Consider the following 138276-nt stretch of genomic DNA (forward strand, 5'->3'; position numbering starts at 1 on the left):
CAGCTGAGGTTAGCAGGGACCATCTGGTCTGGGTCACAGGATGACACGGAACCACCAGCTCCGGGCGGGGGGCGGGGGGCGCAGGAGGGGCTTGACAGTTGTCTCGCTGGGAAAACAGGGCCCCCCCGGGGGGGGAGGGGGGCATTGCAAGGCATGTGTTTGTGGGCGGCGGAGGCCCGGGGCGTGGTGGGAAAGCCTGCGTGGGGACCATGGGTAGGGTACACACAGACAGATGGAGTGCGTGAAGCTCTGAAGTAGTTCTCCAGTTTCCTCTCGGACCATCTGTGCGCAGCCACCCATTCCCAGGGAGCTGTTCCCCAAACAAGCCAATAGGCGAACGAACCCACAGGAGGAATTGGACCCCTCAGCCCCTACCTGGTGCCTCTCCTGAAAGGGCCGGTGTGTGTTTGGTTGGGGTGGGGGGGACTGGCAGGGTCTGCCCATTGGCTACAGAGATCTATTGAGCAAGATCAATGGAAACATAAGCATCCCTGGTGGAAGAACCTTTGTAGCAACTGGTCTACCTGGGCTGGAAGGCTGGAGCCATGAGACCTGAGGCAGGGGCAGAGGCTGGGTCTAGCTGGGTCTGTGGGATTCTGGGCTCTGGGAATGGGGCTGGGGAAGGACGGGGGTGTGGGGGGGCACCCAGGGCGGGAGAACACAGCGGGACCCACTCCTGAGCCCACATCAAGGAGGCATCCGGTGGTGCAGGAGTCCTGGGTTCACCGTTACAGTGGGGGTGGAGGGGGCGATCATGTGACTCCTCAAATGATCACAGCCCAGGTATCAAGTTCCTACCAAGCCACAGAAACCAGCTTTGACTAATTTAAAAGGAAAGGAAAGTTCTTGAAAGGATCTGTACACTCACGTAATTGGGGGTGTGGGAGGGAGGGCCTGAGGACAGAGCTTAGAGGCCACCCAGCTACAACTACGGCCAACATCACCCAGGGTCCTGGGGTCCCCCACTGCTCCCCAGCTACCAAGAAGCAGCCTCTGCTGCCAGTCTTTTCCCTCCCTCTCCAGAGGCCTCCTCCTGTCCTTTCTGCTCTGCAGGCAACCCAAGATCTTGGTGGGTGCTTCTGGGATGGGGGAGCGGTGATCCCAGGCCACAAGGGATGCTGGGAAAGAGGTCATATGGTTTTCAGCTTTCAGAGAGGAGAAGGGGTTTCTGTCCCTTTTTCCCTCCCTCCCTCCCTTCCTTCCTTCCTTCCTTCCTTTCCTCCCTCCCTCTTGCCCTCCTTCCCTCCCTTCCTTTCATTCTTTCTTCTGGTTTTCTGGTGGTTAATTGGAGATAAGAGTCTCTTCCTGCCTGGGCTGGCTTTGAACCATGATCCTCAGGTTTCAGCCTCCTGAGTAAGTAGGATTGCAGGCGTGAGCCACCAGCGCCTAGCTTGGGATCTGTTTTCTAGGGAAGGTGGGATGGTTCTCCATTATGAGAAAGGACTTCAGTTGCTGCGGGGAGGAGGAGGCAGAGAACTGAAATGTTCTCACTATATGGCATCAGGAAGGAAATCTACATTGATGGAGTGTGGAAATATGTATTTGTGGGCTGGGCTGGAAAGGACCCTTTGTGAGAAGTGGAAAAGGATGACAGGTATAAGGCAGGTGTGAACTTCACAGGATTGGTCAGGCAGTCAAAAAGTATCAGGCTTTGTCATGTGCTTCTACAGCCCTAGCTACTTAGGAGTTTGAGGCTAGCCTGGGCAACACGGTGAGACACCATCTCAAACAAATGAACAGTATATATGTGAGGTTAGGGGTGTAGCTCAATGGTAGAGTGTGTGCTTAATATGTACGAGGACCTGTGTTCAATCTCCAGTACCAAAAGAAAACTCTGTGTGTGTGTGTGTGTGTGTGTGTGTGTGTGTGTGTGTGTGTGTCTGGTTTATTCATAACACAACACAGTAAAAGCCTCAATTCAGTGAATCTCCAGTACAACTCAATCTTCTTGGAATTAAATATTCATTTAAGGACTCAAGTCCAATCTGGTCAGGAATTCTGCACCCCCTCCCCATCACATTCCCTGAAGTTCCTTGCTAAGACAGAGACCGACACCCCCCACCCCATCCCTGTGTGAGCTCTTTGGGCTCTGAGCTTCCCGGCACCAGCCTAGCAGTAGAATGGTGATGGCCACCCAGCCTTCCGATTGCCAGGGTCAGCCCTCCAACCTTGCAAGTCCCCTGGCCCATCCAGAAGCTCCTAGCATCCGTGGGGGAGCTGCCGCAGAGACTTCTGGGTGCTTCCCTGGCAGGTGGAGTGGGAGGATTAAGAGGAGGAGAGGTACCCCACAGTGTCCTCTCCAGGAGGAAGGCTGATTGCATCCTCCTCTGAAGCTCATTGCTGACCCCCAAATATTCCGGGGTCCTCTCTCACCCGGACTCCCAGGCCCCTGCCGGGTCATCTGTGTTAGGGGAGCAGCTTGGTACGTTTTCTCCCACCTGGGGGCTGGGGGTGGGGTGGATCTTTGCTTCTGTGATGGCTCACGCGCGCGACAGGTCCCTCTCAAGGGCTGGAGCATCAGCTGTCCTCTCTTCAAGTTCAAAGCCAGGATTTGGGACCTACAAAAAATTTTTTTTTCTTTCAAATCCCAGCTCCTGTAAGGCTGTCACACAGTCTGGGCTCAGGGTTTCAAAAGCCTCTTTTGCAACTCAGAGCCAAGGATTTGGCTCTTTGTTCTGGATCTTCCTTAGAAAGCAGGAGACGCAGGAAGCCAGCTTAGTGTCTGAATAGAGAAGAGAGGATTAGGAGGAAAGCTTTGACATGATCTCACAGGCCACACAGCTGTCCTGCTGGCTCCCTGATGCGTCAGAATCTTCCTTGAGGACAAAGTGGCACCTGTTCCAAGCATGCGCACATACGTATGTATATGTGTGTATAAACATGCATATAGATGTGTCTATACATATACGTGTATATATATTGGGGGTACCAGAAATGGAACTCAAGGTAGTGTACTTGCTAGACAGGTGCTCTACCACTTGAGCCACACCTCCAGCCTCTTTCTGTGTTGGTCATTTTCCAGTAGGGTCTGGCCTCATTCCAGAACCAGCCTGGACTACGATCCTCCTACTTGTGCCTCTCCTGTAGCTGGCACGCATGCGTACGTGCATGCATGTGTGTGTGCACACACACATACATACACAATGCACACAGCCATTGGTTGAGATGGAGGCTTGAGATGTTTTATGCCTGGGATTGTCTCCGTTCTTCACAATTCTTCAATGATCTCTGCCTTCTGTGTAGCAGTTAGGGTTACAAGCTCAAACTACCATGCCCAGCTTAGGTACATTTTTTTTTCTTTTTAATACCAACAGGCGGGGGCTGGTGGCTCACACTTAAAACCATAGCTATTCAGTAGGCTGAGATCTGAGGATCATGGCTCAAAGCCAGTCCAGGCAGGAAAGTCCATAAGACTCTTATCTCCAATTAACCAACAAAAAATTGGAAATGGTGCTGTGACTCAAACTGGTTGAGTGCTAGCCTTGAGCAAAAAAGCGCAGGGACAGTGCCCAAGCCCTGAGTTCAAGCCCCATGACCAAGAAAAAATAAAATTATAAAGTAGCAAAAAGCACATGCAAACAAAGTTCCCCCCGCCAACCTGCCAAGAAACCTCTAGAATCAAAATAAGTAATCATTTAATCTCTCTACCTCCAAGCTCCTAAAGTAAATCTTTTTGTGTGTGCCTGCCAGTCCTGGGCCTTGAACTCAGGGCGCTGTGTCTCAGCCTCTTTGCCAAGGCTGGTGCTCTGCCACTTGAGCCACAGCTCCTCTTCCAGCTTTTTGGTGGTTAACTGGAGATAAGAGTCTCATAGACGTCCCTGCCTGGGCTGATTTTGAACTATGATCCTCAGATCTCAGCCTCCTGAGTAGCTAGGATTACAGCGTGAGCCACCAGCACCCAGCATCATGGAATTACTGCTTTTATCTTGGACGCTCCAGTGATAGCTCTGCCCTGGGACTTATCCAGACTTTATTTACAAATCTTAACATTATTGTTTCATCAGGAATTTGTGGGCATTCATTTTGAACTTAAAAAAATATTGCATGAAATTATTATTTTTTATCATAATTACGGAGGTTGGGGCTCACTCTACTTACTAGTGTCTTTTAAATTCTGTGCCTGGGGCGAGTGCCCCTCTCCCTTTGTCCAAGTCCTGACCCATTCTCCAGGTCCAGGAATTTGAGGTTCACAAAGTGAACACTCAAGTGGATGCCGAGGGGGTGGGGGGACATGTGGGAGGGAAGCACCCTTTCCCCTGGGAGTTCACACCTAGAGGAAATGGCCCCCTATCAAATCTCTCACAGCAAGTGACTTGTTTAATTATATAGGGAATGTACACTTCGGAGGACAAACGCAGAGAGCCTCACAAATCTGTGCTGTGGGGCTGAACGGGCTCTTGAGGATTCTGGAAGCAGATCCTAAGGATGAATAATGTGATCTTAGCGGAGGGGCCCTGCATGTGCGGAGACCTGGGGAAGGAAGGGCCCTGGAGGGAGCGTGTTAGGCGGTGCAGAGTGACTCTATAGTACACAGCTCTGTCGTCCGTCTGAACAGCCAAATGTACATTCACTCGTCCATTCCTTAGTGTCAAAGTCGATCGTGGCACGGGGAGCTCATCTCCAGGTCCTGGTGACTCAGGGGATCTAGTTCCTCCCTGAAAAATAAAAGGGTCAGGTATCCACCTGGAGCCTCGGGTCCACCTCGTCAGACCTGGCCCGGTCCCTGTGCCTGGAACGAAGCACCAGGAAGAAGGAAAGAATCTCTGCAGCCCTTACTAAAGGGAGGTGGCCCGGGGAGGCGAGCCTTTGGCAGCCTCGGTTGGGACCTGAGTCTGCATTTGAGGAGACCATCTCATCTATACGTGGCCACTATGCTTGGACTCCATTTTGCAAGATGGCGGCCCACAGGAAGTAGGTTGGTCAAGTTTCTGTGGACAGCTGGGAGGCCTGGATTCAGGGACCAAGGCACCTCTGGAGGCTCGAAGGGTGAAGCAGTCTCCACTTTCCACAGCCCAGATAGGTAGCTATGGAGCAAGGGCCCCAGGGGAAACCTGATTCCAGGCCAGGCCTGGGCTCCAGTTTCTTGGGTGGGGTAGGGTAAGATGGAGGGGGAGAGAAGCAGGTCAGCATGACAGAGCCAGGCCTAGTGGTTTTGCTGCCTATGTTAAGGCTCGGGCTAACAATGAATCACAGGAGGACTGGAAATTGCTGTTGAGTGAATCTTGAGTCTATATTGCCAGCCTGGGTTGAGGAAATCATTTTTTCCCCCTTTCTTTTCTTGTCAATTGTGGGCTTGAACTCAAGGCCTGGGCACTATCCCTGAGCTCTTCGGCTCAAGGCTAGCGCTCTATCACTTTGAGCCACAGCGCCCCTTCTGGTTTTCTGGTGGTTCATTAGAGATAAGAGTCTCATGAACTTTCCTGCCCAAGCTGGCTTTGAACCACAATCCTCAGCTCTCAGCCTCCTGAGTAGCTAGGATTATAGGTGTGATCCACTGGTGTCCATCTTGAGGATGTCTTTGTCTTCTTGAACCTGTACTGGGGTTCCCAGGCTTGCTCTGGGGGTTTTAGAGTGTTAGGCCTTGGCTCCCGGGATGGGGAACGAGGACTGGCTGTGTGGTTCTCTGCCGCCCTTCCATTCTGCAGCAACGCCAAGATTTCTAAACAGGGAATTCCTGGAAATCACTTTGCCATTACAGGGTGGTGGTAAGTACTGGGGTACAGAGTATTGGGGTACAGCAGGTGGTTTGGTTTCTTCTACCCTAGAAAGCCAATGAACCAGAGGAGGAAAAACCTGGGCTTTATGATAAGCTGGGCTGTTTTTGAAATGCCAGCTGTGTGACCTTATTAAATAGCTTACCCTCTCTGATCTGTTTTTGTATCTGTGGAGTGGGAGGGTGGTGAAGAATATAGCACCTGCCTGGCAGCGCCGTGCTGAAGGATAAATTAGACAACTGTAGGTGCTCAGTAACTGACAACTCTTAATAGCGTGTGGGAGAGAAGCTAGAAGAGAGGGGTAGGAGCACCCCATCCCCTGTTCCGCCAGACCGTTCCTGCAGCTGTGGCCAAAGGGAGCTGGTTCAGGATTTGATCTCCCAGCAACCAGTCTCTCAAAGCCAATGAAGACCCACGTGGCCTCTGTGGTCCACCGCACCAAACCTACCCACTGCTGTTTCCCCTTTCGTGTGCATGTGTGTGTGCGTGCGTGTGTGTGTGTGCACTAGTCCTCAGGCTTGAACTCAGGGCACCCTACTCTCCCTGGGCTCTTTCTACACGTGGCTGGCGCTCTAGCACTTGAGCGGCACCTCCGCGTCCTGCTTTGGGCTGGTTAATCTGAGAGGGGTCTCTTGGATTCATCTGCCTGGGCTGGTCTCACCCAGCGATCCTCGCACCTCAGCCGCCTGGGCAGGCAGGAGCTACCGACACCCCACAGCGTTCCTCCTCGCTCCATGGGGTGGGCTCCTGAACCCGGCTCTTTGCTTATTGCACTCATCCCACCGCACCCTCTCAGCCAGAAATGCACCTGTGGCCTGGCCTGCGTGCACCCTCTCACTGCGACCCTCTGGCAGGCCACATGATTGAACCTGGCTCTTCACCCCGCCATGTTCCCCTCTCCTCCTCCTCTCCCTCCCTCCCTCTGTCCACCAACACGTGAGTGCTTTCACATTCAGTAAACCCCGCGGCCTAGGACTAGAAGCCGGGGCTTTGTGTTTGTTGAGTGACTAGCTGACGGATGGCAGGAGCTCAGCCTCTGGCTAATAAGGGGTGTGTGCCAGGTGAACCCCAGGAAGAGTTTCCTTTTTGACAACTAAGGAGATCAGCCCAGGCACCTCCCGAGAGGAGCCCATGAACGTGCAGAAAGGATGCCTGGAACATTGTCCTGGAAAGAGCACCCCTAGCTTCCTGCAGATATTTGGCGTTGTGTGGCCCTCACAAGCCCCCTTCCTGCTGACATCTCATGACTGCAGCCAGTAGACAAAAGGCCGCTGCTTCTTGTTGTCCTGGGGCTTGAACTCAAAGCCTGGCAGCTGTCCCTGAGCTTTTTGGCTAAAGGCTGCCTCTCTACCACTTGAGCCACCGCTCAGTCCACTTCTGGCTTTGTGCCGGCTCATTGGAGATAAGAGTCTCCCAGACTTTTCCTGCCTGGGCTGGCTTTGAACTGTGATCCTCCGATCTCAGCTCTCCCTACAGTAGCTAGGGCTTCATTCCATGACGATTCAAACCTCAGCAGAGGGTGGTCCTGACCCAGAGAGGGAACGTCTGCAGGGAACTGGGGGGAGGGTGGGGAGACATAGGAGAGGAGACTGGAGTCACCGTTGGGCCTTCTCTGTGTGCTGGTTTTCTTTAAGTGAAGATGGATTTCCAGCAAGTATGACACAGTGTGCACCCGGGCCAGCACTGGAGACCGGGGGCACAGGGGTGTTGATCACAGGCAGCTTTGTACTTTTTCTCTAGTTCAAAATATTCTTTACAAAATAGATTTGCGTGTAGGCAAGATAGTGACAGCTCATGATAAGGAACTGAGATGAAGGGTTTTTTCTTTGGGGGTGTGTGTGTGCAGAGACCAGCAGTTTGCTGTTGTTTTTTCCCCCCAGTGTGTGTAGGCAGAGGCCCTGGCTGGACCTGAACCTGAACTTGGGGCTGTCAGAACCTTGGCTCCCCCTGGCTCCCCCTCCCCCCTCCCTCCTAAAGGCAGATCTCTGTTTCCTGCCTCCCTGGGGAGTGGGGAAAGGCTGAGAGGCCCCGTGCTGGGGGCGAAGCTAATTCATTAGTGACGCCTCAACAGGGCCTGGGCGCCCGCGGTGCCAGGGTGATTCATCAGGATGATTGCCCCGCTGCCAGGCCGCGTGGGCCCGGAACGCCAGCACATTTTACCTTTCCCCACTGAGAAGGGCCTGGTGGGAGGTGAAGGTACAGGATCTGCTGCGCGCAGGAAAAGGATTCAGAGAAAGAAGAGGGCTGGGCTGCCACGCTCCAGGCCCCAGGAGCTAAGCCAAGCAGGTGTTGGGGTGGAGAGGCCCATGTGGCTGGCGCCGCGGTGCCAGCAGGAGCATGTGGCAAGCGGGGGCTGGCTGGGCTTCCTCCTCCACAGAGAACGGTCTCTTGGTGAAGCTGCGTGGGGACTTGGGGGAAGGCGGTCCTACTCATCCCGTGGCTTTTCCTTCCTTCTCTTCACTGTCCACTTCCTTCAGGAAGTCCCTCCTGATGGGGAGGGAGGAGAGAGTGTTATATCAGGTATTAACCAGGATGGGGGAGGAGCTTCAAGCCCCTCCCACCCCAGCAGGGGGGGTGGGGGGGGTAGGGGAACACATCCTGATCCATGCCAGACCTAGTGTCTGGTCTTGCAATTATTTGGCTTGGATCTCCTCTATCTTGGCCACCTTTCCTGGCTTCATCTTGTCAGCCTGGCCCAGGATAGAGATCCCTGGCTGGTTCCTAGATTGAAGCAACGACCTGCATCTGTGTCTCTCAATACCCGTTCACCCCGAGTCACCCCTTTGCTTGATTACAAGGGCTCCTGCTCTGCCCTTTTCATGCCTCGGTCCAGCAAATATATATATTAGGTATCAGAGCGAAAGTAGCCGGGGGACAAACTCAAGCATGCGCTGAAGAATTTCACGTGTCTGAACTTCAAGAACAGGTACCAGTGATCTCTGATGGCAGAGGTCACCAGCATCATCAGCACTGCCAGGGGTAGGGCGGGAGAGCTGGGGGCTGATGGGAACTGGATGTATATGTACACTGTTCCCCCACAGCCTCCAGTTTAGCATCCATGCACCCCACTGAATGGGAAGTTTGCTTCCTTTCCTTACTTCTTTTCTTTCTCTTCTTTCTTTCATCTCTTCTTTTTTTCCTTCCCTTTTTTCCTTCTCATCCTCCCTCCCGTTTCCTTCTTCCTTGTTTCCATCTTTCCCTCCTCCCTGCCTTTTCTTTGTTCTTTCCTTCCTCCTTTCTCCTTTTCCCTCATGCCCTCCATTCCTTCCTCTCTTTCTCTCCCCCCCCCCCCGCCCCCGCTAAAATGGGGTCTTGTTATTTTGCCCAAGCTGGTCTTGAACTCCCTAGGTGACCTTCAATGACCTTCCAGTCCCTGTTTCCCAAGTATCTGGGATTACAGGCATGTACCACTGTGTGGGTTTCCATTGTCTTAAACACTGGACCTTTCCAGAAAAGGCAAGCGGAGGAGGCAGGGAGCCCAAAGACTCCCTGGCCACCACCCCTCCTCACTCCCACCAGGAGCAGAGTGCCTGGTACCTGCGGGCACACTTTTCTCCCCTTTCCCACAGGATCAACAGCGCCTTCCTGGTGGCTTGGCCTGGAGAGTCAGAGGCTCAGCTGGGAATTTCACCGCCAGGTGTGCGGTTAAAGACTCCAGGCTCTTTGAGTCCCACGGCCTGGCTACCAATCCCAGCTGCTCACCAGCTGGGGGACCTTGGCAAGTCACCCCGCCGAGTCATTCAGCTAAAGCCAAACCCCACGCGTGGGCCTGTGTGCTGCCTCTTAGAAATGGCTGGGCCAGAGTCCGTGCGAAGCTTGGTAGCGTTGAGAGCGCTGGGCAGGAGGTGGCTTCGGAATGAACCGAGTGGAGGCAGGAGGGCTCTGAAGGAGAGGGGCCGTGCGGGGAGCGCCTCGGGCCGACGGCGTGATCACCATAGTGGGTGGTTCCCAAAGGCGATCCGGGCCCCGGTGCAGGGCCCGCCGCAGGCTCACGCGGGCCCGTGGGCCCCGGGAGGGCACGGGAGGGGAAGGGGAGGCGCGGGAGACCGCGCTGGGGCCGCGGGAGGGACCGGACGGGTGTGGCCCGAGTGCCCGCAAACCCTCAGACGTGAAAAGGGCCAGGGAGCCACGGTTCCGCGTGGCCCTCCCCAAGTGACCGTCCCTCCACACCCCGCGGGAGCCGGGTCGCCCGCCGCGGGGCGGGGACGGCTGGCAGCGGCCACGCCCCAGCCCCGCCTCCGGAGCACCGAGTCCCGGGGCTGGTGCCGGCTTCCGTCCCGCCGGGCCCGCCGCCCCGGGGCGCACACAGCCGGGGCGCCCCGCACGGCGGTGGTTGGCTGCGCCCGGAGGTGCGGACGGCGTGGGACGCGGGGGCCCGCGGCGGGCCTGGGCGCGGAGCGGAGGGCCGGGTCGGGCTCCGGGGCCCCGCGCGGGTGGCGCCCGGGCCCGCCCCGCCCGCCCTGCCTCCGCCTCATTGGCAGCCGCGTGCGCGTCGGGGGTTGCCAGGGCGACGGGTCGCTAAGCTGCGCGCAGCCAGCGCCAACTCGAGCCAGTCGGCCACGGGCGGAGGCAGCGGGGGGGAGGCCGGAGGGCGGGCGGCGCAGCGCGGGCCCCAGGCGGGGCGCCTCCTCCCGGGCCGGCCCGGCCCGGCCCGGCCCCCCGTCCCGGCGCGGGGACAAGCCGGGGTGGGGGGCCCCCGAATCCCCGTGCCGGCTCCTAGGCCCCGTCGGGGCGGCCGGGGCACGGCCGGGGCGGGGCGGGGCGATGCCGGGCGGCGGTGACGGCGGCGGCGGCGGCCCCGAGCGGGGCCCGTGACCATGGGCATCGCCGAGTCCACGCCGGACGAGCTGCCGTCGGACGCCGAGGAGCAGCTGCGCAGCGGCGAGCAGCAGCTGGAGCTGAGCGGGCGGCGGCTGCGGCGGCTGCCGGGCGCCGTGTGCGCGCTGGGCCGCCTGCAGAAGCTGTACGTGAGCGGCACGGGGCTGCGCGAGCTGCCCGAGGAGATCGAGGAGCTGCGCGAGCTGCGCATCCTGGCGCTGGACTTCAACAAGCTCGAGCGCCTGCCCGACGGCCTGTGCCGCCTGCCGCGCCTCACGCGCCTCTACCTGGGCGGCAACCGGCTGCTGGCGCTGCCCGCCGACTTCGCGCAGCTGCAGAGCCTGCGCTGCCTCTGGATCGAGGGCAACTTCCTGCGGCGCTTCCCGCGGCCGCTGCTGCGCCTGGCGGCGCTGCAGTCGCTGCAGATGGGCGACAACCGGCTGCGCGCGCTGCCCGCCGAGCTGCCGCGCATGACCGGCCTGCGCGGCCTCTGGCTCTACGGCAACCGCTTCGAGGAGTTCCCGCCCGCCCTGCTGCGCATGGGCCGCCTGCACATCCTCGACCTCGACCGCAACCGTCTGGGCGGCTTCCCGGACCTGCACCCGCTGCGCGCCCTGCGCGTCTTCTCCTACGACCACAACCCCGTCACCGGGCCCCCGCGCGTCGCCGACACCGTCTTCCTCGTGGGCGAGGGCGCCGTCGAACGCATGGCCGAGCGGGACGAACCGACGCCCCGGCCGCCGCCGCGCCGTCCTCGGGCCTTTGAGGATGAGGAGGAAGAAGATCTCCTCATCGGGGGCGCCGCCCCCCGGGCCCTGGGGCCTCCGGGGGACAGCCTTGGAGCCCTGGAAGGGGCTCCGGGGATGGGCACCTGAGCCTCTTGCGCTGGGAGACTGTGGCTGCTGGGCTCCTACTCGGGAGGGCGGGCAGAGGCAAGCAGAGCTGCTCTGGGCAGGTTGCCAGGCGCAGGCAGGCCTGGGTCCATCTCCAGATCGTGCTGGGTAGTTAGACTGCCCCCTCCTCCCCCGTCGGTGGGCAGTGTTCAGGCTAAGAAGTCTAGTCTCTAGTCTGGGATAGTGCCACTGACAATGGCACGGAGAGGTGCCAGGTCTGCCCACGGAGGCAGACATTGTGGAGGGCCTGTCCTGTGGGCAGGAAGTGCAAGTTGGAGCCTGGGCCCAATGCGTTGGGGTCCAATACCACGGCTGCCCTATCCCATCCTGAGGTGGGGGGGGGTCCCCTACTCTCGGTATGGGGCCGGGAAGGCAGAATCTGTTTCACCTTTCAGTCAGATCTCTCTTCAAGCATATTACGGCTTGGAGTCTTGCTGGGCAAAGAGAGCTCTCCCTCCCTTCCCCACGGCCTGCTCCCTCAGCTGTCAAGTGTGAAAAGAAGCCACTGTGCCTCCAAGAGCCTCCTGCCCTGAAGAGAGAGGGGCTCTGCGCTCCGGGAGGCTGCTCAGAGCTGTTCCTACCGCCTGCACTCTCCATTCCCTTAAATGGGCACAGCCCGGGGTGGCTGGCATGGCGTGGGGCACCGGGACGGGCACTGTGTGCCTCCTCTCCGTCACCAGGGACAGCCCCGACGGGGTGAGGAGACAAGTCGTGCTCTGCCTTTCCCAGGGTGAGATCTTTTTCCATTCAAGCAATAACAGGAGGGGGGGGGGCGCGGCCGCGGACACTCAGGGACACTGTCAGGGGCTGGAGCCCCACAGGGTAGTGTTTTCTTTAGGAAGGAAGGAAAATAAAAACTGGCTGTAAACATAAATTATATTTCTGGGAGAAAGAATGTGCGTTTCCCACATGCCTGTTTATTTATAAGCCCTGGGAGCACAGGTCCCAGTGCTGCGGGCACCGGCCGGTCCGTCCCCATGCCTGCTGCGCTGGATCCCGACCCCCACCAGCCGCTGGGCCCTGCCTCCTGGGGCTCACGCAGGCTCACCGGCCTCCGGGAACTGCCGGAACTGCCGGGGTGCTCACCGCCGCAGGTCTGATGTGCTTTCTGCACACCCCCTCCCTTAGTCGGGCTGTCAGATCTGCAGCTCAATTTTCACATTCTAGATTCTTCCATGTTTTCAAGTCTCCTGCAGTGTGCACTGACCTTTCTCTGTTCTTTTTTACCAGAACTGCCCCACCCCGTCCTTTAACGATGCTTGCCTCTGCCACCTGTTTCCTCTCTCTCTCTCTCTCTCTCTCTCTCTCTCTGTTTTGGCATTGCTCTCTTCCCTTGTTGTTCAGGGTAAAAAGATGGAGAGAAGGGAAGAAAACTGTAAAACCTTCAGCCCTAGAGGCCCATCTCCCAAGAGAAGGCCCAGCAGCCTCCGTCACCATGGCAACGGGGCTGATGTCATACAGGGCCGAAAGGTCAGGGTCTGCCTGGTGGCGGTGGCGAGTCTGGCACTGCGGGCTGGGCCTTGGGTAAGGAGGAGCTGGGCACGTATCTGGAGCAGCCCCGGAGGGCCTGGGATCACGGGGAGAGCGAGGTGGATCACGGAGAGGTGGGCTGTTCCCTCCCCCAAGGATGGAACTTGAGTTCATCTGTCGAATTGAGCTGCAATCGGGGCTAGTGGGGTTTCTGGAGCCCCGAGCACTTGAAGGACAAAGGGACTGGATGGGGGTGTCTGGTGGTCATCAGGCTGGATAGGACAGTGACCCCAGGGACTGCTCTCGACCTAACACTTGGACGGGACACAGGGGAAGTATTCTGGTGTGGAGCCAGGCTTGGGCTCTGTCCTGGTTCTGCTGCTGACAACTTGATTAAGGCAGGACCCCTCCACCCCGGGCCTCTGTCTCTCCATTTGTATGCAAGGATGGGGGGCTTAAGTCTCACACTACTGCTCTGCAGGCTTATGTGTCTCCGTGTATGCTTTCCTTTGGCGCTGACCCAGACTCTCCGGTCTGCCCCCCCTCGCCCTCCTCTGCTGTGCCCTCCCTTTGGCTTTATCCAGCCTGGCGTCCTTTTCGTCGTCTTGCCAGCCAAGCAGGGGCTACAGAGGCCATTTCACTGGGGGAAAGGAGGATTACCAGGGCCTTTTTTTTTTAAACCGCTCTCTGGCCACAATGGTTCCTTCTGGAAAGTTTGAGTTTGGCTAGGGCACTGATGCCTGTGTGCTAGCAAGGCTCACTATTTGCATGAGGAGACAAGCGTGATGGGGAGGTGTTAGGGGGCTATTGCCGAGTCCACGGGGCACCCTCCCTTCCTCTGGTGAGGTTTCCTCACCTCTGGCCATCTCACAACTTCCTAGGACTGCTCCCCTCGGCCTCTGGGGAGCCGGGAAAAGGGAGATGTGTAGGATGCTGGTGACTATGGCAACATCTGTGGTTCTCACATGGTCCAGAGCAGCCAGCAGTGGGGGAGGGTGTGGGTGGCAGGCCTCACGAAGTTGTGTGGGTGCCAGGGATGTAGGCACAAAGGCCATGGGAAGGCCAAGGGCAGAGGAGGGAAGGTTGTGGGAACCAAAAGGAGAAAGGAATTGGGACAGACACTGGCGGCTCACGCCTACAATCCCAGCTTCTCAGGAGGCTGAGATCTGAGGATGGAGGTTCAGAGCCAGCCTGGGCAGACAAAGCTGAGAGGCTCTTATCTCCATTTAACCAGCAAAAAGCTGGAAGTGGAGATGTGGAAGTGGTAAAGTACCAGCCTTGGGCTGGAAAGCTAAGCAAGAGCTAGAGGTTCTGAGTTCAAATCCCAGTACTGCCACACACACGTGCCGGCACACATACACAGATTCAGAAGACGGTAGGGCAGGAAACAAGTCTGGGGCAGGAAAGTGACTTTCCCCAAACCAGGGCTGAGAACTACGGAGTGAATGAGGATTGTCGCTTGTCCCCTCTGCCTGCATACCCTGTCCCCAACCTCCAGACAAGCTGACCTCCTGGCCAGCTCCGTTCCTGAGATTCCCTTGCTCTCCCCTACCCTTAGGCATCTGGGAACGGGCGGGGGGGGGGGGAGGGGGAGAAAAGGGTGCTTGGGAACTGGGGCCCCTGGCCAGAACCACCTCCTGCATCCAGGGTGACCACACAGGTTTTTTCTTGCCTATCAGTCCAAAAGCTTCTTCAAGACACCTGGCCACTGTGATTGTGAAGATGGACATTTATTAGCACACCCAAGTGTGCCACACAGAATGCGGATTCGGACGGGAGTCTCTGCCCAGAAGGGCTCACAATCTAAAAGACACAACACACCCCCACACACATGCGTGCACACACACGTGTGCACAGGCGTGCGCACACGTACACACACACAACACGACACAGACATGGGGAGCGGGGAGTCTTCACAGGAAACAGGTGGTGAGGGAACCACAAGCCAGGGCATAACAGCGTGCTTGGCAGGGTCCTCCTGCTTGTCTTTGGGGGGGGCGGGAGAGGGGAGCAGGAAAGCCCAGGATGGCCTTCCAGGAAGTAATGTATCCAGCAGGGACTTGCAGGACATAGAAAACACCAGGCAGCCGCAGTCCCAGGAGCAGGGAGGTGGCAAGTTCAGAGCAGGCCTGTAGGAGGATGGCTCTGGAGCAGTGACAACCAAGGAACAGGCCAGAGGCCAGGGAAAAGGCCCTGAGCTGGTGGCACCTGTCTATCAGGCTGTTCCCCCCCCCCCCCCGGGGCTGTTTTCAAAGAGACAGCCTGAAAAGTTCTGGCAAGGGGGTGGCCCCTGAGGCTACTTACCTGACCCAAGCTCCCCCCCCCCCCCCCAATCTCTGGAATAGAGATCAGCCGCCAAAAGAAATCATTCCCCCTCCCCCCTATCTGGTGCTTTGGCTTATTGAGCCCAGGGCCTCATGCTAGCTAGGCAAGGGCTCCACCACTGAGCTATATACCCTGGCCCTTTGAGATGGGGCCTGATTGTAGGAAGATGGACAGCTTGGGGGGTGGGGAGGGGGCTACTTAGTGCAACTCGAGGCAGTTGTCAGCCCCAAGTAGGGGGTGGGGGACAAGAGGTATGTGGCTCTCTTCACTCCAGAATGGGGCAGGGGCTGCAGGTAGACAAGTGACATGCACGGTTTCTTTGGTGGCCGTGTCCCTTCCACAGGCCCCTGAGCGCTTCCGGCCACTGTCCCTGCAACTGCGTGAGGAAGCATTGGAAAGTTATTGCTGCTTTGTGGCCAGGATGCTGAGAGCAGGAGGAAGGAAAGAGCTGACCTAGAGCCACAGAACAGGAGGGAAAAAGAGAATGTAGCTTCCCAGGCCCTCAAGCTAGAACTTGCCAGGGGCTCTTTAAAGTTAAGATTTTTTTTTCCCCCTAGAGACTATAGAAAGGAGAGGCTACAGGTCTCACCTATAGAGCTAGAGTCATGTCCTCCTCCCACTCCTGGGGGGGGGGCCAGGAAGAGGACGCCCCAAACCACAGCCGCTAGGCAGGTGGAAGTGAAGGGGTAACTTTTGCCTCATCTGATCTTTCAGAGGAGTCAGGTAGCAAAGGTCCCCGAGGAACCGGTAGGAACCCATAGGAAGTCCCCTTGGATGAGATCGAGGAGTAGCCCTGAGGCCTGGAGGTTTTGTTTTGGTTTTGGTTTATTTCCCCTACTGAGCTTTAGTTGAGGTCTGCCCCTCCCCTCTCCCTACTTTCTGGTCAGTCCCAAAGATGACAAGCTCCCCATCTCCCTTTCCCACCTGCTCCTTCCCCGGGGGAGAAGAGAAGGCTGCCCCGCCCCACCAGGAAAGAAGAGAGCCCCTACTTTTTCACGATCCTTTATTAATCAGAACAGGCCTTGCTACAAAAAGCAGGGCCCATTCCCACAAAAATATGATTTTGCAAAGAGGAAATCTTGCTGGCTTAGAGAGGGTGCGTGTAGTGGAAAATTTTTGGATGGTTCTTTTTTTCTTCAGGTTTTTTTTTTTTTTCTTCATTTCTCTTTGCTGCTTTTTTTTATGATAGTGGGTTTTTATGTTTTATTTTTTATAAAACACTTGCGCTCAAGGACTCAAACACAATACAAACAGCGGCCACCAATCCCCACCCCTGGGGCTCCAACTGGGCTAGAAACCCCATGGCTGTGTGTGTGTGTGTGTGTGTGTGTGTGTGTGTGTGTGTGTGTTGGTTTTCCTCTGACTCATGGCCTCTGGTGCCAGAGGGCAGTTGTAAGGGGTCTTGGGGCAGGTGGAATTTGTACAGCAGATACGTGGAGCAGATGGTCACAGGAAGGAATACCTGAACAGGGTAACAACTGGTCTAGGGTGCCCACAAAGATGGCCGAGGACTCTCATGATGGGGCCTTGGGACACAATGAGACAAACGGGCTCTGGCCTGGGCTGTCCCTGGAGGCTCCTTGGGGGGAGGGGGGAGGGCTGGTGGGCCTTGCTCTCAGGCTGCAGTAATAATACTTTGCTCCCGGGTAGTTCTCGTCTGGACTCCTAGGTCAGGTGATGGTGGCCTCACAACCTCCCCTATGAGGTAGGTGAAGTATTATTACCATCATTGTACAGATGGGGAAACTGAGGACCAGGGAGTGTGGGTGACTTGCCCAAAGATCCTGGGACTGTGGTGGCAAAGCTTTGGTGTCCTCCCTCACCGAATTCCCCCATTCCCTTGATTTTGAATCCATTGCTCTAGACTGTCCCCCAGATTACCAGCCACCTCTTCTCCTGGTGTCAGACCGGGAGCTCCCGCTGTGGCTGGGGGCCAGGTCATCAAGGTGACTTGGGTGGAGTCTGACTAGGAACTGACTCCTAGTCGGGGTGCTCTCTGCATATGATTGGTTAAGAGTTCCGTAGGTGGGACCCTGGGTGGGGGGCGGAAATGCACTTGCCTGTAGGCCTGGAGGGTATGCTCACAGGGAGGGGCTTGGGGTGGGGCTTGTCCACGCTAGCTCTCCTCCCCCTCCAAGATCCCAGAGGGGGCCTCCCGCCCCCCACAGAAAACCCAGGTGTATCTGAGAGAGGCGGGGAGAATGACAGGTCCACCCCACCTCTCAAGGTTTCTAACAGCCTCCCTTCCCCGGGGCAGCTCCTCATCTAAAACAAGCTACACTATAGAAACATTTGGATTTACAAGGAGTGTGGGTGACTATTTGCTTTACACCGGCAATCTTCCCTCTACAAAACAATTCACCTACTACATACGATATTCCTCCAGACCCCAAGGGGCTGGGAGGGGAACGAGGGCTTGGTGAAGATCAGTTTAAGAATATTTTGGTATGGATGAAAGGCAGCCTGTCTCTACTGCAGAGAGTGCAGTGCTAGCTCAAGGGCAAGCCTACTGAAGGAAACTGGTCCCCCAAAGTCCATGATCTTGCTGTGCTCTGGAGGTGAGGGTCCAGTCCTGGGAACCCCCTTCTTTCCTTTGGGGTGTCAGACTCACCCAGGGCAGAAAACTGTGGTCTAGAAATACGAACACAGACTGTGGTGATCTATCACCACCTGGTGGTGCATTATGGGAATGTCTGGCCCAAGGGTGGAGCGTCTGCATTGGAGTCTGGGTCGTTTAAGGATGACAGGACTTAAGCAGGGATCACCCTAGAATCTGCTCTATTCAAGGAGAAGCCAGTTCTAGCCTCCATGGTAGCTGGGAGGGGGAACCACAGCTGCTTTGTGTGGGGTGACTCCAGAATCCTGGGCTATTCTCTGCTGCTTCTGCCTGCATGGTGGAAGGGAGGGGTATGAAGAACCACTCTGGGGTTCCCGGGAGGGGTTAGCGAAGTGCAAAGACAGCCTGGAGCAGGTCAAGTGGTTGCGGAGGTGGGGTGGGGGTGGGGGTTGTCAGGAACTGTGGGGCAAGGGAAGGAAGGCATGTCTCCAGCAGTGGATGGAGGGGCGGTGTAGAGGGGTGAGGCTTGCTGGGTAGGGATAGATAGGGAAAGTTAAGGAGGCTGGAACCTATTGTCAGGTTGACTGGAATGAGATGTGGAAGGTAGCTGTTGTTTTTTGTTGGGGGTGGGGGGTGTGCCTCTGGGTGAGGGTGTTAGGCGAGCTAGGTGTGGGGTGCCGGAGAAGGAAAAGAGCAGGCCAGTCCTGTGGAATATAATGCACAATGGTAGGTTCCTACAGAATGTGAACTCATGCCCAAGAGATGACACTGCTGGAGAAGGAGCTCCCATAGAGCTCTGAGTGGGGGAGGGGGGATTGCAGGGGCAGGGTGAGGAGGTGGCAGGAGGCAATGCAGCCCTCTGCCCTTCGGACCCCTCTGCCCCCTACCCCTGCACCTCCCCTGCTCTGTGGCCTCAACCTCTCCCTGCCTTGGGCCCTACTTGGCCTTCATCGAATCCCGCTTCTCTGCATAGCCTTCAGCACTGCTGGCCCCAGGGGGGACAGGGAGTTGAGTGCCCTCCTCACACACGCACACACGCACGCGCGCGCACACATACACATACACACACAGTGGACACAACACAAGTACACAGGGCCACAGCTCCAGGATCTTGGAGCGGCCAATACACTATCCTTGGCGTTCAGGGCCCAGCCGGCACCTGAAACCGCCCTGGTTGACGGGTCTGATCAGCCTGGCCGGGGCCAAACGCCTCAGGCTCCCCTCTCCTGGGGCCCACACGACGGGGGGTGTGGGGAGGGGTGGCTTCTCTCCACTCCAGGCACTGCCTTAAAGAAAACGGGGGACCGTGCCCACCTGGCGGGCCTCTGGAGGGATCTGCCCGTCTGGCTCTCCCCCACTTCTTTAGTGTCAGCAAGTCAGGAAGGAAAGGGGCAAAGCAGGAAAATGGCTCCCAGAGCCCCGCCCCCCAGCTGGACCGGTGGGGGTGGGGCTGGTACTTCCTAGACACAGGGGGGGGGACCCAATTGAGTCCTGGGACCCCCCCCTCCCTGGATGAGCCCACAGGGTCCTCCCCTCACCCATGGCAGGGTGGCCAGGCCGGGTGTTGTGCATAAAGTGGTGAGGGCGTGACAGGGACCTGGGCCTCTGCCCCCTGGGCCTCTCTTGGCCCTACTTAGGCCTTTAGCTGGTGCCACTGCGCCACAGGCTGTCGGGGACGGGCGATCATATCCTTCCAGTGCTTCACCTCGCCCGGCCCGCTCTTCCAGGACAGGTAGATCTGGGGAGGAAATGGAGAGGATGTGTAATGGTGGTGTTGGTGTCATCACAGGCCTCTTTCTTTCCCTCTCTGCTGGCCTGCCCGGGGCCTGAGCCTGCTGGGCCCTTGAGTCAGACTGCAGCTGCTCTTGTAGTGAAGGGTGAGGGGCAGGGGCAGGGGCAGGCAGTGTGTTCTCTTGACCTTCCCTGGCCCACGAGGGGTGTGGCCTGGCTCACCATCATCACAAGCCTTGCTGCCTCCTGAGAATTTCCCCCCCCCCCGGCCAGGCCCTGAGCTTGGGCTTTATTATTCATAGACCATGGCGTCCTAACAGCCATGAGATGGGTCCTCTGTGTTATTTATTAGCCCTCTGTTTCAGATGGAGGAAACTAAGGCATGAAGAACAAAGAGACAGCCCTCTGCTACAGAGTTTGGGCCAGTGGATTTAAGGCAAGTCTGTTGAGGCTCTAGATGTCTGATCCTGCTAAGCCCCTGTGTCATGGCTCCATAGCTTTGTGGAGCTGCATGCTGGGGCCTTCAGAACCCCCTAATGTAGGCCCACCCTGGGTACTGGTGGCTGGTTATGAGCAGAGGAACAGGCAGGAAAGCAGGAGGAACTCCCAGAGTCTTGGCTAGGGCACCCCAAGACTGTCAAGATCAAAGGGGAAAAGGGAAGACAGGAACTGTTGTGGATTAGAGGGGCCTGCGGGGCTGTGGTGACTCATTGCAGGGTGGGACCCCGGATTGGATCCGGAACCGGAGCGAGAACAGAGGAAGTGGTGGAATGTAAGCAGTCTGGAGCTGGTTTCTCACCAGGGCAGCCCCCGTGGTGCTTTGCACCATAACGAATACATTGACATCATGCAAGAAACTAACGGAGAGGCTGCACCCGGAGATCTGGGAACTCTGGACTGTCTTGGTTACTTTTCTTTGTTTTTTTGTTTTTTTTTTTGGCCAGTCCTGGGCCTTGGACTCAGGGCCTGAGCACTGTCCCCGGCTTCTTTTTGCTCAAGGCTAGCACTCTGCCACTTGAGCCACAGCGCCGCTTCTGGCCGTTTTTTCTGTATATGTGGTGCTGGGGAATTGAACCTAGGGCCTCGTGTATCCGAGGCAGGCACTCTTGCCACTAGGCTATATCCCCAGCCCTCTTGGTTACTTTTCTGTGAATCTAAAGTTAATAAAAAGTATGCTAATAAAGACAAGAAAAAGAATGTGAGCAAAATCCAGATGGGCTGATGGTGTAATGCCTGTGATCTCAAATACCGGGAAGGTAGAGGGAGGAGGATTGCAAGCCAAGGCTAGCCTGGGCAAAAATATCAGACCCTATGAAAACCAAAAGGACTGGGGGTACAGTTCCAGTGGTAGAGCATTGCCTAGGAAATACAAGGCCCTGAGTCAAATCCCTAGCACTACGAGATCAATGGACCAATCGATAGATAAGGTAGAAAACCGATTGTGGTACCTGTCTCCTAGACAGCTGGGGATGGCACACGTGGCTCTCAGTGGAGATGGTGGGCACCTCCTTTGATGAGTTCTCCCAGTCAGATCCATAGCTCTGAAACTGGTTGACTATTGACCCCTGAGGACCTGTGTGTGCCTGTCCAGTTCAAGGAATGGCCCACGTTTATGATCTTAGTCCGGCTCGATAGCCAGAGTCATCAGTGGTGCCAGATTACTAGCTTCTAGAGGCTGAGCCTGGCCCAGGACCTCAGAAAGATCCTCCTGGTCCTTGGGTCCCAACTCTCTAGGTGCAAGGCAAGAACAAATCAGCATTGCCTGGGTTTGGCCCACAGGAGACAGAAGACCCAGTCCCAAAAGGCTGAGCCATGAAAGAGCGTAGAAGCGGACAAAGGTGGGCATTTCCCCCCTGGGTCTGGCTAGAGTAGAGGAAGGCCCCGTCCCGGGGAGCTGTCCCTCCGGTGACCACAGCTTGTCTAGTCAAGCTCCCAGGGCTTGTTTTCCCTCACCAGGCCAGGCTGCCCTTGCCTTCCAACGGCTGAGTTCTCTTTTTCCATCTTGCAGCGGGATGCCTCCAGCTCACCCCCTTCCCTTCAGGAAGGTGGCCACTCCCATCTTCCCCAAACAAGGCAGCCTCTCCCACCACCCCTGGCTCCCCCTCCCTAACTCACCTGCTCGGATCACTGGCTCCCTGAACTAGTCCCTGTCAAACTTCCTGACTGAACGGGCCCTTGTGCCCTTAGTAGAACATTTTCTAAAAAGGAACTTGTAATAAATAGTAGCCAACGTACAGGCTCCAAGTACAATGGCAAGCATCGCATGGTGCCTCTAGCTGTGTTATGTAGCTCTCCCCACATGCTGTGTGGCTAGGACTATTCTATTCTCATGTTCCTTTTTCTTTTTGTCAGTCCTGGGGCTTGAACTCTGGGCCTGGGCATTGTTCTTGAGCATCTTTTTGCACAAGGCTAGCACTCTACCCCTTGAGCCACAGTGCCACTTCTGGCTTTCTCTCTGTGTATGGTGCTGAGGAACTGAACCCAAGGCTTCATGCATGCTAGGCAAACACTCTACCGCTAAGCCATACTCCCAGCCCTCCATTCTCATTTTGAGAGGTGAAAATAAGGCTCTGAGAAGTCACAGCTGCTGGAGGCCGGGCTGGAGGCCTGGGGGTGTGGCTTGATGGCAGGACCCTTGCTTAGCACCTAGGAGGCCCCGGGCTCCATCCCTAAGGACTGCAAAGGAATCAAGAAGTGGGTCTAGAACCAGGATCCACCCAGGCAGTTTGACTTCTGAGCCCATAGTCTCAATACTAAGCCATAAACACAGGAAGAGACCCCGTTAAAACAAGACAACGGAAGGGTTCACACCATGAAGTCACAGCTTCAAAACACTCAAGGTGAGAGGTATGGATTCTTAGGCTCAGAGGTGATAAGAAGAAGGGGTTAACTTCAATATGAGGGGAATTTGGGTGCTGGTACTGGGGCTTAACCCAGGACTTATCCCTGTCATTTGGCTTTTTTTTTCTGCTCAAGGCGGGGGCTCTACTACGTGGGCCACATCTCCACTTCTGGCTTTTTGCTGGTTAATTGGAGATAAGAATTTGGGGGATTTGTCTGCCTGGGCTGGCTTTGAATCACATTTGATCTCAGCTTCCTGAGTAGCTAGGGTTGTAGGTGTGAGCCACCAGCGCCTGCTTGCAGGCTAGTCTCTGAGAGGATCTCACCCTGGAAAGCTCCAGTACGATTGGCTTTAGTGGGTGGGTGCTAGAGATAAGAATGGAGAAGCTGGGCTGGGAATATGGCCTAGTGGCAAGAGCGCTTGCCTCGTATACATGAAGCCCTGGGTTCGATTCCCCAGCACCACATATATGGAAAACGGCCAGAAGCGGCGCTGTGGCTCAGGTGGCAGAGTGCTAGCCATGAGCGGGAAGAAGCCAGGGACAGTGCTCAGGCCCTGAGTCCAAGGCCCAGGACTGGCCAAAAAAAAAAAAAAAAAAGAATGGAGAAGCTCAGAGTGGTCACATGATTTGCCCCGGGCCACACTGCTAAGTTTGTTTAATAAAGTGGGACCTGAAGTCAGGTCTTTGGTGTACCTCTCTGAAAGTGGACCTCGGGGGAACCTGAGCTGAGTTGGAGGAGCCATGAGAGCACGTCACAGAGAAATATGGGCCCAGGCCATGCGCCCCCTACTGGCCCACCTTGCCTATGACATCGTTGCGGCTGAGCTTGTCCTTGTCCATCACAGTGATGATGATGGTGGTCTCCCTCAGCTTCTCCGTGGGGATGTCAAAGGCGAAGGACTCGTTGAAGATGGGGTTCAGGTTCCTCTTCATCGTCACGGTCTTCTTCTTCTCTACCCGTTTGTCTTTGTACATCAGCCACACCTTCACGTAGGGATCTGGGGGTGTGGGAGGAAGGTTTGAGTCCTCGTGTTAGGGGGATTGCGGGGAGTGGAGGCTGAGGCAAGGGCTGGCTGTGTGCATCCCCAGAGGGCCCGAGCCAGAGCGAGAGGCCTCAGAGAGAAGCTGGGCCATCGCCTGCAAGACCCTCATGCAAGACCCAAGAGGAGCCCCAGTGCCAGAGGCCCGGTAGCCGGAGCGGGGGACCAAGGTGTCCCAGTACAAAATCCTTGTCTTTCTGATTCTGGGTGGGACAAGCCTAAGAAGACCCTAAGGATGTGGAAAGGGGTTCGCCGGGGTCTCCAGGGCATGCCCCACCCTCCACGTCCTCCTCTAGCGCTGCCCCACTCTGTTGTGAGGACACCCCCCCCCCATACCTGATGTGCCCCCGATGTCCATGGCTTTGAGGTTCCGGGCTTTGATGATGTTCACGATGATGGAGTTGGCAGAGGGGTTGTAGCAGAGAGACAAGAGCAGCTCCCCTCGGCTCCCCTGTGGGGACAAGAGGAGGGTGAGGCTGGGGGGGGGGGCGGGGCCTGGGACAGACAATGGATAACCGGACTCTCTCGGCCTTCATGGGCCAGCTGCTCAACTGTCCCCTCTGTCTATCACCCCAGTTAGACCTACCCGCCGCTCCTCTGACAAGTCTACGGCCTCCAGGTTGCTGAGCAGAGACCCTGGGTTTTTCTCCCAGCTCAGGGCTGAGCAGAGTGTTGAGACCAGCAGTGGGAGAATTGGGTCCCTCGGTGAGACCACTCACCCGGACCCTACCCCATGCCCTGCTGGATTCCCAAGGGAGCCATCCTCAGCCCTGGCCTGCACACACACACATACACACACACACACACACACACACACACACACACACACACCGCCCACCAGCCAGAGGCCCATGGGGTGGGGGTGGGGGGACTTACGCTCCCATCGCTGCATGGCTTCAGATCCTTCCAGAAGGTCTGCATCTGGGTCAGGTCCACCTTATTAAGGGGGATGGACACTTCCCCGATGGGGTCGTTTCGGCTGAAGCGGTCGTAGTCCAGGACCTGGAGGTAGAGGACCCTCTGCACCACTTTCTCGTAGGGGAAACCTGAGGGGGACAGATGAGTGGGGTGAGGAGGGGGACAGAAGAGCCATGTGTGGCCCAGGAAAGGGGGAGTGAGGAAGAGAGGGAGGGAAGGAAAGGGAAGGAGGAAAGGAGAGAGGGAAAGAGAAAGGAAAGAGGGAGGGAAGAAAGGAGGAAGGAAGAGAAGGAAGGAAAGAAGGAAGGAAGGAAGGGAGGAAGGAAGGAAGGAAGGAAGGAAGGAAGGAAGGAAGGAAGGAAGGAAGGAAGGAAAGGAAGGCAGGCCAGCAAGCCCTGACAACTGGCCCTGTGTCCTAGGCCAGCAGGCCACACTTGATTGCAGTACACCTTTCTCACGTGCTAGTGAGAACTGGGTCTCACATGACCCTTCAACAACTATTTTTCTAGTATCTTGTCCATTTAACAGAGGAGGAAACCGAGGCCCAAGTAGCTTAAATTTGCAAAGCCCCACAGCTACCAGCAGAACAGAGACAGGGCAAGCACTCATGCACCACGCATCCCTCTCAGGAGCTGAGCAGTGGGGTTCCTGCTCTGGATGGCCAGGGCCAAGTCTAGGCAAGTGGCTGTGCTGGAGGCCGCCCAGCTGCTCATGGTCGGTAAGCCAGCCCAGGAGGACGCAGGATGGGGAGAAATGGGAAAGCACCAAGCAAGGGAAACAGCAGAGGCGTGGAACCGGGAACAGTGATCCACAGCACCAGCCTTGGCTCTTGTTCATCCTAAACACATCCTGCGTTCCTGCCCTTTGCCGGGTCACCTCTGCATCCACACTCTCCGCGCCTTGTGCCTAGACAACCACGAGGCTCCACACTGCCCTCCCCGCTTCCTTGCTTTCTCCCACTGTCCATTCTCCACGCAGCAGCCCAAGCAAGCTTTTTAAAAATAGCCTGAACCTCACGGGCCAGCCACTCCGGCTGAAAGCCTTTCAATGTCCCTGTGCACTCGGAATGGAAGCCAGCACCCCACCTTGGTTCCAAGTCCTCCTGCAATCTGGCCCTGCTCCCTGCTTTCTCATGAAGGCTCTTTCTTCAACGATGGAGCAAATCTCTCGGATGAAGCTCCAGCCCAGATGCCTCTTTCCAGGCCTCTGTATCCTGACCAGGCCCTGACCGCTCCCACCCCTGGAGCTCATGCCGCCCCCCCCCCATCCCACCTTCTGTTCCCTCCCACTTGATTGTCATCCTGAGTTCTCAGCTTTCTCCCCTGCCACCCCAGATGGCCGGATGCCCTGTTCCACACTTGAGCACTTCCCTTTCCCTGGCGGATCGCAAGCCGTAATAGACTTATCCGTCTGTTTGCTTCATTACTGCCTGAGTCGCCCACTGGGCTGGGATTTCCAGGAAGGTATCTCTGTGACCAGCCACGGGACCACGTGCCTAACGCCGTTGCTGGCACGTAGTAGGCACTCGATAAATATTTGTTAAGAGAATAAATAATTGAGCGGGTGAATGAGTGCCAGGGAAATGATGGGCAGAGCTGCCGGAACAAAAAGGGAGAGAGGGAATCAGGGAAGGTCAGAAGTTGGAAGTTATGGGCCCTGGAGGATTCGGGGGGGGGGGGCGGGGGTGGTTTTGGAGGAGGGACGAAGGCTATTCTGGAGGCTGAGATCTTGAACTGAAAGGTGATCGGGGGAAGGGGGCACCTAGGTTGGACTGCTGGAGAAGATAAAGGGAGAGAGAAGAGCTGTAGAAGGTTCTAGAACTGGCAACACAGAGGAGGCTTTGACCAGAGCAGTTGAGCTGGAAGAAAACAATCCCCTAAACTTGTTCCGGGTCCCTCTTTTCTGCTATCGAGGAGTCTGTCTGGATCGTCATGGAAATCTCAAGGGACTCAGCCCAGGTGATCCTGGGCATGTGTTTGGGTGAAATGGAAAACAAGTGTCCTGGGAAAGGCTAATTGGTGGTTCTAAGGGGTCCCTGCATCTGACTGAGCTCCGCACAACCACAGGAAGCCATCGCCCATCCAGCCAACTCCTACTCAGCCATCAGAATCCATTCTGAATGGCCCTTCTTCAGGAGAAATTTCTTCTGCACATCAAGACGGGCTCCTACAGAGTACTACTGTATGTGGCTTAATTATCAGCTCATCCCTGTCCTCCTGTAGGCTGGGGTGCTGGAGGTCAGGACAGTCCCTCATTCTCTTCTGAGCTCCAGATACCCAGCTCGGAGTCAGTGCTGGGTCCTTGCTGGGCTTGGAGGGTCCCCTCAGCTGGCACATCAGCTTCCGCCATCTCTAACCTGTCCCCAGCTGAGTCGGGGAGGGGGGTCCCAGAGACACACAGACCGCTGCTTTGTGACCTTGTAGAAGGGCGGGATGTGGACACTGGTTGGAGAAGGGTCCCTGGGGGACGTTTCAGGCCACCAGGGCCGCTGGCCTCCGAGGGGACAGGAACCGTTTCTTCATCGTAAGCCCAGCTTCTGGGTTACCAGGCCCCTCTGACATCAGAGATAAGAAGAGGCTTCTCAGAAGAGAAAGGACCCCAGAGGGTGCGGCGGGCACCTCTCCTCCGGTCCCACGCCCCATGTAGGGAGTGAAGCAGAGGCCAGCCACACACAAAGGGGCATCGGTCGAGTGCTAGGCGCTGCCCAATGTGTGCTGACAACTTGCTCTTTTGTTGCAGACACTAGTGTAATTCTCACCAGTCCCTCCGTTTTAGAGCCGAGAACACCAAAGGCCGGAGAGGTTTAGGAACTGGTCGGTGGTCCCACAGGAAGTGGGACAGGTAGGATGCCAACCCAGGCAGCCAGGAGCCACGGCACGGATTGCCCCAGGGCCCTTCACCTCAAGATGGCTTGGGTGCCTCCTCCCCATCCTGCCCCTCCTGGGCTGAGGCCCAAGCAAGGCCTGGCCTCCATCCTCAGCCTCTGAAACCTGATGTTAGTTAAACCCCATGGTGCCTCGGGTCAACTGGGTGAGACTGTGCCTCTGGGGGGGTGTTGTACGCAGGGCATCCTGGTGTGCATGCCCACGCACCGGGGTACGAGTGTTCCCGTGTGGGGGTGGGGAGCCGTGGAGGGTGGAGGGGGTGTGGAAGGGACTGCAGGGGGGCCCCGCCTCACCTTCAAAGAGGAAGGTCTCGTTCCAGTGGGGGTTCAGGTTCTTGCGCTTCACCTTGGTCTCCAGCTTGTGCTTCTTGTCAGGCAGCAGGTAGATCTTGACAAAGGGGTCGCTGGTGCCGCTGAAGTCCTTGGCGGGCAACTCCTGGGCCTTCATGATCTTCACGGTGAGCGTGGACTCCTGGAAGTTGTAGCCCACGCTGAACTGGATCCGGCCCAGGTTCTCGCGGCTGCAGCCCTCGTGGGCCTCGTCCTCCTCGGAGCCTGGGGAGAGCTGGGGGTGGGAGAGGCCGGCAGGTTGGGGGAGGGTGCCATCTGCTTCTCCTGGGCCCCTCCATAGCCCAGAAGGGTCAGCAGGCCTCTCTGTGCCCCAGTCCACGCCAGTTGCTAGGAGCTCCCCGGTGTCTGGGTCAGCCGGTGGGGCCGGCTGGGACCGTGTGGGGAGGGCTCTGCCCTCACAGCCAGTGGAGGTGGCTCTGACTCAGTGCACACGTGCGTCCAGCCACCTGCTCTCCTACCTCCCCCGGCAGCCCCAGGTCTGCCCAGCTCATCCCAGGCTGGCCGAGCCTCCCTGTCCCAGCGCCTGGGCATGTGTGAGGGACGGGGCAGGGCTGCAAGGCCAATGAGGGGCTGTTCCACCCCGTGGCTCACGGGGGGGGGGGCATATGCCGCATAGCCTAACTTATAAGGTGAGAGGCAGACACTCTCGGGTGAGGTGTAAGTCGGCGCCCCTAGGGACTGGAAGGATAACAGTCTCCACAGGCCTGGGCCTCCGAGAGTCTGCCTGGCTCAGGCTGGATGGCCTGGGTCATGGAAGAGGCACCTCTCAAGATGGCACTGTGAGGCCAGGTGGGGAGGAGAGGGCGTAGGAGAGGCTTCACCCGTGCTGAGCGCCACATGTCAGGGCTGGCTTTGGGGCAGTGACAGACACCAGTGCGTGGTCTAGGGAAGGGGGTGGCAGGTGGTTGGGGGCGGGGCTCTCCTCCAGGGTAGCTGCTCCCCTAGGGATGTCTCAAGAGGTTTTACAATGCTGCCACCTGGGTATCACTGGTGATAAGGGAGCCAGGGACAGGCCCCAGGGAGCTACAGATTCACAAATCCGCAGGTACCTGCTTCCCGGCAGAAACCTCTGCGCCCGCCTTCATCCTAGAGAGGCAAGCCCCAGCTCTGAAACTCTAAATAGCGCGCAGATAGCAATCATGTCACCTACCATGCAGAAGACTTCTTCCCGCTGGCCCAGGCTGCTGTCACCACCCCCTGGCTGAGGAGACTGGCTCAGAGAGGTTAAGTCACATGTCCAAGATTGTACAGCAGTAGGAGCTCTCTCTGAAGGCCTGCTCTGTCCATTAAAGCAGGCCTAACCCTGCTCCCCTTTCCCCTATGCAGGATGATAGCAAGATACACCCCTGTACACATACCAGCAAAGTCCCTTGTGCTATGTGAGAGGTGTTCAAATCACACCAATGATTAAATGACCACCGCAGATGCACTGGCCCTGCCCATGCCACATGCTTTATCTCCACTCGTTCCTTACTACGGAGCGAGTAGCCAGGCACCATGGTGTTGTATAGGCTTCTATCTGGAGCTCGGAGGGGTCAGGTAACTGGCCTCCAATCACCAGTGACTGAGTGGTAAATCGGAACTTGAACCCAGGCAGGTGCCCAGCCCTGGTGCCTTAGCACCTTACTACCCAGCCCTATGCTCTGGCCTGAGAGCTTGCACCCCGGTTTTGTCCTATTGTGAGCCGTAGCCGCTCTTCCTCACACGGGAAGAGCCCTTCCAAACCTTCCAAGCCCTTCCACGTGGCAGACCCCACATCCCCCGGCCCCTCACCAGGCTCACTGAGAATGCCCAACCAGGGTAGGCTTCTCCCTCATGACAGCGCTGGTCTCAGTGTCTCCATCTGCAGACTGGGATCAAGCCTATGGGGGCCCCAGAAAGGTTAAATGGGGTCCCTAGTCCCTCTCATAGTCCTGCTCAGCACCCCAGCTCTCTGGCTATAGGGTCAAGAGCAGGCCCTGGCATGTATGGGCAGTGCCAACAACAACAACAACAGAAACAAATCACTCGCCCCTCTTTATCCCTTCTAAAACTAGGGTGAGGCTTTGGGTGCCTGGAGCCCTCCCTAGCTGAGGTCCTTGTGGCTCTCGACTCCCAGAGTGGGTGTGGGAAACCCGGGTGAGCGTCACCTTGGGAAGGGGTCATTCCCCAGAGCCTGCTCCCAGCCTTCCCACGCCACAGCTGGGAGTCCTCATAAACCAGCCGTCCCCACCATAGCCAGGACACCCCATCCCCCCATCTCAGGGAGCTGCTGCTAGAGGCCCTGCCCTAGGAGACGTCTTAAAGAACACCACCAGCCTGTGCCTGTGCCAAGGCTGGGACACTCCAATGAGGGCGGCTTTGCCATTTTCTCTCAGCTGGTCAGCTCTGCACTCCTCACTCTTGTCTCCTGACACCTCCAAACTTCTACACCCACAGGCCTGGAGCTCCTAACAGGTTGAAGTCATTGGGGTCCACTTGGGCCTGGTTAGCTTTACCGTCAGGGGCTGTTAATTCCAACAACCCACTGGCGTAGGGCAGAGGACTCGAGAGAGAAGGCCTGTGCTTCCATGTGCTGCCCGTGTCTGTCGGCCCCTCCCCGTGGGCAGCCAGGGGCCAGCAAGCGGGCTGGGAAAGGGCTGTCCTTTCTGGGAACCTGGCTAACCAGAAGCTGAGCCAATTAAGGGGCTTGGCAGGGAGGAGAGCGGGCTGTGACGATGGGCTGTCTAGAACAGAAGATGGCCAGGCTCTGTACGTGGCTGAGGGCAGGCAGGGAGGAGGGCAGTGTGGGGTCAAGCACATGGGGACTGGAGGCAGGGAGAGGAAGAGGGCCCAAGATGGGCAGGTCTGGGGATAGTCTGATGCTCTACCCTGAATCTAAGAGAAATGCAGATGCCTGGGCCTTGGTTTAGGCCCGTTGCCTGGGAAACCGCATTTTGCGATGGTAAATGGAGATACATCAAGCCTGAAGGGGGCTGGGGATGGGGCTGGTGGTAATAAGAGCTGGCCAGAACCCTAATTGGCAAAGGATCGGGCATAGGGGACAAGGAGATAGGAGCTGTGTGCCAGGGAACTCAGAATCCACATCAGGCAGGACTAGGGAAGGCCTGAGAGCTCCTAGAGGAGAAGAACCCTTCCTCATTCCGGCCATGTCCAGTAGGAGCAGAGGATGCTCTAGGTTCCCACCCTCAAGGCCTCTTGTTAAGCCTTCCAGACATTGAGCTGGTGTTGGCATAGCCTCCCTCTGCGCCAAGCCAAGGAGCTCTCCGGGAAGAACAGGTGGGGCAGGTGTTGTGACCCACTTCTGCCACCAGGGGGAGCCACAAACTCTACAACCCCGGGCCTCCCAACAACCCCCATCTGGGTGGGCTTCCTTAGGGCAGATAGCCCCAGGTGAGCTGTGGACAGGATAGCTGTCCACTCACAAGGAGGACCTGGGGAGTGGGGGCGGGGTGAATGTGAGAGATTGGGCCTCTCCTTCTAGAAACTACAAATATCTCCCACAAGCAGGTGCTCTCTTCAATCCAGAAAGAGATCAAAGGAGGATGGTTGGTCATTCTTATTCTCCTTTGACAAACGAGGAAATCAAAGCACCAAGAGGCTATATTGGCGAAAAAGCTAGGAAAAGAACCTGGACTTTGTTCCGTCGGTGAGCAAGCGGCAAGCGGTCACCACACTGAGTGTGGTTGTCCAGCTCCCCCGTTCTCCCCCCACCCCCCAGTTCAAGCGGGCCTGTGTGAGTTTCCACGCACGCCCCTCCCCCACCAGACTCCCCCTCCCGCCCCGTCCCGTCCCCACTATTCTCACCATGAGCATCTCGCTGGTGAGGGAGTTGACGAGGTCTGAGACAGATGAGCGGGGCTCGGTCCTGCGGTCAGACTCATCGTGGGGTGTCTGGCCCGGCACAGGGGCCGTGTTCACTGCCTTCCCTCCTGCAGGTAACCTGGCAGGGGGGAGGGGGGAGGAGTCCCAATGAGTGAGGGCTGGGGGTGGAGTGGGCTGGGTGCCACGGGCCTGGGTGGCTGTGGGGCCTTCTCTGAAGACCCAGCCTCTGCAGGAGCAGAATTCTTGTCCACAGGATGGCTGGATTCCCCAGGAACCCAGCCCTGGGGGAGGGGGGGGGCCCTCTTCCTCATGGCCTCTGCCCCAGGGGCCTGCGTTAAAGTACCTTGATGAGGACCAGGTGAAGGACGTCCACATTCTCCCCATTCCCCAAGCCCCTCGTTCCTTAGCTTGCATGGCTGTTGTGTGAGCTCACGCCCTCAGCAGAGGCCAGCCCAACCCCTGCCTGGGAGGGAAGGCTCCTGAGTAGGCTCCGGGTGGGGTGGCGTCCAGGTGCCTCTCTCCGCATCATTACCCTCTGCAAACACGCACGCCACAGTGTCTGTCTCCTAGAGCCCCACCCGTGTTTGCTCAGGCCCAGCAGATCGTGGGTGGGGTGGAGTCACTGTCCACACAAGCTCTGCCCAGCCAGTTCCCCCCACCACGGAAGTGTTCTCGCTATGTGTGCTGACCCCCCGTAGCAATCGCTGGCCACACACAGGCAGAGGCAGAGGATCTGCCAAGTGGCCAGTGTACGTGGCAGCTCAAGTTCTCAGGTGATCACTACTAGGCCAACGTAGATTTAATAGCTACCCAGTAGGCACCCTGGGGTCCCCAGTCCCCATCCTGTTTCTGCTGGGATGGCTCCAAAATTGATGAGGGAGGTGTGTGTGGGAGAGAAATACAGGGGCAGCACCAGGAGTCCTGTCTGCACCCGACTCCATGCGGCTCAGAGCAGTGAGCCCAAGCTCCATTCGGCTAAAGGCTCAGGAAGGGGGCCTACAACCTGCCCAGGGACCAGACTGGAACGTCCCATGAGGAGGAAGAGAGGTGAGGGCAGGCAGCGAGGAGGAGACAGGACTGGGAGCATGGGGCTTGGGCAGGCTAGAACAGAACAGCTTGGAGAGCACAGACTCATAGCTACACAGGCTGGACAAGCAACGGCCCCTGGTACAGACCAGCCACAGCACACAGGCGGCCACAACAGGCACTGACAGACCGACATGCATGGAATATGCCAGTCTCCAGGGGAGACACCAGGATTCAACCGCAGGCTGCACACACACGGACCCACACACCCGCACACACACAAGTACGTGAGCCCACGACAGACATCCCAAGGAACAAGAAGAGACTAGCATGGGCAACAGGCAGGTCAACCAGAGCAGCTGGGATGACATACACACAGAGCGGCGGGCGCGCATCAATCCCCATGAGAAACCCATTTGGGGCGGGGTGGGGGGGAGGGGCAGGCATGCCAACGTGTGCGTGTGGATTGGGACACGCCGAAACGGAGGAGGCAGGGTGTGGACTCAGACCCCTCCCTGGTCATCAGGTGTGTGACACACCTGGTGTGAGAACCTGGTGTGCCTTACTGGGCACCCCCCCCCACAACACACCTCCCCTGCCACTGCTCCCGGCTCCGCTCCCCAGAGGCACAGACACCCCAGCCCCAGTGCCATGGGTGTACCTGGGGCCCCGCCCACCACCGCCACATCCACACACGTGGACACGTGCTCACACAGACAGGCACAGGGAGGAAGAGGAGACTGAAATAGCTGAAGAGGTAAAGTCAGGTTAAAAATAGAGCAGGAAAGGAGGAGAGAGCGTGTGGTTGACGGTTGAAGGTATGAGAAAGTTGGAGTTCTTTTGGCCACGCCACAGTGTCAGCACAGCTGCAAGGCAGCCTGGGAAGGACGGTCAGTGCCCCCCGAAGCTGTCGGAGGCCACAGGGCAGAGAGACACACAGAGAGAGGCACAGGGAGAGGCAGAGGGACCCGTCACCGGCCCTGCGAGGAGCAGATGGGAGGAAGGAGACAGAGAGAGAAGAGAGAGAGGAGAGGCCAAGAAAGGTTAGTCAGAGACGTGTGAAGAAGGCTGCTTGGGAGGACGAGAGGACAAGGAGGAGCGAGGCGGCCAACAGGAGAGGCAGAGAGGAGGCAGGGGACACACAGGGGCAAAAGGGACATGGCGGCTTCAGAGGAGGCGAGCGATGGGGTGGCCCGACTTGCCCTGCCTCCCACTCGGGGTGGGGGTGGGGCCACGGTGGAAACCATTCGGATCCCGAGGAGCACAGGTGGAATGGCGAAAGGATGATGGAGGTGTGGGTGAATGAGAGGGAACCGGGCACCGCAGGGCTTGGAGCCAGCGGCCAGCTTGGCTCCACCTCCTCCCTCCAAGAGCACTCCCGGGGGCTGGGGTAATCTAGGTGGGCTGGGGGGGGGGGGTAGGGGGCACCAGGAACTTGGGGATGGAGACAGGGCCTGCTACAGCTACGTTGCCTGGAGCCTGGAGTGGCAGGAACCAAGCGGGGAGGTCCCCCCTGACTTCAGCCAAGGGGGGCAGGGTGGGAAGGGGGGTGGGAAGGGTTGGACTGGAGGTAGAAGGGCAGACCCTGGGGCTGAAATAAGGCAAGGAGAAGACAGATAATGACTCAACTGTCCACTGGGAGGGCCTGGGAACCCAGAGGGTGGGGGGTTTGGAGGTGCTAGGGCCTGGCTGGGGGTTCCCAAGACTAAACTTTGGCATGAGGAAGCTTGCTAGGGAGAAAACACTTGATTCTGTAGACCCTTGAAAGGGGGGCTTCCCTGGGGGAGCACTCCGGGTGCCGTGAGACGTTCGCTTCCAGGATGGGTGGGAATGAGCAGGTGGGGTGACTTGTGTTGGCTTGGGAAGTCAGGAAGGGTGGGGTGAGGACCCAGGGCCCCCACCTCCACACCCACCGTCCCCAAGGAGGCAGAAGACAAGCTGATGTCATGATCAGAAGGGGATGGGCGTGTTAAAATATGGAGTGAGACCTGAGTGGCAAGGAGGTAAAAATAGGCTATGGGTGAAAATGGAGCCGGTTAATTAACACATAGGTGATGTGAAATCTCGTTTCCAGCCTGCATCTGCTGCCTCACGCTTCACACCTTTCCCCGGTTCTTAGCAGGCTTTTGAAGGGTTCCAACTCCCTGAGTCCTCTTGCCTGTGGCCCTGTTCCCCCCCACCCAGCCCCCCACTCTCCGTGGCCCTCTAGCCTGCCTGCCACCCAGCTTTGAGACACAATGGCTTCTGCCAGGCACAGGTGGGTTGGGTGTTCCAGACATGGGCTCAGGACGCCACAAGTGCCACACTGTATTAGAGCCAGTCGGCTTTTCCCCTCACACTCTCTGAGCACTTCCGGTCCACCACAAACATGCAAGGTGAACTTAAGGTGTGGGGGAAGGAGCAGAGAGGGCTGATCTCCAGAAGCTGCTGGAGAGACAGATAGCAAGTTGGCTGTCTAAATGGCAGCCTAGCCACTCTTCCCTAACCCCCAAGTCCCCGGCAGTGCCTGGGACAGCCCCTTCCTGCCCCTGAAGGCCTCCTCACAAGCGTCAGAGCCACCCACTGAACATTCCTCATTAGCCAGTCAGCACGTTTCTTACAGGTCACCCTAGAGAGGGGCTGTTGCCTGCCCAAAGTCGAGTGCAGAGTGAGGATCTGACAGGACCATTCCTGTGAGGCGGGCATCCTGGCGGCCAGGCCACACCCTCTCCCAGAGGCCTTTGGGCTCCTGAGCAGCATCCCTGGTCAGGGTGTCTCCCGTCTCCCCACCTCCTCAGGACTGCAGCTGTGTGTCAGCCCAGTCTAATACAGGCTGGGCGGGGGTGGGGTGGGTGGTGGTGGTAGGGAGAGAATGAAAGCTGGAAAGCTCCAGCTTTGGGATACCACTAAGCCCTGAGACCTTCTGCCCCTCTTCCCTTGGCCCTTGGGTAGTGCCCACCTCTCCTGGAGGCAAAGGACAGACAGTAGGAGAGCTTCGCTGGAATTCCTAAATGGCTGGCCTTCCCCAAGTCCGGATGCTCAGGCTTTGGCTTTGCTCAGCGGGTGTGATGGCCGCTTGGGCTGTTCTTGGTAGCTACCAGGGCCCAGAAGCAGCCATAACGACAGGGCACCTGCCCCAGTGAGGCCTGGCTGAACATCTGCCCTTGTGTGCCCTCCTGACATCTGGACTCCAGGGCTGTCCTCTGGTTGCCTCTGGTCACCAGGCCTCTCCCATCCCCCCACCAGACCTCCCCACTAGGGGTTCCTCTCCCATGGTTGAACAGCCTTCCAGGCAAGAGGGAGGTTGGGGGTGGTGGGGATGAAGGGGGACAGGCTGGTGCCCAGCTCCCCTCACATCCCCCCATCCAGCAACCGCCAGGGAAACAGGGATTTCCGGGCTGGGGTGGGGCAGAGATGAGAGATGGAGGGGCAGCAGAGAGGAAGCCAAGCAGGAAGGATGGGGCCGCGAGGGCTGGGCTTGCTCCAGGCCAGGGCAAGCATGCCAGGGAGCAGGCTTGATCCAGAATGGTCCCAGGATGGTCCCTTCATAGACCTGAGGGACCCCACCAAGGTGGCATGGGCATCGGCTGGGGAGGGGCTCCTCCTCCCGCTCCAGCTTCCACTGAAGGCACCACCTTGTCCGGCAGCCGGGGTCGGCTGGGGCGGGCAGCCTCTCCGGGCCTCTTTCTCTGCCATCGCCGCCGCCACCGCCGCTGCAGGCCTTGCCTGTTCTCGTACCTCTTGTCCCCCTGAGCGTTCTGGTTCTGCTGCGTTCCTGGGTTTTGCAGGTCAGGGATATTGGCAAAGTCATCCTGTTCCGAAAGCCCTAAGACCAAGGATAGCACCACCATCCGGCCTTCTCTGCCCGGGGGGTGGGCAGCCCACCAGCCGGGGGGGGGGGGAGACGAGAAGGCCCCATGGGCAGTAGTAGGGAGAGGGAAAGGAGAGAGAGAGAGAGAGACAGAGACAGAGACAGAGACAAAGAGAGAGAAGAGAAATGCGTAAGAAACTGGCCCTGGAGGAAAGAAACCAAACTTTAGCACTGTCAACAGTTGTAGAGAGTGAGGGGAGGGGAGAGGTAAGGGATGGAGGGAGGGGAGGGAGGCGTCTGCCACCTGAGGCCCCTCTGGCCTTGCACCAGGGTTGAGATTCTCTCGGGTGACCAGGGAAGGCCTGGGCCCAAGGCCTGGGGAGAGAGCTGGAGGCTGAGACGGCCCCACATGAATACACAGGGCAGGCCGGGGAAGGAGCCTAGGGCTAGGGCCAGGGCCACGGCAGAGTTTCCCAAGGTCAAGGCAGACCTAGCTGAAGTTACTCTGCCCAGCGGGACCCATGGGATGGAGGGAGGGGCTCTGTCACCATCCTAGTTTGGGGACTGCACATGCAGGTTCAGGCTTCTGGGTGGTTAGAAAAACTGGAAATCCAATGGGCCCTGCACCCCAGGCCCATGGAGCCCATCACAGATCTTGGGGTCAAGGTCAAGTCACTGTCTTTGGAGCCAGGAGGGGGCTGAAGAGCTCCTTCCTCCAGGCCCTTGGAGGCAGAGCCAGCCCATCTGAGGAGCCTGAAGGTCCCTTCTGGCACAAGGTGGTGGCCTGGGCATCGTAGGTCCTCTTCGGTGGCCCCCTTTCAGGGGAACAGTTGTCTAGGTCTCTAGGTCCCATTCAGGGCTTTTGGTTGGAGCCATCCACTAGGTACCAAATGCGAAGACGAAGAGACAGCGCAGGAGCTTGGCGAGGACTGAGCAAGTCTTGGCGAGGCTGCCCGAAGGCGGCTCTGGGGGTCGCAGAACGCAGGCATGGAGAAGGCGAGAACATCTAGCATAGGATGTGTGGGCAGCAGGTCAGAGGCCAGAGGTCCAGGTGCATATCGTGAAGGGAGGGCGACTTCCCCGGAACATTGCCAGGGTCATCTGTGTCTTCCTGGGAAGAAAAGCAAGTATGGCGGTGGCTGCTCCGTGAAAGCATCGGTGCGAAACTCGGCTGGTGCCTCCATCCTTTCCTCCCTCATGGGAACTAAGATTCTTAGATGGGGCAGGCACGCAAGCAAGCATGCTTTAAGAAGGGGTCCAGGGACATAATGATAAAGGCAGGTGAAATGTTCTAGAAGAACGAGGATCCTGAAGCAAGAATTTATCATTTCGACCACTGAAGGAGGGCCTAAGTTTCTGTGATTATTCCTCCGAGAGGCTGTCAAAAGGGGAACTCAAATGGTATCTGGGCTGAAGGACTTGGACGGGCACAGGGGTCTTAGAAAATGGGAGATGCCACCAGGGTCCCAAGGGAGGTGAGAAAGCTGTGCTCCGTGTCCTTCTTTGTGTACTTGTGCTGGGTACTGCGTACTGCCAGTCCAGGCCAACACGTGTGCTGGTATCTAACATGAGGGCCACAATTCTCCCTTTCCTTGGGGCCTGGCTCCTTTGTCCTGGCTCCACAGTAGTTGGTCAGGGGTTGGTAAAATTCCATTTGCTTGCTCTGGAGCTAGTTGAGCTGGGGGAAGGCAAACTCAATGAAAACCAACATGTTTTTCCTGCTGCATGAATTTTCTGATACCTCCTTTTGCTATTCTTTTTAAAAAAAATGGAAAAGATCCTGTGTGGAAATATGCAACTTGTCGTTTTCTGCAGTTCTGCAGGCCACAAGACAAGGATGCGGGGTAGCAGCTGGGAGGGGGAGGACATGCTGGCTTTGTAGGGGGCCAAAGAGGAGGATGTATCTTATTTTCAAGGGATGGGTATAGTCCTATTGGGCCCTGGTGGGTGTTTGGGGAAAGGCAAGAGCCTCAGAAGCACGACAGCTAATCTGCAAGGCAGGGATGGGCAAACTACGGCCTGTCATCTATTATTTTCTTTCGCAGTCCACAAGCTAAGAATCTAATTTTTAACAAAAGTCTTGTTGCTGTTGTTTTAGCAGAGTAGCTCATCCTGTAGAACCTTAAGGCTCTGTGATCTGGCAGATCCTGGCTTGGGGGGCAAGTGGAAAGGGCTGGGGGTGGGGGCTTCGGGGAGTGTGTTCAGCAGGGAAAGGACAAATGAGCTGCCACAGGAAGAAGCCTGGGCACAGGATGGGTAGCTGAGGGGCACCTGTCAGATCCTGGTTGGATAGAACAACAGTGAGAAGGGAAGAGTCGGTAGCTGGGGGTTCTCCTGCAACTGGGGAGAGTTTGAATCCAGGGCCTGGCCTGGGTTGACAGTTTCACACAGTGGAAGCAGCAGGGGTAGTGCGGGTGCATGCACACAGCAGCCTGAGGCCAAATCGAGCAGAGTACTGTGGGGTCCCGGCTGGCTTGCAGCTGGGTTCAGGCCACAGCACAACCTGCTTCCTCTATATTCAATATCAATTCCAGAGTTGTGGCAGCCAATCCTGAGGGGAAAAAAATCTGCTTCATCTGGCACAACATCCAGCTGGACTCCAAAGGGTATGGGATGTGATGTGAAGAGCCCTGGGCCGTGTGTCTGGTCAGCTAGGGCCACAGGCCTCTTGCACAGGCGTGGGCAGCTGGTTCTGTATAAGCCTTTCCCAGTGCAGGGCTCCTGTCTGCTGCCTCTCAGGCAGAGAGGCAGCTTGCTGAGCAGAACTTGCTTGTCTTTCAGATCCGTACATCTTTCCAGTAGTAGGGCCTGGTTCTTAGGGCTTGGCCTTCTTCCTCCTTTTCTCTTCTCTTTAGAGAAGAGAGTTTAGAGTGCTGCTTTCCAGTACCTGTAAAATGCTCCCAGAGGAGAGAATTCCCTCAGCCTGGAAGGAAGCTTATGTTAGGCTGGAAGAGGGGGTGATGCCTGCCGTAGGGGTCTGAGAGTGAATGCAAATGCACAGAAGGTTGCAAGGAGGGGCTCCCAGGGCTGGGTGCCAGTGGCTGGAAAAGTAGTTAAGGTCAGATAGTGGTTGCCAATCTATCTCTTCTTGGGCCTGAGTACTTGAAAGAGGCTCTGATTTAGAAACACCGAGCTCAGAAGCATTGAGAGAACATCTCAAGTTTGTTCTCAGGGGATGATGGGCCATTATGGGGAGGACAGGTAGCTTACAGAAGGTCAAAGGGACAGGGAGAGGATGGAGGGCAGGGACAGAGGAAGTGAGAGGGAGGGAGGAAGTGTGGGGCAGGATGGCCGGCAGAGTCGGGTTTCAGAGAGGAGGCAAGTTGGAGGGTAGGAGGACAGGGCCCTGGAGATGAAGTCACAGGGATGGGGAGGAGCAGCCAGGGACAGAGGGTGGGCAGGGAGGGAAGCCAGGGTCCTCCAAGAGGGTGGATCAGATATAGATCCTTCCATGGGGTGAGGGAGGCGCAGGCTTGAGTACCAAGAGGGGAAGGGGCGGCAAAGCCTGCGTGGCATCTGCCAAGGCAAAGGGATGGAGGGTGGCTGCTCCTGAGAGGTGGGGGGGGAGGGGAGGGAGGGAAGCTGGGGGCGGGGGATGTGGGGGGAGCCAGCCCACTCAAGGGGAGGACTTACAGGAAGGATTTCATGTCCAAGCCTCGGTTTCGAATCTGCCCCACCACGTGGTCCCAGCTGCCCGGGTTGGAGCGACTGTGGCCCCCGGCTGCCCGGTACTTGGAGCCGGCCGAGGCGCCCTGCCGAGCCTGGCCCCGGCCATAGGTCCGGGGATTGGTGCCCGGTGCCGAGGCTGCGTGGGTTTGCAGCTGGCCCAGGCTCTGGCTGGTGGTGGGCTGGCTGGGCGGCCGGCCCCGCTGGTGTTGGTTCAGCGGCTGCTGCAGACTCTGCTGCCGCATCAGGGTGCGGGGTCGCTGGCATTTCGTCTCTCCCGCGGAGCTGGGGATAGACTCAAGGGTAGTGGCCGTGGACAGGGTGGAGTCCTCGAAACTTGGGGCGGGTGGAGGAGAGGAGAGAAAGGAGAAGCAGGTGAAGGGATCACAGTGGAGGAGAAAGAAGCCGAGGACCAGGGCTGGGAGGCCCCAGTGCCGGGCGCGCTCAGCCGCACCTCGCCATGCCTCCATCGCAGTGTCGCTGCTGCTGTCGCTGCCACCGCCTCACCCAGGAGCCACAGCGCCTGAGCCCACCCTGAGGCCCCCAGCTCAGCCTGGCCCACTCCCGGTCTGGCCCTGGCTCGCCTGGCTAGCGCGGGCCCCGGTCCCTCCCAACTGGCCTAGCCTCGCTGCTGGTGTGAGCTGGCTGCAGGAGCCGCCTTGGCAGCATGGTGAAGGCGGTTCCCACGGGCCGGGCGGGGCTGCTGCCTGTCAAGCTGGGAGGGGAGGGGAGAGGGAGGGGCCATGGCCCCTCGTGTGGTCTCCCTGGGAGCCACCGGCTTCGTCTGTCTCTGAGTTCCAGGTACTACTGTCCTTGGAGACAAGAAAATCCAGGCCAGCAGAGCTGGCCTAGTAATGCCTGGTGCAGAGGGGCCACCAGCAACTCTCCTACTCTGCCCATGGAGAAGAGGAAGGAGCCTCAGGCCCACAGACCCCTGTGTCCTGTGGCCAGAGCTGTTTATCCCTGAGACCCTTGGTACTGTGGGAAAGACTGACTCTCTCTCTCTCTCTCTCTCTCTCTCTCTCTCTCTCTCTCTCTCTCTCTCTCTCTCTCTCAGAGGAAGGGAGCAAGGAAAGAGCAGCTGGTGGTAGAGGGCCCCAGAAATCATTCTTCTGGCTACTTCACCCCAGTCCTGATGGAGACTGGAACGACTGTCCTACTTCTATGCACTTAAACAAGGGGTAACTGTGTCACAGACCCAGCAACATCTCTGAAGACCTCTGGATGCTGGGACATGGATAGACTGGAGCCAGGACCCCTCCCCACTGGCTGGCTAGAAACTGTATAAGCTCAGAGAGATTGAGGTTCAAAGCCCATCTCTGCCACTGACCAACTGGGATTTTGGAAAAAGCCTTTCTACCTGTCTGGGCCTCCATCTGTAGATGGAGGGTAGATTTAAAAAAAAGCAAAACGGGGGCTGGGGATATGGCCTAGTGGCAAGAGTGCTTGCCTCTTATACATGAGGCCCTAGGTTCGATTCCCCAGCACCACATATACAGAAAATGGCCAGAAGGGGCACTGTGGCTCAAGTGGCAGAGTGCTAGCCTTGAGCAAGAAGAAGCCAGGGACAGTGCTCAGGCCCTGAGTCCAAGCCCCAGGACTGGCCAAAAAAAAAAAAGCAAAACGAACCCAGAGTTTCCCTGGGAATCTAGTAGGGCCAGGCTGTGGGGACGGGTTGGATGGGTTAAAAACTCCCATGCCACAGATGAAAGGCAGGTCTGTAGTTTTCTTTGAGGGTCACCTGCCTTCTCTGTACATCCCACAGAAAGGGCCCAGAGTGGGGCTGTCACCAGAGTGCCAATAGGCCACAGACTAGCCCGAACAGCTTGGAGAAAGTCAATTCTCCTCATTGGGCCTGAAGTTCCAACCTCTTCTCCACCACCCTTCCCTTCTTCTCCCAGTCCAACGATCTAGGGCAGGAGTTGGCACACTATGGGCAGTGGGAAAATTCTGTTTGTTTTTAAATAAAGTTTCATTGGGATACAGCAGCCATTGGGTTTGATTGACATTACATCCACAGCTGCTTTCTTGCTACAATGGTGGGGCTCAGCAGTGTGAAAGACACAGAGTGGCTGGCCAAAGTCTAGCTATTTCTTAGATATGACGTGGCCCCGTACTGAGAAAGTTTGCCAACCCCTTAGTGCCTTAGGGCACTGGTAAGAGGCCCAGGCCCTCAGGAGCCTCGTTCACCACTGCAACCAGTACTCAGCTTTGCTTGCCCCCTGATCCCACCCTGGGAACCAAAAGACAACAGTTAGGTGGCCTCTGTGGGCAGAGAGAAGGAAAGAGCAAGAGAGAAGAGAAAGAGTATAGTACAGAGAGAATGAAAGAGAGATAGAGATAGAGATAGAGAGGAAAGCAAAAGTGGCTGAAGCTGGGGTCCTTGGGGTAGCAGCCTTGTCTGACTCAGGCCTCCAATCAGGGCTACGCCCATGGGAAGGCCCAGGCTGGGTTAGCCTGGTAGGCCCACAGCTCCCTGGGGGCAGGTGGAGGTAGAGGGAGGGCCGAACATTGATGGCCGCCTCCTCCTCCTCCTTGCTGACCTCATTTTGGTTTCCTATCACATCCAAAATTAGTCCCAATTTACAACCTCTCAGTCACAAGAAACTAAAACGGGTTCCTCTAGGTCTGAAGCCAGTGAATGGCGTGGAGGTCCAGTTGGTCTGTAATCTTGTGGGGCCCATGGGGGCAGGTGGGGTGCAGAGCTTGACTCTGGCAGGACGTGGGCCTTCCCTCGGGCCCTTCCTGAGACCAGACATCAGGGGAGAAATGGATTTGCGCTGCCTCAAGCCAACGAGCAAATGAGGTCTCAATCTGGTGGCCCCAGCCGATTCCGGTGGTGGAGAATTTCAAGAGAACTCAGATGGCCCCAGATGGAGGCAACGGGGTGGCCCAGCAGTGAAGAGTGGGGTCAGGGATTTAGGTCTCATGGGGAGTCCTCTCCGTGAGCTGGGGACTGAGGTGGTTCCGATGGGACCAGCATCGGCACGTGTTAGGATGGGCATAGCTCAGAGGACCAAGGAACTGGAATGGCTTCTCTGTGGGGCATGGGAGGTAAGTCAAAGCCAAGATGAGGACAAGGCTGCTCTGTGGAGGAGACATGTCCTCTTTGGAAAACAGAGGCCAACCCTATGTATATCACCCGAGAGAGGGAATGCCTGCTCAGAAAGCTGGGGACAGCTGGGTGAAAGGGACAGTTCTTTGTAGCATCCACACCACCCTCTGATGTCTGAACAGAGAGGCTAGCGGGGGCTCAACAACCCAACCTCCAAGAACACCCAACCCCAGCAGCTGGCACTGGGACAGCTCACTGACCAAGACTGGGACAGCCAGCGGGGATGGCTAGGGTGAGATGAACAATTGGGGTGGCCTGGTCATGGATGAACCCCTGAAACAGATGATTGGATGACTGGGACAAGCAGATGAAATCACTCCAAAATGGAATGGCTCGGTGCTGGGTCTAGAGCCATCTGCTAGCGTAAAGGGGAAAGGCCTGGTGGCTGATGAGTGGCGTAGGCACAGGCGGAGATGGACGGGGCTCCCCAAGGATGGGATGGTCCCGTGGAGGGACCACCAGGGACTCACTGCTCATGGAGGGATGTCCCAGAGGCTGGGATGGGCGGCCAGTCAAAGAGGATGGGATGGCCCAAGGACTGGAATGGAGCTGCTCTGGGGGCTGAGGATGGAATGGTCTGGCGGCTGGTAGAGGGAGAGATGGGGGCTGCCGCCATGGGCTGTGTGGGGGGACACTGCATGGCTGAGTTGGTCGTGCCTCATGGCAAGGATGATGATCGCCTGGTGAAGGGATGGAATGAGCCAGGGGCCGGGGCCGGCACCTCTGGGGGCAGCAGCGGGCATGCCAGGGGTCCCGCTGTCCATCCTGCAGGGGGCAGGCCTGAGCTCGCGGCTCCGGCGGCCATGGGGCGCCATGACTCACTTGGACAAGTTGAGCTTCCCTGCGGCCAGGTGGCTCTGCACTGTCCGCCAGCGGCCTCTCCCCGCCTTGCCACCGCTGCCCGACTCGCTGGGGGCAGCCCCTCCGCTTCTCAAGGCGTCCTCTCCGGGTGGCGGCACCGCTGCCGGCTTCTCCCCCAGCCGGCCTTCCCGCTCCACCGCCAGCCCCGCCGCGGCGGCCACTTTGGCGCCCGACAGGAGGGTGCCACTGGAGGCATGCGCGAGGCAGCCCGGCCAGAGGGACACCGGGGGTGGTGGTGGGGGAGAGAGGGCGGGCCACACGTGGGGGTGGAGGGGAGGAAGAGGAGGAAACACATCGACAGATAAAAGGAAAAGAGAGACAGTGAGAGAGGAGGAGAGAGACAGACGGACAAGAGACAGACAGAGAGAGAGAGAGAGACATCAGCACTGCAAATGGGTTAACAGCAGAGCCTGCAGGAGAGAGGGGACCGGGCGGGCTGGGGTGGGGGCAGAGAACAACGCACCACGACAACGGAGGGGGGCCCCTCCCCACCGCCTGGGGCAGGGGCGGCGGGGGTGGGGGAGGGCAGCCACCTCCAACTCTATCCCACAGGACAACGAAGGGTTAACGACGGAGGAAGAGCGGGCTGTCCAGGCCAGGAGGCCCCCAGGCAGGGAGAAAGAGAAAGCTGTGTTAGTCAGAATTCATCACCACCACCACCACCATCACCACCACCGCCACGAACCACCGACCACCGACCACCGACCACCAGCAGCCACGGCAGCAGCACACAGCGGGGAGGAAAAAGCGAGCCACCACCGAGAGGGAGGGACCAAAAACGGGCAACCCCATCCTGACTGCAGAGGGTGGGGGGCCGGGACAGCTGAGGGGGGCAGGCTGTGGCGCAGAGGAGGGGGGGCTCTCCTGTGTGGCTGGCCCTGGGGGAGGGGACAGGAGGACAGGCAGGCGGAGGGGGCAGGAGGGGTTGCTCGTCTCCATGGCCAGCCTGCTCATGGGGTAGATGGGTGGGAAGTGGGGGTGTGGGGGGGCAGAAGAGCAGGAAGGAAGTGAGAGGGGGCCGGGGAGAAGAGGGGAAGAGGGAAGGAGGGCGTGCGCGGATAACTCGGTACATTATGATCAAACCAGGTAAAGTCACTCACTTGAGGGACAGTCGTGGGTCGCCATAAGGGGCGTAGGGTGAAATGTTTAGAATAAACTCCTTGGGAGGATAGGAGCTCCATTTCTGCTGCACTGTGCTCTCATTGTTATTCCAAAAGTCTCTGTCTAGGTCGCTGGAGGGGCAGAGAGAGAGGGGAGAAAAACAGGGAAATACAAGAAGAAACAAGAACTGCCAGTCCTGTGGGGGCAGAAGGGGTGCGGGACCCCCCAGGGCGGCACGCAGAGGGCGGGGCTTCCAGGGTCTGTCCTGCAGAGGAAAAAGGCAAGCAGGCCCTGTGCGCCCGTGCCTGCATACACAGGCACGCGTGCAGGCACACGCACTGGTACGCGTGCACGAAGGCACGCGGACACGCAGACACACACACGCGTGCACGCACGCCACACACACACACACACACAGAAGGGCCAGCGGGAGAAGCTGTACAGAAGGAGCAAGCTGCAGGAGGGTGGACGGGAGCCTCGAACCTGGGAAGCTGGTGGGAGAGAGAAAGATGATGAGAGGAAGGGACCAGTGGGCGGCGGGGGGGGGGGTGCGGGGGAACTGGGGACAAGCCTGGGTAGGTGGAGGGTACTGGAAGGAGGGGAGGGTGCTGGTTTCTGGAGAACAGATCAGGTCCTGGGCCAACTGCTGGCCCTGCCTCTACTGCCTCAGTTTCCCTGCCTGGCAAAGGAGAAGAGGGTGACTTTCTCTCTCCTGGTCAAAGGTGGCCCCTGGCCTCCTCTGCCCTGTCCTCGTCTCTACCAAGATACTGGGGATCTCAATGATCTGGAGAGATGTTTCCAGATGTGGTGGTTGGGGTCCCTTAGAGAGGGCATCTAGCCCTCTGAGCTCACTGAGGGTCTCATCATGGGTTGGTCCTTTATGCCAGGACCTGTATGGAGGGAGCCCACCTTTCTCAGGTGGGGTGATGGGCTCCTATATGCACCCAGCCTGTCCACTGGGCAGCCCCTTTCATCCCTGAATTCAGAAGGGACCATCATGCCAGTCTGCCACCCCCTCCTGCTGTGACTTGGGGCACTGGAGGAGCATCAGCAGTCTGCTAGGAGCAGCGAGACCCTGGGGACTTCCACGGAAGGCAGGTGGCAGAAGTCTAGGCTGGCGGAGGGCCCGGCCTGGAGACCTCAGAAGCTAAGGACAACGTCTCCACCATTTTGTCATCCCCCTAGGGCCTCGAGGAGGGGGACGGGCAGCTCCCAGGCCAAAGGGTTCTGGAAGACAGCCATGCCTGGGCCACCGGCGTGCTGCTGGGAGAGGGACTCTGGCAGGAGATGGGAACGGGCCTGTGCGGGCTGAGGCTGGATTGGCGCTCAGGCCACAGTGCGGCACAGCTGGGGGTGGAACAAGTCAGGGGGAGAATGCACCTGGAGGGTCAAGCAAACCGTTCTGCAGGACCTGCTGCTCTTAACCCCAAGCCTCTGACTTTGACCCTCTCCAACCTCAGAGTTGGGAGCAATGCAGATGGCTACAGGCTGGGCTGCCACCACAGGCATAGAAGACATGGTGGCCCTGGGTTTAGACAGACTCTCTGACAGGAGCTCTTGAAAATGTCTCATCAGAAACAAAGCCCAGGCCCTAAGGTAGCGCTCAGGGAGAGAGAAGGCTGGGGAAGGGGAGCACAGGATAGGCCCGAGGAAACTGCTCCTCCCCTCAAAGGCCCCCATGCCCACCAGAGGGGGTTCTTTTGGCCTGGTTTCCCAGCAGGGAACCACAGAAAGTTGTAGATGCCTCTCACCCCCAACACAGGTTTAGTAATAGAGATGGGGAAGGTGGACAGCCTCAACTCTTCAGATCTCCAAAATCTCCATCCAACCCCAGGTCCTACAGAGCCACACAGTTACCCCTGCCAGCCTCCTGTCCCTCCCTGAAGCTTCAGTGAACTCTAGAGTGCCTGAGTGTGGTACTGGAAAAAAGGATCTCTAATGAAAGAAGATGGGGGCGGGGGGGGGGATGGTTCCTTCACCACAAGACTTGTCAGAGCCTTTAATGTAACAAGGATGACCAGTGTCATCAAAAGGGAGATAGAGTGTGCCGTGTTTTCCAAATCTTGGATGGCTGTGGAACCCTTGATTCATTAGTCATTTATGGGGCCCAAGTGCTCCAAGGAACAGAGTTTAAGAAGCACCGTTAAGATGATCACTAACCAGATGATTCCTCTGGAGGAGGTCTGAGCTGGTAGGGAGTTGTATAGCAAATAAACTGCTCAGGTTGAGGATATGGGACACAGACTTGCGAGGGGACTTCCTTGCCCTAGGGCAGAGATCTGACAGTGCAGTGAGTGGGGGCAGGCTTGAGTTGTGGATGGTGTGGCTACAGAGAGGCAGGCTGGATGGCACTGCTGCCCTCACAGTGCCCTCCTGGAACTGGTCCCAGCCTGGCAGAGCTCACGGCTGGCCTGCTACCCTCCGGCTGGGGGTAGGTTCTTTCCAGAAATCCTGGCCTTGCCACATGTGCCCCTCTGCAGGACGACTATGGTCAGCTGGTGAAAGGCTCGCGGCCCTCACCCAGGGCCCCATGCAGCCCAGCCTGGAGACAGCAGAAGTGCCTGGCAGGCCCCGTGCTCTCCCCAGTGCGTGCTCTCCACCTCCCCTTCAGAAAGCCCAGGGCCTGAGCTCTGCGTCAGCCCCTGAGACCTGCCAGCGCTTGTCTTTGAAGACTTGTGAGCCAGCAACCAAACCCAGCTTCAAAGGCTCCCTGTGGCCTCCCCCAGAGCCCTCCACCTACCCATCCCCTCAACTGGCCCACCCTTCCACTCACCCCCCAGCCCAGACACCCCTCCCACAGCTTACATGAGAGCCCCAAACAGGGTCAGAGCAGGAGAAGAAAAAGAAAAGAGCTGTGTGTGTGTGTGTGTGTGTGTGTGTGTGTGTGTGTGTGTGTAGGAGGTGACGAAAGATGTGGGAGGGCGACGAGGGCCTTAGGCAGGTAGTAGAAGGGAAAGGATGAAGGAGGTCATCAGGCCTTGGATTAAAAAGTATGGGGTGGGGAGAAGTGTGAAGGGGCTCAGCTTCTAGGCAGAGCCCCTTGGCTAGCAGGCTTGGCTCTGGCGGGGCTAAGATGGAGGGTGAGCTGTAAACTCCCCAGGGAAGGCCTGGGATCCACCGACAGAAAGGGCTAGCTAGAGCCATGGGCCAGTGGGCATTGAACTCTCTAGAGAAAGCCTCCATTGCCAGAGCCAGGGTGCCTGGAAACTCCAGCCAGGTGGGTGAGGGGCTCCTTACGTGTCCCACAGTGACCCTCAGCACCGGGCTGGCCACCGTGGGCTACTGAGAACAGCAGCCTTCTGTCTGTGGAACTCAACTGGGACCCTGGGCGGGTTAGAGGCAGCAGGGCCCAGGGTACAGTTCAGGAAGGGTGGAACCTCTCCCCATAGCTCTGTCCCTGTGAGGGGCTAGTGCTGGGCCCCTAGGTTGGTCTCTTCTCCATTGAAGTCCCCCTCAGAGAACATGAATCTGAGAAAAGACCCAGAGCCCACAGGGGGAGGGAGAGGGAGGGGCCGGGGACTGGGGGACAGTGTGTATGATTCACAGTGGGTAAGTAAGGGGGCTGGCAACTGGGGCACAGACGGAGGCAGCCAGAATGATGGAGCTGGGGATCGGAAACTTGGTGATGGTCTGAGAGGGCACAGGCAGAAAGAGGGAGAGTCTGGGCATCCCCCAGGGGTTCTAGGAGCATGGAGGTGGGTAGACAGCGTGGAGGTGTGTGGCCAGGTCGAAGGGAAGGGGAGAAGGGGCTCCTCCCACCTGGGCTGATGGCACTAACCCCCCCACTCCCCAACTGGCAGCCTGGCACCTACTTGATGGCCTTCTTCTCACTGCGCCCACGTCCTGAGTCTGGCGTGCCCACGGTCTCCAGGGAGTTCTTGTACCGTTTGCCCTGCGGACATAACACTGGGGTCACTCTTGAGGAGGTCAGGCTTGGACCCTCCTCCCTCCCCTCCCCCAAACAGGGACGCTGGGTTACAGGGAGGCGACCTAGGTCTGGGCTTGCACAAAGGTCTAGGGATGATGTGTGGAGTGTCACCACTGTGGGGGTCCCTTCCCCCTGGCTGGCAATTCCGGGGCCCCCCCCGTGGGCTCTAGGACCTGCCTGCCACCCACCATGTGTGCCTCACACCTGACCCCCGAGTGTCAGGCCACCTTGTCTGCCAGTCTCCTGGGCCTCTGGCCCAGCTCCCAGAAACAGTTCCCTCTGCCACGGACAGACGGCTCTCAGGCGCCTGGCCACGTCACACTGTCCACGTCACCACCCCCAGATGGTGGGGGCGGTATCCTGCAGGGCAAGGTTGGCAGCGGCCAGTGACGTGATTGGCGGGGGCAGGGAGGCCGCATGCCCGGTCTTGCCCAGGGCTGTGTGGTCACTGGGGGCTCCCGGAGGCCCTCCTGCCCTGGGAGGCCTTTGTGAGAGGCAGTCTTGGGAAGGGAGGCTGGGAGCCGGCTATGCTGGTGTGGGCACAGGTGCTGCCCCTGAAACAGCCTCTCCCCCCCCCCCCGTTCCTTATACCAGCATGAGTGATGAGGGGTAGGGCGGCCAGCGGGCACTCTGGGTCCTCCAGCAAAAGGAAGGGCCATGGCAGCCGCCGCCGCGGCTGCCAGGAAGGTGAGCACCATTCACCTTCTCCGTTTGGGTTTCTAAATTTAGCTCATGCAGAGCCTGGGCCCCATTAACATTCCTGGCTGCCACCACGAGTCCTCATGGGTACCCATGGGCTATGCACTGGGTAGGGCACAGGGCCGAGGCGGGCGGCGGGAAGACGAGGGCCGGTGGGGGCTGCGTCTGCTTCTTCTGTGAACGGGCACTGACCACCCCGCCTAGCTGAGCATGAACACACAGATCTCTCTCTCTCTCCCCCCCCTCTCTCTCACACACACACAGAGGCACGTGCATGCTTCCTCAGCATTCTCTCATACGCACCAACACTGCAGCCACAACAGTCAATTATTCTATCCTTCCTAAAGCAAAATAAGAGCAGCCACAGCCACATCCCCGGATGTTCCTGCCAGCGGTACCCCCCTTTCTTAGCCACGGGACCTGGCAGTCCAGGAAGACTCAGTAGCGCTCCCGGGAAGGCATGGGGACACAAAGAAGGGCCCCATTCTACCTCCAGCACCCCTACATCTCAGGTGCACCTGGGTCTCGGGGCCCCAGCAAGGCTTCACATTCCCCTGTGTCACTCTGGCCAAGTCCCCCTTCCCTTCTCTGGCCTCTTTCTGCCCTTCTGAAGTGGTATGATGTCATCAGATGAGCCCCCCTGAAGGATGATGACATCCCACTCCTAAAGACCCCCCAAGCTGCCCACAAAGGCAGATCTGTATGCTCTCTTGAACCTTGAGTCGAGCTTAGTACGCACTGGGCAATCAGTCCTCAGAAAACAACTGAAAGAAAGGCCTCCATGCCTCCACTCACCCTGGGGCCTGGACCTCTGGAGGCCATTGAAATCTTGTTTTTTTTTCTGTTTTTTTTTTTTTTTTCAAATTTTTATTATCAAACTGATGTACAGAGAGGTTACAGTTTCATACGTTAGGCATTGGATACATTTCTTGTACTGTTTGTTACCTTGTCCCTCATACCTCCCTCCCTCCTCCCCCTTTCCCTTTTCCCCCCTGAGGTGTTCAGTTCACTTACACCAAACAGTTTTGCAAGTAGAGGCCACTGAAATCTTAAGTTAGAAAACAGAGGTCCTGGCCCTGCTGGGTCCTCACAGCTTCACTCTCAAGCCTGTCTCTGGTTCCTCCCATTTAATCACCCTGAAGTTTGAATCCCCAACACCTACTAGCATTAACTGGGAGGAGCCCCAGGGGTAAGACCACTCCATGGCATGCAGGGGGGGGGGGTGGGGAGGAGGGGAGGAGGCCTGTCTCTCAGGCAAGAGTCCAGCCTACACTACTTTCTAGTCTCCAGGCAGTGCAGGGCAGGGTGGACATGGTTGGTGGCATTCTCAATATTCTCATCACCCCCACCCCACCCCCAAACCCTCTTCTTTCTGCTCTTGGCAGAAGACCTTTGCCCCTGTCAGCATCCTCCGCTAAGGCTCATCAACTGCCCCTTCCCCAAGGCTAAGCAGGGCTGGAGTGGGTGATCTTGATTCACTCAGGGCATTGTGGGAGATCAGAGGCCCTTCCCCTCTAGCTGTAACTATTTATTACTGTGCAGTAGGAGCTGAGGCATGATGGGCAGTGGAGACAGAAAACAGGGCAGGACTTGACTAGGGGGCAAGGGGAATTTAATAGGAGAACTCAAGTCAATAGGAAACCAGGCGGGGCCCAGGAGATGTTAGGCTGCTCCAGAGGAGCCCACAGCACTAGTCTGTTTATCAGGGAAGGGGGGGGGGGCTGGCTAGGCTGAGCCGGAAAAAGCCAGCTGGAGATTAAGGAAGTTATTAATGTTTGGAAATGGGATCTGGGCTGTCAAGGAATCACGTCACTGGTGGTGAGGGGACAGGCAGGCAAGGAGAGCCCAGCAACTGCGCACGTGCGCACGTGTGTGTGTGTGTGTGTGTGTGTGTGTGTGTGAGAACATTTCACAGCCTCTCCCTTCAGCAAGGAGACAGCCTGGTCAAAAATCTCCCTGGCATCTGGGACAAGGGGATGAAGGTGGTAGCATTTGGGTGTATGCATTGGGGGAGGGAGGTTTGCCTTGGAAAATAATGTTCTACCTGTGGCCTGGAGTCCAGGAGGGGTCCTGGCTGGGAGCCAGGGATGTGCGGAGCCCAGGGAGGAGGTTGGCTGTATGTCTCTCAGCTGCTCATGAAAACACCACCTGCTTACAACTGTCATCCTTGAACTCCTGTCCCAGGATTTGCCCACACTGGAGGTGAGTGGGGGCAGGGGATTGCTTGTACTCTGGTCCTGGAAAGGGTGACACACACACACACACACATGCACACGCATGCCCACATACACATTGTGGTATGTACATACAAAAGCACATATACAGAGAAAGTCTTCCTACTGTTCAGGGAAGGCCTCTCTCTCTCTCTCTCTCTCTCTCTCTCTCTCTCTCTCTCGCACACACACACACACACACACACACACATGCAGTTCCAGTATCCCTTAAAGTCAACATACTCAATACAAAGGCATACCCCCACCCTATGCATCAAAGTCACCAGCAGTGCTTGTCTACAACCTCTTGCCCTGCCTTCTGGCAACAAGGAGCACGCACAAGGCTGCAGCCCCTGCTCAGCCCCTTCCATTACCACCCCTGAAATTCTGACACAGACACAGGTGGCCCAGGAACAGCGGATGGGTAGCCAGCCCTGTCCACACCCCTGCTTCCGGGCTGGCTGGGCTGGGTCAAGCACCCACTCACACATCTGCGTGCATGCACACGCACGCTGGCACACATACATACGGAGAAGAGCTGGCCTGCCTTGTAGCTTTTCCCCAGGGGTGGGAACTGCCTGACACTCCACAGCCTAGTTGAGTTTGCCTTTACTAAAGGAGCCGCGCTGGCTTCAAGCACCTTAGGGGGTTCCAGGGCCAAGGTCTCTCACAAGAGAATTCTTCCCCTAGGGAATGGGACGTGAAGCCTCTACCCACTCAGTGCCCTTGGCTACACCCCTCACTTTTTGTCTTGGTAGTCCCTCTGTGGCTGCTGCGGGGACAGAATGGGGGTCCCCACCCCCCCACTCGCACCATTCTCAGCTGGGGGGGGGGGTGATGGAGAGCCTGCCAGGGACCCTCTTTCACCGGAGCCGTGCCACGACCCTGAGCCTTGGACGCCTCTCCCCGCGCGGCCCTTGGGGTCTCGCTGTGTTTCTGGGCAGGGTGGTGGGGTGGATACCCGAGCAGGGGCTGCTGACGGGGGGGTCTGGCAGAACCGCAGCCGGGGCGGAGCTGAGGGTTGCGGCTGCCGGCGGGGCGGGGTGGCTCAGCCCGCTCCCTCTCCCGGGGCCCAAAGGTGATGAATGTCCCTCCTGACGGTCGCGTTACTTATTGATGGCCGAATCCTGCTCGTTAATTCCCCAGCCCTCGTTAAAAATGAAAAGAAGCCGTTTGCGCTTGTACAAACCCGGAGAACCAGGATGGATGTGCGGGCTGCCGGGGGATGTGTGGGGAGGCCAGGGCGGCGCCTCCTCATTGGCCAGAAGACTCCGCTCGACCACGCCCCCCGGGGCGGGGCGTGAGGGGAGAGGGGCGGGGCGCAGGGGCTGGAGGGACCCTGATTTCCAGTCTCTGCGGCTCTCTTCATGCGGAGGGCGGGGGTGGGGGTGGGGGTGGGGGGGCGGAAACGGGAGGAGGGAGTGCGCGGGTGCGCGCATGCATGCGTGCATGTCCTGGCATGCGTGTCCCGGCCTGCATGCTTGCCCGCACGCACGTGCGTAGTTTTGAGCCCTAAACCTAAGCGTGCCCGCGAATGTGTCCCCAGGTCTGTGTCTCTGGATGTGAAAAAAGAGGCATGAGACCAAGACTCACTCAGGCGCGCACAGGGTGTACTGCCTACGTACGTGTGCGCTTGACGTGACTTTCCACGGAGGTGTGTTCTGTGGGGGCAGGTGGGCTATCTGCACAAGCTGGAGCCAATTCATATCAGCAGTTGTGGAGGGAGGGGTGCAGGGCCAGCCCCCCAACCCACAGGACCCACGGGAGCCTCACCAGTTTACGCTGACACCAGTGGCAGAGGCCGCAGAGGACGACAGTGACGCTAAGGCTGACGGTGATGATGGCAGAGACCAGGAGGACATCACGGGTGGGTGCCCCTAAAGAGGACAGGCACAGTCAGACCCTCAGTGGTCCAGGGCTAGCCATGCTTCTCTATCCCAGGGAGTGACCTCCCGCCCCGCCCCAGAACAACAAACACCCTCCTCTTCCCTCTTTGCTAGGATACTTGGGAGCTCTGAGTCCAGGTTCTACTTCCAGCTCTGCCTTGCTGGGTGAACTTGGGAAGTCCTTCTGCTCCTCCATGCCTCTGTTTCCTCATCCATAAATTGGGGAGACCGTGCTACGTGGCATTTCTTTTCAGTGCCATCCTCCAGACCTTACACTCTCAAAGAGAGAGGCCAGGCTTCATTCACCAGGTGCGTTGATCTCTCGGAAGGAACCACTGCTCTTGTATGGTTTTCTAGGCTCCCACTCCACACCCTACTCTGAGCCACAGCTCCTGTGAAATTAGCCCAGAGCACTGTAGCTCTCACAGTTCTCTGGGCACATCTGCCTCATAGGTACTGTGGACCTTCTTAAGTGTTGGCTTGCCCAAGACCCCATAGCCTTATGTGTCATCAAAAGGGACCCTCTGCACACCTTGACTCAGCTTTCTGTTGGAAGTCTCTGCCCTCTCCATCTTAGCCCCTGAGCATACCTCTGGCCCTCCCTCCAATCCTGTTGGCCCTCACACACATTCTGTGTGCTCAGGGGCCATATACTTCGGGAAATGGAGGCCTTGGTGTTCTTCAAAAAAAAAAAAAAGAAAAGAACAATCATGGCGGGGCAGGGTCAGGGGAGGACCTCCAGGTTTCTTCCTGAATCTTTCCTTCTCCTAGCTGTGTGGCTATGGACAAGTCATGTAAGCATTCGTTTTCTTTTTTTTCTCCTCTGTAAATGTGGATTCGCAGCCTCCCCTGCCTTCCTCACAGGTGGTTATAAACATTAGTCCAAACAAAATGCAAAGAAAGCAAAACGTAGACCAAAAGTGAGAATGTGGGGGAGTGAGAGAGAGAGAGAGAGAGAGAGAGAGAGAGAGAGAGAGAGAGAGAGAGAGAGGGAGAGAGAGAGAGAACACGGCAGAGATCACGCATGCACTGTAAATATGTGTGCACTGGGATGCGTCCTGAAGTCAAGGAGATGGGGTATATTTACAGAGGAGCCTGCATGGGCTTTTTGGTGCCAGTGATTGTGGTAATTAAGAGTCGGAGATATCTGTCTGGTCCCAGTTCCTGTGGTTTTTCTGCCTTCTCTTCCTCTCCTGGTCTCTCTTGGTTGGCCAGAAGGCCCGTGTGGAGGAGCTAGCAGACATCCCGGGCTCCCAGAGCCTCTTAGCTCCTTCCTCCTCCACTGCAGAGCCCCGGGGAGCCTGCTCTCCCAAAGCTGCTACTGGGCTCCCACCTTTCTCTTTCCTCTCTCTCTCTCTATTTGTGGGAGACTTCTTGCTGTGGGAAGAAGTCTTCTTGCCACCTTTGCCAAGCCTATCCACTTGCCATGCCCACAGAGGCACGGCCTGTGCCAAGGGCATAGCCTCAATCACCAGAAGCCCCTGTGTTCAGTACACTGTCAGCCTCGGGCCCCACAGCAACCATGAGCTCTGACCTGGACACCCTGAAGATATCAGGCCTTGCCCACGGAGGTCTCAGACATCAGTGACCCCCCTCCTCACACAGCGGATGAGCCGGGAATTCCAGGTGCTCCATGTGCAGGAAAAACCTAGTCCTCACAACAACTAAGACACGCATTATAAGTTGTCCCTGTTATACAGATGAGGAAACTGAGGCCAGAGGGGTCAAAATGATGATGCTCACACTCATTTAGCTAGCAATGGGATTGCTCAAGCCTGGGCAAGGTGGCTCAGAGAGGATTCATGCTGCTTGCTTTGACATTCACACTTGCTATAGAAGTGGCTGACGGTGGTTCTCAAAGTCGGCTCCCTGGAACCCCTGTGGTTCCCTGAAGTCAGTCAGGGGCTCTGGAGGTGGATACTGAGCCGATAGGCTGTGGTCTCTTAAGCCCTCTTCAATCAGAGCAGCAGTATTTCCCTTGGCTTCACATCTTAGGCTTTTGCAGAAAATTCCATTTGAAGGAGATATGTTGCTAAGAAAGCTGAACCCCTCTGGATCAGTGACTCCTCCCCCACAAGATCCCTCAGCCCTCAGCATCCCTCAGACAGCCCTTGAAGGCAGGGTGAAACAAATGCTTGCGATTGCAAATTGCGTTGATGTTGTGAATAAAAGTGACAAGATGTCCTTGGCCAGCGTGCCCTCAAGTGCTGTGCCATCAAGGGGTGCAAGCGTGTTCTCGCCTGCCGAGCAGAGAAGGAGCCATTCCTCGAGCCGGATGTCACCGTGTCTCTGGCTGGAAGGGACCTTGAGAGTCATGGAGTTGGGCCCCACAGGGGCGCCCCTCCCCTAGTCCTGGTGGGGACAGGGAGCTGTTTCTGTAAGAGGCTGGCTCTGCATGGAAAGGTGCCGTCGGGAAGGCTTCTGTGCCTGTGCTGAGCCCAGTCTGACTCACTGGAAGTCCCCCCCCCCCCCCCCCCCCCCCGCCACGACCTCTGGAACTGCGAGGACTCTGCCACATGACAGGCCTCCAAATCCTTGCCGACAGTTCTCATGTCCCCTTCAAGTCTTCTCCAGGCAAAGCTGCCCGGGCCCTTCCATCCCTTCCTCAGATGACACACATGGTTTCAAGTCCCCTTATCGTCAGCATATTAACATTCGGGGAAAGAAAATATTGTAGCCCGAGTCAGCCTTTTGACAGGGCTGAGTTCCACGACCTATCCTTGGGCAGAGGAGACATCCTGGATTCCCCGGGGTGAGACACAGACAAGGGCAGACAGATGACATCCAGAGACCTGGGAGGCAGGGTGAGCCGGGAGCTGACTGGGCCAGTCACAGGAGTGTCGTGGGAGTGGGGGGTGGGTCCACACACACTGGTGTCCCTCTGCTCAGGCCTGTGCTGGGCATTAAATGATCTCCTTGTGTACCACGGGCAGAGGCTGTGCTCCTGGCCATGCCACTCCCAAGCAGGTCTCAGGGGAAAGCCCGTGAGCCCCAGGTGACGGTGCCACTCTGTGGACAAGATGCCCATGTGCTCTTCTTGTCTAGCAGGTGGCACCTCCATGAGTGCAGGTTTAATTTCTGCTGTGGAAACTCTTCCCAGAGTCCCAGTATACCAGGATCTGGTTTATACTCAGTGCTCAATCAATGCTTGTTACATGAATGAGTGAAGAGAAAACCCAGGCCTCTCTAGAAGTAAGGATGTCAATGGAGGCTACTACTATTTATTAAGCACCTAGTGCATACTTCACTCTAAGGCCCTTGAAGTCAGGGGCGACATCTGCACAAAGACGTGCTCAGCAAACATTTGTTGAATATTCAGTGCTTACATAGGTTATCTCACTTGTCACTCAAACAAGATGGAATGAAGGGATGGGAGAGGCGTCAATGTCAATGTGAGACTTTCAGAGTCTCTCTCTTACACACGCACGCACACATGCGCACACACACATACACGCCCCTTCTGTTCTTTCTTCATGTCCAACTCTGCCTGACAGACTTGATTTTTCTAGCCCTGGATGAAAACACTCCCTCCAGGAAGCCTACCTTAATCTGTCTGGGGGCCGGGGGAGGGGGATTAATTTCTCCTGCCGCTGAATTCCTATCACACTGTCTCTTAGTGATTAAGATCCAGGGCTCTGCAGTCACTCTTGGGCTCTGATTCTAGTGTAGATTCTTCCAGGCTCTGTGACCTAATCTCTGTGGGCCTTTGTTTCCCATCTATAAACGGAGGGGAGGGGGGGAACGATAAAGTACATTTTTCATAGGACTACCGTGAGGCTTGAAGGAATTAGCATGTATAATGTACTTAGCACTGTGCCTGACACGGTAAGTAAGCAATAAATGCCAGCTATTATGCTTGCCTCACCACGTCATGACCTGTACTAGCCATATCTGGGGCATACGGAGCTGGTTTTCAGTGAGTGTTGAATGAATCAGAACTGGATACACTTGAGACATCCCCACAGGGCAGCAGAGGTCAGGGGTCACATCTTACTCAATTTTATGTGCCACCAATCACCCCTTGTCCCAGTAACTAGCCTAGGGCTTAGACAATGCAGCAAGTACCCGTGAGTACCTATGGCAGGGAGAAGAGAAGATAGAAATATGGAGGCGTAGAGTAGGGGGTGACAGCTGGAAGCCAGCTTGGGCCTTAGGTGTGAACTGGAGACCCAGCTCAGTCTCCTGCCAGGGTTCTGCCCCTCTCCTTCTCATCTCCTCAGTGAGCCATGATTTATGGATGAACAGAATCAAACAGGCCCACGGGCAGCTGAGAGGCCCCGGGGAGCTGCGGGAAGAAGGGAGAAACTTCTGAGAGCAAGCTCACCAGCTGCCCTGAGGAGGACAGTGCGGCAGGGGTGGGCTGGGGAGGGAGAGGCACATCCACACACACCCCCAGACAGGGACACCCACGGTTCTCACATACACACAGAGTCTCACCCCTGGCACAGGCATCTATGCTTATGCTCTCTCTCTCTCACACACACACACGTACACACACACACACACACACACACACACACACACACATTCGTGAAGTGTAGCTAGGCATGTGTTTCCTCAGAGCCAGAATTCTTCACCTTTTAAATGTGTCATTGTCTGTCTACTTACATTCTATTGCTTCTTTTTCCTGCTCGTCCTTTCTAAGGCATAGCAGAACACATGCAGTAAATTTGTGCAGATGATCTGGGTCTGAGCCCCAACTTGGGCCTGGGCCAGCTACGTGCACCAAGGCAAGGCCTGAGGTAGGTAGGTCTCAGTGCCTTCCCCTCAAAATGATGATAATAAGTCCCGACTGCCCCTGCTGGGGGGCTGTCAGGAAGAAATAATAGCTAACACTGAGGACACACAAAGTGACAGACGCTGCATCAGAAAGTTTATGCCCCATCACCAGAACCTCAAGCCCTTATTAGCCCCATTTCTTGGAGGAAGAAACAGAGGCATGGAGAAGTAAAGGCCTTGGAGGCTCGTGGCCTTCCTCAGAGCCACGTGACAGCGATCTGTAATGGGCCACACTGCACACTAGCCACACCCTGTTTTCCTTCTTCCCACAGGTTCCTGGGAGCCTTTGCAGGAGTGGTTCCCCTTGCCTAGGTCACTTTTCCTTGCCCTCTCTACCTTCCAGGCATGAAGCCAACGATGAGCTTTACTGCCTCCCACAAGTCCTTCTCCATCTCCAGGAGCTATGACAACTCACCATTTGGGGCTAATCATTAGCTTTCTGTCCTTTCCACACTGGGAATACTTGGAAGGCTGAAACAACCCCAGATTACTCATCTCTGCAGCCCAACATACACAGAGAGACTGGAGACGTAAACTGCTAAACAAACACATGAAGTTATTCAAGGTTCTTGGTAAGCCCGCCTCCTGCAGGAAGCCTTCCTCAGTGACAGACACACGGACATGCCTCCTGCAGGAAGCCTTTCCCAATGACAGACACACAGACAGCAGCCTCTTCCAGCTTCGGGCTTGAATGAACTGATTCTCTATCCACTTTCTTTTTGCCTTACTCTTTAAGAACCACCTTTGTTATGAACCTTCCTTGGCAAAGACAAGTGACTGGAAGCCCTGGGAGTCTCTTTTTCCCACAATTCATTTGCTCTCACAAGTTGTTGCATCTTCCCCAAACCCTCCCAATCTAGACTTTCCAATCTCCTGGAGGCTCTTTCTGGAATCCCCGAATCCCATGTGCCATTAGTCACAGTAACTAAGGTATGCTCGCCATTGAGTCATGCCCAGGGTCCTCAGCATCCTCTGAAAGCAACTCTCTTATGCCCATGGTGCAGGGAAGGAAACTGAGGCTCAGAAGGGCTCATGACTCACTCAAGAGAACACAGTACGAGAGACAAAAAGCCAGGAGGAGTCCTGAGGTCTTTCAGACCCAAGCCCTGCCCCCATTCCTCTTGTTCCACACAAGGGGAGCTATGCGTTCAAGTAAGTCACTCCACAGACAGAGAATAAAGAAAAGGATCAAGGGAACCCAAATACAGAGAAGTCAGGGAAAGGGCTCCGACTTACTCCAGAATGTTTCCAGGTGGAGCCAGGCCTAAGTAAACCCAAGCATTTCAGGGACCCTTCTGACACACATTTCCTGGCTTTAGGGCTCTTCCCTACTCTACTGGCCTGGACAGGGGTCCAGTAAATCATCTACAGTAGATAGACTTAGCCCATGTACAGATCCCCAACCTTTCTGGGGATTGGGTTCTAGAACCAAGCAGGCCAGGAATGCAAAGGAGTGGAAGGTGTGGCCTAGGGTATGCCTAGGGCCCTGTCTCTGGGTCTGACTACGGTGCAACAACTCCTCCGGAGATAGAGCAGAGTGCTGCTGAGGGTGGTTGGGGCTCTGTCTGCCAGCACCTTCCCATCCTGAGCCCGCCTCCTCCCACCTGATTCTGCACTATGCAGCTCTCTCCCCAGCCTCCAGGATGACGTTGAAGGTGGAAACGGTGAAAGCTGGAGTCACAGGGTTCTGCAGGATGCTCCCTCAGCCAAGGCGGGAGGGTGTTTACAAGTGGGCAGAGCCTTACAGCTCCAGGGCAATTTGGGCAGGAGAAGCGGGAGGGCATCTTAGTGCCTATACTACCTCCTCTACTCCTCCTAACCCAACTACACAAGAAAGCCCGGGGGTGAGGCAGGGGTGAGGAGAAAGGAAGAGAAAAACCACAGAGCCAAACCTGGATGCTCAGCCAGTCAGGTAAAGCCTGGCTTCGTAGCGTCCTACAGAATTTGCTGCTCTTTCTTCACTTTGAAACTCCCTGTCCCCAGCTATGTACCTTGGAACCTGGCAGCTCTCTCCTTGTAAGAGGAAAAAAGAGAATGAAATAGAGAAGGCAACAAGAAAGCCCAGCTTGCCCTTCTGAGGAAAGCTGGGCCTTGGCTCTCCCCCTCTGCCCTCCGGCCATTTACCCAGAGTGCCTTTCAGAAAGCCAAGTAGGTGCCCAGGACAAGTCAGGCCTCACCCGAGGCAGGAACAGAATTGGTAAAAGAGGAGGCCCGAGGGGGATTGTTTTGGAAAGTTACAAGTATCTCAAAATAGGGGCTTAGCATGAGCAAGCTTCCTCAACCTTGACTGTAATAAAAACAGATAATGCGTGAGTGAGCTGGAGAGAGCATGCTGGCAGGGGCCGCAGAGGCCGGCTGGATGCAGACAGTTTAGAATTCAGAGGAGATGCCAAGTGAGTAAACAGCGAATGAAGGATTATCCGGATGGGCCAGGAGCTGTTCCAGCAAGAAACTGGACGGGGACATGTCACGATCCACAAGCGCTTTGACTCCTCATCAGGGAGCAAGATGTAGCCAGGGACAAGGGCCACATCCATGCCTTCCCTACCTACCTCTCTCCTCTCTCTCTCTCTCTCTCTCTCTCTCTCTCTCTCTCTCATGCAAAGAGCATGGCCTTGGGAATCATTGTTTGCATTTGTACCTTGCAGAACACTTTGCAAAGTGCTGGCCACTTTACTGAGGGTTTCAAATCCATGATCTCATTTAACGCTGTTGATAGGGGTATCGTCAGCCTGGTGATCTCCTCCCTTACCATATCTGCCTCATTTCCCACAGATTCTTGGTTTAAGGAGGAGGCCTGGTTCACCAAGCTTCCATCTTTGGGTTCAAAAGAGGAGGAAGGGAAGACAGACCCTCTATCTGCAGAACCCAGAGAGCTGCTGAGCTCAGAAGCCACTGGTGTTAAAGCCATCCAGGATGGGGGTCAGCTCTGAACAGGGAGCCCAGGCTGAAGGGTATCTAGCTGAGAGTTAAGTCAGGAACCTGCTGCCTCCCCCACCCACCTTGGTCCCATAGCCAATGAACTGCCTGGACAGCCATGAAAACGATCATGTCCATCAGAACAGCAGGAGCCCAAGGCAGGAGTAGGTGAGATGGATCCTGCCTCTCCTCCAGGAGTGTGGAGCGGAGGCAGGATCAGGGATGTGTGATGATTAAGTGCAGGGCCTTGACCACTAGTTACTCCTATGAATAATGCATAGATGTGCCTTGGCCTAAATCAGCATCTTATTGTTATTAATAATACAGGGCTGCAAAGAAGCCGAGGTTGGAACGGTGTGCTGTAATTCATTTGTGGATCTCGGGAGCACTGCACAATTCCTCATGCTGATGACTCAACTCTACCTCCTCAGGCTACAGGCTTCCATACAGGACGTGGCACCTGTCCTTCCTGACTTCCTCCTACGTGAGGCTTAGAGCCTCGAAGGGGCGAGGAATCATCTACCCGGCGTTTTTTCGGTGGGGGAGGGGAACACTCAGTCTTTGCCAGGGATCTGAAGGACCCACCAGCATGTGAAGTGGCTCCTAGAGATGCTTGAGCCAGGTGAGGGGCAAGATGTGGAAATCCAGATGTGAGGGAGATCGATGGAGAGAGACGGATGGGGATCTGAATCCAGTTCTGCCTCTCCAGCGGCTGTATGACCTTGGACTACTCACTCGTCCGTCTGGTTCTCAGCCTTCGTGTTGGAATTTAGAGTGTCTGAGGTTCCCTCTCATACATGTTGCTTTATTTTTTTATGTATGTATGTATGTATGTATGTATGTATGTATGTATGTATGTATGTATGTATGTATGTATGTATGTATGTATGTATGTATGTATGTATGTATGTATGTATGTGTGTATTTTTAACTCTTCCAGGGTTACCATATCACAGATGATGTGGATAGCGCAGCGAGGTGCATTGCGCTGTCCGTGGTGCTGAAACCCCTGGCCTCTGCCTGACCCTGCCCTTGGTGCTGAAATGCCTCTCAGTCCAGGATGACTCCCTCCATGATGCTTCCTCTTCTCCAGGCCCTGGCATTGCTCTCGACAGGATTCAAGAAACCAGAGCCTTTTCACAATAACAGCCAAGTGGTGGCGCTCTACCAGTTCCTCCCTGTTCGACCCCTAACTGCAGACTGGCAGATCTGAAGAGCTCCTTCTGCTCAGCTGGTGTGAACCCCAGCGAAGCCCTACACAAAGAGCCTCCCCACTCATACATACATCGCTCCCTTCCTTCTAGGGTAGCCAGACACTCTGCCTCCTGGCGGCTGGCATGGCACTGCACCCAGAACAGGAGCACAGAAGGTCCCCAGTGGTGGTGCTGGGCGGGCAGGGAAGGAGCGGCAGACGGTCTGGCCCCCGCCGCCCCCTCACGGCTCCTGGGGCAATCTGGCACTCTGAGCTTGAAGCATTGCTCACAACCGCATGCTCCTACTTGTCTGACTGTGTCCTGCCTCCTTGAGAGCATGCTGGCCAGATCATAGGCCAGGCTCAAGGCAGATGACCAGTCCTGGGAACGGGAAAATGTCCGGCTCCCTCCTCCAGATGAGTGTGGTGGACTTGTTTAAACAAAGCCCAATCATTCCTTCTTCTGCAAGGCCAGCATAGTCTATCTCAGAGCAGAAGCCCCATACTTCACACTCATCCAAACAAGTACCTTGCCTACAGCCCCTCCCTAGGGATAAGTGAGGGTTGGGATGGGGGGGAGGGGAACATGACTGCAGGACACTCCTAGTCCCTTCCTCTACAAGTGAGAAGCAATTATGTTTGGTGCTTCTTAGGACTACTTAAGATTAGCCTCACTGGCTGGAGAAACTCCCCTCCTTCTACAAACACAAAGCAAAGCAAATAAAACCATCTGAAGATAAGAGCTTCTTGGATCCAGACATGGAGTTGAGATAATGACTTTAATGACAGTAGATTCAGCCACTATCATTTATTGAGCACTTGCTATACACCAAGCACTGTACAGAGTTCTGCAAACATTATGTCATTTAGCCTTACAACCCGCTACCCTCCCCTGCCTTGCCAGAGGAAGCATCATGTTCAAGCATGTGACAGATGAGGAAAGCGGGGTTCAGAGAGGCGAGGTACCCACTCAGATGGGGTATCTGGTGAGTATTAAGATTGTAACGAGTCAAGCACAGTGGTTCATGCCTGTACTCCTAGCTACTCAGGAGTCTGAGACCTGAGGATCGTGGTTCAAAGCCGGCCCAGGCAAGAAAGTCCATGAGACTCTTATCTCCAATTAACCACCGGGAAATGGGAAGTAGTGCTGTGGCTCAAGGGGTAGAGGGCTAGCCTTGATCTGAAGAGCTCAGGGACAGCACTCAGGCCCAGAGTTCAAGCCCCATGACCAACAAAAAACAGAACAAAGCAAAATAAAGCCAGCCTGGGTAGAGAAGTCCATGAGACTCTCTTATCTGCAATTAACCACTCCCCACCTCTCCCCTACAAAAAAGCCAGAAGTAAAGCCGTGGCCCAAGTAGTAGCACGCTAGGCTTGAGAAAAAAAATACTGGCATGGATGTGAAACCATATCTGTGTGCTCTGAAATTTGCTTCTCAGCAGCACGTTCCAGTGACCCACCTACCCCTTAGGTGTTGTTCAGGCCACGCCACCCCACCCCTCCACCATCCTCACCCCTCACCTGAGAGCTGCAAGGGAAAAACAAAGCCTCATAGCCATAGATAGCACTTACAGCCTGCTAAGTGCTTTTAGGACCACAGACTGAGGGCCAAGGCGGGCAGGAATGGCCAAGCTAGGGTTATATAGGAAAGAAAATGAAAGGCTTGAAGAACAAAGTGGCTTTCCCTAAGCTGCGCAGCGAGTACATAGTTAAGAGCTCAGTGGAGATGGTAGGCCGGCTGGCCGGAGCTTACTTCCCACTTGCCCAAAGAAGGTATCTTCAGGGTGAGCCAGGCAGGCAGTTCTAGGTGTCTCCATCTCATGAGGGGCTTTCTGAGGCCCCGATGAGGGCTGTATCCCCCTCCCCCTCCTCCCCAGGGGCCATCAGCTGGCTCGGCTTTAACTTGAAGTCTTGGAGTCTCAATCTAAATGAAATTTTTTTCCAGGCAATTACCTTTTGCTAATTAGGAAGCAAGGCTGCCAGTCCCAAGGCCCTGAGTTGACCCCTTTCTCAACTCACAGGCCTGGTGGTGGGGGTTGTGGAAACACTAGGTAGCAGACACAGCCACAGAAACTGCCCAGGTCAGGGGCTGGCAGGGCAGAGGTTGGAGGGCATGTGTGAAGAAAAAGGGCAGTTCAAGGAAGTGGAAAAAGAGAAGTGAGGATGCTAGGCAGAGAGAGGCTCTGAGTACAACAGCACCAGAGGCCGAGGAGCAAGAAGCAGCCTGAACATATCCACGCAGAGTAAAGGAGGCTTGTGTCCTGGAGCAGCAGAGGGAGCCTGGGATATCTGGAGAAACTGGGCTGCAGGAAGAAAGAAGGGAAGAACTCTGAGGACCCAGAGGCAGAGGAGAGGGAAGGCTCTTCTCCAGAGAGAGGAAGAAGGTAGCTTGGAAAATAATCAGAATGGTAGGCGAGAGAGAAAGAAAAAGAGAGAAAAGGAGAGACAGAGAGAGAGTGTGTGTGTGTGGAGAACGGAGACTCCAGATCGGGGAAGGAGACAGGAAGGGCAGGAAGGAAGGGGGAATTGCTGGAGGAAAACCCCAGAGAGAGGGGGAGGAGAATGGGGAAGGACGGCTTGGAGTGGCAGATCCCAGGGCCACCAGAAGGCCTCTCTCTACGTCATTGTCCTTGAGCCTCCCCAATGTCAGTGGCCAGCCAGCCAGGCCTACACGCCCTCCTACACAGCCACAGGTGCGGGCAGGGACAACAGCAGGCCACCAGCCAGCTCAGGCCCCATTGGGGGGCAGCCAACCGACCTCCCTCCCTGTCCCTGTCCACCTGCTACCTCCTCTAGTGGGCCAAGCTAGGGCCCCTCCTGGGTCACACAGGAACATGACCTGAAGCCTTTAGTACTGCAGGGTCCAACCTCTTTGCTTCTCAGGGGGAAGGATCAAGGCTCAGATAGGAAATGGTGCTCATCCAAGGTCATCTGGCAAATGGATGCTGAAGGGCCACCTGGTGGTGGGCCCTGTGCCCTCCTGGGCAACAACAGAGGAAGGAGGTGGGGATCTGGGTTGCCAGGAAGTCACACCCCTATCAAAGACCCCGGGAGAGTGGGGCGATGGACAGAAGGGAGCAAGGATGGCCACAGGTGGAAGGGAAGCAAGAGTAGGCACTGGGTGGAAGGGTTCTGCCCGGGTTCTAATTGCAGCAACATTATCAAACACTTAGTAGGCAGAGTGTGCCAGCTCCTTACCACATGGTATACAGGACTCCGATTGATCCCCATGACAACCCCATAAAGTACACAGTACTGCTCTCCTATTATAGAGAAGAAACTAGGACTCACGAGGGTTGAGTGACTTGGCCACGTCCACAGAGCTAGCCAGTGAACATGGTGCCAACTCTAGCCAGACAATGGATCTAAGGTGGTCATCTGTGTCCAGGCCGCTGCCCTGAGGACCCCTACCACATGACATTAGCTGAAGATGCTGAGGTCTAAGAGTTCCCAGGACCAGTGCCCAGATCTGGCAGGTGTGGGCTTCATGTGGCCCCTAGGGAACCATACCATGAGGCCCTAGACTTGACCAAATCCTCATCTTAGGACACCACAGTCTGGGTTCTAGCCTTGGCTCTGCTGCCAAATTACTGTGTGTCTTTGCATAGATTATTTGCCCTCTCTGGGCCTTAGTCTTCTCACCTGGACATAATAATAAGAGATAATAATAGCTCATGCCGGCCTGGCAGTAACAGTGGCAGGCACAGTCTCTGACAATTTACCTGTTCAAATGCCCCACTTCACAGATGGGAAAGGAAGTACTACAAGGTCAAGATGCCCAAGGTCACAAAACCAAGCACTCCATGGCAGGTCTAGATTTGAATCCATCACTTCTGCCCCATGCTCTGAAAGTCCCTTAGGATCAACCTCCCTAAGGCCCCTCAGCCCCTGCCACAGAGATCTCTGTCACAGCCCTCCGTACAGCCATCCGTGCCACCAGGTTTCCACATGGATGCACACACGGCCCCATGCCTGCGTGTGCTGTCTGTGCACAGTTCTACACCTGTTTCTGTGCTTTCACCCTGCGTCTACCCGGCCTAGCCCTGCTGGGCAACACATGTCCACAAACATTCCAGAACTGCCCAACTCCAGCTGCTCGATCCACACAGGTAGCTATGCACATGCGCTCGCACCTGCACGCATGCGCACATTCACACACCGTGTCCCCCACTCTGGTTGACGTGTGGGGACCACGTGTGATACTGCAGGGCGTGGCCACGTGGCAGTGACGCCAGCTACCACACCCTTTTTCCTCCGCTTCCTTCTAGTGCCTGGGTGGCTAGCTCATCACATCATCTACCTGCTGGCACCCCCAGCCCCACCGCCTCCCTCTCGCCTCTCCCCGAACAGAAGCAGGCACCTTCTCTGGGAAGGAGGCAGCCCCAGGCTCAGCCTGGCTCTAAAGACGCCAGCCAATCTGGGGGTGGAGAGGGAGGAAGAGACATCAACTGGAGGCTTGGGGGTGGAGCGAGGTCTGGGGTCTACAGTTCTTACTGGAGACCAAGCCCCCCTCAGCTCTGGAGGCCACTGCTGAGTTCTTACAACCCTGGGGATACCCACCTCCCATTGTCACCTCCAGATGTGAAGCCATGGGGGAGAGGGGGGGAAACCTGGGACCAGAAGATCTGCCCCTCATTCTCCAGCGGGGCTATGGCGCCACCAAGGTTCCTCTGAGTGAGTTACGATTGCACCCCTCCACCCCATTCCTGGTCCCTGCTCTCTCCTCCCCCTGCCCAAGCATCTCAGAGTTCTGGGTATTTTTAGGCCTCAGCTGACAGGCTGTGAAATCGCTCCCTTCGCACCTCCCCAACCAGGCGGGGGCTGGAGAGGGAGGAATGAGGTTGTGTAGGGGGGGGGGGCACACAGACGATTCATGAGGCTGCTCTGGGGCTGGCAGGTGCCAAGCAGGGAGTGAGGGCTCCTCCCATTTTCCCCAGGAGCCTCCCTTGGAGAGAGGATCCCTCCACCTTGCCTGGAGAAGAGAATGATGGAGACAGGGCGGGTAGGAGCTTTTACTCCACTCAGGGACCTAAGAACAAAGGCTTCAGGGAAGAGCCCAAGCACTAAAGGAGGTGCCGGGGACACATTCCGAGTCCAGCTCTGCAGCCAGTACAAACTTCAAGTGCTCCTTGTGAGAGACGGGCTGAGAGACAGGCTGGCTCGGATCCTAGTAGGGTAGAGGAGGTGCCAGGCAGTGTATTCAAGTGGTTAGGACCTCGCCTTTGGAGTCAGGCTGACTCCATCTTATCCCTGTTCTGCTGAGTGACCCACCCAGGACCTTCCAGCATTCTGGGCCTCAGTTTCCTTATCTGCAAGACAGTGACAATGTGATCTTCCTTGCAGGACAGCTGTGAGGATTAAAGAAAGGAATCAAGGAATCTGTGAGAGTCCCCTTTCTGGGCTCGCTTCTGTCCCCAAGGCAGAGGTCCACGGTTCATCCTGGCATCAGGCTCTTTGATGCCATCTGACCAACCGCCTCCCATGGAACAAATCCCCGGCTAAGGTGAGTGGGCACCGTAGGCCTTCTCCCTACTTCTTGTTTCAGGATGAATGTCTGTGTGTGTGTATGTGCACACACACGTGCACAGGGACACAAATGCCAATGTGTGTGCTGCCAGGGCCCTGTGTGAGGGTGTGTGCCCTGAGATGACCCCCAAAGGAAGTAGGAAGACATACCCAGGCCCTGCTGGGAGCGGCCCTTGTGCCAGGGGCCGTGGGCACAGAAAGGGAGGCGGCCCACCGAGTTGCCGTGGAGACAGTTTGGCTCTGATGGGGCACTGGAGCTCAGGCCTGGTGGCTAGAGTGTGGCTCCTCCAGGGCCTGGGCCTGATGCCTAGGGTAGGAGTAGACGCAGAGCCAATCTCGAGGACATTATCTGGGCCCCCCAGGCCTGGGCCTTCCCCGCTTGCTAGCCTGCCCACCTAGCTGGTCATCACTCCCTGAGAACCCTTTCCTTTCCTTTTCTTTTCTTTCCTTTCCTTCCTTCTGTCCTTCCTTCCTTCACCCCCACCCCTCTTTCTGTCAGCTGTGGGGCTTGAACTCAGGGCTTGGGTGCTGTCCCTAGCTTTTTGCTCTACTACTTTGAGTCACAGTGTCACTTCTGGCTTTCTGGTGGTTAATTGGAGATTAAGAGTCTCGTGGATTTTCCTGCCGAGCCTGGCTTTGAACCAAGATCCTCAGATCTCAGCCTCCTGAGTAGCTAAGCTTATTAAGCCTTTTCTGATGCTCCAAGAGACAGCGCTTGGATCTATGTTGATGCCCAGCCCTCTCAGGCTGCACTGACTGCCCATTCCCCGCCACCAGCTTGCCAAGGATATGTCCGAGTCTAGCTGGGTGCTGCCAAGCTCCTCACGTGGGCATCTGGGACCCAGCCCTGTGCAGGTAAAAGACTGAGGAGAAGCTGAGCAGAGGTAGGGGTAGGAATGCCCCCTGCAGAGATTCCTGCTCCATCGACTCGCCTGCCACTGGGTCTCGCATCCTCCACACTCCCATGCTGTTCATCTTCTTTATAAAGACCTGCTCAAAGGCTTCCATTGCCTTCATTGAAAAAAATCCACTTTTCCTATTTTTGAATGCTAGAGCCTTTTGTGATCTGGCCCAAGGTACCTTCCAAGCCTTGCTTCCTGCCACTGCCCCATTCCAAGCAAGTTCTGCACTCACTGATGCCCAACTGGCCAGGACTCCTCAGCTCCCTGAGCCGCTCGTGAGCTGTACCCATCTTTACTGACGCCTTGCTTGTGCCCGCTCCCATGGCATGCTCTCATTCTGCCTTCAAGAGCCAAGGCCCTATACCCAGAGCTCACACTCAGGTCCAGTAGTGCGGCTGAGATCCCAGACTAACTTCCTCTACCGGTAAATTCTCACTTGTCAGGGTTTTCTGAGGATGGGCCAGTGTGCTATGTGTTTAAAACAGCACTAGGCCCCTCAGCTGGCACTCAACCATCTTGGTTATGTTGATGACACCTAACTGTCACCAACCACCACCTCAGTGAAGTCCTTCCCAAGTCTGCCACCAAGGAAGTAGCAGGCATGTCCTCCTCGGAGCTCCCAGACGCCCGTCCCACACATCAATCACTTGATGTGCGATAATGATGATAACAGCTGCCGTTGGCTGAGTGTTTACTATGTGCTAGGCTCTCCGCTGAAGACGTCTCCTGCCTTAACTCACCTCACCCTCTAGCCACGGAGGAGGAAAGAGCCATCTCGCTGCCCATTTTACAGAGGAAAATACTGGGGCCACCTGCTACGGGAACATGCCAACGTCGAGACTTACACGGATGGCCATGGCTGGCAACGTACGAGCCAAGTGCTTAGAATACAATCAGCATTCCACGAACAACGCTTGCTATTTGGGCTCTACTGATACTATCAGGAAAGAGGGCAGGTCATGCTGGGGGACCTGAGAAGGAACCCCTTCAAAGCACAAACCCCCCATTACTGAAGAAAAAACAGGCAAGGGCTCAGAGGGGTCCTGGGGCTGCCAAGGAAGGGATAAGGGAGGGCAAGGCAGGCAGAAAGCCACAGTTTGCCTGGGGACTCTGAAGGGTGTCGGAGTGAGCCACTACTTGAGGACCCCGTGGTAGGGCCGGGTTGGGCAGAGCAGGAGAGGGCCTGGTGTGTGCCGGGCTGTGCTGGCCGCAGCTCTCTGGCCCGGCTGACACCACCCTGTGGTAATGAGATGGATCCAATTTGTACCCAGAGCCCCACGGGGAGCAGCTGCCGCGGCAGGGTTTGAAGTAATTTAATTGGACACATTAGCCACACAGCTCTCTCCTCCACTCCCCTCGTGCAAAGCTTCGCACAGGCGCCCCTTTCACGCCACCCAAGCCCCAGCCTCTCCCAGCGAGGGAGGGTGCGCCTATCTTCCCCGGGCTCCTGGGACCTCTAGGCTCTAAGTTCTTCCCTTTCTCAGATACAAGCGGCAAGACTGGGAGCCTGCTCAGGTTGGGGCTCAGATATCTCCCTCCTGTCTCCTTCAACAGGCAGAACGGGGTCACCCTGTCTTCTCTCATGGGCAGCACTGGAAGCCCCCAGCCTCCCTCACTCTGTGAACGAGCAGCCCCAGCAGCATGTGCCTATTTCCACAGCATCTTTGGTTTCGTCATTCTGGGGGTCACTCTGGAGGCAGGGGCGGTCCTTATTTCAGTCGGGGGTGAGCACAGAGGGCATGTTCACGTGCATGTGCACACACACACACATGCATATGCATGTGTGCATGCACAGTCGTGGCGATGCTTGTATCCGCACACACGAACACCCCACATCCACACCCAAGCGAGCTTGCTTCCAGCCAAGCAAGGCTATGCTCCCCCAAAGACTGAGGCCTCAGAGGTGGCTAAGCCAGCAGGTGGGAGGTGTGGCAGAGGGCAGGCAAGGTCCCTAGAGGGCACAGGTCCTGCCTGGCCGGGCACAGGGCTGGGGGAGGAGCCCTCCCCAAAGCTTTTCGTCACAGCTCCCTGCGCACCTCAACGCACCTTGCTACAAATACACTCATTAGCTGCTGTTTACAGCGGGCACGGTGCTCCGATGAGCGCAGCTATTACTGCGGGCCAGCTGCCGCCCGCACACACGTAGGTACATAGACACTGCTTCTCCCCTGCCCCACCCTGGGGCCCCCACACCTGCAATCATGTGAACGCATCAACCCCTAAGACCTCAAGTCAGCTCCCGCCAGCCCCACAAGTGACAAGAGGACCTTCCAGCCTTCCAGGCAGAGGCTGCAGCCCGTCCCCCCCCCCCACTGCCCCAGAACAGGCTTGGTGTCACAGCCCACCTTCCCACTGACTGATATAGAATGCAGGCGCAGGCTCTGGGCACCATCCAGCCCCTTCCACAGGTCCCATGCTGTCTGCCAACTCTGTTCCAACCCTCAGGGAATTGTGCTGGGTGAGACAAAGTCCTATACCTCCAGATACTAACTGGACAGGGTCCAGCAGGCCTGCCCTCACCGCCTGGAAGGTCAGAGACCTCCATGTCCACGGACCTGGCACAATTTGTTTGGCACCACTGGCTGGGGTTCCCTGGCAAGGCAGGAGGGTACCCAGGCGGGGCCTGGCACAGGCTAGCTCCGGCACCTGGCCAGACCAGTGACTGCCCTGACAGAGAAAGCTGACCTCGCTGGCCACGCATGCCACCTGCAGGGCACTGTCCACACAGCAGGGGTCCTGGCTCCCAGCAAGGCCGCCTTGCCCACCTGGGATGCCGCGGTGTCTCTCGGTGGCCACGAGGCTGACTTGTCCTCAGGCCTGGGCCTCCTGGCCCATGGGTGATCTCCCCACACCAGCATCTCTCCTGCTGTTCTCCACCCCGTTCCCTTGGGGGAAGTGGTTATTGAAAAATGGTCCATCAGATTCAATAAGGATTCAAAGTCCCTGTGAGAATAGGAGATGGGTAAAGAGCTGGGATGGGGGAAAGCAGGAAGGGGAGGGAGACACACACTCCTCCTCTGCCCTTCCTACAGACATGCTACCATAAGGGCTGGCAGATAGACATGTTCTGTGCTGCCTCAATGTCCCTGAGGCCTGAGCTTGGGGACAGCCAAGGGTAGAACCCAGTTGCCCAAAGATTGGTCTTCGATTACTTCTGCCTTACAGCTGTCTCCTCACCTGTCACCAGCTGGCCTGTCACCCCCATATAGCCTGTTTCAGCTCAGCATCAAAAGAGAAACTTCTGGACCATCTCCCTCCCATGATGGTCCCTCTCCCTCAGGACCATCTTGTAGTCCTTGAGCCCCTGGCCTACAGGTCAGGCTGTCCCCCAAAGCTACAGAACAGCATGAACCAGGGCCAAGAAGGAGCCACATCAAGTCCATAGCTCGTGGGTACCAGTGATTTGTCCACACCCTGCAGGGCATCTTCTCCCTCTCTGATGTTAAGTTCTCTCCCTGCCATACCTGTTGGGAAGCTAATGAATCTTCAGGCCCAGCCTCTACTCCAGCCCCAGTCCCAGGATGCAGGCAGCAGGGCAGTTTGAGAAGGAAGGGCAGGCTGGAGCAGGAAGGTCCCGATGCAGTTGGAATGTTCAGCCCTTCCTTGGCCCCTCCCCAGCCCCCAGCCCTGGCCTTTAGTCCTCCCAATGTATCTCTGATCTACCCTTTCAGCCCATACCTCTAACTTCTGCTACACACACACACACACACACACACACACACACACACACACCATTGACCTCGGCCCCTAACATGTACCCAGTAAGAACAGGGGTCAGGCTGGACAGTCCCCTGGTTCCTCTGTCCACCATGCCAAGGCCTCTTCCCCTGTGCAGCTCATGTAAGTCTATTCCTCATGCCCCAAGGAATGACTTGCCTGAGTGTACAGGAGACAGCTCACTAACAGGTGTGTCAGACTAAGGCTTTGCACACCTCTGCTCAGCTCCCAAAGGGCTAGGGGCTGGCAGGCAGCCCTTAGGACCTGACCCCTCAGACAGTCCCTCTCTGGTCTTGCTCACTAGCTCACCACAAGGTCACCTCTCCCTCCCTCCTCCTCCTCCAGCTGTCCTGCCTGTCCTGCCTGCCCACTGCAACGCTGACCCCTGCAGGCGTGCTGAAGTCCTGCCCAGCTTGAGGGGAGGGGGGAGAGCGGCAGGCAATCCAGGGAGAGAGGCTGGGCGGGCCAGCTTGAGGGGGAGCAGGAGGCCAGGTCCAGGGGCGGCTCCAAGCACAGCTGGGGAGGCTGAGCAGTGTCTAGAGCATTCGCGCTCGGGTATGCATGGGAAGGAAGAGATCTGTGGTCTCATTCATGCTGGACTCCCATTTTCTCTCATGGTCCCTCTCTTTCACACTGGAGTATCTGTGCCTGGGGGACCGAAGCCCAGGTGGGGAGGGGAGGGCCCCTGTCAGGTAAGGTCTTAACTCTCTGCTGAGCCCGGCAAGGGACCAGCAGAGAGAGTGGGTGATGAGAGGGAGTACCCACAGGGACCTTCTGAGGGAGGGGGCAGGCAGGAGAGTACAGGAGATCTTTTTTGAGAGGCAGAATTGGGCCGCAGGTGTTTGAGGCTGGGGTGGGGGGTGGGGGAGGTGAGGAGATCAGGATGTAAGAGGTACTTACTGGTTCCTGGGAGACCAGAGGGGAGAGGGGAGGGGCTGGCCTGAGTCACACAGGAATTCATTTGCATATCTCCCTCCCACCTGGTGCCAGGCAAAGGGTGGGCAGGAATGGGGGACACAGAGTCCTGGCTGGGGAGTAGCAGAGTCAGGGAGATCCTGGGTGAGCTGCAGAAAGGCATCTCTGACCTGGAGCCACAGGGCCTTTAGGAGGTAGAATGGGGCGCCAGGGGACATGGAGGCCAGACCCAGGTCCCCCACTCCTCTGAGAACCCTGGAGGACTAGGAGCTAAATAGGCTCTCCAGCCATCAGAGAGAAGCAAACCTCAGGCTAACCCTCTTCCTACTCAGAGCTATCCCTGCCACAGGCACTGGGGGCTCCACAGCTGCTAGGGGCAATACAGGTCCTGTTCAGAGGAGGTGAGGATAAGAAAAGGTCCAGGGGCAGCACTGGAGTCCAGACTCTGCCCAGAAGACACCAAGCACATCAAGTTGGCCTCTAGGGAGAGGGCAGAGGTGTTTGGAGGGGTAGTGATGTCATGATGCTCCAGCATGGGAGGAGAATGAGGAGGGAGAGAAAGGGGGCATAAGCATGGTCCTAGAGACTGGTGGCATAAGAGGAAAAAACTGGGGAACTGCAAGCCTGGTAAGGGGGGGGAGGGGAGTGTCCTTGCCATACCCCCCTCCCTCTTCCTGAGCTGGTCTCTGAACTAAGCTATGGACTTCTGCGAGTGAACCAAGGGACAGAATGGTCCTGTCCTTGGCCCTAGTGCAGGAGCCTCGCTCCTTTAAGGGAAAATGCCCCAGCCGGTGCGCTGGGGCTTGGCGGATGAGGAGAGGGCTTCCACAAATTCAATGTCCCTTCAGCCCTCACCTAGAGGACATTCACAGAAGGGCATAAGGCTCCAGAGGAGCAGGCTGAGTTTCCCTCACCCTCGTAACCCAGGTGCTGCGTGAGCACCATGCCTGGTGCCCAGAAGGTGGTCCTCAATGGATCTGGACTGACTTGAACTGATGGAGGTGACACCGGATTCTGTGGGAGGCAGGGGTGGGCTAAGGTTGCCCCCTAAGGGGAAAGAGCAAGTGCCGGTGGGCTGGGGCAAAGCCAGATGGCACCCGCTTGCACTCCAGATCCTCATGGCTCTAGGCTTTCTCTGGGGGAGGGTCTTAGAGGTGCGCACTCTCCCAACATCTGTACCCCCCTGGGGGGCGGGGGCTGATGTGCCAGAGCCCAGAGATTCTTCAGCGGGGGTCTTAGGCTAGATCTATGCTTTCTGCTTTGGAGACAATCCAGACGGGGAGCCCCTGAAAGGCAGATCTGGTGGACAGGAGGCGATGGTTCTGGGAGAAGGTCTCAGGTGGAAAGGTGGAAGCCGGGACTAAGCCTGAGCTGGAGCTGCAGGGGACCTGCCTACAGGTGGGCATTGCGTGAGAGGAGGCGTCAGGAGCCAAGGAGGAAATGGCAGAGCAATTTCCCGAGGAAGGAGGAGAGAAATTCCAGGCTCGGGCTTGGAGGATGCTGAGCAGACAGTGGGCTCCCCGGCCACTCCCTTCGAGGAGAAATGCAAAGGGGGTGCGGCCCCTCCCCCTCCTTCCCTCACTGCACTGAATGAGTTTGGGGTTCTTTGCCCCCCCCTCCCCAAGCCTAGGCGCACCTTCCCCAGCACCCCCATTGTCATCTCCCCTCGCGCCCTCTCTCTCCAGCTACCCCAGTTCCTCCACCCCCAGCGCCCCGCAGTTCTCCAAGCCCAGGAGCCTCGCTGCCCGGCCGCTGCACCACATTTCCACTTGCCCCCTGGCACCCTCTCCATTTACAGTTGGCACCGCCGATGCCGCTCGGCGCCCCTGCGCTCACCATCCCGGCCCCGCGCTGGAAGGATCGTGAGCCCGGGGCGCTGGTGCTGGCGAGCCGGGGTCCCTCTGAGGGCATTGCCCGGCTCCCGCAGGGGCAGTGGCTCCGCGCTCCGCTACACACGTTGTCCTTGGGCTGCCGGGGGTGGGGGGGGGGAGGAGGTCCTTGCGGGGACACCGCGAGGCCGGCCCGGGCATCCAGCCCGGCACTGTCCGGACGGCGGGGTCTGGGTTCGAGCCCGCGCCCACGGTGCTGGGCTGACCCCCGGGAGGGAGGGGGGCGAGTCCGTGCGCTCCAGCCGACAGCGAGCCCCAGGGCTGGGGCTCCGAGACGGCTTCCCGGCTCTGCCTCCGTCCTGCCCGCCGGTGCGGGGCGCCCCAGCCGCGCGGGGCCGCGCTTACCTGGGCTGGCCGCCTCCGGGTCCCGGTACATGGTCCCCCTCGTCGCCGGCTCCCTCCGGGCTCCTCAGAGCCGCCCGCGGCCGCGCCTTGCTCCGCCGCCGCCGCTGCAGGGCATGGGGCCGGGCGACCCCCGGGGGCGGGTCCGAGGGCGGGGGCCGCGCGGGGCTGCACCGAGCCGCCGAGTCCGGGAGCGGGGGCCGCCCGCCAGCGCTCCCGCCCGCCCGCCGAGCCTCCTCCCTCCGGCCTGCGCGCCCGCCGCGTGTGCGCGCCGGAGCGTGTGTGAGTGTGTACGAGGCGGGGTGCGTGCGTGCGTGTGTGTGCGTGTGTGTGTGTGTGTGTGTGTGTGTGAGCGCGCCCGGGGCACCGCCGGCGCCGCCCGCCCGCCCGCCCGCCGCCGCCGCCGCCGCCGCCGCCGAGCACCGCTGCCACCGCCTGCGCCCGCGGCCGCCCGCTGCCGGCCGAGCGCCGCACTGCAGCCCGCGCCCCGCGCGCCCGCCCGCCGGCCCGGCCGCCGCCGCCCCGAGCCGCCCCGAGGGCACGGCCGCCGCCCCGCGCTCGCCGCCCGCTCCCCGGCCCCCGCGCCTCGGCGCTGGGAATCGGCACGTCCCGCCGCCGCACGGCGCGAGCCGCCCGACCCGTGCTGCCCAGATGGCAGCGGCCTGGCACCGGGCAGGGCCGCCGGGTAGCCGGCCACCTCCTCCGAGGTGTCCTCTGGCTCCGTTCCGAAAGGCGAGGCGATCCGCGCCGGGTTTTTCGCGGGCGGCCGCTCGAGGGCGTCAGCTCCGGACTTGACACCGCAGGGTCCTTGGAAGAGAGGCTGGTGTGCGCAAAAACCAGGAGTGGATTTTTTTTCCTTTCTGCTAGCGTTGGGCCTGGGTCAGCCACGGTTCCCCATTCCCAGCTGGAGCGGACTAGGCTAGAATCCCAGTCCTCAGTGGGGCGCTGGGCCTGGTGCCCCTTCTCACCTAACTCCAGCAGACCTTTTAGCCTCCATCCACGCGCCTCCCCTCCCTCCCCTGACCCAGCACCTCCATGGTAGGAACCGAATTCCTCCTTCCTCCTTCCCTGCCCACCCCGAGGTTCTCCTGGCCCTCTGCCCCTCTGCTGGTTTAGCGCAGTCCGTTCTCAGGCGAACTCGTTTCCTTTCTCTACCGCATGGGAACTGTTTGAGTCTGCCAGTGGGGAGATCTGACCATCTCCCAACGACTTCAAAGGGGCATCAGGTACCGAGATCTGTAGAGATTCCTCACATACACAACCAGACACAGACCAAGACACTCCCCACAGTACACTCCCCCTCCCCCCCCCCCAGGTAGGCAAGAGGGCAAAAGGCCAGGTCTGCAGAAGCCTCCTGCCCTGCCCTCTGCTGAAAAATCAAGAGCCAGGCTTCCCCGTGTCAAGAATTCCTATTCCCACCCCAGAAATCCACTGCATGGGCTCATGTTCAGCCGCACCTTCACCTTTAGGAAGAACAGCAGGCAGCTAGCACCCTCCCACAGGGATGAGCCTCTGTCCCAAGTCTCCCCCTTCCAACACACGCCTGCGTGTGCACGCACGCACACACACACACACACCATCCCCTAGAACTCACATGGAACTACCCCCCCACCCCCTGCACATTCACCTCCACCCACGGCTTTTCCGGTTGAGAAACAGATAAGGAAATCCCCCCCCCCCCCCCAGCAAACCTTCTTTAAGACTGTTCCGGTGGAGAACAGATTTCCTGAGATTGAATATTCTAATTAAAAATGGAAAAAGGGGAAAGAAAATAAAAAAAAGAAAAAGCATCTGTAGGTGAAGGCCTGCAACTTTTCTGCGGCCAAAATCTCAGCCCTCACCCTGTATGGTCAAGGGCCATTATTCTGTTCTCACCCAGGAGTAATCCACTGTCTCAACCCACGCTCCCCCCCGCCTTTTTTTTGGGTCCCAGGACTATGATACCAATGCAGACCCTTTTGGGCCTGACAAACCCCAGAAAGCTAAGCCAATAGCTTGGCATTCTGGGGTCTTCCGCCTTCACTTATTTTCCCTCCCACCCCCAGCTGTCTCTCATTGCCTTATAAAGAGTAAACAGTGCACCCTTCTGGCACCTTCCTCCACCCCAACCATCAGTGGGCACACAGGGAGATTTCTTGTTCAGGGATCTCCTCACCCCAGAGCCTTTCCCCTCATCAACCTGAGAGCCAGAAAAGGGACAGTAGAATTTCTTGTTGCAGCTCAACAGGTCTTTACTGGGCATTGGGGATCACCCAGTTTTCTCAGAGTTGATGGAGAGGCCATCAAAGAGATGGCTCAGCCCACTTCCTTGTGGAACAGATGGTAAAGGCAAGGCCTCTAGAGAAGGAAGACTCAAGTTGCTAAAGGTCCCAGAGCATCACAGCTCAAAGAGCTATTGAGAGCCCAAGAGAAACCCTTTGTCCTAATACCTAGCTTTTGGCCAACTGCTGTGAGATTCAAGAGAAGGATCAACACCGCTCCCATTGCCAAGAGCTTAAAGCCAGACCCTTACAAGAATAAAAAAATCTCAGACTCATTCACTCCCAGCAGGCATTAGACAGCCGTCATACCAGAACGTCAGAGCTGGAGAGCCCACAGCCATGCCAGATATGATACCCCAAAACAGCACTGGGTAAACCAAGTCTCCAAGGCACTGGGAATCTTGGGTGGTTTTCTCTCTCTTGCAAGCTTCAAGAGGGACTTTAAAGATACCTTTGCTCTGGATCTCAGTCACTTTGTTGAGGAAGTTCAGAGGCTTTTGAAAGAGGCAGAAATACAGATTTATGTAGCTCAGCCATAACGGCTATGATTAACATGGGCAGACAGACATCTGGGCCCATTTCCTCATTCCATACAAAAGGAATAAAAAGACTTATTCCTTTGATGAGTATAAGATTAAATGTGATGATACAGTAAAAGCACTTAAAATGATACTTGCAGCATATGACGGGTTCTTGGTAGATACTGAGTGCCAATGATGATTTTTATTTGTTTATTCTTCACAGGGACACCACATACTCCCCATTTTATGTTTTTCCTGTCAAGAAAGTTCCTTCAGATGTCTAGCTTTAAATCATTTGCTGCATTTGAAGGCTTACTCTCTCCTGCTGGAGCATGGTAAGAGCCAAACCTTCTGAGCACTCGTGGACTCAGCAGAGGAGACAGGCAAGAGTCTACAGGAGAACAGGGTTCCTGGGCCACACACAGAAGATGGGAGGCTGTAAGTCACCCCTGCCCAGCCTCAGGTTTTGCCTCTCCCAGGAGACAACCTGGGCCTCTGAAGCCTATGCTGTTTCTGGTACCCATGGGGGGGGGGCTGCCCAAAGAGGCCTTGTCATTCCATGACGCTGTTGGGCCCTGTGTCCTCGGTTCCATGACGTGGCAGGAAACACTGGCAGCACCTGGCTCCCCAAAGACTTCGCTGCAGCCTGCTGTGGACCCCTCAGGCCTGTTTCCCATCTGGCACCGTCAGGGCCAGGTGTCCTGGGTCGGTGGCTTCAGGGAGGCACTGGAAGTAGGGAGGGACATTTTGTCCCTCAGGAGCAGATGCCTGGCCTGTACTCTCCCAAACAAGGCCCCTGGGGGCTGCCTGGCTGTGTTGCTAGGCCACAGCGATGAGGCAAGGTGCCTGGGTTCCCGCTGGCCTCTAAACTGGCATGGTCTCCCACGGCTGCCGTCTCCCTACAGTTCCTGTCCCCTTGTCCCCGCCCCCCCCGGGCTCCAGGATGAATTATTAATAAAAATGCTGAGGAAGCCTTTTGCGAAGCTCACGTGACAGAACAAACACACCTCTCCCCCTCGCCACTCTCCACGTAGCAAGGGATTCAGACTGGAGTGTTGGCCTGCTTCAGGAGGGACAGGCTGTGTGACAAGCCCGAGGGGCCAAGGTCATGTGCGTGCTGAGGTGCCAGATCTCGAGCAAGGACTTGTTCTGCATCTGCTCCGTGGCGGACCCCTTCTTCCTCCTCTGCAAAGATCAAGACTCTAGGGAGGGTAAAAGCATAAAATTAGCAAATATCATCCTCCTCCCTCTGCCCCCACTCCCCAAGGGCAGGACAGCCAGGTCCTGGAAGGCTGCTTCAGCCATCTCTTTGTCCACCTCATCATGGTAGAGACAGATCAATACTTACTGATTAATTACCTCCTTCCTCCAGACCCAGGAGCCAAGGTATCTCACGTCCTACCTGGGGTCTAGGCTTCTACGCCTGCTAGGTTCTGTAGAGGAGGCCTGGGCCTCAAGACACAGGGACTGGAGTTCTGAGCTCAGGGCCAGAACATCAGGCTTGAACTCCGGCCCTTGCCTCGCCCCCTTTCTCTAGCTTGTTTGGATTTGACTTCTCTAGGCCTCAGTTCCAGGGAACAGGGCTAATAATTACACTGTGTAGAGATATTAAATATATATTAGAAAGCCAGGTGCCAGTGGCTCATACATCTAATCCTAGCTACCCAGGAGGCAGAGATGTGAGGATTGTGATGTGAAGCCAGCCTGGACAGGAAAGTCCACGAGAGACTCTTCACTCCAATTAACCAGCAAAAAGCCAAAAGGAGAGCCATGGCTCAAGGAATAAAAAGACAGTCTTGAGTGAAAAAGCTAAAGGACATTGCCCAGGCCCTGTACCGGCATACCATAAACAAGTCAGGTAGATAGATAGATAGACAGATTATATATATATATGTATATGCATGTCTCTGTGTGTATATATATATATATATACACTCTAGCTTGGGTTTCTGGCTCCCTCCAGATTCTAAGGCCCCTAACCAAGCCTGACTTTCCATAGTCCCAGGTCCTCATCAGATTCTGAAACTTTTCCTTGTTCCAACCCACCCTCATTCCACCCATCTTCTCATATTATTATTATTATTATTATTATTTTGTCAGTCACAGGGCTTGAACTCTGGGCCTGGGCACTGTCCCTGAACTCTTCAGCTCAAGGCTAGTGCTCCATCACTTGAGCCACAGCACCATTTCTGGTTTTCTGGTGGTTAACTGGAGATAAGAGTCACGTGGACTTTCCTGCCTGGGCTGGCTTTGAACATTGATCCTCAGATCTCAGCCTCCTGTGTAGCTAGGTTCATAGGTGTGAGCCACTGGCCCCCAGCCCAACTTCCCATCTTGTTTCTCCCCCTAACCTCCTCTCTTCCCAATTCTGCCCAAGTCTTCCTCTTCTCCATGGTCATCTGACACCCACATATGTGTGGCTTGGGACCCTCCTAACACTTCACGGTCCCCTATTCCTTCTTCCAGCCACCCCGACTTTGGGACAGCTGCAGCTTCATTTGGAAGCTTGGCCCTAGACCTTTGTTCCAGAACCCCTGGAACAGACTGGGGTCCTGGGGAAACTTACTGGCTTAGCAATTCCAACCTAAGTGACTTAGGAGGTAAATGACCCAGCTGTTTCTTCCAAGGCTTTGTTTATTGTAGGGTACCACAAAGATGATGTCTAACAATCTCCACTGGGCCAGGCACCAGTGGCCCACACATGTCATCCTGGCTACTCAGGAGGCTGAGATCTGAGGATCACAGTTCAAAGCTAACCCGGGCAGGAAAGTCTGTGAGATTCTTATCTCCAATTAACCACCAAGAAACCAGAAGGGGTGCTGGTGGCTCAAAGTGGTAGAGTGCTTGTCTTGAGCAAAAGTGCTCAGGGGACAGTGCCCAGGACCTGAGTTCAAGTCCTATGACCAACCCCTCACCCCCTAAAAAAAAAATCTCCATTGGCTCTCAGGCCCCTTTAGAAATCTAAGAAACCTCACCAATCTCTTCTCCCCCAGAAAGAGGCTTCCACAGGCACAGACACAACGTGTTGTCTATCACTGGGTATGTATTCCTGCAGGTTCCAGATAAAAAAATACAAACACCAAACTTCTTTGGCCTTGGAGGCCTTCACATGGCTTCCAACTTTAGTGGGTCTTAGCTCAGTTCTCAAGCCGCCCTCCTTTCCCCACTGTGACTGCGGATCACGGGTGGGGGTGGGGATGGTGCTTGGTCTCCACCATCTCCCTCCCCTAGCACTCGCAGTGGCTGGAGCCAGCCTGTCTGCAGCTCAGGCTGATGTTTTAAATCCCTTTTAGAACCCATTGAACCGGCTTCACCTGCCTTTCAAGGTATTTAAAGGTTCTTTGACCGAATGCTTTTTGATCCTCCGCTGATGGGAACTGAGTACCAGCTCTCTCACCAACCGCCCCCCCCCCTTTCTCTCCATATGATTAGACACTAAGAGCTCTTTCTTTTTGGTATTATAGAAACTTTCTGTGGTTTGTTCAAAGCCCAAGACCTTGCTGACACCTCCCTGGGAGCCCCAAGCCGGTCAGCTCCAGCTTCCAGTGCCCATCCCCAGAGGCGGCCTAGTTACTAGCATCTTCCAACGTTTGGCAGCCTGGACTATTTGGAGCCTCAGACTGAGCCCAGCTGGTAGATCCTTCCAGGGAGCTTTCATCTGATCTTGGGTAGGATGGAGTATCTGTGTAGGGGGGCGGAGTTGTCCCCCCATCTTCAGCAGACCCCACTTCTGTTCCCCACACTGTTGAGAATATATAGATGAGTATGGAAGGGTGGGGGAGGGTCCATGAGGTGGACTGACCTGCTTTCAAGGTTGAGTAAATGCAATCTCTGAGCTTGAGGCTGACAGGGGGAAACTGAGTCCCCGATTCAAGACTCCGTATTTGAGGGACCGGAGACAAGAATATCCAAGTCAAGCTTGTTGCACCACTCTAGCAACCCAGGCTTCTGATCTCCAAGGCCACGCAGAAGTGTCTAAGGGTGGACCCCAAAGGCAGAGGTCTAGAGGGTGGGGGTGAGATGGGGACCTAGGGAGGCAGCACCTCCACTCCTAACAGCACATGGGGTAGGGGGAAATGGTCACATGCACATGCGCAGTCAGGGCTCAGAGCCCTGGAGCTGGAGGAGGATGGGTGTGTGGGGGGGGAGGGGGTATGTTCACCCTATCCCAGCTGGAGTTGAAGCCCTCTGTGGGGCTGGGGTGCTACCCCAAGGCAAGTCAAGAGGTCATCATGTTGAGGAGAGAGTCCCACCATTCCTGGTTCTGAGCACTTTTTAAAATTTTTTAATCATTTTCGGGCTTGAGGCCAAGGACTTCTTCCTTAGATTTTTCATGTAAAGCTAGTGCTTTACCACTTGAGCCACACCTCCGCTTCTGACTTTTTTGCTGGTTAATTGGAGATAAGAGTCTCCTAGATGCGCCCCCTATCCCCCCCCCCCCCGGGGTTTGACTTCAAACCTCAATCCCCAATCCTCCCAGTGTAGCATCCTTGAGTAGCTTTTTACAGGTGTGAGCCACCAGCACCCCTGGGCCCCCCCCCCCATAGCTTTGGCCTGGTGAGGGTATCAGGAAAAGTCCCAGCATTCCTGGGGGTAGGTGAAATTCAGCTTCCCAGGCCCCCTCTCTCAGCAAAGCCCGCCTCCAGGGACTACTAGACTCTCTGGCCCCGCCAGAGCTAACACCAGCATCTAATCCCGCTCTGTAATAATCATAATAGCAGCAGCCACCATTTATTGAGCTCCGAGGGCTTGCCAGGCCTGAGTGCCAAATGCATAACACACATTATTCTACTTAATAGTCAGTCACAGCCGCCCGATAAAGAAGTCCCACACTGCGGTCCCCTTAGGAAGGCGAGGAGGCTGAGCGTATGGGAGGTGGCTGGCCCAGCCAGGGGGACCACAGGGTGGGAGAGTGAGGCCACCAACCTCGTGGGCTTTGCTTTGTGTGCCTCGGTGGCACTTTCCTGAAGGCTGGGCAGGTACCAGTGTGCAGCCCCAAAGCGGGGTAGGGCTCTGTCCCTGAGGGTGAAGGAGGGGGGAGGAGATAGGGGATCATCCCCATCAGCTCTCTAACTGCTTCATTTCCTCCTGCGCCCCGGCCCAGCCCTGTTCCTGCTCCTGCCCCTCCCAACCGTGGGTGGCCCCCAAGGCTCTGTCCTCTGCCTTGTCTTCCTTCTCACCCTACTCTGTCTCTCCTTATGATCTCATTCACTCCCACAGCCTCAGCGTTTTGCTTCAGCGCAACTCCTGTCCCTGTCCCTGGGGTTCTGACCTCCCTCCCCAGCCCGCTGCCATCTCTGTTCTTAAGGAAGCAGCTCCACTCAAGTGGAGTGAACTCATGACCCGGTTAGGGAAGCTTCTGGACCTTGGCAGAGCCTGGGCCAGGGCCCCGTCCCCCTCCCTAGCCCCAGGTGCCAGAGAGCCTCCATCTCCTCACGTCAGACCCTTTTCTCTGCACAGTGCCTTACACGCTCAGCTCAGGTCTACAGCCACCTTCCTTAGTCCCACATATAGGAGAATCCCTGCCTCCACCTCATCAGGGCTCCTGACTGGTTTCTTGCCTCCCCCATAGCCTCCCCGCCCCCCTGCCAAGGAATCAAGATCTCATCATGACCCCCACCTCCGCGCTCTGCTGTCCCAGCTGTTAATGTCTTGCATGAACACCGTGCAGGGAAGGCTCCTGAATCTTCAATGGCTCCCATTGCTGGTAGAGTCAGGTAGGAGCGTCTTTGCCTGGTGTGGAGTCCTCTCAGTCTTCTCAGGAGGCTGAGCTACGAGGATCAGGGTTCGAAGCCAACGCAGGTGGCAAAGTCCATGAAACTCTTATCGCCACAAGACAAAGGTGAAGCTATGGCTCAAATAGTAGACACCAGCCTTGAGAAAAAAGTAAAAGAGAGAGAGAAAAAAAAGCTAAGGGACAGTGCCCAGGTCCTGAGATCAAGTCCCAGTAGTAGTACAAAACTAAAACAAATGAAAACGAAATCAATTCAGAGTTCCTGTCAGTGGGTTTCTGTCCTTGGGAACTCAGGTGCCTTTTTACCCCCAGGGAGCTCTCCCAATTTCTCCCCGGGGGAGTTTGAATTCTTCTCTTCTGTAGCCCACAGAACGTTCCCAGCTGTGCCCTGGCGCAGTTGCCCACTTTAATTGTATTGATATATGCCCCGGCATGGTGGCAAATGCATGTCAACCCAGCCACTAGAAAGACAGAAGCAGGAGCATCTCAATCCAGGCTCAAGCCCAGCCCAGCAAAGTTATCCAGGCCCTATCATTACGTTTTTTCCCCCTTTTTGTTAGTACTGGAGAGCTGACTACTGGAGCCACACCCTTAGCAAGACCTTATCTCATAAAATAATAAATATAAGGGCTGGAGGCATTCCTCAAGGGCCAGAAGCCCTGGGCTCAGTCCCTAGTACTGAAAAAAAAAAAAAAAAAAAAAAAAAAAGGATGTACTTCTTAAATCCCATGAAGGACTTGGAGCTCTTTATCTCTGTAAGCTGATCTAATCTTAAATAACTGTATCTTACGTTTTGGACAGGGTCTTACTTACTATGTAGCCCAGACTGCTCTGGAACTTTTTTTTTTTTTTTTTTTTTTGGCCAGTCCTGGGGCTTGGACTCAGGGCCTGAGCACTGTCCCTGGCTTCTTTTTGCTCAAGGCTAGCACTCTGCCACTTGAGCCACAGCGCCACTTCTGGCCATTTTCTGTATATGTGGTGCTGGGGAATCGAACCCAGGGCCTCACGTACATGAGGCAGGCACTCTTGCCTCTAGGCCATATCCCCAGCCCAGCTCTGGAACTTTTGATCTTCCTGGTTTAACCTCCTCAACGCTGGGGCTATGGGCATGTGCCACTATGCCCAGTTCTGGGAGCTCTTTAAATGTAGGAACTACTCCCACCCTCATCTTTTTCCCTCACTGTTTTCTCCATCTATTTAGCAAACATCAACTGAGTGGCTACCACGTGTTAAGTTCCACATACACACATCCCTACGCTAGACCACCTCTAGTAATAGGCACACAGAAAGACTAAAGGAGGAGTGCTCAGAGTGTATACAACAGAGTCAGAGCGACTCTGAACTAGGCAACCATTTCCATTCCTCCAGGCTCTTATTATACACCAGGCCTTGGCCTAGGCAGGAAGGGAGAGGAGGGGGAGGTACCAGCTGAATGGAACAAGAAACAATTGCAAATGTAGCTATGGGGACCCACAGCAGCATGACCTTAGCCCTGGGGACATCTAGAAGTTTCCCACACGCTCAGTGTCTTGCATCAAACATGGGCCTCATAAATCTCAGCTGAATTAAATGGCTTTAGAGCCGAAAGGGGATGCAATAGAGTCTATCAGGGGAGAGGAATAAAAGGAGAGGTCATAGGGAACTTTCACAATGTCGGCACAAATTGGCCCCGTCACCCATCCCAGAAGGGCACATCTGGGGATGAATGAGATAGAAACAAGAGCCTCTCTGAACTCCTGGGAAAAGGGAGCTATATATAAATATCTAGATGATATTATTAGTCTTTTCCCATCATACCAGGTGAATCTTTCTGTCCATGAGCCCTCCGATGCCCTCCTGAGAGAATCAGGTGTACCCCCTGCCAGCTCACTTCTCCTCCTGGGCCTCCGCTTCCCCTCCTGTTGCACAAAGGCTCTGTCAGAGACACTGCACGGTGCAGCTGTCTGACCAGGGTGTACCCCGGACAGAGCCGAGTTGCCCCAGGTGTCACCAAGGCCTCTCCCTGTTCTATTTGTCTTTCTGGTCAAACAAGGCCACACCGAAAATTAGGAAGCGTGGACTTGCTGGCTGCAAGTTTCCCTCTCAGTCCTAGAACAGGGGCTTCAAGGGACGGCAGCTGGCCATGGTCTTTCTTGCCCCCTCTGTGGTGGGCCCCATTCCCTGTCTTTGTCACTAACCCTCATACACACTGTAAGGGAGACCTTGGCCCTGGCTTCACACACACACACACACACACACACACACACACACACACACATTTTCCTTACCCAGTACACGTCATTGGTGACAAGCCCTGCTCTCCTCCCACACACTCCATCGTCAGTCCTTCCCAGCCTCTCCCCATCACTTCCCTCCCCTCCTTCAACTACTGCCACACCCCCTGCCCTAGCCCAGTCCCACCCACATCTCAAGCACCTCCTCACTGGTCCCCACTCCTCTCCAACCCCTATCCACTCACCTCTGGGCATCCAAGCACCAGTGGGCTTGCACATAGCTCCTCAGCTCAGAGCCCTGCTGTGCATCCGGATAGCTCCTAGGAGCAAGCTGGGACTCCTTATTTGGCAGGCAGGTCCCAGAGAAGTGAAGCAATGCTGCCTGCCACAGTTGTGAGGGCAGGAAAACATGTTTGCCCCTGGATGATTCTGGGGACACATTTCCGGGAGAGTAAATGGCAGGTACAAAGGCAGTGCTAGTGCTGGTAACAAGAATCAGAAGCCGGACGCTGGTGGCTCATGCCTGTAACCATAGCTACTCAGGAGGCTGAGATCTGAGGATCATGCTTCGAAGCCACCCAGGGCAGGAAAGGCTGTGAGACTCTTCTCTCCCATTAACCACCACAAACTGGAAGTAGAGCCGTGGCTCAAAAGTGGTAGAGCACTAGCCTTGAGCACTAAAGCTCAGGGACAGTGCCCAGGTCCTGAATTCAAAAGATAAAAGAAAAAAAAAAAGAAGGAGGAGGAGGAAGAGGAGGAGAGAGGAGGAGGAGGAGGAGGAGGAGGAGGAGGAGGAGGAGGAGGAGGAGGAGGAGGAGGAGGAGGAGGAAAGAAAGAAACCTGACATGGAAGTAACTCCTGGGATCTGTGTGGGAAGCATGTCAGGCTGTCCTGGGTGCTGGGAGTTGGGTGCTGTTCATTCCCAGCCCATAGGGAGCCACCATCTTAGTAGGGAGCTCATCAACCAGCAGGGAGTATGGCAGAAGTCTGAGTGCCATGAGAGAGAGGTGGGGCGGTGGGAAGGCTAGCTGGGATTCTGGGTGTGGTCTGAGTATGACATTAGGTCAAGTGGATTTCAGGGGGAGGATGGCACCGGAGCAGATTGGAGAGGGGGCAAAGTTGGCGTGGTAGTTCTTTGAGTGATGAGCACCCGTGACAGGGACCAGCCAGAGCAAAGACCCTATGGAGAGATGGTGCCTGGTGTTGCAGGGAAAGCAAGATGGCTGGGAGGGAGGGAAGGAAAGGGAGGGAGTAGGAGGGTGAGTGTCAAGGTGGAGGGGGAGGGAAGGCACTGGAAGGACTTTGAAAGCAGGAAAGCTCCTGGGGTGGTTTTTTTAATTTTATTTGTGGAACGTGTGTGTGTGTGTGTGTGTGTGTTGGGCTGTATGCAGAGGGAGCCAGGCAGGGCTGGGCTGCAAGTGGGAGCCGCGTGGCTGCAATTGTAATCATCTAGGAGACGAATGAGGGTGGTGGGAGGCCCTAGGGGTGGGTTCCAGATCAGTGGATCTCTTCCGAAGGCAGAGCTGACAGGGTTTCCTGATGGATGGGATGTGGGCTGTGGTGGAAAAGGAGGAGGTGAGATTGCCTTCAAGGTTTTGGCCTGGGCGTTTGGCAGGATGGCAGTGCCAGTGGCTGCGGTGGGAAGGAGTCTGTGATACAGAGGTGGCACTTCCTCTATCTTCTTTTCCTTATCCCTCAACCCCAAGGAGCCTTTTTAGATTCCCTCTCACCTCCCAGTCATCCTGCCCCTGGGACTGTTCAACCCTGTACCTGGCCTGTGTGTGTGTTGGTGTACTTTGGTTCTTTGCTTGCTTCCTTTCTTCCTTCCCTTCCCTTCCCTTCTTCCCCACCCTTTCTCTCCTCTCTCTCTCTCTCTCTTTTTCTCTCTCTCTCTCTCTCTCATTGTTGGTAGTGGTGGTTGTGGAGTTTGAACTCAAGGTCTAGGCGCTGTTCCTGAGCTCTTCTGCTCAAGGCTACCACTCTACATCTTTGAGCCACAGCTCCACTTCAGGCTTTCTGGTGGTTCCTTGGAGATAAGAGTTTCAAAGAGGGGCTGGGAATATGGCTTAGTGGCAAGAGTGCTTGCCTCCTACACATGAAGCTCTCAGTTCGATTCCCCAGCACCACATATATGGAAAATGGCCAGAAGTGGCGCTGTGGCTCAGGTGGCAGAGTGCTAGCCTTGAGCAGGAAGAAGCCAGGGACAGTGCTCAGGCCCTGAGTCCAAGGCCCAGGACTGGCCAAAAAAAAAAAAGAGTTTCAAAGACTTTCCTGCCTGGGCTGGCTTTGAACTGAGATCCTCAGATCCAGCCTTCTGAGTAGCTAGGATTACAGGCGTGAGCCACCAGTACCCTGCTCACTTTGGCTCTTTGGAAAGTTATAAACCATTGTAATGTCCAAGATGTTCCCTCCTCCAACCTATTTTTGCCTCCTCAGGAGAGATAATGTCCCCCATAAAGGAAGTGCGTGCTTGAGCAAGTTGTACAAAGGGAAGCAGAGTTCTTGTGTGGATGACTGGGAATTTGAGGTCCTAACTGGAGGTGCTGATTTGGGACTCAACAGTTAAAAAAACAAACAAAAAGAAAAGCTGGAATTGGAGTTGTGGGTAAGTGGTAGAGCACTAGCCTTGAGCAAAAAACAAACAAACAAAAAAACTCAGGGACAGCACCCAGCCTGCCCATCCCCCCAAAAGGAAAAATGTCCTGTCAAGATCCTCTGGGATAGGGGCTGGGAATATGGCCTAGTGGCAAGAGTGTTTGCCTCGTATACATGAGGCCCTGGGTTTGATTCCTCAGCACCACATATACAGAAAATGGCCAGAAGTGGCACTGTGGCTCAAGTGGCAGAGTGCTAGCCTTGAGCAAAAAAGAAGCCAGGGACAGTGCTCAGGCCCTGAGTTCACGGCCTAGGACTGGCCAAAAAAAAAAAAAAAGATCCCCTGGGATGGTTGGCTGTCAGTCTTCCTGAGATGCTTTCTACTGGGCTTTCTGGTCTGTGGTGCTCACCCCTTCTCTTCCAACCTTTCTGGTTGTGTGTTCCTTCTGAATTCTTTACTTTTTTGTCAGTTGCGGGGCTTGAACTCAGGGCCTGGGTGCTGTCTCTGAGCCTCTTTGTGCTCAAGGCTAGCGCTCTACCACTTTAGCCACAGCACTACTTGAAGTTTTTGAGTGGTTCATTGGAGACAAGAGTCTCATGGGGGACTTTTCTGCCCGGGATGGCTTTGAACCTCGATCCTCAGATCTCAGCCTCCTGAGTAGCTAGGACTACAGGCATGAGCCACCAGCGCCTGGCTTCTTCAGAATTCTTTGCTGGTTCTTTCTCTTCTCCAGCCCTCTGGATGTCATGGGGCTATAATCCCAGCTATTGAAAAGCATAGGTAGAAGGGTGGTGGTCTGGGTCTGACCTAGTGAAAAACATGAGATCCTACCCCGATAACAATTAGAAGCAAAAAGGGCTAGAGGTATGGCTCAAGTGGTAGAGCAGTTTCCTAGCAAGCTCAAGACACTAAGTTAAAAACGAGAGAGAGAGAGAGAGAGAGAGAGAGAGAGAGAGAGAGAGAGAGAGAGAGAGAGAGAGAGAGAGAGAGAGAGAGAGCTGGGGATATGGCCTAGTGGCAAGAGAGCTTGCCTCGGATACATGAGGCCCTGGGTTCAATTCCCCAGCACCACATATACAGAAAACAGCCAGAAGTGGCGCTGTGGCTCAAGTGGCAGAGTGCTAGCCTTGAGCAGGAAGAAGCCAGGGACAGTGCTCAGGCCCTGAGTTCAAGGCCCAGGACTGACCAAAAAAAGAGAGAGAGAGATGCAATGGGGGTGGGGGCGGGAGGAAAGAAAACCATGACCGTGGATAGAGACAACTCTGGGACACGTTGGGCTGCGGAGGAAGATGAAATGCGGCAGGTGAGGAAGGGCCAGTGGGGTGAGATGGGAGGAGGTTTGTTCCCTGATGGCGCAGATCTGTGGAAAGGGACGGGCAATGGCTGATGGAGGTGAAGCTGGAGCAGATGAGAGGGGGCCAGGCCCCTTGTGTGATCTGATGAGGAGCAGTGTGGGTGGGTAGCCATCTCCAGGGCCCGGGGCAGAGCATGTGGGCACAGCTACTGGCGGGAGGGAAGAAGGGCACGCGTGGATCTGAAAGTACTTCTGAGAAGCTGGATTGTCTGTGGGGAGTGGGAAACAAGGTCATCCACGGGGAGGGAAGAGAAGTGGGGAGGGCGGAGGCAGAGGTGAGGGGAATGGAGGGAACTGGGATGGGCCACCGTAGCCTTCTCAGCCCTGGAGTCTCAGGCCCAAGGCAGCAGCCCACCTCAAGGTATCTGGCCCCCTGGTGCTCCCTGCTCCTGCTCCTCCAAGCAGGATCTCGTTGGTTCCTTCCTGTTCCAGCCAAGCCTTCGGTGCTGGAATCCTCCTTGCTCTACACCCTGGCAAGCTTTGCTTTGCCCTTCCCCCCTTTTTTCTTTTTTAATTTCCTCATGCTTATTTTCTCATCTGCAAAATAGAAGCCACGGTAGGAGCGGGCGCTGTGGTGTTTACTACTTTGTACCTGTTGCTTGAACAGAGGAAGAAGGACTCCGCAGAGTCAAGGGTAGGGTGGTACATGCCTGGAATCCCAGCCCCCAGGAAGCGAGGGCTGGGGGATCGATCGGTCGCCCGGGTCACAGATGTCAGAGCCGCCTGGAGCAGAAATGAGACCCTTTCTCAGAAACGTTAAAAGGGGGGTGCCAGTGGCTCACACCTCTCATTCTAGCTACTCGAGATCTGAAGATGGTGGATTGAAGCTAGCCTGGGTAGACTCCATCTCCAATTAAACGGCAAAAAGCGAGACTGCAGGTGTGGCTCAAGTGGGAGAGTACCAGCCATGGGCAAATAAGCTGATGGAAAGCTTAAGTTCCAGCCCTGAGTTCCAGCCCTGCCCCCCCCTCCACATACACACAAAGCAATTAAGGGAGGGGAGGGTCTCTCTCTATCTTGGTGTGCCAATGACTGGGAGAAGAGCTATGTAACACCTGTGTCCCCGTGTCCTGGCTAAGAGAGGACTCTGATCACCCAGCTGCAGCTCTCAGTGCCCCCTTAAGGTCAGGGCTGTGCCAGGCTCTTTCAGTGGCGCGCTGGGCACTGGCAGAGGCCTCCTTCCCCAGGCCCCACCCTTCATACTTCCTTCTCAACCTGGCCCTTCCTGTTTTTCCCTCCTGGCCCTCTGGAGGCCATTTCCTCTGCAGGGTCACCGTGGGGTTGTTGCTTTCTCTCTCCAGAGTCCAGAGCTCTCTGCATTCAGGAACTTCACAAATCCCAGAACCGAGTCTTTGCAACCTCTAGAAAATAGCTTCACTGATCAGCCCCTCCCCAGAGGCTGAGGAGGGAGAAAGGGGGGTTTCTGCTGAGAGTGTGTCCAGTGGGGTGAGTGTGTGTGTGTGTGTGTGTGTGTGTGTGTGTGTGTGTGTGTGTGTGTGGTTTGATCTTGCTCTCTGCCTGGCTGGCAGCAGCCCATAGACCTCAGGAAGAGCTGGTAGCTGTGGAAGGGGGCCTTGGGGCCTTGGGGCCTTGCAGAGTGACCTGCCATGTGCCGGCTGGAGCCCAGCTCCCAGAACACCAGTCTCCAGCCCTCTACAACCTGGAGGTGGCTATAAAGGCTCCTTCCCGGGGCGCCGCATGGAGGAAGGGCTAATGGGCCTGAATGGGCACCCGAGGCTGTTAGGAGAGCTGCCGTGTTCCTGCGCATTCCCAAATGCCTGGTGGGGAGGGCTTGGGCAGGAGCCGCTAAGTGCTGGAACGTGCAAAGGCTGGGATGGGAGCAGGGCAAAGTGCTTCTAACCCCTTAAATGAACCAACCAGCATTTACCAGAAACTTGGTCTGGTCTCAGGCCCTATTTGGAGGCCGGCACCGGCTCTCACTCCTGGCTGCCTTGGTTGCTCATGCATTCTGCCTAAGATTCCAGGAACCCCTTCCCCATTCCCATCTTTGTCCCTCCCTTTGGGAATCCTAGAGGGAAAGGACCATGGCATAGCATCCAGGTGCAAGCTACAAGCTGGCAGGGGTGGGGGGGGTGACTTCAGTCACCCCATCCGTAGTCATGCCCTACTTGTGCCACGAGGAAGAGCACACAGAAAGGATCTGACACTTGTCTAAGGCTGCATAGCTTTTCTTTCTTGGATAAGGAGCTGCATCCTCCCCGCCCCCCTCCCCCAGCAGCCAGATTCCCGCTTCCTTCCCACTTTCTTTCAGGGGATTATGGGATGTAACCAGTTACCGCTTTCTGTCTTGCTTGATGCCAAGCAAGGAGTAGCAGAGTACTCAGCGACAATAATAGTTCCCTTTATGTAACTTGAGGGGAGGGAGGGAAGGGGAGAGGGAAGGGGTGACATTGACCAAAAGGCATTGTACTCATAACACGACCTAGGGAATGGTAACCCAGTTTGTACAACTACTTGCAATAATAATATCAACAAATAATAGTTCCCATTTATTGAGGAGCTACCATGTGTCAGCCAGCTTGTCCGGGGCAGGTGGGTGACAGAGATGTGGTAGCCCCCACAGGGCTCAGGGGACTGCAATAAATCCCACCACCTCCTGTGTGGTTGCTGTGGCTGGCCCCAGTTTACAGATAGGGAAACTGAGGTTCAGAGAATGCACATGACTGAGGAGCCAATGAGTTGTCAGAGCAGGGATTTGAACCCAGGGAGTCAGACTCCATCCATAATCCTGTCTTCTGAGCATTGCAAGGTTTCAGGAAGCATCCTGAACTGGGCTGGCTTTCCCCATGCTGGACCTCAGTTGTCTCAGTTGGAGAGATCTAGAAGATTCTTTTCAGCAATTATAGAATATCAAAAGTCCTGGCAATCTGGATCCTTGAAAGACATAGTCAAGAATCCTCCCCTCCCTGCCACAGCATGGAAATGGGTGGGGAGGGGGCAGGAACTCCGCTTCGCAGTGGGGGAGAGGTTGGACTCCGTCCCCACCCCCATGCCAACCCAGCCTGGCCATGCTATGGGCCTTCCGGTGGCTTTCCATTCCCACCAGTGCTCAAGGGTCCAAGTTCTAGGCAATGCCTCTCCTCAGCTGCCTATCACTGAGGGGCAGCTTCCCTGCCACCTCCCCATTGGCCAGAGGGAAGCTTGGGGGTGGGACCTGGAGAAGATGGAGTGGGCAGATAGAGAATCACGACAGGTAGCGCTGGGAGGTGGCGAGGGCTCTGCAGAGACCACACTCCGCTGGAAAGGCATTTCTCCACGTGGGCACGCCTGCCAGGTAGTGGGAGGACCATTTCTTTCTTTTGCTTTTTTTATCCCTAACTAACGTGGCTGGGAGTGAGGCCAGCCAGGGAGAGATGGAGGATGGAGCCCCAGGTCTGTAGCTGAGGCTTCAGATGATGGACGCTCAGTGCTCAGGGGCTTCTCCATCCCTGATGGGTTCTGCATCCCTTTGCAAACCCAGGCTCAACCCAGGCCGCCTCCGGGTCTGGCTGGGCAGGGGAAGGGCTAGCCCTGCTCTCTATGCCTTCAAGACTCTCGTGGTGTTAACATGTGAGTGCCAGTGCCTCTCCCCATTTTACAGACAAAGCCACTGTGACTAGGGGTGGGAAAGTGATGAGTCTCCTAGGAATTCTCCAGCCAGGTAGGAATAGGGTTTGGGAAACGTATCTGGTAAGAAGCACCACCCCCCTCTCTTAGTATTGGGGCTCAAGCTCAAAGCCTCCCACTTTCGCTTGGCTTTCATGCTCAGGACTGGCACTCCACCACTTGAACCACACCTCCATTTTCAGGTTTTTGCTGCTCAATTGGAGATAAGATTGCCACAGGCTTTCCTGCCCTGGCTAGCTTCAAACCGAGATCCTCTGCTCTCAGCCTCCTGAGTAGCTAAGATTACAGGTGAGAGCCTCTTTATTAAAGGATTGGGAATGCAGAGGGACAAAGCGGCCAACCCGACTATGAGAGTTCCCAGAATGCACTGTGCCTTCTCTACATCCTCCTTGAACTGGTGGCTCCATGCTCACTACCTCTCATTCATCCTCCCAGTCTCACTTTAGTTGTTGCCTCCTCCAGGAAGTCTCCTGTGGTTTCTCTAGGTTTAGGGAGCCCTTGCTTTGTGTTATCACTGCTCCCTGATCTTTGCCCCAGAGCACAAATCCCCTGGTATGTGGTCTGATTTCTTCTCATCAGACTGGGAGCTTTTTGAGGGGAAATCTATGCCCTATTATTCTCTAATATCTACATCCCAGGACCACCAACATAGAACTGAGGGCAGTTTGCCCCATGAGACTAGATAGACATCTGATGGAGAACCATTATTTTCAGGTGATCCCAGAGCAGGTAAGTATCCTGTTGAAGGTAACACAGCCCAGTGGTTGCTCTCTACCAGCTCTGTGCTGTCCACCACTCTGCTCCCCCTCCTCCCCCCCCAGCTGTCCTCCCACCTGACACACCTGGCAACTTCCTGGATCCTGGCAAACAAGCTGTCATGAGCTCCAGGGATGTAGCACTGGAGGGAGGTGACAATAAAAGCTTATCAAAGGGCTGGTAATAGTTCAGCGGCTGCGTAATCTGGGTTGGAGCCCTAGAAGGCAAGGGAAACAGAGTCAATCTCCCAGCGTGCACGAAGCTCTGAGTGGGGCCAGAGCTGGGAGATGGGGGATGAGAAGATGCCTGAGTCTTGGGGCCATGCTGGAGGCCCAGATGGCTGCTTTGGGGGAGGAAAGGAACCTCCATTTTGAGTTTGGACCCTGGGGAGTCAGAGCCGCCCATGTAAAGACAGGAAGAACCGTCTTACCCACCCCTGGGTGACTTCCAAGCCTGGCTTTACCCATGAGCCTCTGCTGCTGTTCAGAGCACCCTGAGACCTCTGTCCTAGAGCACAGGAGAGGAATCCGGCCCTCCTCCAGGGCTCCCCACCTGGGGCCCTGGAGCCTGGACAGGAAGGGACTGCATTCAGTGCCTGTCTGAATACCAGGAGACTCAAAGCAGGGCTTTGGGGGTGGGCCTCTGCCCTGCTCCCTCTGCGACTCAGGCTAATCCTTAGGCTGCTCCAGGACTCAGTTTCCCCATTTGTCAAGTGGAAAGGCCCTGAACCAGGTCTCCTACAGGTGAATGAGATGCCTGCCCCACCCCCTCCCTTTCCTAACCCTACTTTTCCATTCTCTCTTTTTATATTTTTGTGCTGGCACTGGGACTTGAACTCAGGGCTTCACCCTCTCCCTTTGCTCTTTTTGTTTGTTTTTGTCCTTCATGGGGCCTTGAACTCAGGGCCTAGGCCCTGTTCCTCAGCTTCTTTTGCTCAAGGCTACCACTCTACTACTTGGAGCCCTGGTGCCACTTTCAGTTTTCTGATGGTTAATTGGACTCATGGACTTCCCTGGCTGGCTTTGAACTGCAGTCCTCAGCTCTCAGCCTCTTGAGTAGCTAGGATGACAGGCATGTGCCCCCAGCTTTCTTCTCCATTTTCTGTGGCATGAGGACTTGGTGTGGGTCCCTGCAGGGTCCCCAGCCCGGCAGCTGTCCTTGTCACAGAGCAGGAGCTCATGAGAGGCTTTTCAATCCCGTCGAGCACCCCCCCCCCCAGTCCCTTCCTCTCGGAAGGCTTCCTGATGCGTCTCCCCCACCTCCACCACCCCCCCCCCCAGGATCTGACGGTCCCCAGGCTGGCTGCACCTCACCCCCCCCCCATCCCATGCACGTGCCGGTATGCATATCTGGAAGCCTCCTTCTCTTTCTATTCCACCCTCTCCTTTCCATCGCCGCTGCGTGGGTGCCATGTCTGCTTTTAGATCCCCCTGGCACGGCTAGGACGAGTGCCAGGGCCTTGGTGGTACAGCCGGTGCTCAATAGAGTTGTTTACAGACTGGCATGACTCACACCCCCCCCCCCCATCAACAGCCCAGGCTGGGCCCAGCCGGGGGACCTGGGGAATCGAAGAAGACCATATCTTTAAAGCCCCCTCGGATTCTAGAAGGGGAACCCAAAGGTCTCCCTCTCAGCTTTGCCTTAGTCCTAGGGGGTACAAGGGTGAAGATTTTGCAGGGAGGGGGGCAAGCTGGGCCAGGGCTAAGAATGGATTTGTTCTGTGCCCATTTGTTCTGTGTCCATATCTCTTGAGTAGGGAGCCAGGAGGGCCCAGATCTTGGTCTCTAGGAACTGGGGAGTTGGGAGCCATTGGAGGTAGCCATGGGGAATTAAGGAGTGCAGTTGAGGTAGCCATTAGCTCCGTGGGATCCAGCTGCAAATCAAGTGTTGCTGGAACTATATGAAGGCTCTCAAGAGCTCCACCCAATTTTAGGAAGGGTTGAGGTAAAGAAAGCCTGGAACAGGGTGGGGGCTGGAAGTATTGGAAGGCAAATCTAATAATGCCTGTTGCCTGTTACCTCTGCCATTGCGACCTCCTTCATACCCCATCAAGTCAGCCATTCAAGGATCCTTTAATGAACCATCAACCCCATGTGCCCATGCGCGCACACCCACACCCACCCACCCACACACACACACACACACACACACACACACACACACACACACACTGGACCTCTTGTCAAAGAAACACACCTCCCTCTGCTCACTCAGTCTGATTAGCCAAAAACTCAGGAAGGGAACCAACCAGATAGGTTTCCCATCTTGTAGATGGAGACACTGAGGCCCAAGCCCTTCTTCACCATCTGTCAGAGCCCAAGGAGAGCCCCTAGTGTGGCCCACCAGCCCCTTTGGAAGGGAGCAAGGAGAGGCCAGATGTGCTCAGCTATCCCCTGCCTTGCGGGGGGGGGGGGGCAGCAGCCACCAAGCAGAGCCTGCCTGGGCCCTCCCCACCCCCGGGCAAGCAGATGGCGAGGGAGCCTGCAGAGAAATGGCTGGCCCCGGAGCCCAGCTGCTGCACACGTGGGGAGGGGGAGGGTTCCCAAGGCAGGGACCCTACGCAGCGCGGGCCTGAGTCACCGGCACATCAGAACTGTAATGAGGGGATTAGAACTATTATTGTTGGATGACTTGGAGCGCCCTGGCTCACCCCAGCAACCGCCAGGGGAGGGCTGGCCACACTGGCTGCCAACTGCCAATGCCAGGCACACCCCGCCAAGCCCCTGCGGCCCCTGTGGCAGCCTCTGGGGCCTTCTTCATTTGGCTTATTACAGCCACCTGGGCTTGCCTGTCACCCACCCCCCAGAGGTCTCCCCCTCCTGCTCCTCTTTCTGGGGTTGGCAGCTGACAAAGTCTGGCTTGGGCCCTTTATAAGTGGGCACAGTGGCCCCCGATGGGACATAAAGCCCCTCTGCCCATTTGCAGGGATGGAGGAGGGGACCCAGCCACAGGGAAGCTTTATTTTGTCTTTTTTTTATCTCCAGAGATTAGATCTTGGCCCAGAACACCTTGGTCTCCCCCACCCACCCTGGGGGTGGGCAGTGCCTCCTTCCTCAGTGGGCAAGAACAGAACAGCATTTTCCCGGTGCTGGTGGCTCATGCCTGTAATCCTAACCACTGAGGAGGCTGAGATCTGAGGACGGTGCTTAGAGCCAGCCTAGGCAGGAAAGTCCATGAGACATTTATCTCCAACAAACCAGCAAAAAACAGAAACAAATCAGAAATGGAGACGTGGCTCAAGTGGTAGAGCACCTGCCCTGAGGAGAAAAGGCCCTGAGTTCAAGTCCCAGTACTGGCACATACACCCAAAGAAAGACTAGGGTGTTGTGTTCAAGTAGCCCAGGGGGAATGATACGGCAGAGTGTGGAGCGGCTGGGTGGCAGCAATAATTACTAATGGTGGAACCTTACAGTTCACTATAAGCTCCGATCAAAGTTCTGGCCATGTCTTAGCTTACTTTATCTTCGCAACAGGTTTATACATGGGTGTCTTACCATCACTCCCATCCTCACGACAGTAGGTCTAGAGGAATTAAGTACTTGGCCTGAGGTTGCACGGCAGTGAGCAAGACAGCTGGACTTGTGTCCAAGCAACCTTATCCCGGACACTTCTCTTTCAATGTCTACTCTCTGTGGCTTCATTGAGCTTGCCCAGGGCCACGGCCATCTTTCAGAAAGACACCCCACCCCCATCCTCTTCAGCCTCCAGCCAGAAACCTCCCACAGTGCCTCCTATCCACGGAGTCAGTGAGGACTTTCTGCATAGCCCCTGTGGTGACCGGTCTGTGCCCTCTGCCGGGAGCACTCTTCCACACACCCGCGTAGCTCCAGGGCCTCCCACCCGGTCGGTCCAGATGACTCAAGGAGCGCTGGCCACTCAGGGTGAGGGGTTGGGGTGGGGGAGATGGAGGGCTTTGAGATCAGTGAGGACGCTTCAGGACAATCCATCGAGTTGCCAACACCCTGAGCCTCGGGGTCTGCAGATGGGGCTTCCTTTCATTTCTTCTTCTCTCTCTCTCTCTCTCTCTCTCTCTCTCTCTCTCTCTCTCTCTCTCTCTCTCTCTCTCTCTGTCTCTCTGTGTCTGAGACTGAGACTTGAACTCAGCATCTGACTCTTCCTTTCTCTCATTGGCTGGCACTCTACCACCTGAGCCATGCCTCCAACCCGGATTCCTACAAAGGCAAATGGACGTGAAGGTCCTAGACTCCAATATCTACACATATCCATCCCACCTGTTGCATTAGGCCTGCTCTACTTGTTCAGTCAATTCTCAGGAACCCATTCTCTCAGGGTCCCTGTCCCTGGAGAGCCTCCTGTGTCTCTCCACCCTGGTCCCTTCACCAAGGGCAGGGCAGGGACACAGGCAGCCCCCAGCGCCCAGAGCTGGGGGGCCAGCCCCCGCCCATCTCCTGGAGCCTGGTGGCTCACAGCCCCACAGGCTTCGAGGGTGGGTGCCGCCCCCGCGGTGTTGCTGCCTCCCAGGCAGAATCCAGGGAGACGGTCTCCTGGCAGCCAAGCTCCTGCAGTCTGCGATGCCGCCAGGCCCCCCCCCCCCCCCCCCTACACCGGGCTGCAGGCAGTCGCCATCAGAGCTGATTAGACACCCAGAGAGAGCAGGATGAGGGATCTGCCCAAAAGGTGGGGGCTCAGGGTGCCCCCCCCCCCGCCGGAGGTCAGGTGCCACCAGGGCACACCCCTCTGGGGAGTGTGGGCAGGTGAGTTGCAGTTCTGACCCCCCTGGGCTTGTGTCTCTTGGTAGAGAGGGAGCACCTGGGGACATGACAGGTGTTCATTGATTGGGGCAAGAGATCAGAGGATCACAGGTCAAAAACAGCCAACCGCAAAAAAGCCAGAAGTGGAGGTGTGGCTCAAGTGTTAAAGCATCAGCCTTGTGTGAAAAAGCTAAAGGAGAGCGCCCAGGTTCTGAGATCAAGCCCCAGTACTGGGAGGAGGGAAGAGGGGGTGTGTTTGACGTTGTTTCTGGAAGGATGTAGAAGTTCAGCCAGCAGCCAGGCAGCGTTACATCATGAGGACGGATCTATTCCCATGAAGCCCATCAGCGAGCAGGTGCTAACACAGCTCCTCAGCCCCAACCCCCACCCCTTCTAGAGAGGGTCCCCCCTGGCTGCCTGGATCCAGCTTCCGGGGGGTTCCCGAGATGCCATTTCTACTCCTGGAAACTTTCATGGAGCCCAAAGCACATATATTTGAACTTTTGTCTCAGTCAGGAGACCCTCTAATCATGAAATAAATTAAAAGTAAATAATGTATGTGTATACTTTGACCCAGCAGCGTACTAACACTCTTGAAGTGCAATTTTAAAAGAGGAGTCTAGCATGGTAACCCATGCCTATCATCTCAGCTACTGGGAGAAGGGGAAAGGTGATCGCAGTCCAGGCTGGGTAGACAAAAGCATGACATTGTATCTGGACAACAACAACAAAAAAGCTAAAAACAAAAGGTTCTAGACATGGCTCAAATGGAAGATCGCTTGTCTTCAGGAGATCTTGAGTCCAACTCTTCAACAGTCAGTTGCATAGGAAATAGTTTCCTCCACTCAATTTTGGGCCACCCAATCTTCTATCTCATTTTATATTTAGTTAGGTAGCTCTGGTACTAAGGCTTCTTGCTCTTGCTTGGCTTTTTTTGGGGGTCAATGGCTGGTACTTTGCCACTTGAGCCACAGTTAATTGGAGTTAATTGCCAGTTAATTGGAGATGAGAGTCACTTGGATTTTTCTGCTCTGGAGCTGGCTTCCAACCATGATTCTCAGATCTCAGCCTCCTGAGTAGCTAAGCTTACAGGCTTGCATCACCACAGGGGTCCTGCAGGCTCCCCATTTTGTTGCTAGTTGTGATTTTCTCCCTAGAACGATACCATGTTTCAACCATCCCTTCCATACCTGTTGGCTGTTAGCCTTTTAAAATGCATAGGCACTGCTCTTTCTCTATCTGGCTTTCTTCCCTTGACAATGTATCTTGGTGACTGTTCTGTGGCATTGGAAAAAGGCCTCCTGCTCCCGCTTTCAGGGCTGCATGTAACTTCCGGTTAGGAGGGACCACGCCTTATTCAGCTGCTCCCTTGTGTGTGCATATTAAGCTTCTGTCCATGCCTGGGCAATGAATGACCTTAAATATTGTCAGTTCACTCTCACAGATGGAGAAACGCCCGCCCATGGGAGGAGCTGCTGCTGGAGGCCCTGAGGGGGTGGAGCTTAGCGGACTTCCCCGCCTCCTTCCACCCATCCTCTCCTCTCCCCAAGTTTGCTCAGGGCCTCCCACCACCAACTTGCTCCCTCACAGCTTTCCCAGTCCTGTGTGTTAGCAAACTCCGCAAGCTCTGCCAATCTGTTTCCCATACATGTGATGTGGTGCTTGTTTCTCCTACATAGAGAAGTTAGCTTGTGTGTGTGCCAGTCCTGGAACTTGAACTCTGGGCCTGGGCCCTGGGCCTGAGCCTTTTTTTGCTCAAGGCTAGCTAGCACTGTACCACTTGAGCCAGGGCTCCACTTCCGGTCTGTTGGTGGTTACTTGGAGATAAGAGTCTCATGGACTTTGCTGTCCCACTGGCTTTGAACTGCGATCCTCAGGTCTCAGCCTCCTGAGTAGCTAGGACGGCAGGTGTGAGCCGCGGATGCCTGGCTGTTAGCTCCACTTTTATATGAGGAAACTGAGGCAGGGAGAGATCAGCCACTTTCCTGCACTCTTGTAGCCTTGAAGAACCGATTGGGCTCTTGGACCCAGAACAGCTGACTTAAGCCCACGCTCCTTCCCCTTTCCAGGATTCCTCCCCATACTGAGTGTACCCCTGGCTGGAGGACACCCCACCAAAGCCTCTGCCTTGAGGCAAGGGAGGGCTCTGGGCCCCTCCAGTGCTACTCATGCTCAGGGGTGCGGCGATGACAGATCCCTGGCAGGCTGGAGTCCCCCCTGAGAAGGGTCCCCAGGTCCCTGCCCTCCAGGAGCAGGGTCAGTGGGAGGCCAGCACCCCTAGACTGTGTCAGATCCCAGTAATCAGCTGGGGCTGCTTTTGGGGTGTCCCCATGAGCCCTGAACTGCACTGGCAGCTCCCTTTGCCCCCCTTCCCAGCCTGCCCCCACGTTTCCAGCACTGGCCTCTGTCACCCCAGAAGGCTGAGGGACTCTGGTCATCCAGGGGGACTGCTCCCCCTTTTGTAACACCATCAGGGGGCCCTGCTGAGATGCCAGAGCTTCACCCCACCTCCCCGCTCTGCTCTGCCAGGCCCCAAGCGGTCCCCAAACAACCCTGAACTCTGAGCCCCATCCATCCATCCAGTGCGGGTGGAGCGCCAGGTTCTGTCAACAGAGAGAAAGTCGTTAACTGAAGGTCAATAGGATTACAGGCCCTGACCGTCCAGGAGGCGAGGGTGACGTCACCCGGCGGCCGGACAGCGTGCGCGTGTGCGTGACAGTAGCACAGATGGGGGCACGGGGACAAGTAACAAGAGACAGGCAGAGGAAAGAAAAAAGAAAAGCCACAGAGACAGAAGTTCCAAGAAGGAGTGAAAGGGAAACCCAGCAGACCAAAACACAGGAAGGAACATTTAGGGGGAAACAAGGAGGGAGGGGGGGGGTGGAGGGAGGATAATGAGGATTGAGCACTGGCAGCCTTCTGCATTAGCTGTGGCCAGCATCCCCCGGGACTCGGGATGGCAGGTTTGTCACTCAAGCAAGTGACAAGCGCAAGCGGCACGGAGCACCCATGGGGTGTCACACTCCGCCGTGTTGCAGGGGCAGGCGGGAGCTGGCAGAGAGCAGGAGGACGCCTCCGCCCTGGGGCTCGCCAGCATACCGAGGTGCTGACACGGGCTGTCGTGGGCCCCCACCCCAGCCCCTTGGGGGCTCCGGAGGTCAGTCAGTCAGTCAAGCGCAGATGAGGTGCTCAAGGCACAGGACCGCTGGGCAGGATGCATAGGCGCACTGAGGAGAGGTGCTTAGCACTTGGTGGCTGGTGTGCGCTCTGGAGGACTTCCTTCTAAATCTCCCGGCTAAACAGGAAGGAGACCGGGAAAGGGCAGATACGGTGTCAATGTTGGAGTCTTGCCAGGTGTGGTGGTCATGCCTGTAATCCCAGACATGTTCTTCTCAGGTTTTCCCGGGGGCCTTCAGCCGCCATGTGGGAAACCTTGACAGGGAGCCTGGGCCTAGCAGGACAAGCCCCACCAGGCTCTCCCACCAACACCGGCCCCAGGACCTCCTCAGGCGTGGCCCAGAGCAGACAGGGGCTCCCCTGTTCTCAGCAGCACCCCAGATCTCCGCTGAGCCCTCACAGCCCAGCACTGGTTGGCACACAGGCAGGCTGGGCAGCAGGCACCCCAGAAATGTAAATTCCACATTCGCATCATGCAGGTTCCCAACCCCACAGGCCTCTGACCTTTACAGCCACTGTCCCCACCCTTCTCCTCTTTGCAGGCCTCCACGCTGCTCCTGGATGCTGGAGCTTTGTAAGCAGGGGTCCAGGGCCCGAGGCAAGGGGCAACTTGCCCTCCCTCCCTCCCTCCCTCAGCAGTGCCCGCTCCTGCCAGCCTCAGCAACCCCCTGTCCCCCTCTGTCCTCTTACCCAGCCCCTCAGAATCACTGCAGGGGTCACAGTCCCCTGCATCCGGGGTCAGCAATGTCGCCAGGACCCCAGTGGCTCGCCCTCCCTCCCTCCCTCCTTCCTTCCTTCCACACTGGGGACCAAGCCACACTCCCAATTTTCACTTTATTTTTCAGACAAGTCTGCCTGCTTTTGCCAGCCTGGATTCTTCTACCTCCTCCTTCTGAGTAGCTGGGCTTACAGGAGTGAATTCCCATGCCCGGCTCTCAGGTATTCATCCCTCGTTTTGTTGTCACTCTGGGATTGAACTCAGGGCCTCTCCCTTGCTAGGCAGGTACTGCCATTCCCTCGGCCCCAATGTGCACCTGTTTCAAACATAAATGAAAGTATACTCAATTATTTAGCCAAGTTAAGATGGCGGGCTTCATCCAACATGGCGCTGTCCTGATGAGGAAAGGAAGACAATAGCATGAAGACACTGACCGGGGAGGACACTGTGTGATGGCCGAGGACATGGCCCCTAGACCAGGAGCAGCAAAGAGGCGGCGGGGAGAGACGCCTGTTCCCCTCAGGAGGCTGCTGTGGCCTCCGGAGCCCCCAGACAATCATTGCTGCTTAGAGGCTGAGGTTTGTGGTCCTTGGTTACAGTGAGCCCCGGATACTAAGCTTGATGGGGTAGATAGAAACACAAAGCAAGTCCTGCGGCTTGAACTCAGGGCCTGGGTGCTGTCCCTGAGCATTTGTGCTCTACCACTTGAGCACAGCTCCTCTTCTGGCTTTTGTGATAGTTAGTGGGAGATAAGAGTCTCTGGGATTTTCCTGCCCAGGCTGGCTTGGAACCATGATCCTCAGATCTCAGCCCCTTGAGTCCCTCTGGGATAGTGACGGGGGTTGTTTATGGATTGTGCCTCCATTTACCCATTTTGATAGTACTGTGGCGCCCCTCTGGTCCTACTTCCTTGTCTTGCTTGTCCATCGGCTCGCCAGCTGGCCTCGCATCCCCTCCCCCCCAAACACCATGATGCCCCTGTCTGCCTCGGTGGGGCGGGGGGGTGAGGGGGGTGGGCGGAGAAGTGGGGCTGCCCCTCGCCCCAGCTGAAGGGTAGATTGCATAGCTGTCTCTTCCAGAAGAGAGTGGGTGATGAGGGTAATTAGCCGCCTGTCACCCCGAGGAGCAGGCTGTGCCCTGGAGGATGTGGCAGTGGGAAGGCTTCCTTCACCCAGGATGGTCAATCTATCCCTCCCTCCTTGGGGGAGGGGGACCCTGAGGGCACACAGGCCCCCCCCCACTCCGTACTCTCATGGACGCTCATCAACTACAAAGGCCTCGCATGTGGAGAGCAGTGGAAGGATGTGGCCGGGTGGTAGTTCCGCCCCTGTGCTTTGCTGTGTGCCCTTGGGCAAGCTCCTGTCCCTCTCGGAACCCTGGTGCTGCCATAGACGACCAGCTTTGATGGGAGGCAAGGCGCTCCAAGGCCCCTCCTTCATGTGATTGCAAGATCGCTCAGCTGCCTACCGCAGACCCTGCTCCTCACAGTTCAGGGATACTAGGCCTTCACCCCCCGGGGCAGATCAGGGATCATCCCAGCTCGATGCTTTCTCCCCTTGATTCTGTGCAGTTCCAGAAAGGCAGTCTACTTTAATAAGAGAAACAGAGACACAGAGAGACAGAAACACAGAGAGTCCAAGTGGGCTAGTCAGGTTCCTTGAGGACAGAGGGGCTGGGTGGGAAGTGGGGGCTGGAATGTCTACCTGGGGGGCCACACAGGGGGGTGAGCAGTGTTCCCAAAGACTCCACAGCCCCCCAGCCGGGAGCCACCCACACTGGGCTGGAAGAGGAACATCCTCAGGTCCCTTCCAGATCGGACACGCTGAGTCTCTGACTCTGCGAGGAAACTAGACAGAGTCCGGAGCGGGTGGCTCACACCTGTAATCTCAGCTGAGCTCTGAGGATCACCGCCCAAAGCCAGCAGTGGCAGGGAGATCTGTGAGACTCTCACCTCCCATTCTCCAAAGCAGAGCAGTCACTCCACTGGTGGAACACCAGCCTTGAGTGAAAAAGCTAAGGGAGAGCATGAGGCCCCGAGTTCAAGCCACAGTATCAGCACACACACACACACACACACACACACACACACACACACACACACACACACACACTTTAAAAATAATAATCTAGCCAAAGGAGTGTGTGTATATGAGCATGAGCTTTGGGATGGTGGGTGACCCTCGCCAGGTCTGCCCTGGCCTTCAGTCTCCTCCGGGGGCCGCTGGCACTTTACCCACTCAGGACAGCCACTCTGGTGAGTTAAGTGACACCCCACAGGCCTTAGGGGACCGCACCTCCCCTCCCCCAGGCTCACTCCTGGGTCTCTATGACCACCAAGTGGGGCTGTTTTCAAGAGAGGTGTTTTTGTTTGTTTGCATTTGTTGGCTATGGGGCTTGAACTCAGGGCCTGGGCGCTGTCCCCGAGCGCTTTCCCTCAAAGCTAGCACTCTACCACTTTGAGCCACAGCGCCCCTTCTGGTTTTCTGGTGGTTCATGGGAGATAAGAGTTTCGGGGACTTGTCTCTCCTTCTGGCTTTGAACTCAGATCTCAGCCTCCCGAGTAGCAAGGACTACACTTTCGATCCACCAGCTCCAGGCTCGCGAAGCCCAGGCTGCCGCTGCCGCTCGATGAAACCGGCACCCAGGGACAAGGACAGCAGCAGTGCTATGTGGGTACCATCTTTGGTGTGGGTCTACAATGCCCCCCCACACCTAGTCAGGCCTGTGGGTCAAAGGCACAGACCCTCCCCCCCAGCCTGGTGCCACAGGGGGGGGGGGATGGTAAGAGGAAAGACCTAGTGGGAAGTCTTGGGGGTGGGGTCTGTGCTCCTGATAGGAGCCCCTTCCTGTCTTGCCTTCCTTTCAGGAGCCACAGGTAAACTGTTTCCTCTACCCTCTGCCCCCACCACGCCACTCAGCTGTGTAAAAGCCACAGGCTCACCTGTTCCGGGCTGTGGGAGGAAAGAATCTTTTTGTCTCTTTAAGTTCATTATCTCGGGTATTTTGTGACAGTCACAGAAAGCTGACTGACACATGGAGGGAAAATAGGGATTCATTAAATCGCCTCGTTTGCCCCACAGAGAGCAAGGAAGTAGCAGAGTTCTTGCAGACCGAAACTGTTCTCTCAAAAGGGTCAGAGTTCATTTGCTTGCTCTTTTCTTGCCCTCTGGGTAGTAGTTCCCTGTTCTAGACAGCCCTGTGAATTAATGCACGGTTTAAGCAATTTGTATTTCCCTTATATTTGTATCTATAAATTTGGATGTAAACATGGTGCTGATTCTTTATCAGCTTCAAAGGCATCTTTGAATCCTGGAATGGGAACTCATAGTTTTTCAAAACTGTTTCATGCCATTTCATTAAAATTTCAGAAAAAAACAACTACTAAAAACAGAAATAAACCACCAGATACTAAAAGTTCAGATTGATTTTTTTTTTTTTTTTTTTTTTTTTGGCCAGTCCTGGGCCTTGGGCTCAGGGCCTGAGCACCGTCCCTGGCCACAGCGCCCCGTCTGGCCGTTTTCCATATATGTGGTGCTGGGGAATTGAACCGAGAGCTTCATGTGTAGGAGGCAAGCACTCTTGCCACTAGGCCATATTCCCAGCCCTGTTCAGATTGATTTTTGAATAAATGATGTCAATGGCTATATTCCTTATGAATTTCTGTCTTTACAATATAGAATTAGGAATACTAAATTTAGAAAAGTGCCTTTTTGAAGAAATGTTTTAAAATGTTGACATTTATTATCTTTTTTTAGGGCAAGCTATATTTTTTCTTTTATCTTTTTTAGATAGCTTGTCACTGGAACCCAAATTAGTCATTGGAATGGAACGAAGGCATGGATGTGTTTGAGTACTAAAACGGTAATAATTGGTGAATTGTGTATGTCTTTATCGTTGATCTAAACACGGCCAGCCTTTCACAAGAACACACAAACATGACAGGTTTGTAGCTATCCAGAGCTAAAGGCCAATTTTGCCCCTAGGAAGGCATATTTGTCAAGATAGAAAAATGGAGAGAGAGAGAGAACATGTTTTATTTAATAGCTGGTTTGTTCAATTTCTCAGTATTTAGGCCTATTGTATCTAAATCTCCATTTGTGCCTCTGCAGATCTCAGAGCCTGCTCTGGATTTTTTTTTTTTTTTTTTTTTTTTTACTAATAGCTTTATGGCTGTGTCATGCCACGCCATGAAGTTCACCCTTCTGAACTGTGGCTCTGGTTAGATTCACAGAGCCTTCCATCGATCACCATTGTGTGTGTGTGTGTGTGTGTGTGTGTGTGTGTGTGTGTGTGTGTGCTGGTCCTGGGGCTTGAACTCAGGGTGTGAGTTAATAGAAGCTCAAGGCCAGCCCTCTACCACTTGAGCTGGAGCTCCACTTCTGGTTTGCTTAGTAGTTGATTGGAGATAAGATTCTCATGGCCTGCCCTAGCTGGCTGGCTTTGAATCTTAATCCTCAGATCTCAGCCTCCTGAGTAGCTAGGATGACAGGCATGAGCCACCCACTAGCTCATTCCAGAACCCGTTCATCACTGTGGGAAGGCCACGCCCCCTGGGCAATCACTCCCCACCCTTCCCGGCCACTCCCAGAAGATAGAAACCACTTTGTTCTGTCCACAACTTGGCCAGGTTTAGACATTTCCTGTAAGTGGAATCTCATGGTGTGTTCTCAACCCATCCACAGTGCAGCATTAGTGCTTCATTCATTTTTTATTGCTCAATAATATTCCACTCTGTGGATATATCCGTTGGTCAGTTGACATTTAAGTTGCTTCGTGTGTGTGTGTGCGCGCGCGCGTGTGCTACACTAATGTGTCCACTAATACCAGGGCTTGAATTTAGGGCTTTGTGCTCTCCTTTAGCTTCCTTCTCGACCCCCACCCCATCAAGACTGACAATCTACCATTTGAGTAACCCCCAATTAGAGGTAAGAGTTTCATGGGCTTTTCCCCTTGGGGTGGCTTTGAACTGTGATCCTCAGATCTCAGCCTCCTGAGTAGATAGAATTACAGGCATAAGCTACCAGTTCCTAGCAGTTTCCCTTTCTTTTGCGATTCCCAATGATGCCCCTATAAATATCTCTGTGCTTTTTTTGTTTGTTGTTTTGAGGACATGTTTTCAGTACTCATGGGTATATAGCTTGGACTAGGATTGCTAGACTAAATTGTGACTCCACGTTTGAAATTTTGTGTGTACCTGTGTGCTAATACGGGGGCTTGGACTCAGGACCTGGGTAATGTCCCTTAGGTTTTTTTTTACATTCAAGGTGGGTGCTCTACCACTTGAGCCACAGCTGCACTTCTGGCTTTTTGCTGGCTAATTGGTGGTAAGAGTCTCTCAGATTTGTCTGGCTGGGCTGGCTTTGAACCACGATCCTTAGGTCTCCGGAATGAGCTATGAGCCATCAGGGCTTGGTGTCCAGGTTTAACTTTCTGAGGAACAGCCGAGGTGTTTTCCAAAGCCTGGGGGCCCATCTTGAATCCCCACCAGCGATGCCCAGGGCCTCAGTGTCTTTATCTGGTGCCCAGCACTCGCTGTCGTCTGTGCTCAGCGCCTCTTACCGCGGTTTCCACTGGCGTCCCCGGGTGAAATGATCTCCTGGGCTCATCGCCCCTTCAGGAACCTTCTTTGGAGAAATGCTGATCCTAATCCGTTACCGAGTTTTGAATTGGTGATTCGGGTTCAGTTTTCACCCTTGCAGGCCAGACGGAAGGCCCCGGTCACCCACCTGTGGGCCCTGGAATCTTCTCACCTTTGGGGGGGCTGCTGCAGTGGACGGAGCGCCCCCTCCTGCCCCCTGCAATGCCTTTGTCAAGCCTTTCCCATCTTACAGCAACACCCAACCCTGCTGAGCCTGAGTCACACGGAGGTCGTGACCATGAACTCAAGCCAGGGAGGCACCCTGGATGCTCCGGAACCCCTCCAGGCACCCCTGGGACATGAGCACTGGGGACACATGTGGGGGGGGGGCGGCTGGACAGTCCCTGCTCCTCCACTGCCCTGGTGCCAGGGTCTCCTCGTCCACAGATCCAAGCCGCCCTCAGCCGGACGGGCACCTCAGTGGGGTCTGGGGCAGAGGCCCTGGGACCCCTCATCTCCAGCCCCCACCACCCGTCCTCTCATCCCCTCCTCCCTCTGTGCCCTCCCCCATCTCCTCCCTCCTTGCCAAGTGGCACGCGACTGCTCAGGGGACTGAGAGGCAGCTGGCACGTGACACAACACCCCTTAATGACCCTTGCTGCTTCTAGGCTGGCATTGGGTGCCCAGGGCAGCCCCTCCCTTCCCAGAGCCCCCCCCCACCCCTGACAAAGGGGCTCTCACCATCCTGGGGGCAGGTGGGGGGCACGAGGCTCTGGGGAGCAGCCAGCACTGTGGGCCATGGGTCACAAGGCTGCGGGAGGCCCGCCCACCACCTGCCTGAGTGGCGGGGAAGGGGGGTGTCACCTCTCTCCAGAGCTGGGCGGCAAGTGGAAAGTGCTGTGTGCTACTGGACGCGCCACCAGCCCTCTCGGGGACACACCTCCTCCTACGGAATATGTGTGAGCAATGTGGCCTTCGTGTTTCCGTGAGCCAATAGCGTAAATCACGCCGTGTCAAAGCAAGCACCCCAGCATTGGCCACCGTCGCTGTCCACACTGCGTGGCCCGCCGGATGGACCAGACTCCTCCTTCAGTGCTCAGTCTATGAAGCCAAACTCCTCCTCCAGCAGTGACTCCCCCTTTCTCTCTTCAGGTAGGGACACTGAGGCAGAGAGAGGTGTGTGCCAGGCCCACCGAGGCCCAGCTAGCTGGCAGCAAAGCTGGGATTTGAACCAGGCCTGTAGGGGCCCAAGCTCTGTGCGGCTGATCCGGCTGAGGTGCGCTCCCAGGCCTGCCTCAGAGCCCGATGCCTCCAGGAAGCCCTCCAGGCCCTCTCCACAAAGCCCCTCCACCCCCGCCCAGCTCCCGTAGCCTCCGGATGCCCCTCCGCGAGGCTTCGGGGTCTCAGGTCACAGATCATTTCAGTAACGAGCACAGTAACGGGGTACCAGGCAGTGGGGGGGGGAGGGGAGTGGGGGGTGGACTTTGGATGCTGAGGAAGGGGGTCAGCTGAGCGAAGCCCCCTCCCCCCCTCGTCCTGCCCTGCCCTGGGGCGGGCCTGGGGCAGGGCACTGACACCAGATCTCCGAGCCTCAGAGCGATCAGTTGAGACTGGCCCGAGGCGCCTCACGGCTGCCCCTGGATGCAAACCCAAGGTGGAGAGAAGCCCGAGGTAGAGGGATGGGCGGCGGGCCCCCGGCTGCTTCTGCTCCCCCAGCCTGGGACCGTGCACACAGGAGCTGGGGCCTCAAAGCCCGACTCCCTGGGTGACACAAGCAGGCTGCTCCCAAGGGGCTCCCTAAAACCCCAGGTGGAGGGAGGCAGCTGTGCAGGGCGGGTGCTTCCAAGCTCCAGGCCACGCATCCAGCCCCAGCACCACCACAAACAAACGAAACAGGCAACCGTGGCTCATGCCCGCAACCCCAGCTACCCCGGAGGCAGAGAACTGAGGATCACGGTTCAAAGCCAGCCTGGGCAGGAACGTCCAAAAGCCCCAAGTGGAGCCCCAAGAGCACTAGCACCCAGCCCCTGAGTTCAAGTTCCTGTAGTGGCACAAAACAGAACAAACCTCAGCCACGGGCTGCATCTCTACATTCACCCCAGCCAAAGGGAGGAGACGCGGCCCTCCCTCTTGCAGTTGAGGACTGGGCTGGGAGCAGGACCTTCGTTCAATGACAGCTATTATTTCTGCAGGTGTTCCGGTGCTGGGGCTTGAACTCACGGCTTTATGCTCTCCCTTGGCTTTTTCCCTCACAGCTGGTGCCCTACCCCTTGAGCCACCAGCCCAGTCCAGCTTTGTGGTGCTTCACTGCAGACTTTTCTTCCCCTGGCTGGCTTCTAATGGCGATCCTCACATCTCAGCCTCCTGTCTAGCTAGGTTTACAGGCATGAGCCACCATGATGGTTATGACATCATAGAAAGACCCAGGACCTTGGGGACGGAGGGGGGAGGGGAGGGGCCACGCAGTGATGCCAGAAGGGTGGACTGAAGCTTGTCTCGAGCTTTGTCCTTCTCAGGTACAGAAGAGGCAGCTGCCTGGGTGGCCGGCCCACCCGGGACGGAGTTCTCCCGTGCTGCAGAGCTGCTGTACCGAAGGTGGCTCATTTCCAAGCCTCTTGCCCGGCCTCCCTGGGGAGAAGGCTCTGGAGAGCAAAGTCTGGACGTCTGGGAGGATTCTGGAATGGAATGACAGCGTGCTTGTGACTCCTTACGCTGTAGAAAATGCCCCCAGGGCTTTCTCTTCTCTGTCTCGTTTGTGAATTTATTTCAGTGATAGAACAGCCCTGTAGAAGAGCCCTTGAGAGGTTCCTTCCTGACCTGTGTATTTAGGATGTGTTCACCTCAACAAGATAGGAAGAGGAGGAAGAGGAGGAGGAGGGGGGGGGAAGGAGGAGGGGAAGATGAAGAAGAGGAGGAGGAAGAGGAAGAAGAAGAAATACTATGACGATGAGTATAGAAGTTGACTTTTCTTCAAGTAAACAACATTTGAGGTAGCAACTTCCCAATCAGGAACCCAGGTCACTTCTTTCTTATTATCTGGTCATCTTCACATGGAGGTTTCTACCTCATGAGCCAAAATGGCTTCTGCAGCTCCAGCAATCACATGTGTATATTGTAGTCAGGAAGAGAGAGAGAGAGAGAGAGAGAGAGAGAGAGAGAGAGAGAGAGAGAGAGAGAGAGTAAAAGAGTACACTCCATTGACTGAGTAGTATTTCTTTTTACATGCTATGGAAGAACATTTTTTCACATGGCCACACATGGCTATGAAGAAATCTGGGAAACATCTTTTTTTTTTTTTCAGGTGATTTTTGTGCTCAGCTAAAAATCAGAAGATCTGTGACAAAGAAGATGGAAGAACAGCTGGTGGAGCAGAGCTGGCAATCTCTGGCATGTCATAATACCCCTCCATTCCACGAGGAGGCTGGCTATGTGCTTTCTTGGCACCATGCCCCAGGCAGCTTTGGCTTGCCTGTTCCTCATTCTTATAGGTTTTCTTATTCTTGGCCGTTAGTTCTGATTCTGCAGCACAAAACCAGACTGCCTAAGGAGAAAGATGCAGATCCGCGACCCCCTCCAGAACAAAGCCTTCACCCTGTCTCCCTACTCCCTGCCACTGCCCCGTGCACTTCTGCCCAGCCCCTCCAAATCACCCACTTGCAGCATCTCCATCCCCTGTGTCGGGATGTAAACCCTGTCCCCCATTTCTACAGGGACATCTGGTCAACCTCGAAAGCCCACCTCAAAATGGCAGCCTAGCTATTGATGTCTCACTTGACACCTGACTTCTCAAGAAGGATCAGAATCCCTCTTCCTTCCCTCCCTTGGGCTTCCAGAGCCATCCGTCATCCCTCTATTTATAGTTGAAGTCAGGTGCCCCTGGACACGTCGCAGGGTGGGGAGGGCTGGGCCTCAGCTGGCAGAGCAGGTTCAGTGACCAGCAGGACGTCTCCTCCCTCCCAGTCCCTCAAACCTGTGCCTGTAGGTCCACAGGTCACACAGGGGTGGCCCTGACATGCGCACCCACTTGTGCCCAGCTCTGCTGTGGGCCCGGAGGCTGGGGAGGGAAACAGCCCTATGCTGCCCCTGCCCCTGACCTGGCTGCAGGCCCAGGCTTGGCTTTGGATGGTGCAGGGTCAGCTGGTCCTGGGAGAAATGCCATGCTAGAAAGAGGCTGGAGCTGCCTGGGTTTTTGGAGAGTCTCTGTCCTTGAACACTTGGCTACTGAGGTGCAGTCCAGGGCCTCTGCCCTGACCTCGCCTGACCCAGAACTGTGCTCAGGAGTTCAGAAACAATGGCACTGGCTGTGTGAACCCGGGCAGTGCATAAGCCCCTCTGAGCCCCTGACACACAGGGGCAGAGGAAGGGACAGAAGGGTCCCCACTCTGCTGGGGGCCAAGAAGGTGCTGGTGCCGGGTGGGAGAGCCTGGCTGGGGCACCTCCTAGTGGGCACCAAGAGAACAGCAGTGGCAAATGCATGGCCCCTACTGAGTGAGGGCTCTCAGCTGGTGGGTTACAGGGCTGAGCTATCGCTGCCAGCCGTGGCTCTGGTAACCTCTTCCAGCAAACCTCCTCCCTCCTCCCCTGCACAGAGATTAGACAACCCCCGTCACACACAGGCAGGCCCAAGAGGCCTTGAGGAGCCCCCCACCCCACCCCAGTGGGGGCCCGAAGAGGAATCGGACACCCGGCCCAGGGCTGCCTGCTTCTGGCTGCTGTTTTGGTGTGACCTCAATGTCCCCAGGCCTGTCTGTCCCTCATTGTGGTTCTGGGCATTCCGGTGTTTTAGCGCCTTGAACTCTCCTGTCCCAGGAACAAGCCCACACTGCAACCAATTAACCTTCCTTGGTGCAATTATGGAGTGTGACTTCCTTCCCAGTGTTTGCACGGATATATTTGTTCCCATCTTCCTGGGAGAACTCTCTCTCTCCCTCTCCCCCCCTCCTCCCCTCCCCTCCCCTCTCCTCTCCTCTTCTCTTCTCTCTCTCTCTCTCTCTCTCTCTCTCTCTCTCTCTCTCTCTCTCTCTCTTCTCTCTGGACAAGGGTTTAACCTCAGAAGCTTGCATTGGTTAGGCAGGTGCTCTACCGCTTGCACCATGCCCTCTGGTCCTTTGGGCTGTGATCGTTTTTGAAACAGGATCTTGACTTCTTACTCCCCCCCCCCCACCCGCCCCAGCTTCCAGCCTGGATTTCAGTCCTCCTGGTTTGTGCTTCCCAAGGCTCTGGGATGACAGGTGTGCACCACTGTGCCCAGCATTTTTCTGGTTGGGATGGGGTCTTGTGAATTTTCTGCCTGGAATCCTCTCCATCTCCACCCCTAAGGAACAGTGGCGACAGGCAGGAGCCGCACCCTCCGCTGAGACGGAGGTCTTGTGTGAGCCATTTGTGTGGTGTGCCGCCAGCTGGGGCCACGAGGCCTCGATCCCCATCCTGGAGACGTGGGGCGCCCCACCAAGAATGGCCTGCTCCGCCAGGACCCCGTGATGAAAACTTGTCAGCTAGGGTACGGGTGGGGAAGAGAGGCCTCCCGAATGAGGAAGGAATGCAAGCGGGGTCCATCTGCCATTTCCAGGAAGCCTGGGGGTGGGGGGAGCTGAGAGCTAGGGGAGGAAGGGGGAAGGGGGGAACTCAGGGATGGGGCTGTCTGCCCAGCCACATCATCCAAGGGGATCGAGGCCCAGGAGGTGCAGTTCTGAGTTGATCCACACCTGGAGGGCACCCAGCCCGGGCCTGCTCCCTTCACACGGCTGCCCTCCCTCCATGCTGCCCTCCCCCCATGCTGCCCCCCCATGCCACCCTCCCGCTCACCGGCTCCTCTGACAAGGGGCAAAGGCACACACTTACCCAGGGCTTCACCTTCACCGTGCGGCTGGGTCCGATTTATACTTCCGAAATCCACGGGGTGGCAGGAGGTGGAGAGGAGGAGGCAGGGAGACAGTGTCCTCAAGACTGGGGTGCCTCTGGAGGGAGGTCCCCGAAGAGTCCTCCAGTGAGTGACTAGGATCTGTGCAGTGAGGAGCAGAATTGCGAAGGGCCTGTCATTAACCAGCCGTGCCTGGAGAGACTTAAGTGACAGCTCCGAGTCCTTGAGCTCCTGGCTGGGGATTGGCGGGGGGGGGGGGGGGGGGTGGAACCCCACACCTGGGCTGGAGCAGAAGGTGGTGTAGGCGGGGCTCTCACTGCCGGGGGTGGAATCTGGGGCAATTCTGGGGGCTGTGCACAGGCGTGGGTTGCTCAGCTTGCTCCTCTCTTGGGGTCTTTGCATCTGTGGGGTGCCTAGAGCCCAGTCACCCCCATCGTGTGGCAGGCGGAGTGTAAGCCCGGCAAGGTATAGCTAGCTTCAATGAGGGATAGGTGAGTTACATACAGGAAAAACACCCAGCACCCAGCACCCAGCATGCAGCCAGCTCTGTCGGTAACGGGGTGATTGTTACACGCAACGTGATCGTGAACACTCAAGAAGGATGGAGGAAGCCAAGCTCTGGGGGTTCACGCCTGTAACCCTAGTTGCTCAGGAGGCTGAGATAAGAGGATCAGAGTTTGAAGCCAGCAGGAAAGTCCGTGAGGCTGTTAACTTCCAGGAAACCACCAAAGAGCCGGAAGTGGAGCTGTGGCTAACGTGGTGGAGTACCAACCTTGAACAAAGAAAAGAAAACGCTAACAGACAGCACCCAGGCTTTGAGTTCAAGCCCCAACACACACACACACACACACACACACACACACACACACACACACACACAATGGGAGGCTGGAGGTATGGCCCAAGTAATAAAGTGCCTGCCTTGCAAGCGTGAGGCCCTGAGTTCAATCCCCAGCACTGCTTAATGCTGCAGAATGTCAAGATGGCAGCGTGGAGCATGAAGGAGTAAGGCTTTCGAGCAGGCACCTCGTGCTGCTCCAACCCCCAACCCTCCAACCCTGTCTGAGGAGCAGCCAGAATACCTGGGTCCTGGTCACAGACTTGTCCGTGTGTCCTCGGGTGGCATTCCCTTCTGCTCGGCACGTGCACTGGGCAGGGAGTTCTTCATCACTGCCTTCCCTGGGCTCTAGATTATTCCAGAAAAAAAACACAAAAGAAACACCCCAACCTCCTTGCTTACTAGGAGCTTCTAACATGTTCCTCTCGTTAGCCCAGTCCAAATCCACCTGCCCAGTGTGAGAGAACAGGATCATCAGGTAAGAGAGAAATCAACCTTTCCCGGGAGGGCGAGGCCCCCGCCCAAGGCCCCATTGCCCGCCCCCTCGGTTGTGGTGAGGGCTGGGAATCCGGCCTGTGACTCGCAGGCCTCGGAGGGCAGTCGCACGTGTGTGTGCCTGGGCTGTTGCACGTGTGCACGCCTGGGACATCCCTCGGGGCGAGGATGGCAGCGTCCCGTTCTCTTGACTTCCCTCTTGCGCTTTCTGCAGTGGCAAGAAATTGCTTTTGTAATAGCAGGAGGGAAAACTATAAATGAGCCTCTATTTAAGAAAAAGCACAGTGTTCTCATAGGAACCGAGAAGACGCCTCTCGGATGCAAAGTATATTCAAGAAGAAGAAAATTAAAATAAGATAAAATAAAAGGCAGCAGTGGTTGGATGAGAGTGATTGATCTCATCCTCGGCCCTGTTTCAAGGAGGTGGCCTGGCTAGAGAGAGGATTGAATCCCTGCTGGGCCGTTGGGTTTCCGGTGGAGGTGGTGTGTGCGTGCGTGCGTGCGTGCGTGCGTGCGTGCGTGTGTGTGTGTGTGTGTGGCAGGGTAGGAGATGAGGGACAATTGGTGCCCCAGAGCTACTGGGGGAGGAGGCCCCGCCGTGGGGACAGAACATGGGCTTTGGAACAGAGCGGAATTCAATGGGACCCCTCCAGGCTCACCGACCTGTCAATCACCTCCGGGAACAGAGACAGAGAGAGCCCAGCCTGCTTCCCACGGCTGGAGAGGGGAGGACGGAAGGAAGGAAGCGAGCTGGCACCCGTCGCTGGCACACAGTAGGCTCTCCACCCGCGTGAGATGCCTCCCTCTCTATGCCAACCATGTCAGAGGCAGCACCACACGGTGCCCTGACCCCCCGCGAGGGGGCCTCCCGGGAGGCCAGGGCCTGGCAACCCACGAGCCACACCTGTCACCATCTGGGTGCCAGCTCAGAGACTCCCCATTTCACTCCCCAGCCCTGCCCAACCCCAGCAGGACCCTGGAAGGAGCCATTTGGTGGGGGCGTCGCGGCCCCTAGTGGCCGTACTGGAGATTGCACCTTCGAGCAGAAAACTTCCCAGCCTGCGGCCCCGCTCTGTCCTGGGTGGCCCTCCCAGGCTTTGAAGATATTTTCTTTTTTCTTTCTTTTTTCCCCCCCACCAGTCCTGGGGTTCAACGTCAGGGTCTGGGCTCTGTCCCTGAGCTTCTTTTGCTCAAGGCTAGCATTCTACCACGGGACCCACAGCACCATTTCCGGCTTTTTCTGCTTATGTGGTGCTGAGGAATCGAACTCGGGGCTTCACGTGTGCTAGGCAAGCGCTCCACCACTAAGCCACATTCCCAGCCCGAAGATATGTTCGTAAACACTTTCTTTTAAAGTGCCAGGGCTTATGTTTAGTGCTGTGGATGTAGAGATGAGAAGACTGCCCCACCCCCACCCCACCCCCCATGGAGAGGTGCAGCGCTGGGCCCACCCACACGTAGGAAGAACTCAGGGTTCAGTCTTACACCCCACCTCCTCTACCTGGCTTTCCATTTAAGCCCGGAAGGGCGGGGTGCTGTGGGGCTTCACAGCGCAAGCGAGAGAGTTCATTCCATGATTGTGAAGGTCAGGGGTCCCATTCCTTGCTCAATTTCAAGGGTATTGGAAACTGTTTGATTGATTCTGAAAAATCAAGTGTCTGTGGTGTGCCAGACACCCGGCAAAGCTCATCTTATCGCACGTTCCTGTTGTTGTTGTTGCTGTTGTTAGTGCCAGTCCTGGGGCTTGAACTCAGGTTAGGGCCTGGTTGCTGCCCCTGAGCTTTTTCACTCAAGGCTGGCACTCTACCACTTGAGCCACAGCTCTGCTTCCAGGGGTTTTTGCTGGTTAATTGGAGAAAAGAGTCTCACAGACTGGCTGGATTTGAACTGCGATCCTCAGATCTCATCTCCTGGGGAGCGAGGATTACCAGCATGAGCCAACAGCACCTGGCTGCAATTCAGTGACTCTTAGTTGCATTCACAAGACTATGAAACTGGGACTACCAGCTTGCAAAACATCCCCACCCCAAGAAGCCCCAGACTGTGAGTAGTTAACTCTCTGTTTCTCAGAGCCCTAGCCCTTGGCAACCTTGTTCTACTTCCTGTATCTATGGGATATGCTTACTACTCATCCCATACAAAGGAGATTACATACAGCGAACCTTTTTGTATCCAGCTTCTTCTATTTCCAGGTTCATTGTGTTGTAACGTTACCAATCCTGCCCTCCTGCTTATTGCCACGTAATATTCCACTGGGTAACTAGAACACCTTTCGTCAACCTATTCACCAGGTGCCAGATAGGCCTAGGCTGTGACGTTCTCTGGGCAAAGACAAGCGACCCAATGGAAGCTGGATGTGGTGCCGAAAGAGGTGTCAGGAATCATGGACACAAGACCCTGAGTAGTCAGGAGCCATGAAACACACCTTGCCTTCCTCTACGGTGGGCAGGGCTCTGGGCTGCGCTGTGTGCAGGGCTCTGTCACTGTGGTATTCGGAAGGCCGGGGGGGCGGGGGAAGGCAGAAGCCATCAGGGCCTAACAGCTGCCATAAACTGCAGTATACCCATTTCGGGCCTGCCACGTAGTCCAAAACAGCGCCAAACCCACTGGCAAATGTCTATTGGGCTTTGCCGTGCCAGGTCTTATTTGTGCGTTTAGCACACAGAGTGACTCACACCTACAATCACCCTGGTGCTTTTACGGCCTCCGTGCTGCCCTGTGGGTACAGAGGCCGGAGCCGTTTAGGAACTTTCCATATGGAAGAAAAAGAAAGCCTGAAGTTGGAGTCACAGGCCTGGGTCCATGCGCCCCTGTCTCTGCCCTCTGACCTCTCGGGCAAGAGGGGCTGTTCACAAAACACAGGTTGAGTCTGGTGCTGGTAGCTCACCCCTGTAATACTAGCTACTCAGGAGATACGAGATCTGAGGACTGCAGTTCAAACCCAGCCTAGGAATGAAAGCCCAGGAGACTTTTATCTCCAATTAGCTACCAAAGAAGCCAGAAGTAGCACTGTGGCTCAAGTGGTAGAGTCACAGACTTCAGCACAATAGCTCAGGGACAGCGCCCAGGCCCTGAGTTCAAACCCCAGGACTGGCACATGCACATGCAAACACACACACACACACACACAAACACTCACACACACACACAGAAAGTCGCAAATATATTTTCTCTTTGATTTAGCAATCCTGAGCCTCCATCTTATTCTTGCATTTTAGAGGTATACTGTTGCACTGCTTATAATAACAAAAAGTTAGAGGGGCTGGGAATGTGGCTGAGTGGCAGAGTGCTTGCCTAGCTTCTTGAAGCCCTGGGTTTGATTCCTCAGTACCACATAAACAGAAAAAGCTGTAAGTAACGCTGTGGCTCAAGTGGTAGAGTGCTAGCCTTAAGCAAAAAGAAACTCAGGGACAGTGCCCAGGCCCTGAGTCCAAACCCCAGAACTGGCACACACACACAAAAAAAGTTAGAAACAATCATGTATCCTTACAGAGGTCTGGTTAAATAAGCAGTGGATAGAATACTATACAATTATTTAAAAGGAGGTAGGAAGCTTTGCCTATAGCTAGGGAAAGAGAATGAGGATAGTTTTACTAGAAAAGGCATGATACATACAGCACAGGGTGTTTGTTAGGTATCTTGAGGAAGAACAAGGAGCATCGTCTCAATCCCTGCGGGATACTATCACAGGAGGGCGTCCACAAGCTAGCTCATGAGGCCCCGCCCTTCCCCTAACCGTCTGCCCAAAGCCCACCTCCTGCCACCATCCGTCACCCTGCCAGTTAGGACTTCCACTCGTCCATGAGAAGAACACACATGGAGAACAACGCAGGCAGTAAGGAAGACACCCCCCAGGTCACCTTGAACTTCAGCTCGGAGCCACTGGGAGGCAGAAAGTCTGTCAAGATGTTTAACAACTGCGGGGTGAACAGGGGGCTGGCGGGTGTTGGCACCATGAAGGGTTAAACCATGCACGAAAGCTAGAGTCACTCACAGAGATGAGAAAATGGGACAGACAGGAAGGGGATGGGAACAAGACCTTTCAACCCCGGCCTTGGTGTCCTGTTTTGATGTTTGACCATGGGACAGTATTATCTGCTCCCAAATAATAATTATTTGCTTTCTTGTTCTTTTTGTTTACACCTGTATAGCATATTCTTTTCTGGTTATTTAACCAGACCCCTATAAAAATAGATGTTTAGGGTGTTCACAACCTTTTGCCATTATAAGCAATGTGGCCATGAATAACCTTGTACCTCATGCCTTTACACTCATAAGCCAAATGCCCTGGTTTGTGCCTGTCATCCCAGCTTTGGGGTGGGGAGGGGGGAGTGGAAACAGGAGAATCATAGCCCAAGATGGCACGGGCAAAAAGAGAGATGGCATTTAAAAAATAAGTGCAGCCAAAGGGACTGGGAGTGTGGCTCGGGCGGTAGCACAAGGCACAGGTCTCTCAGCTGGCCCTGGTGCCCAGCATGCCCCTCATTAGCCAGGCGTCTGTGGCTCATGCTTGTAGTCCTGGCAATTCAAGAGGCTGAGATCTGAGGACCGTGGTTGGAAGGCAGCCTGGGCAAGAAGCGCACAAGACTCTCACCTCCACCTAAGCATCAAAAAAGCCAGAAGTGGAGCTGTGGCCCACGTGATGGAGTGCTAGCCTTGAGTGAAACAGCTCAGGGACAGAGCCCAGGTCCTAAGTTCAAGCCCTAGGACTGGCATTGAAAATAAGAAGGAATGGGCTGGGAATGTGGCTTTGTGGTAGAATGCTTGCCTAGCAGGCACAAAGGCCTGGGTTCGAGTCCTCAGCACCACATAAACAGAAAAAAGCTGGAAGTGGCGCCGTGGCTCAAAAAAAGAAGAAGAAAAGGAAGAGGAAGAGGAAGAAGGAAGAAGAGAAAGAAGAAGCCAGGTGCTGATGGCTCACACTTGTAATCCTAGCCATCCTAGATCTCAGGAGGCTGAGATCTAAGGATCGCAGTTAAAAGCCAGCCAGGGCAGGAAAGTCTGTGAGACTCTCATCTCCAATCAACTACTCAAAAAGGCTGGAAGTGGCGCTGTGGCTCAGGTAGTAGAGTGCTAACCTTGAGCCAAGAGGCTCAGGGACCGTGCCAGGCCCTGAGTTCATGCCCCAGGACTGGCAGAGAGAGAGAGAGAGAGAGAGAGAGAGAGAGAGAGAGAGAGAGAGAGAGATCACCCTTTTTTAATGTGTGGCTGCCTGGCCTGCCTGGTTATCGCCCCCGTTGAGTGGTAAACCTCTTACTGCCTGAATCTGGTGGCTTAAGTCCTGCCTCTTCTTCCTTTAATCAGATAATCACATTACTCCTGCCCTGGTATCTGGCAGCAACCAGCACGCAAAGCCAGGGGAAAGGAGAGCACAAAGCATTCTCCCTCCCCAGCTGGCAGGCCAGAGGCCAGAGCTCCAGCCCAACACTGAAGCGCACCCCAGCTTCCCTAGCGGCAAGAGGAGCGGGACGAGGGGGATAGTCCATTGTCTCCCTGCCCTGCAGTGTGTGGGGGCGACACAGACACAGCACTGACAGCTGTGCCAGGGGACAGTGAGAGGCCCACGGGAAACAGTTTCCCGCATCTCCTGGTAGCCCCAGCAGGATGTGCTTGTGGTACTGGAGGCACAGGTGCAAGCCACAGAACTGAGACTCCACGCTGGCAAAAGTGAGAGGAAGAGACCGTGTCCACTCACACCCGGAAGGACTGTCGGTCGGCAGTGAGATCAGGATTCTGACAGTTTCTCTGCCTCCCATTTGCCTTCCCACTAAGTCATTCATTCATGCCCAGGCAGCAGAAATGTCTCTGTCTCTCCAAGAGAGACAGAACTTCCCTGGAGTTTGCTTTCAAGAATGAGGAAGATTCTCTTCGGGTGGGGGGGGGGGCAAGTCAGAAGGAAGCCTCATTACCTCAAATCAGCTTAGACTTACCCAACTCCCCCTCCAAGTGCTCTCCACCCTGACTGCATATCAAAAACCACCTGGGGGGGGGGGACCACAGATGCTCTGCCTGTAATCCTAGCTACTCAGAAGGCTCAGTGAGATCTGGAGGAGCCTAGTTCTAGGCCAGCCCAGGCCAAAAAGTCAGGAAGACTCCATCTCCAAACAGGTAACCAGTTAAAACAAACAAACAGGGTTGAAAGTATGGTTCAAGCAGTAGAGCACTAGCTGAAAAAGCAGGAAGCCCTGAGTTTAAGCCCCAGTGCCACCAGAAGAAAAACAAATAAATAAATCACCCTAGCATTTGGGGAAAACAAACAAACAACACAAAACAATATACCCATGCCCGGGGGCTAGTCAATCCTAGAGCCAGAAAACTTGTCAATCAAGCCTGAGCATCTGCCTCCTGAAGAAGCTTCCAGATGTGTCTAACACCAGGTCAGGACCTGGGGTTCGGACCTCAGAATTCATAGCCAAAGGAGGCCAGGTGCCTCACCCCAAAACTTCACACCTGCACCCAGGGTTGTCGAGGCCTCTGAGGACCCCTTCCCCCCCATCTCCCGGGGGAATGCCTGAACTTCGATTCTATGGAAGAAGCTCCGCCCTACCCCTCATACCGGCAGAAGGAGTAAGGCGTGTCCTTACCGGACAGCTCTAAGCTGAAGTGGGATGCCGAAATCCCTTCCTCGGCCCCCTATAATGTGTCAGGAGCAGCAGGACAAAGATATCGGGGAGACGGTTGGATGGTTGAAAGGGTCTCCAAGGATTTAATTGGGAGGGGGGCTTATATAACGGTAATGGCGGGAATGGGAGGGACTTGGTCCATTGGCTAAGCCGGGCTGCCCATCAGGTGATGTCATAAAACTTCCTTTGCCAGCTGGACAACCCTATCATGGTGGCAGGCACGTGTTCGCCCCCCAGGGGCGGGGGGCTTCTTTTCCGGTTGAGGGGCTGGAAGGTGGGAGGGGCTCCCTCCCACACTGCCCCAGGGCTGGGGAGGGAAGGGCAGCGTCTGGCTCTTGTCGCCCATCCCCCATTAAGGCCAAACTAAATCCCCAACACAGGGTGAGACCCCACTGCCCTGAGTGTGTGGGCCATTAATCATCTTAATCAATCCTGTCATTTCCATGCAAATAGCATAATTATATTGCTTGGAAATTTGTGTGTGTGTATGTGTGTGTGTGTGCTGAAAGCATTCACTTATTAAATGTAAACATCTAAATTGCGCCTCCATGGTTGTCCGCCATGTTCACTTGTCTTAGCTTCTGACCCTGGAAGAGACCCCGGTCACTCCTGGCTTTCTAGATTCCCAACCTGCTGTCCAGCCAGAGGCCTGGACAGCCAGCGGCAGGGACCCTTGCCTTCTGAAGAAGGTTGCAGTTGTGTCTCTTTGTTTCTTGATGGTAATGAGATTTGAACTCCAGGCCTCATGCTTGCTAGACCCATGGCTCTACTATTTGAGCCACACATCCCCTGCCCAGTTTGCAGTTTTGCTCCCAGTTCTCCATTTTCCTGGTGTGGTGTTAACACATATTGCTTTTCTCTGGCCTCGGGGTAGGCAGAGTGCATCGCCTCTGCTCTTGGGCTCTGAGCTTGACTGTGGGGCTTGTGTGGACCACTGAGCCAAGAAGTGAAGAGGGGATCAATGGACTTCCACGGATGGCACGGACATCAGCAGCATGTCCTTCAGCTGACCTTCAGCCTGGGCCTGGGATCTTTCCTGTGATGGGTTAACTTGCCTTGGCTTTGGGATACCCAGAATGCTGATAAACTACGTTTTGTGGATGTGTTTGTGAGGACACTTCTTGAAGAGATTAGTGTTTTAAATCTCTTGGCAATGGGGCAGACAGTAGCCAAACCAGGAAGTAGAGCAACACAAAAAGTAAAGAGAGTGAGCAGGGCACTAGTGGATCACACCTGTAATCCCAGCTACTCAGGAGGCTGAGAGCCAGAGGATTATGGTGCACTGTCAGCTGGAATAGAAAAGTCTATGAGTCTCCATGACCAGCGAACCAACAAAAAAGCCAGGCTAGAGGTATGGCTCCAGTTAGTAGAGTGTCAGCCATGAGCAAGCAAGCTGAGCAAGTAGGAGATCTGAGTTCAAATCCCGGTACTGGCTAATAATAATAATAATAATAATAATAATAGCAAGTGAAAGGTGGAATAATCTCTTTCTTGTCCTGAGCTGGGATACCAGTTCTCGTGCCCATAGATGTGGGGCACGGGGGGGAGGGGGTGTCCCAGCTGCTCTGGTTCTGCACCTTGTGGACAGCAGCCCTGGAAACTTCTCGGCTTTGGTAATCATGTGTCTATAATCTACCGGTGTCTATAATCAATTTCACGTGTGCATATGCACACACTATTGGTCCCATTTCTGGCAAAAACCTGACTAATACAGGGCCCCCATTGTAAGACCTGACCTGCCTGCAGCCCAGCTGAGCTGCTTGGGCCCCAGGAAGAGGAGCCACTCACAGCCAAATGCAACTAAGTGGCAGACCCATGAGGGTGACGATAAGGATGGTGTTTTAAACTGCTGAGTTCTGGGATGTTTGTTACACAGCATTCATTGCCAAATACACCTCAGTCTATGTGCCAGCCCTAAGCACTTTGGGCTCCAAAGGACCCAAGGGGCTTCGCAGAGAATGGCTCAACAGAGAGACTTTCCTCTCGAGACCTGAGGACAACATCAAGCATCTGTGAGGATTGTGGCCAGGCCTTCAGTAAGGACAGTGACGGCAGGCACTGATTTTTGGAAATCAGGCTGCTGTCTGGGCTGGAAATCTAGCAGAATCACATGTGCTGTGTATCCCCAGACAGGCTATGAGACTTGTCTGGGCCTCAGGTTTCTTAACTGTGAAAATGAAGATGAAGCAGCGTGCTGGTGGCCCACCCCTGTAATCATAACTACTCAAGAGACTGAGATCTGAGGATAACAGTTTGAAGCCAGCCGGGCAGGAAACTCCATGAGACTTATTTCCAATTAACCAGAAAAAAAAAAAGTGGAGCTGGGGCTCAAGTGGTGGAGCACTAGCCTTGGGCAAAAATGCTAAAGAACCGTTCCTAGACTCTGAGTTCAAACCCTAGGACTGGCACAGAGGGAAGAGGGTGGGGGGGAAGGGAGGGGGGAGGAGGAGGGAGGGAAGGAGGGGGAGGGAAGAGGGAGGAGGGGGAGGAGAAGGATGAAGGAGGGGGAGGGGGAGGGAGGAAGGGGAAGAGGAAGAGGAGGAGAAGGAGGAGGAGGGGGAGCAGGAGGAGGAGGGGGAGGGAGGGGGAGGGAAGGAGGAGGAAGGGGAGGAGGAGGGAGGGAAGGAGGGGGAGGAGGGAGGGAAGTGGGAGGAGGGGGAGGAGGAGGGAGGGAAGGAGGGAAGAGGGAGGAAAGGGGAGGGAAGAGGGAGGAGGGGGAGGAGGAGGAGAAGGAGGGAGGAGGAGGAGAAGAGGAAGAAGAGGAAGAAGAAGGGAGGAGAAGGAAGAGGAATAAGAACAAGAACAAAAAATAGGGCTGGGGATTTAGCTCAGCAGAAGAGCACCTGCCTAGCGAGCACAAGGCCCGGAGTTCAGTTCTCAGCTCTGGTGGGGAAAAAAAAGAACAAGAAATAGAAGCAGCAACAATTAACAGTATCTAGCTCCACCATGCCGATTAAAGGGCCTGGGGCAGAACCTGGCACAAAGTAACCATTACAAAGAACTCCCTTCTGTGATTTTTGTTTGTTTTGTTTTGGGGCTTTAACTTAGGACCCTACGCTCTCACTGAGAATTTTTGTTTGTGTGCTCGAGGCTGGCACTCTCCCTCGTGAGGCACATTTCCACTTGTTGCTCTTCGCTGGTTAGTGGGATATAATTTTTTTCTGCCTGGACTGGCTTTGAACTCAGATCCTCAGATCTCAGCCTCCCGAGTAGCTAGGATGCATACCACACCTGGGTTTAACTGGGATGGAGGCTAGCTGGCCAATGGGGGTGGCCCTGGGTAGGTGTGGGGTGGGGGATGGGAGAGCAATGGAAGCTCCCGGGATTGGGTGGGGGTCCAGCTGTGTGTCTCTGGGCAGGGTTCTTTCCAGACCCTCTTCCCGCTGGAAGAAGAGCCAGGAAGTCCGGGGGGAAGGGGGGGGGGAGCCAGGGCAGAGCCACCTTCACAGCCCCAGAGCCCTCTTTGTCCTCTGCAGCCTCCACAGGGAAAGCTGCTGTGTCCCCACCCCAGACCCCGCGGCAGGGGGAGTCCTGGCCCTGAAAAAGGCAAGGGCAGGTGCGGGGTCTCATCAGGACAGCAGCAGGCCCGGGGCCTGAGCCACAGATTGGGCCCACGGGGGCTCAGGGGCCCGAGGCTCAGAGGAGGCCTGCGGCCTGGGGAAAGCCAGGCCCTGGCACCTGGTGCAGGAGAAGGAGAATCGATGTCACGCCACCTTCTGCGTCTGTTTCCTTTTTTGTTGTTGTTGTTCTTCTTCATTACTCATGGGGCTGAAACTCAGGGCCTGGCTGTCGTCCCTGCTCTTTTCTGCATAAGGTGAGCACTCTACATCTTTGAACCATAGCTCCTCTTCTGGTTTTCTGGTGTTGAATTGGAGATTCGTTTTTACCGACTTTCCCACCTGGGCTGGCTTTGAACCTTGATCCACAGATCTCAGCCTCCTGAGTAGCTAGGATTCCAGGCGTGAGCCACCAGCACCCGGTCCTTTAAATGCAGAATCGTGTGGGCATTTTGCCATGTGCTGATACTGGGAAAACAATTCCTAAGGATCCAGATGACCCTTGCTTAACGTCACAGGCTCGTGGTCTCAGAGGCTGTTCTCTGATCTCCAGTTGCTATGTTTGTAAAAATGAAAGCAAGCTGGGCACCCGGTAGCTCATTCCTGTCATCCTAGCTACTCAGGAGACTGAAATCTGAGGGTCACGGTTCAAAACCAACCCTGCAGGAAAGTCCATGAAATTCTTATCTCCAATCAACCAACAAAAAGCCAGAAGTAGAACCGTGGCTCCCGTGGTAGAGTGCTGGCAAGAATGTGAAGTTCTGGGTTCGAGCCCCAGTATTGGCAGGCACACATAAAAAAAAAAATCAGTATAGCACCAAGCTATGATAGGACATAAAAGGAAAGTAATTCATAATAAAAAACAATTTCACAGATTTTAGAGAACAGCAAGCTGACCCCAGCAGGGGAGAGGCTAACGCGGCCCCAAGCCGGCTCTTAGAGGTGTGCCCGTGGCAGCCACAGCGACAGCCGGACCCAGGTGGCCGCGAGGATGACTCAAACGCCACCAGCAGCGCGGCTGTGGTGACACGAATTGGGCAACGTATCCTGGCCAAACGCCAAAGAAAACAAAGGCCCATCTTCTCTCTGTGTGCACAATAGTCATGTTCCCAGGAAATTCTGTGTATATTAGACGCATGCAAAAATGACTTTGTGTTTATATATAAACAGGTCACACGCGCCGTGAGCTCACGAACACACACACACACATTCACACTGTGACCAAGAAAAGATTTCCCAGAACCCTCTGTGGAACTGTCTTGGCCTCATCTTGCAGCCTTGTCTTAAAGCCATATCTGCAGTGACAGCGGAGGGACCGAGACGCAGGAGCTCTGCGAAGACTTTTTCTTTTTTGACTTCCTTTTTTTTTTTTTTTTTTTTTTTTTTTGGTGCTGGTACTAAGGCAACTCAGGGCCTGGGTAGTGTCGTTTAGTTTTTTTAATTTTTTTCCTCAAGGCTAGTGTTCTACCACTTGAACCATGCATGACTCCACTTCCAGCTTTTTGGAGGGCAATTGGAGCTAAGAGTCTCATGGACTTCCTTGCCCAGTCTGGCTTCAAACTGTGACCCTCAGATCTCAGCCTCCTGAGTAACCAGGCTTACAGGGGTGAGCCACCGATGCCAAGCCACAGTTAATTCTGTGTCCAGACTGACAAGCAGTGAGCAGATCCCTAGAACTGGTATCAGATTGTGGCCGGCAGGAAACATCGGCCGCTGAGCCATTTCCCGTGACAGGATGAACCAAAGACACTAAGCAGGCAAAGCTCACAGGTCCGCTGAAAGGAGTCCTCACACTATCCAGAAAAGTCCGTTACAAAGCTGGGCTCCAGAGGCTCAGGCCTATCATCCTAGCTGAGCTCTGAGGATCACAGTTCAAAGCCAGCCTGAGCAGGAAAGCCTGTGAGGCTCTTATATCCAATTAACCACCAAAAAGCCAGAAATGGTACTGCGGATCAAAGTGATAGAGTGCTAGCCTTGAGCACAAAAGCTCAGGGACAGTGTCCACACCCTGAGTTCAAGCCCCAGTATCAACACACACACACACACACACACATACACACACACACACACACACACAGAGGAAGGAAGCCAGGCAGGCAGGCAGGTGTCGGTGGGCCAGTTTCTCACACCTGTAATCCTAGCTACTCAAGACTCTGAAATCTGAGGATCTCTGTTTGAAGGTAGCCAGGGCAGAAATGTCCATGAAATTCATATCTCCAATTAACCAGTAGAAAAGTCCAAAGTGGAAATGTAGCTCAAGTGGCATAGCTCCAGCCTTGAGTGACAAAGCTAAACAAGAGTGCAAGGTTCTGAATTCAAGCTCCAGTGCCAGGAAAGAAAGATAGAGAGAGAAAGAGGGAGGGAGGGAGGAGGAGGGAGAGAGAAGAGAAAAAGTAAGAAAGAAGAAGAGGAAAAGAAGGAAGAAGGGAATGAGGGAAGAAAGGAAGGAAAGAGGAAGAGAGGGAGAGTGAGAAAGAGAGCGACAGAGGCAGAGAGAACCAGCAAGCTTTGGGAAGCAAGTCTGTGTACTAGCTGAGAGGTCAGTGCTGATGGTTTGGGGCAGGTGTGGGATGGGTGGTGTGGCACTCCTCGTGGTATTGGGGCCTGGAGTCCAGGCCTCACTCAGCCTCCATCACGCTGTGCCACCTGGAACAAGCCCCTCCCCTCTCTGAGCCTCCAGTCTCTTCTCTGTACAACAATTGAGTTGGAGTTCCTGATAGTTAAGGGCTCATCTGCTAGTGACACAAACATTAACTGAATTTCCACTTTGGCTACCAGCCAAGCTGGGAACATTAGATCTTCCCTCACTCCTAGAGTTGAGCCTGGTGGGGAAGACAGACAGTGACCAGTAATGATCAAGACACTGTGCAGCCAGGTAACACATGGCTCACACCTGTAATCCTAGCGACTTGGGAGGCTGAGATCCGAAGATAGTGATGTGAAGGTAACCCAGGTAGAAAAGTCCATCAGTCTCATCTCCAACAAACCACCCTAAACCCAGAAGTGGAGCTGTAGCTCAAGTGGTAGAGTGCTAGCCTTAAGCACAAAAACTCAGGGACAATGTCTAGACTCTGAGTTCAAGCCCCAGTGCCAGAGCACGTGAGTGTACACACACACACACACACACACACACACACACACACACACACACACACCTGGTACTGTGAGGAGAAGCCTAGTGGGCTATAGAGACACCACCTCTGGATCCAACCTAGCCATAAGGATCAGCTCAGAGAACAAAGCAAAGCCCTATCCTCATCTAGAACTCCCCGAATGCTCCCAAGACCCCCTCTAATTCTCAATGTTAGTGGCTTTAATCTAACTGTCTCACAGTTATGACAGCGTGAAATGGGTCTCACTGGGCAAAAATCAAGATGGCGGCAGGGCTGTGCTCCCTCTGGAGGGTCCCATGGGCTAGCCAGTGCATCGGGGGCTGCAGACCACACATGGGGGGTTCTTACCCTTGCTTCCAGAGAAGCCTGAAAAACCACATACACACACACACACACACACACACACACACACACAATTGTTGTCTTCAGTAACGAAAGCATCTCAGAACTGGGTAGCAATGGCCACAACAGACCACAGGCAGAATGGTGACAGCAGGAATCCTGAGATTTCTATGGATCTCCAAGCAGAACAGGGCAGGACTAGCTCTATATCAGTAGCAAGGAAGTGGGGGCCCTTCAGAGCCAGCACCTCACAAGGCAGACTGCATATTGGAAAGCAGAGTTTTACTCCCAAAGAATCTATTGTCATTGGCCAGGGGTGCAGCCGGCCTAGGTCTTTAGGTAATGCTGGGCCCTGGTGACATCTGGCATCTGCTCAGATGCCAACTGGGCCAGAGGGGGGTCAGCTTCGCCCAGAAGTACAGGGTGGGCCCCTAGAAAGTCAGTGACGTTGGAACCAATCTCCAAGGCAAAGCCCTGCCCCCCCAGTCCCCATCTGGAGCACAGGACGCTCCATCCAATTGGAACTTTACCTGAGTGAGGAGCAATGTTTTAGTGATTCTCATGTCATCCTCGGGCTACACTTATGCTGAATAATTTGGTGGTTGTTTCTGAAATTCAGATTTAATTGTGGATCTTCTTTCTGTGCTGGTTAAATCTGGTCAGCTCCTCTGCTACTCCAAAACACACACTGAGCTCACAGACAAAAGTCCTACATTTGGGCCTCAGCTCTAATTCTAACATAGCCATGGCCTTACCAAGCCACTGTCCCTGTCGGCTACTTACATCTACTTTCATCGTCTCTCCTGCCTCAAAGGCCAGGAGACCGTTTCCAAGGCAGTAAAAAGTGTGAGTCACAGGTCTGCAAGAAAGCCACTGAGCTGTCTGGAAAAGAAGGCAGAACTTTCTCCTCACCATGACAGCATCATTTTTTTTTCTCCTGTGATTGGACTCAACACATAGATGTTACATTCCTTGTGGCACTGGGGATTGAACTCAGGGCCTCACAATTGCTAGGCAGGTGTGTTGGGGTTGTTAAATTTGCCGGGCTTAGCTCTATCCCTCCCCAACATGTGGGGAGGGGTCCTGGGCTTACCTAACTCTTCCATGGGGGATCCATACCTACTCTCTTACGTCCCCCCGGCCGGTAGGGTATTGACGCTGGAGTGGGGTCCCGGGGTTTAGCCTTGGGGCGTGTGTGGGTGTGAGACCTCCATACTCGCCAGCCCAAGGAAGAGACGAGCGCGTGAGATCTCGGAGACATCTCTGGGACGTTCTGTTTATTCAAATGAGGAGCCCCCCAGATATACCCCCAAGGGCGAGCACAGGAGAGGGATTGCAGATTGGTCACAGAGGGCTGTCCATCAAGTGATGTCAGGGGACCTCCTTTGGGGGGTGGAGGCCCAGCCCCCCAAGGATTGGGTTTCTGGGGTGTCTTCCATTACACACGTGCTGCCCCAGGAGCAGGGCCTTCTCTTCCTGCCAAAGACAGGAAGGGGAGGGGCAGGCCAAGGTCAGCTGTGGCCCCTTAAAGGCACAGCTGACCCCAACACAGGTGCTCCACTGCTGAACCATGACTCCATCCCATTTTTTTGCTTTTAGGGTATTTCTCAGATAGGGTCTCAAGTTCTTGCCCAGGGCCTACCTTGAACTTCAGTCCTTCCACCTATGAATCCTCTGGGGGTGGGAACAGAGAGTGGGTGAAAATGGGAGTGGACAATTGACAGGGCCAGCGTGCTAGAAGATGAAGACCCTGTGAAGAATTTTCCCTGTCCTGTGATCAGCAAGCTCAGTGTACTATGCTGTTCTAACAAATCTCTACAACATCAGTGGCTTAAATCTGCTGCCCCACATCTCGGAAGGTCAGAGTCTGAAATGGGTCTCACTGGACAAAACTCAAGATGAGGGCTGTGCGACTTTACATCATGTCTCTAAAACCAAACAATTACTAAATAAACATAAAAAGGTCTAGGATAGACCTGCCAGGAGCATAATAGGGCAACAGCTACATACATATGATTATATAAGATGAGGCTAAGCAAAATGAACTCCAAGAGATGGAAACAGGAGGATTTTACTGTTGTCATTATGTTTAATGTACTCAGGTGAATTTCCTTTGACCTACCCCCTGTGGTCACTGTATATGATTCTGGTACACTGGATATTGTATATATGCTAACCTGAACTAGGGAAGGGAAAGAAAAATGAAGGAGGATGTAACAAATATCACAAGAAATGTACTCACTACCTTATTATGTAACTGTACCCTCTCCGTACATCACCTTCTCAATAAAAAATTTTAAAAAAAAAGATGAGGGCTGTGCTCTCTCTAGAGGGTCCCAAGGGCTAACCAGTCTCCTAACCTTTGCCAACTCTGAGAGGCTCAACTCCTCATTGCATCTTCAAAGCCAACAATGGCTATGAGTGTGTGTGTGTGTGTGTGTGTGCGCGCGCGCACGCGCACGCGCACGCACTGAGGCTTGAACTCGGGGCCTCTCTCTCTTTGTTTCTCTCTAAAGGCTGGTATTCTACCACTTGAGTCCCACCTCTGCTTTCAACTTTTTGTTGGATAATTGGAAATAAGAGTCTCATGGACTTTCCCATCCAGGCTGGCTTCTAACCTCAATCCTCAGACCTCAGCCTTTTGAGGCGCTAGGATTTTAGGCATAGGCCACCTGTGCCTGGTTTGCTGTGAGTCTTCATGCGGATGAGGTCACAGGTACATGAAATCCATCAAGCTGCATACTTTATTGTGTATGAGTGAAATCTAAGGAACACTGGAAGTCTATGTTTTTTTAAAAATAATATTTATTAATTTATTGCCAGTCCTGGCACTTGGACTCAGGGCCTGAGCACTGTCCCTGGCTTCTTTTTGCTCAAAGCTAGCACTCTACCACTTGAGCCACAGCACCTCTTCTGGCCTTTTCTATATATGTGGTGCTGAGGAATCGAACCCAGGGCTTCATGTATACAAGGCAAGCACTCTTGCCACTAGGCCATATTCCCAGCCCCTGGAAGTCTATGTTTTACAATGGGAAACCACAGTGAGATTTAAGCAATTTTGTGATGTAATCTGATGTTCATTTGGGAAAGATCACTATCTGCTGATTAGAAAATGGGTGAGAGGTAAGAGATATTGCACTTGGCCTGAAGACAGACAAAAGGTGCCCTGGTCTTGGTAAGTACTTGTAGAATTGGCAGAAGTGGGACAATTCAAAGATATTTAGGAGGAATACTCAACGGGATATGATTTGGGAAGTAGTAGATAAAGAAATGGGTAATGGGAGAGTGGATGGATGGATGGATGGGTGGGTGGGTGGATGAGTGAACAGAGTGAGTATTAAACAGGTTGGATGGATGGAATGGGATAGATGGTAGGTGGGTGGGTGATCGATGGAAGGGTAGATGGATGGGTGGGTGGGTAGATGGATGGATAACTGGATGAGTGGATGGATGGGTAGATGAGTGGATGAAATGGGTATGTGACTTAACTGAGTGGATTGATAGATGGTGGGTGGGTAAATGAACAGGTGAATAGGAACAGAGCGATGGAAGAGAGGGTGGGTGGGTGGAGGGATGGATGGATGGATGGGTGGGTGGATGGATGGATGGATGGTGGATAGATGGATGGGTGGGTGGGTGGATGGATGGATGGATAATTGGATGGGTGAGTAGATGAGTGGCTGGAGTTGGTATGTGACTCAACAGAGTGGGCGGATGGATAGATGGGTAAGTGTGTGGGTGGGTGATAGATGAAAGGGTTGATAGATGGGTGGATGGGTGGATGGAGTGGGTATGAGACTTGATAGATTGGATGGATAGATAGGTAGTTGACAGATGAGAAGGCTGACAGATGGGTGGATGGGCAGATACGTAGGTGTATGAGAAAATGAATGGGCGAGTGAATGGGTGAGTAGGTGGATGGACAAACACCATCAAGAGGGTAGATTCTCCACTCTGGTTGTTTGTGTCCAGAAAGTGCAGATGAATCACAGTAGTCAGTAAACACACTCACTTCCCCCTGAGACATCTGTGTTTACACTCCCATAGCTCCCCAGTGCCCCAAGGAGAAACACTAGTTACTACAAAGCCCATTGGGGAGTAGAGGCTTACAAATAGGCTGGCTTAATGAGACGCGGGATCTCCCAGTCCTCTGGGCATTATTGGGAACATGCTGGTGATACCCAAGCCTATGCAGGGTAAAAATGCTAAGGGGCAGCACCCAAGTCCTAAGTGGGAATGGAAAAAGCTCCCAGAACTTCCTCTTGGGTGCATCAGATTTGTGCCATTACCATCACCAAAACCACCACCACCTCTTCCAGCATCTCCACAGCCCCTCAGGACGGTCATAGTGAAGGGGGTGGCGATGTGGGAACTGCTTACCTCGTGGATGGGCCCTCCACATACCTGGGTGATGGCTGACCTCAGATGGCCAGCACAGCCATGGGGATCAGCCTCCACTTTTGCCCATTCATGTTGTTTCACAGTAAAAGGGCCCCGGAAAGCACTCCAGATACATGAAAAGCAGCTGTCAGCAGAGCAAGAGGGGCTGAGATCTTCCTCAGAGAAGCCTCAAGACCTGCAGCTGGCTCCAAGGGGCCCACACTCTAATTCACGTGCATTTCCCAACCTTGCAACTGGCTAATTTCTCTCCCTGTGGGAGTCTGACAGTTCAGTCTCCAGAGCTTGGCCTCAGCTCCCCAGGCAGGCTGAGTCTGTGCTATTTGGGTAAACAACGTCCCGCTCCTTGGTTGTCACAGACAGACTTATTTACCTTGTGGCACAGAAAGGACTGAGCGCTGAGAATCATTCCTTCCCACGGGTCCCTGTCAGTGGGAAGGACTCCAGGCAGGAGATAGCTTCCAATGACACTTAGGGACAGAAGACTCAGCCTCTGGGGGTGAGCAATGATCTCACACCAGCTATGGGGATCCCAAACTGGGTACCACAAAATCACAGTCACTATCTCTGAGACTTGACTTTTTTTCCCCCTGATACTGGGACTTGAACTTAGGGCCTGGGTATTATCCCTTAGCATTTTGACTCAGGGCCAATGCTCTACTCTTTCAGCCACATCTCTGCTTCTGACTTTTTTGATAGCTAACTGGAGATCAAAGTCTCATGGAGTTTTCTTCCCAAGCTAGCTTCAAATCATGATCCTCAGATCTCAGCCTCCAGTGTAGCCAGGATTACAGGTGTGAGCCACCAGCACCCGGTCTGTCTGGATTTTCTATACTTGAGAAATGCTAGAGTCACCATAGGTCAGAGCTATGGTTTCATCTAGTTACCCTATACCTTGCATCTAGCAGAAAATATAGTCATCAGAGCATGTTCAGCCATGAGCAGACACTTAATACTTTAAAACCCAGCATGCTTTGGATTCTTCCAGTCTCTGGCCTGTGTGTCTAGAAGGTTCTCTCTCTCAGGGGGTAGTGCACTCTGGGGCAGTCTCTGGCCTGGGAATTCTGCATTTGTCCTTCTGCAGCCAGCCCTACCTCATCTCAATCACCAGCCAGGCTCTCCCAGTCTGCGGCTGCTGGGAGCTCAGTCTGGGGCAGGGTACAGCTGTGCCAGCTGTTGGAGAGAGATTACACGCTGAAGCTGGGCTGTGACTCACATTCCAATAGCAGGGGAAAGGCACAAAAGTTACACACCACCTTTGGGGTGCCCAAAATCATCTTTTCATCTTACAATATGTTTGGCTTGCAGAGCGAGGGGCAGACGGGGAGGTAGGGGGCAGGGGAGATAGAGGAGGCGGATCTTTCTCCAGTCTAGTCTGCCTGTCATGCACACACACACACATACACACACACACGCGCGTGCTATGGCTTCTAATAACAACACTCAGCATTTAATCAGCCCCTTTGTGGAAGCCAACGATGTGACACTCACTAATTAGTTAATCCACACAGCCCCCCTGGGAGGAGGGGCCATGTTATTATCCCCACTGAGACTCAGAGGGAAACTGAGGCCAGAGTGCGAATTTGGCATGGAGCTGAGGGAGCACAGCCTGACAGCTGGACCGGGACCAGTCTCTGACTTGCCTTTGGCGCTTGTCCTCCCCAGCTACAGTCTGCTCATGGCCCTGGTGACTAGCTCCAAAGATACCTGACTATGCTGGGTCATAATTGGGCCAGAAAGTTCTTTGAGGGGCAGCCAAGCATGGCGGCTGCACCTGCTCAGATCCCCAGAGAGTGCTCAGAACCAGCCACCCTTTATGGACAGTTGCCTCCATGGGGTCCCAGAAGTGGGGGTGGAGGGGACACCCATATCTTCTATAGACACGATGTCTGCTTCCTAGGCACAAGCTCTGGCGTTTGACTGTGCAGGCAGTGGCTTTAGAATGGAAAAGGGGCAATATTTCCAACAGGAAGCCCCATGGTGACTCTACCAGGTTGGGAACTGGGAATGGTAGGTGGACATTTAGGGATCTTGAGACAGAGCAAGGAGAGAAGGAGAGGGAGGAAGGGGGAGAGGTGAGAGGGGGCGAGCAGACAGGTAGAGAGAATAAGGAGAGAATGAGGACAGAGAGAGAGAGAGAGAGAGAGAGAGAGAGAGAGAGAGAGAGAAGGAGGAGGAGGAGGAGGAGGAGGAGGAGGAGGATCGGACAGGTAAAGCCCAGCGTGTCGTGGAGTGGCTCCCAGGTAGATGTGGTTAAGGCCTGCTGGAGATGAGACTCCGCTCTGAGGCTTGAAGACTTAGGTCAGCCTGCCAGGCAAGTGAGATGCAGGCGGGAAGTACTCTCAAGTGGAATAGTCAGAGAAAGGAAATCGGACCTGCCTTAGATGCAAACATAACCCCCCCCCCCCCAGCCTCCTGCCTCTCCTTGCTTGTGAGTGGAGTTACTGCTGCTTAGTTACTGATATTGTTGAAGATGACTACATAATTAACCAGTCTCTTTCTTCTTTTCTTTGTCTATATGGTGTTTTTTTTTTTTTATCTAGTACCTCAAACACACAAAGCACACTCTACCACTGAGTTGTATCTGTTTCATTATTTAATTTTTCCCATACTGGGGCTTGAACTCAGGCCTGGGCCCTATCCTTTTAGTTAGTTAGTGTTTGTGTCCACTGAAAGCTGGAGCCGCACCTCCATTTCCAGTGAATTGGAGATGTGAGTTTCATGGATTCTCCTGCCCCGGCTGGCTTTGAGCTGCAATTTTCAGATCTCAGCCTCCTGAGGAGCCAGATTACAAGTGTGAGCCGCAGGGGCCTGGCTTTGACTTAACATCTTTTTAAACAGGAATACTCACAATTGGAAACCTTTTTCTTCTTGTTCCTTTTCCCCAGAGCTGCTGCTTCTCAAGTTTTAATGTGCCCCGGGGACTTGGGGATCCGGCTGCATTTCTTGCAAGTTCCTGATGATGTCAGTGCCCCACAGGGAATTGTGAGAGTTCAAAGAATACATTGGTAATGGATAAGCAGGAATGCACAGATGGCATCTCAGAAGAATTGTGCAGGGGTGGGCATCACCTGAAAGACCTAGAACAACAATGGCCTCGTGTAGCACCTCAGGAGGTGGCTGAGCAGCGACTGGTGGGGACTTATTTGGTAAGGACCAAAGGAGGACTGGGAAGGAGGAGGTGGAAGGATACACATGTATGCATGTAGGCTGGTTGTGGGCTGTAGGCAGGGGGCAGCTAAGGTGTGGACTGGAGTAGGCCATCTTTGGAGTGGCTGCTCTGGTGGTGATCTCTTCTTTGGGGAGAGGGTGGGTTTTGTATTAGTCCCTGGCCGTAAGTAATTCATCTTGACCTACGCTCGACCAACACGATTCATTCTTCTAGAGCTCTAGAGGCCAAGAGTTGTTAACCCTGGCTGTTTCTGCTAGATGTGGTGGTGCACACCTGTAATCCCAGCCCTCAGGAGGCTGAAGCAGAAGGATTATGAATTCAAGGCCAGTCTGGACCATATAACATGTTCTAGGTCACAGTAAGACCCTATCTCTAAAACAAAACAACCCTCAAAAACTGGGGCTTTAGCTCAAACAGTAGATAGATCATGTGCCTAGCAAGTGTGAGGCCCTAAGTTTAAACCCCAGGACTGTCAACAGAATTAAAACATATGATAGGGGCTGGGAATGTGGCCTAGTGGCGAAGAGTGCTTGTCTCCTAAAACATATGATACCTGGCTGGTTTATTTTTTAAATTCTAGTTAATTGCAATGTTCTAGAAATCAAGCCTCTGGGCTACAACTGCTACAGACAGTTCTTAGGAAGGCAGCGAGAAGCTGCTGGACCCAAAGTTTCACCTGTCAAGGTAACCTGGGGGAGGGAGGGAGGGGCAGGCTCAGGCTCCACCTCCTTACACACACCTCCGTGTATTCCCACTCCTACTGGACCGCAGCCACCCACCTTCACTTCTTGGAGTGACAATGAGAGTCCAGGAAACA

At 55.5% G+C, this 138276-nt stretch overlaps 2 protein-coding genes across 3 annotated transcripts; one reads left to right on the plus strand and one right to left on the minus strand.

The window, feature by feature from the left end:
* The first annotated feature begins 10531 nt into the window (after positions 1-10531).
* On the plus strand, positions 10532-11407 carry Lrrc10b (leucine rich repeat containing 10B). Its single transcript, XM_048361140.1, has one exon. It carries the CDS (start codon positions 10532-10534, stop codon positions 11405-11407), a length of 876 nt encoding a protein of 291 aa, XP_048217097.1.
* Positions 11408-18234: 6827 nt separating this feature from the next.
* On the minus strand, positions 18235-75904 carry Syt7 (synaptotagmin 7). Of its 2 annotated transcripts, XM_048359915.1 has the most exons (13): positions 75818-75904; positions 53521-53624; positions 48720-48799; positions 44907-45038; positions 43768-43992; positions 39798-40166; positions 36092-36214; positions 31331-31466; positions 27488-27758; positions 24268-24437; positions 23728-23842; positions 23150-23349; positions 18235-19515 (listed from the first exon to the last, which is right to left on the minus strand). In XM_048359915.1, the coding sequence occupies exons 1-13, from the start codon at positions 75846-75848 to the stop codon at positions 19411-19413; spliced, it is 2061 nt and encodes a 686-aa protein (XP_048215872.1). In that variant the 5' UTR covers positions 75849-75904; the 3' UTR covers positions 18235-19410. The 2 variants fall into 2 exon arrangements, with proteins under 2 accessions (XP_048215872.1, XP_048215873.1); XM_048359916.1 differs by lacking the exons at positions 36092-36214; positions 39798-40166; positions 43768-43992; positions 44907-45038.
* Positions 75905-138276: the final 62372 nt, after the last annotated feature.

This window comes from Perognathus longimembris, chromosome 13, assembly GCF_023159225.1.
Source record: "Perognathus longimembris pacificus isolate PPM17 chromosome 13, ASM2315922v1, whole genome shotgun sequence".
Taxonomy (NCBI): domain Eukaryota; kingdom Metazoa; phylum Chordata; class Mammalia; order Rodentia; family Heteromyidae; genus Perognathus; species Perognathus longimembris.

Coding starts and splice junctions, on each gene's coding strand:
- Lrrc10b (XM_048361140.1), top strand. CDS start 10,532: ATGGGCATCGCCGAGTCCACGCCGGACGAGCTGCCGTCGGACGCCGAG.
- Syt7 (XM_048359915.1), bottom strand. CDS start 75,848: ATGTACCGGGACCCGGAGGCGGCCAGCCCAG. Junction 45,039..48,719: donor AGTGAGAAGAAGGCCATCAA/GTAGGTGCCAGG, acceptor CTGCCCCTCCAG/CGACCTAGACAGAGACTTTT. Junction 31,467..36,091: donor AACGCTCAGGGGGACAAGAG/GTACGAGAACAG, acceptor CCCCCCTGCCAG/GTTACCTGCAGGAGGGAAGG.